The sequence below is a fragment of the Glycine max genome, chromosome 5 (assembly GCF_000004515.6).
Source record: "Glycine max cultivar Williams 82 chromosome 5, Glycine_max_v4.0, whole genome shotgun sequence".
Lineage (NCBI taxonomy): Eukaryota > Viridiplantae > Streptophyta > Magnoliopsida > Fabales > Fabaceae > Glycine > Glycine max.
This window is the reverse complement of record NC_038241.2, coordinates 1,562,571-1,689,994: the sequence shown is the minus strand read 5'-3', so window position 1 is coordinate 1,689,994 and position 127,424 is coordinate 1,562,571. Positions and strand designations below refer to the sequence as shown.

Here is a 127,424-nt window from a genome sequence, read left to right as displayed (position 1 = left end):
AAGAGTGGAGATTGAGTTTCCAAAGTTGGAGGAAATTGGAGAGAGAAGCAACGAGAAAAAATATTTTATTTGCACAAACATTTTACATCGCTTATTAAATAACCAACATAGAATCTTTAAAAATTACAACTATTTTTTTACATCGACCATTAATGAACCAATGCACAACAGACGTCATAAAAAGCCTTTTTACCCCTTATGCCTAAGTATTCTAGTCTATTTTCACCTTATATAATTTTATTTTTCAAACTTATATGAAGAACGTACAAACTCACCGTACACCCCCCAAAATGATACAAAGTCACTTACTTACCTTATTTGTCCATATAATTTTTATCTAAGAGATTTAGGCATAATAAGAATTAAATTCATCAAGACGCTTTGATTAAAGATATATACTCTTGGTAGAGCTTTGTTATGAATATAATAAGCATCCCAAGTAGTTGAGTCGTTAGATGAACATGCATAAATGTTTCACAGGACAATTCTATCAAGTAGCTAGTGACCATGTTGGGGACACTGTCTAGGTAGCCTACAAATTAAAACCCAACGAGTAGAAGAAATGACAAGGTCCATTGCAAAAAGACGAAGAAGTTGATAAATGGAGCCTAAATTTGGCGCCAAACACGATACTTTTTACTGACATGTGGAACATTATCATATATCAATATGCCCAAGTTTCTACGTGGTCTAATATCTAACAATACTATGGTGGGGGGCTTCGTGAGGGGGGAACCTACTGCACCAACTCTGGAATTAATCGATGTTGATGATGACGAGAGCATGAAAGCTCTGTCATACACAAAATTCATGGCCATCCCAGTCTCATGTCTTTTTGCGTAGAAAGTTGTTCTAAACCCTTCCACTCATGTATGTGGTCCCAAAATTTTCTTTTGTAGGTTTTGATGCATACATACAACTGTCATTTTATTTTCTTCCTTTGTATTCCCAAGTCAATTACTGGTCTCCCAACACTTCTGTTCAATGCTTAGTGTTTTCAAGGTATTATTTACTTGTTCCTATTGCAAGTTAAATTGGTCAAAGATCCACCAACCAGATTAACCCAATAATTTTATTAACAGAGTTAATAAATTGTTACTTTTGTAAATTAAAAATTGCATATACTCTATTTCAAGGATATGATATTCATTCCACTTCTACATTGAGTAACCAAAATGAAGTTTAACAATTAACAATGCAAAAGTAAGTTTGTCTGCCAAAATTAAATCGTTAAATTTTATTTCCGATTCTTCAAGTGAGTTATAGGTTTTCCCCCTCTTTTGGTTTTATATAAGTATTTGACTTTTAAATAAAAATGTCTAATAACTCTGATTGAATAAGAAACGGTGAGTTATAATAAATTTTTCTATACCTCTCTTTGGTTCTTAATAATAAAAAGAAATACTTGAGTGACTTTAAAATGTGGATTTCATCCACAAAATCCACTACCTCCAGTTCTTAATCCTCCATAAAGTTATAGCATCATTATTTGACCGAGTGTTAGAAAAGAAAGCAGAGCAACCCACCACAAATAAGGAGGGATCTTCCTTTCCTCGCCTCCAACTCCAACCTACCCCCTTTTGAAGACTTTCAAATAAGTTTAAAACCCTGATTACATGCTTGTTATTTTTTTTTTATTAAGGAAAGATAATAGGATAAAAATTGTCAAGTAAACTGCTGGTTCATGCGTTCACCCACTTTTCATTTTATTATTTGATTTTTTTTTATTTAATTTACCTCCCCTTTATCAACAACTCTCATATATATTTTGAAGCACTCACACAGAGAACTATATACTATGCAATCAACTTTAATAATTAAGTTCTACTGATTTTAAAAACTGATTTATAATATTGCATCTCAAAAAATAAGAAAAAAGTATATTTTCAACGAGTAAAAAATGTAGGCATTTTTCAACAGTTTGCATGAGACCTGAATTAGGCATTATTCAACTGATTCAAAATTATATAAGACATGGGTAATACAATAAAAATTTAATTATTCATTTGGTCTTTATTATTTATTATTGTACATATTTTACTTTTAGTCTTTGTACATATTATTTTTAATCCTTTTTAAGTTAAAAAGGATAAAAAATAATATGTATAAAGACTAAAAGAAATTAAGATAGTATAAATAAAAATTAAAATGGATAATTTTTAAGTATAGGAACTAATAATTAAAATTTGTATAATTCATAATTATAGAAATTAAATAAATAATTAAATCTATACTAAACACATTAAATTTCAAGGGGGTTTGATCAGTAGATTTGGAACTCTTGCTTCCCTACAGGTTACAACCAAAGTCTTTCTCCGCAGCCTCCCTCAGGGAATTCATTAGAACTTCAAAACAATAAATTTAATTTGGCTGTAACCTCCCCACTAGTTTCAAATAAATTGCAATTAATTAATTAGTAACCCAACTCTGACATGAAAAGGAAACCCATACCTTTTACAAAGCAAAGAAATTGAATATTTGTCAATAGAACCACAATTTTTTTAACAAGAGACTTTTTATTTGATATCCAACTAATTATTTTCTGATGAACTTATTTTAGAATAAAGTGATATTTTTAATTGCGACTTCATGTTAACTCAGATATCAAACTTTGGACCTTAATTAAAAAATCTAATGAATCACAAATTTTAGAACTTAAAGGAAGGGGGGGTAGTTGTTCGGCCCAAGCACCTGCACCCACATAAATACGGCAAGGTTTTAATTAATGTTGAGCCCATCGGTTTGGTGGACCGGTTGGAACATTATTACAAAGTTCAAAATTTAGAAGTTGAACTTGTGCCATGTGTTGTAGACGTCAATAGTCATCGACCCCTCCAAAAACTTTGGGCATATTATTTATTGAACTTGAAAAAATATGGTTGTTGCAAGGAGAAATACTCTGTTGTAAGACATATTTGTCCTTGGACCCTTCACTGTGATGTCAGTGGTCCTATACCTTAAACACTGATGAATTCGTGTATGGTTCAAATCTGTCTTACAGGGTACAACCACAGGTGTTGTGTAAAAGATCAATTCAATTGTGTCATGCTAGAGAATTTTGCAATATAAAAAATGCTTTAGAGTTTTGCCGGCAAAGTATATGAATTGGCGTTGAGGCCAAGCAGAATTTATCACGGCAGAGGATTATATACCTCTCCAACGAAGATAACCTAAGTACCTAACTTCAATTATATTATCATATGCTAAATCATGTAATGAAAGTACCTGCAGTAGTTACTAGATTTGACATCCTATAGTATCCACTAAAAAGATGAGGCAATTGAGTTGAGGCACTGCAATTCATCTAAGTATGAAATTAGTGTTTAAAATTATAGTCACCAATTATTTTAATTATTAAAATTAAAAAAAAGTTCATGTCTTAAAATTATAGTCACCAACCCCTGGTTTGTTCATGGATTAGGCCAAACTCAGTCTAATCGGACCCATAAACACCTCTTAGTTACAACTAAAATTAAGACAGGAATCGATCATCATTAAATTAAGACTGAAATTCAATGAAACTAAATAAAAGGAAAATTAAAGCCTTTAAAACTAACAAATTAACAACTAACATTGATTGATAAAAAAAAAAATCTAAAAAAGATTTGATTTGTATAAGATTTGATAACAATGTTTCCAAAATTGATTGTTTGTAAATAATAGTTAATGAACGTGTAAATTAGTTTTATATTACCATATAATAAGAGATTTTTATTTGATTGATAATAAGAGATTTTTATATTATCGTATAATAAGAGATTTTTATTTTTTAAATATTTTTCTTCCTTTTTCATCTTTTTATTTGTATAATAAGAGATTTTTGTTGGTGCTTAAGGTTGTTTAAAACTAATAAATTAACAACTAACATTGATTGATATAAAAAAAAATCTAAAAAGGATTTGATTTGTATAAGATTTGATAACAATGTTTCCAAAATTGATTGTTTGTAAATAATATTTAATGAACGTGTAAATTAGTTTTACATTATCATTCAATCACAAATTATTATTAATATGATCTTTAAAATGATTATTATAAAAATCAATAAATTTATCATATATGATAAATTATGATTGAATATATGTGCAAAATTATTTTACACTTGCATAACTTATTCTCTCTTTCAAATAAATTTGGTTTCAATTAAAATTATTTTTATGTGAAATGGTTTGTTTTTAAATATTATTACTCTAAAAGTATATTAGTAGTAAAATTTAAGCTAAATTATAATTTTAGTCTTCCTTTAATTTTAATTTCATGATTTTGGTTTTCTTGTTTCTAAATTGAGACATTTAGTCTCCTTGTTTCATGAGGCTTGACATAACACTTATGTGACAAGGAATTAAATAAAGTGAAAAATAATTTTTTTTGTAGGAGTTGAACTCATGACATTTATTCAAAGATAAGGTAATAAATCATAAAGACATTCGCTTTATTTTGTTAATTTTATAAACACTAATTTATGTATATCATTTGTCAAGAGTTATTATTTTTTTTCGAATTATAAAAACTTATAAATTAAAAAATATCTAACACATAAATCTTTTTAATTATATTTTAAATCATTTTATATATTTTTATTTTTAAATAATTTACATATTTTTATTTATTTTACTAATTTATAATTAAATTTAATAAATTAATATATAAATTATTTTGTAAATTAATTTTAATATACAAATTATTTTTACTCTAATTACATAAATCAATATAATTACATCAATTAATATGTAATTATAAAAATTACTTATTTTTTTTAATATGTCAATTATTTTTATTCTAGTTATATAAATTAACAAAATTTTAGTGTTTAATTTTTTAGGAAACTTACATGTTAATGATTTAATTTAATTTGTAAAAATTATGTAAATTTGTTTTTATATATAATTAATAAAAAAAATATTTAATTTATAAAAAGTAATAGATTCTTAATTTTTATATTATTTAAATATTATTTTAGATTTACGTAATGTTTTTAATCAAATAAAATAATTGTCCTAAATAATATATTATTTTATGTGATTTTTTAAAAATTAAATTAAAATAAGAGCAAATTTTTATGTATAATAATTTTGTAATTTATATTAAAATAAAATTTTATAATAAAAATAAATACATGTGAAATTAAATATGTTATTTCAATTTATAAATTTTTATAATTAAAAAATTAATAACCTGAGACTAATTTACATGTAAAATAGTGTTTATAAAGTTATCTAAATAAAATAATTGCTTTAGTGATTTATTATTATTTTTCTTTAAATAAAAGATAATGAGTTCAACTTTACTAATTTTTTTTCCCACTTTATTTAACCCTTTGTCACTTAAGTGTCATGTCAACAGCCTACATAACATCACCTGAGCACCAATATGACATATCAAACTAACATTTGACATTAAATGATCAAGTGACCAAAATTACTTATTCTAAAAAATAGAAGAATTAAATGTCTTAGATTTAGAAATAAAGAGACTAAAATTACATATTTAAAATTATAGAGGAACAAAATTACAAATTTAATATAAAAAAATTATCAAATGCGAAAATTATCTAGAATTATTTCCATTTAAAATCAATTTTAGTCATTTCAATATCATACTAAAGTCAAGTTAGTGTAATTTTAGATAATTCAATATTCAACCAAGCTTGTATTTTTAAAAAAAAAAACACTCAACCAAGCTATAAATTGTGTCCATAATTTTTACAAGACTAAACTTTAAGTAAACTAGAGGCCCAACTCAACAAGCAAAAAATAAAGATTATTGACGAAACTTGGCCTAACAAAGGGCAATGTCTTAGACAACATTGCCTAGATCTTCCTCAGGAGATCATAACTCATATAATCTGTATCTTCTTCCAATAGGAGTTGGCCTGAGATAGAGAGCTCTTTGTAAGGCCTAGCAATTGCGGTTGCAGACTGTTTTTGACAACTATGGTTGATAATCTTTTTTAATCTTTTGAAGTAGCCGGTGTTTGTGAAGATCTATATATAGTTGCAGTTAATAGTATTGCAGGAAAAGCAGAACTTAACATATGATTTCTTGGATGCATTTGTTCAGAGAATCTTGTTGATCAAGGAAACTCAAGTTCATCTCAATGGTACTACCACCACTTCATATTTAATGTGTAAACTAGAGAGTATATTCTGTAGAAGAATGAAAAAGAAAATAAAGCATTCACAGTTGTATCAGCAAGCACCAAGCCAAAATCACGAGTTTGCTTTGAATCAACATCTTAATTAGTGGAGTTACATCATACATGCATCAAAGCCTACATAGATGACTACAAAGCCAAGCCATATGGCCAACGACAGTGTCCTTACATTAGGGGAAATGAAGATAGCCTTGAAGAAATATGATCCCCATATATCTATATCAAAGCAGTGTAATTTTACAAGAGCACATTGCAAAATCTGACTAGAGTACACTCGAAATAAATTGGATTGTAACTTGGCCTTTATATTTAAAGACTCTAGTGGCTAGATTCATCTCTCAAGTTCCACCAGCTATGTAATTTCAAGAATAGAATGTATAAAACACATTCTCCAGAGGACATTCCACAGCAAAGTAAAATTTCATGCATGCACATAAAAAAATCCAAGCAGAAATAGGTTTTCAATTAAACCGGACATGCATACCAATAGGTGCAACATTTCATTTTCATTCAAAATAAGTCAAACACAATATTTAATTTCACAAGTCAGCACTCAACATATTAGATAAGAGGAATCATTGTCTACTATCGATAGTATATATCCATTAATATAAGGTTGTTCCAGTTTTGTTAGGAATATTGAGTTCAAATTTTAGATATATGATTAAGTTAATACTTACATGAATGAAAAATTGTTATTCATAATAATTTTATTTGATTTAAATATGATTGTTTTAAATACATGCGATTAAAAAAAGAAATCACTTGATGTTTGAGAAAGAACAGGACGTATTGTTGAGGGTTTCCTTGCATACCACAACAGTCACAACCACTTAGACACTCCGCCGCCTAATTATTTTTGTTAGGTCTAGTTGGAATAACTCCACCTATCCAACACCAGTAACTAGCTTTAGGCAATGGTCTTGTGCCCAAACAATATGGATATACGTACAATCAAGTGCGCAATAACAATGATGTGATTGTGCCTGAAGATTACATCACAAGGACTTTCAAATATTTCCTTCCCAATTCCTACAATGCGTACTCAACTCACCAATACTAATGAGACACTTCAATAGTATATTATTCCATCATCTACATCTGACATTCATCTCATAGTCACATGCATTTTATCAATTTAGAAAATACAAGCATCACGCATTTCTTTTTCTTTTTGAGAATAATACTTCATATCCAAGCAAACATGTGATCTTTGGATTGGTTAAAATTGCATCATACCAATATTTAAGAATCCCAGTCAATCATTCATAATTAAGCATATTTATGTTCTTACTACATATTAAACTCCAGTTTCTTATGCTGGAATTATATCAAATTAAAGTTCACCATCCTAATACCATAGTACGGCAAAAATTCATATAATTCCTACTGAAAACACACCCATCAGCACACAAAATAAGAGTATGTTAGGAGGTCATTTAATTTCGTGAGTCAGCACGAAATCTATAATTTCTGCTGAAACACTATTTTTAGAAGCTTGAATGATCTATTTAACTAACAGATTTTTAGCTCTTTAATCTTGCACATAATGAGGCACTAAGTAAACAGACATCCTCCTTAAAAATTGCCAACATTACAAATATTAAACTAAAAGAAAACCTAAAATTAACTAAAAATATACACTTATGAAATTGATAATCTCATAATTGAATGTAAGCGAAGTTAAAGTTCTTGGCTATGTTTGGTAAAAAGTGATATAAACTATTAAAAAAATTTATTTATCAAATATTATTATTTCTTTTTTATCAGCAATGAAGCATTATTAATAAATCAAACAAATTTTTCAATTAATAAAAAAAATCAGAATAGTTGAAAATGCTTGCAAAACATACTCTTAGTCAATATAATTAAAGAGTTGGGTGTTTTGTGAATCTAATTTTTCATTCTTTCTTTTCACTTAATTCTCTTTCAACCATCCGCCTTTAATTGTTTGCATAATGCACAGTAAAAGATGAAATTGACTTCTCTACTGTCATTTTCTCAACTGTCACTGTGCTTGTGTTAATATTTAATTTTGTGATTCAATTTTAAAATTGTGTGATTTTCAAAGGACAGCAAACGGACAGCTGAAAAAGGGACAGCAGAAAAATCAGATCCGTGAAAGATTTAGTAAATATCATTAATTAATCTCTTGATACTTAAAAAACATTTCTTTATTACTCTTTTTACTAGACTAGATACCCTTACTCTTAAGTACATTTTAATTACATGAGACAAATTATCCTTCCTTTCTTTGTTTTTAATCCAGACAACCTTATAACTACACATCTTTCCCTTCCTAAATACCAAAAGATGAAGCTGAAAAGAAAGCCTAAACAGTAGAGGAACTGTGGACTAATGTCGTAATCGCAGTAGCGGTAATTAATGGTGTATATTGAACTTGGTAGAGACACATGAAATACAACACACTTGAAATAAAGGTGGTTTAATGTACAATTGCGATGTCATGTGATGGTGACGTTACGATAGTGTGGGTCTTCCACAACAGTTTCCATCACAGCCTAAAAGGGAATGAATTATTCAAGAAAGTTAGGATTGTAAATTTGAATATACTAGCTAGACCAAGGATACATGCCATGTAAATGCTCATAGTTTTATTGCTCTCTTTCAAATGAAAATGCGGTTAAGTTATCTTTGTTGACCTCGTTAGCATGAGTGTTGCGTACATACTTAAAACACGTCTCTTTAACACTTTGAGCTTCCATGCATGGAATTGCCGAACCGGTACGAAAGTTGTTGTTGTGAATGCGATTTCTTTTATATTGTCAAAATCGTGTGTTATATTTCTTGTCTGTCGAATATCCGATCCATCTTATGCGTCCACATCGAAATGATAATATAGCCACTGTGTGACTATGTGGCCAAGCCCACCACAAACTAGATATCATCTTCACACCTCAAATTTGCTGGCCAATTAAATATTACAACCACGGTGCCTTTTAACTTTTAAGATGGAGAAGTTGTTAATTAGACCATGAACTATTCTACGTTTGTGAGAGCTTATGAAAATAATTTATGATATGTAAGTTGTTAAAGTTTATACAAAAACAACTTATAGTTGATACAAAAACAATACACACACATGTACAGATACAAAGTTAGAACTAAAAGCGTTTTATTTGAAAAATTATGATTATGATCCATTTTCAAAAACGCACTAACTTTATCAGTAATTAAACTTATTTCAAAATACTACATCAAACTATATAAGTGCTTACATGATAAGGATTGAATAAGACCTTAATTTAAGCAGATCACGGTTAAATTGTTAATCCAAACCCAGTCCCATGATGTAATCCAAGGGTGATTTTACCAGTTACGTACAGCAAGTGTTAGGCAGATTTTTTTAAAATTTGTAGTTGTTTGATGGTGAAACCATTAGGAAGCACGAACTAGGTTGAAGAAGATTTTCGGAGATGATGGAGTTGAGAGCTTTATGACGAAGAGCACAACGAAGGGAAAACACCAATATGCTCAAGCCAATATATGTAAGAAGTGAGTGGAAAATGAATGATAGATATATGCCTAGTACATATATAGTGAAATTTAGACGAGAAAAACTGTTAGTTAATTAGGATACACAAGATTGTTAATGGTTAATTAATATTTTTATTTCACAATAAAGACTAAAAATGATAACGAGAATTTTTTTTAGGAATGTTGACTTATCAAAAGTTAAATTAAATACTAAAAATAGAAATTCAAAAAAATTTATAGACCAAAAAAATAATAATCCTGAATATAAATTATAAGTGATGTTTATTTTATTTTAATTATATATTTTAATGTATTTCAATTCGAGCATATGTTGTTCAACAAAAATGGTAATAATAGCAATTAAAATAATTACATAAAAAATATTTAAAAATTAAAAAAAAGTCAGACACTAACTATATTCAACCTTTTTTTTAATAAAGAATAAGATCCTCGATGTGATAGTGTGTGAAACATTCAACCATATTAAAATTATAACAATATTATATTGTGCATGTAACATGTTTTTTAGATAGGTCTCTTCATCTCTCATTAATAACATTGGGTATCTAAATGGTGGGTGGAATTAATTTTCATATATAATTGTCAGCATGGATACGATTTCCAAATGTCCCCTAGCCACAGTTCAACTAACTTATTCTGTTGTTGTTCATTGAATTGCAGAGGCCATCCTAATTAGGACTTCCTCGTCGATCTGCTTTATTAACATCCTAATTACAATCAGATGTACCATCTCATTCCTCGGCATGAAATAAAAGCAAAGGATGAACATAAATTACAATAGAATGAATTTCTATTGAAGCAAGGAACTAATCTTCCCTTACAATGCTTTGCTTAATTAATACAATTGCTGATTTCATTAGGAACATGTTGCACTCACACTCTATGTAATCTACTGAGTTTGCCAATACTGGGAGATGTAATTCTAATTCAGGTGCACGTAAGATCTCTTCAAATACACAAAATGAAGCGAGACAAACACTGATAGATAAAGTCAGGTCTCTTCAAATACACATTATCAGTAGATCTTGATGCCTGCAACACCAAAAGTCCAAAAGTGTTTAGATCAGCTACCCAGACCTTATGTTTCTGAAAATTGAAGTGAGATAAATTAATCAGAGTAACCTCCCTGTACGTTTCTTTCACAGGGAGCCAGGCAAAGCAGGACATCATCATGGAGACATGGACTCTAAGTCCTTAGTTTTAATTAAAAGTCGTATTTAAATCAAAATTGCAACAATGAAATATTGTTGGAGTAACAAAGTGTGACTGTGTAAGCAAAGAAGTTATACATGGGATAGAAATAACAAAGTTAAGCGGCATATAAACATAAGAAATCCAGTTCTTAATGTTTAAAAATTATGTTAGATGTGATTTCAAATTCACTTTTGTGCTTTATGACCTGTTAATTGAGATTTCTTGAAATTCTCAACTATTAGACAAAGTTATCTCAATTGTGGCAAATTCAATATATTTAGTTCCTTAAATAATTAGAATAAGAGTTTAAGTTGCGTGAGTTTGCCCAAATAATTGAAATTTTTTGTAAAAAAATTCTGCATTTCCAGGCTAGTTGAGTAACCTCTTTTCTACGAATAAAAAATCATTTATCCGTACTAGTATTTTGGAGGATGAATTCCCCTTCAAAGTATCTGAAAAAAAGTTTCATTTGTCGAGTGTTATCAAACATGTCCGAAAAAAGTCAAAAACTAATGGAGATGGTGATCCTAGTCCCTAGCATATATATGTAATTCAAATAAGGAAAAATCAGTTAGAGAAATAAATCAGAGAATAGTGAGAATTAAAATTACCGTAAAGTAACGAAAATAACAAAGGAATGTATTTAAGACCACCAAAAGAAAGAAAGCAAAAGGAAAACACTATTCTGGTGAATACAATGTTTCCTGGTTTGTATTACATGTAGAATCAATGTTAGATTATTGCATTGGTGCATTAAAATTCAAAGACTTTAGACAAAGGGTCTCTTAATGTGAAGAAAAGGAAAGGAAAACAAGATTGCTTAAACAAGAGAAAATGCGCTCTTGGTTGAATAACATGTCTGACTAGCCAAATAAATATACCATTACTCATTTACTTGTGCTTCTTGTCCTATCCCATCTACCATGTTCTTAACCGTTGTTTCTCCTTTTAAAACAAATGACAAAAATATAGGACCTAAATAGCACTTTTAATTAGGAAAATAGGTTGCATGTGTTGGTTATTATAAGTTACCGAATATTACAGATTTAAATAGTTCAGAAGAGGCATAGTATATATGGTGTACGAATACAAGGTGGCTAGACATTTTTGTACTAGTCATGTATACAAAAATAAATGTATATGAATGTCATAAAATTCACTTTACATATCTAAAAGAAAATGGGTTTACTTTGATCCGGTTTCAAAGGCAAACGATATTAACTATTTTTCTTCATGTGCCAAGCGAAGAATTTTCAGATGAATTGCTTGGGCATAAATATTAAAATAGTACACGTCCTACTTGCAAAAACCTATTTGCCTTGGCAACTGGATGATAATTATCAGCTAGAATTGAGTGCACGTGGACGTGGTGGTGTTAATTATAACTAGTGCCCCAAGTATAAAATTATTGAATGGTGAGAACGATTCATATGAAGCTCTTCCTAAACCCATATAGACACATTGAATTAAGTGGGACATTTAATACAGCTAGCATTTTGTATGTTCAAGATGATCATGAAATTGGAACTTGGAAGAGCTTCACATGGCTGACCCAGATGGCGATAATGACAGTAAGTGTAGCCGTATATATCTCTGTCGTCAGTACGACTGATGAAACTGATAAAAAAGCAGTAGCATTATTTTTGTTCTTATTTGAGAGAGAGAGAGAGACGGTGTTATTAGCTGTGGGGGGACCCCAGTTCTGAAGGTTGTAGGTGAAAGGTCTATTCCTCCAAATAGGGACATCCATTTGGGGGTACTTTTTATACGCATACTCAGACTGAGACTGAAGATCATTGTTTCAAGTTATATGAAATTAAGGATGGAGATGGAGCATTTAGATTTTAGACTCTAGCGCTGAAATATAAAATTTCTCAGTTCGAAGCATTGGATTAGTTCAAATAGTAAAGTCTTAATTAATCATGATCAACACTCCTCTCTAGTACAGGATCCATAAAATGCATCTATACATAATTTTAACAATGTTATAACAAGACAACATTATTTCTACAAATATAACTAATGTCATCATTAAGTAAACATTCTTTACCCATTGTCTTAAAGTAGTTTTTTTTATTTAGTCCTTAAGTCAAAATAAATAAGATCTTTATTAAGTTTTACAACTTAATATCCTAATATAAGACCAATATGTTTCCTATAACTGATTACTTTGTAAGACTAATAACCTAGTCCCAGTATTCTACCATCGATGTCCCTTAAGATTGATACCTCTTACGATTGATAACCCCCTAAGACTAATATAAAAGGACAAATTTCTCATTCAAAAGGGGTTATCATTTTTAAGGTACATCAATCTTAAAAAATATCAGTCTTAACAATTGTTTTACAAATTTTTCAACACGGAGAACTATTTTGTAATTTTAAGAACTTCTCTAGACACTATACTTAACCACCAGTATGCCGTATTTACTTCTTATAACCAATATTTTTGCTGATTAATAGGTGGATCATATATAATGGTGGTTTAGTTAGAAGAAATCATTTAAATAAATGTCGCTTAAAAGTTTTTTTTTATTATGATATCTGTACGAAATTGTCTCCATAAAGAGTAATGACTAAATTCCTTAATACCAGATTGACTTTAAATCACTCTTACAGTATCAAAATCAATAGTCAAAATCGATCTTTCTTTAAAATTAATTAAGTATGTATATACAATTTTTAATTGCAATTCTCTTATTAGTAAATGAATATACCTGTTATAATTTGTATTTAATAATTAAATTTATCGAGATATAAAATAAATTCCCTTCATTTTTTTGTTCAGAATAAATTTCCTTCATTTGCATAGTTTGGTTTGCCGGTTTCATATATTTCTTCTTTTTTTCTCCCGTGTTTATATGTTGATAGCCCACCAAGGCTAGAAATAGTCTGGTTGAAATTCTTGCTCTTCACTTGTCTATTACACATTTACACACACGCAAGGCACAACTGCTATACGTGAACATGAAAAATGTCAAAGTTAGTGTAACGTGAATCTTGCTTTGCAATCATGTGGATCAGATTTGTAATACACGTGACGTGAGCTGCTTTGCTCCCCAGACTGCAAATTTTTTCTACACCCACACGTATGACCTAAGATGCTACTAGCATGTTATATGAGAATAAGAATAATTAATCTCAATTATTATATTAAATAAAAAGTTAATTATAAAATATTTTAAATTTAAATTAAAAATTTATTTAATTATAAAATCTTAATAAGATTTATTAAAAAAAAGTTAAATATTTTAAGGATTTAATTTATGTTAAGATCATTATCATAACTCTTACGATGATGTGATGGTGACACCAACAACACTAATTATGTTAGTAACAACGACAATGATCATGATGATAATTACAATATTAGTGATAGTGATGACCGACAACAATCTTGTAGGTGATAGTGATGGTTGATGATCATGGAGGTGATTATGGTAATGTTTATGGTAGTTGTGACAAAAATGATCATGACAATGATGATAATCATAATAATAATAGGTTTGAAATATTTTAAAATATTATAAATTAATATTTAAAATATATAATTTTGTGTTCGTTAAATCTTATAAAAATATTTATGATTAAATGAAGTTTTAATTTAAATTTAAAATACTTTAATTTTAATCTTTCATTTTAATTTAACTGTTAAAGTTAATCATCCTCATATATATACATATATATATATATATATATATATATATATATATATATATATATATATACACACATACTGGGATACAAGGGAAATTATGGATTATTTTGTTTGATAGGTTTAGAAGGTTTTCATGAGGGACGGTTGGGTGAGAGGATATCCTATCCATGACATATGTATATTTTGTGACTGTGTAAGGATGGGTGCCCCTGATATTCGTATCCTCTCTCTCTTAATGAAATTTTAAATTGTTAATAAAAAAGGTTAAATTACATGTATTTTATGTTATAATTTTTCTTAAGTTTGATCTGTTTTAAAAGTTTCAATTTAATTTTTTATATTTATAAAGTGAGTCAAAATGATTATCTTAAAATAATGATTATTTTTTATTTTGAAATATGATTTTAAATCTTTTTTAATTAATTTGAGATATGAAAATTATTTCATTAGATTCGCCTACAGAAAAACTATAAAAATCAAATGATATTTGAATAAAAAAGACAATAAACATAATGAAAATTGAATCCAAGAACAACTGAAAAATTAAAAAATTTAGTATCAATTTTTTTCCAATTATTCATGAAATTCATTTTCTATCATATTTGATCCCTTTTTTTTATTAGTACATTAGTTTAATTTCATCATTTTCAGGTAAGAGAATCTAATTGAGTAATTTTTACGTCTCAAATTAGTAAAAAAAAAAGTTTAAAAAGCCAAACATGTAATTTAGTGTTAAAAAAACATTTCTCAACTAATTAAACTATACTCTTTAATACACCCACAAGTCACAAGCCCTTTTGCACTGACTAAACACAAAAAACCTTGACTTGAATTAGTTATCATCAGCTCTATATTCATTGCAATATAATTTCTTAACGGAAGCTTTATAAATTCAGTCTTTCATCTTTCCGCCACTGATGCTTAAAAAAATCCCCTCGACATTCTACAAAAATATTTTTAAAAAGGCTCCATGCCAAACGTTCTCCAACTCTATTTGTATTTTTTTAAATAATGTTAAAAACATTAATTTTTAAATAAATAATTTGAAATGATTGTTTAATAGTTATTATGAAAATTTTATTTTTATTTTTTATAAAATAAAATTAGTCCTAATTAATTAGGCGTGACTATGTAACCATGGTTTGGAACATGACTCAAAGAAATGGGAAAGGGAGAAAATTTATTATAATATCAATCACTGATTTTTTAATCAATAATTATAAGTGCACTTTATACTTTAAAGTACATTTCTCTCATTTTAAAAGAGTCAAATCTAAATGAAGTTATATATTATTATTTTAAAAAAACAATCATTTTTACCCACTTTTCTTAAAATAATAATTATTAATTATGTACTTAGTAATCTTTTTTTTTTCCATACAGCCTAGCTAATGATCGAATATAAAAGATTGGTTTCCTCTTGTAAGAAAAAGAAAGCATATTTTTGACATCGCAAAAAGCTAAATCGAGGAGAAGAAAATTGATGGACTAAAAAAGAAAAAGAAAAAAACGCATTTGGAGGTTGTGAAAGGTAAATAATGAATGGAGTTGGATATTTGATGATGAGAAGAGAAGTGTTTCCTCGGAGTAGAATACAATGTTGAATGTTCTGTTTCTTAAAAAAGTTGTGTGAGTGTGTGTGAAGCAGTGAAACGACGAGGAATCTATCACTAACCTTCGGTTTATAATCTGCCTTGTTATTGACACGTGTCCGGTAGCGCTGTACTTGTGTCTTGTCGACACAACCGTTAATAACGTACGGCACTGTTTTCTCTGTAACACTGTAAGTTATTGGAGCCTGCCCACTCAAAAGTAGACACGTCGCATCCACTGTAACTTTTTATATGCCATCCGTTCGATTGGACCCATCCTTCTGTTCTGTTTCATTGCGAGAACCAGTGCTCTCATTACATTTCTTTTATACATATTTTAAGGCTTAAATTAAATATAAATTTTGTTTTTCTAATTTCATCTCTTTTTATTTTTAATTTTTATAAAAAATTATTAGTCTAAGTTGTATTAAATTTAATTTTTTTAAGCAAAAATTCAGATTCAAGTTAATACAGTTAGTAGCGTAGTCATCGCTGAATCTAATGGGTGGCCCAAAATTTAAATTCATGTTTTTTAAGATAAACATTTAAATTCATCTAATAAATGCATACATATATAATTTTATACGAAATACTATTATTAGTTATATATTATAAAACATTAATTACAATAAAAATATATCTTTTAGGTATCATAAAAAATTGTTTATAATTAAATTTACACTAAAATTTTCAAATCAAGTTCATAATAGGATGTTTATAATAAGTTTTCTTTGTTGACGAAAGTTAATAAATAAATTTGAATTTTCAAATCAATAAAACTAAATTAGTATAAATAAAAGAATTAATTATATTTTTAGTCTCTAATTTTTTTAAAATTTTATTTTTAGTTTATGAACTAAAAATTGATGAATATTAGTTTTTGATATTTTTATCAGTTAACATTTTTTGTCCTTCTTCACTAATTGTTACCATTAGGTGATGATGTAAGTGAGTGAGAGCGTAATGTATTAATATTTTCTGGCTGTTTGAACAGCCACAAAATGACTCACGAGGGATCTGACAATAATATTAATAGAATGAACCAAAAGATAACTTTTGTTTGAGAAAACACCATGAACTAAGTTTACAAATGCAACAATTTCTAAAACAAGTTTTCAACAACCAATTCAGAAACATACAACCTCAATATCTAAATTCTATAAAGAAACAAAAATATCAAGTGCGGGCTGAAAACATTAACAGCGCCGGCGGAGTCTTCTTCCTCCACGACGTTGACGATCTCTCCGCCCTCCCCGTCGCCGCGTTTCAATTACCTACCACGCACTATCCTGTTTTGAGTTTCAACAAAATAGAAACAATTTCATTACAAAAATAAATGATAAAAAAACCCCAACATCGATCACAACACAAATACAAATCCAATCCAACTAATTAAGACTCACTTTTTCAGATTCAAACATAGAGGGGAAGATTCGTAGGATTCGCAAGCGTTGGAAATCGAGATTGCTTTCGGATGTGGAAGCAAAATTATATTGTACAAAAAAATTTAAGAATAAAAAACATCATTAATCCTAAATGAAACACTAATAAAATTATTTTATTTCTTATAAAAAATTAAAGTTATTTGATTGCAAATGAAACTATTTTTAACCTTTAAAATAACAATAACAAATTATAAAAGAAAATATTACTAAAATAATTATACTTAAAAAATTTGTCTTAAAAGTTAAAAGAATGTAATTATCTTTACTTTAAGTTCTGCAAAGGAAAAATAAAATATTCATTTAAATAAGAAAAGGTGTCATTATGTTAAAAACTGTTATTTACAAAATCAAATCTTATTAAATAAAAATAATTATTTTAATATTAAAAATATAATCTATAAAACAAAAAAAAAATTGCAAAAAGTTAGGGGACCAAGTCCCTCCCAAATACCAACATTCATCGGTCTCTCGTTTGAGTCTTATTAAGGAAAAAAAAAATATGATCATGTTTCCTTTTACTAAAATTGGTTGTGCTTTTCAAAGGGAAGGTTTGAATTTTAATCAAGTACAAGGTCAAATTCTATTAATGGATCCTTTTTCCCCTGTAATTACAAGAAGAAAAGCAACATGCATGAAATTGGTCATGGATCCACCCGCATATGTGCATCTTTTCCCAAGGTGATAAGAAAGGATAAAAAAGAATAGATCTTTCATCTTTGTGCTCCTTATGGTGTTCTTAGACATGCCAAAGAAATTTTCTTTAAGCTGCCTGGCTGCTCTCAGTGAAAGGAAGCATTCTCAATCTGTTTTGTTAGTAAATCAAGTTATTGATGACAATTCAATTGTTAATCAAGATCATCATGTTATGACTTCCTAGCAATATCAACAACCGACGTCCAACATCCACACTCAAATGGCTAGAATTTATACAACACCTAATAATAAAGAAAAGGGACTTTGATATTTTACATCTCATTTCTTCACAATTCTATCGACACACCTCATTTGTATGTTTTTAAAAAGGGAAAGAAAAAATTTCTTCCCTTTTTTTTTACAGAGAAAATTTTCTTTCCTCTGTCCACTAATAACCATCAAAGAATGGAGTGTAAAGAAATTAGATGTCAAATAATTATTTTTGAATAATATGTTAGGTCATTTGGTCTAACTGAGTGACATCACAATTTCTTTCCTCTTGCAATTAGTTGATCGATTTGTAATAAAAAATAATATGAAACTATCACTCTCAGTGCAAAAGTTACAGTGTGTTAAGGAATTGAATTTTATAGAGGTTTAAGAAGGAAGCGAGTTACCTATATGTATATACTAGGAAAAATGAGGCACTTTCGTGCCTCACTGTTTTTTCATATTTTTTAAAAATAAAAACACAATAAAGATGAGGATGATTGAAGAATATTATAAAGTGGTAAAGCAGTTGAAGAACGAACGAGAATGGAACGGTTTAAGTATGTTGAGCATGTTTTGAGAGTGGTAGTATTATTTTATTTTTTTTCTAATGAATTGATAGTAATAGAAAAAACAGTTAAGGATAAATTAAGAATAGGAAATACATGAAATGGAAAAATGGTCTTTATCAATAGTCATAGATTAATGCTAAAGCAAATAGATATGTAGAATTATTTTGAATTTAATTTTCTCACATGATATTTATCTATTTCTTTTTTTAATCTTATCCTTTTTAATTATTATTATTATTATTATCATCATTATTATTATATTCATAATTTCTTTTTCTTTCCATCTCTTTTTCACTTCACTGGTATGCACCTCTAGTTTCCTCAAATTACTATTACTGGGTAAAATTTGTTTTTAATATCTCTGTAATTAACTTTGATCAATTTAATTCTTGAATTTTTAAAAAATAATAATTTTTGTCCCTTCTCATAGACTGTTTTTAGCATGAAGAGAAATGAAAATCACTATTCTAGTAAAATTTAGAGATCAAATTGATTAAAGTTAAAATTTGAGTATTAAAATCAAGTTTCACGGAAAGTATAAAGAATAAAAAATATATTTATCCATTATTATTCATTCAAATTTTAATTTATTTAATATTTGTTTTATTTAAAAATAGTTTACGCACATGAATTTACTAGCCAAAAGTAACAAAAAAAACATTAATAAATTAAACCTACTAAACTAGTCTATATGAAATTTATTGCTTTAACAATTCATTTATTTAGTATAGGGGTTCGAGTCATGTGTGCAAAAAAAAAAAAAAGTTGAGAGATGAGACTCCTTTAAAAGTAGTCAGTAGATTTTAAATGAAATTTGTTTAAACAAAAACAATAATAATAATAATAATAATAATAATAATAATAATAATAATAATAATAATAATAATAATAATAATAATAATAATAATAATAATAATAACTGGTTACAAAATTGATTTTAAATGAAATTTGTTTTAAACAAGTTATTTTAGTTGAAATTAAATTTAAAGTAAAATAATTTATATTTGAAAATGTTTGTTCTAAAAGTAAGTTTGTAGTAAAGGAAAAATGATTTTCACTTTCAACACAAAAATTACATTTTTTTCACTTCTATTAGCAAGTTTGTAATAAAAGTAAGACATTCTCGCTCATGATATAAAAGTTACCTTTTGTTTAGTTCTATTTAAATTAATTTTTGGTTAAAATTGAATTTGAAGTAAAATGATTTAGGTTTGAATGTTTTATTCTAAAAGTAAATTAGTATTATAAATTCAATATAAAATTTTATATCTATTACAAAAATTAGTTTCAACTCCAAAAAATAAATCTTTGACATGTAATCAATACCACAATATATGACCAAACAAACGTACATCGATAATCACATCAAATGATATTTCAATAAGATTTTGATTAATCAACATAAATCTAATACATACCCTTACACTTGCTTTTAGGAGCAAAAGCTAATTTAGTTTGAGACAACCAAACATGAAACAACATTTTTTGTTGTTGTTGATAAAATGTACATACGTTTGATAGCCTCCATACTTGAGTTTGACTGCCTTCAATGCCTATCCAAATATAGGCTTAATGCAATTATGCAACAAATAAGCTCAATTAAGCCTCCATACTCTAAACTTCTTTATGTCCTGCACCTAAGAAGTAAGAATATAATGCTCCTTTTTTCACCCTTGAAATAAAATAGAAAAATTAAGAAAGCAAACAAGCAAGCTAGAAATTTAATGTTCCTTTTGCTAATAAAAAAAGAATGATTTTCTTAACCTGACACATGTATCGCATGTGTGCCAAATATTAAAGCTGGTTGGTGATGATAATGGACATAACCGAGCTAGTAACACTAAATATTTCCTATTCAAGCGTAACCAAAGTCCAATGAAATTGTAAATAAGTCATGCAGTTAGCGAATAAATTTTCGGGTGTGACCAATGTGATGCATCATACTGTGGAATTGTGGTAAGTTAATGACCTAGAATTTTTTTTTGGGCAACCTAGGGACCCTATATAGTTTGTAGCCTAACAATGGACAAACAAGGATTAAGTTCAACTTTTTGGGGTACTAAGATAAGGTACAAACGAGATATATGAGAAACTATGTCAAATTAGTATGCAAGCACAAAAAGTTTTCCATTTTATTGTTTAGCTGATTAAACATATTATAGTGGCTATACGGCAGAGAGATGAAAACCAAACATCATAAGGCAACCTTTTTCAGGTTTCTTCTTTTATTTCCTCTCTTGCACTATTGTTTTATCCCTTTTGGTACCCTAAGCAAAGAGACCATTTAAGAAAGCACTCCCATCTCTTAACCAATACTGGAAAGGGAGTTTCCAGAGAGAGAGAGAGTGTGTGTGTGATTTTTTAAGAGAGGTAGAGAGAGAAACAAAAAAGATGGGAAGGGGGAGAGTTGAACTGAAGAGGATAGAGAACAAAATTAACAGGCAAGTCACATTTGCTAAGAGAAGAAATGGGTTGCTCAAGAAGGCTTATGAGCTCTCAGTACTCTGTGATGCTGAGGTTGCCCTCATCATCTTCTCCAACCGTGGCAAGCTTTATGAGTTCAGCAGCACCTCAAGGTATTCATACATAGATATATAAACTCTATTTAATTTGCTTATGTGTGTGCCATGTTTTTTTAAATGAGTGCATAAGTGCAAACATGTTGGCAATGACTTCTCTTTTGTGTTCAAATGTTTTTGTTAATTAATTTGGAGCATTTTTTGTGCAAGATCTGTGCTACTTCTTCTTCAAAATTTAAAGGTCTTTTTTGCCTTCCAAAATTTTCCATCTATTTATTTTTTCTTTTTCCTGACTTGTGGGAAGTGTAAAGCTCCGATCTTTCCTCTCTGCTTGCTTTTCACAATTTTATATACAACAAACGAAGTTGTTTTATTGAGTTCCAATACTTCAAGTGAAGATCTGAAGCTCTATCTTTTAACCCCTCTAAGGAAAGTCAAAGTGGGAAAATTTTCGTTTGTCTTTTTTAGATGTTGTTTAGAAAAAAGCTTTGCTGCTTCTATTTCAGCTGGGACATACATACCCTCCTGGACTAGGGCAAGATCATTTCTGTAATAGAAGAGTGTAAAAATCACTAATCTTTCGTTTTAAGAAAATTGTATGAACTTGGCTCCATAAACGACATCTTAACTTTTTTTGCCAAAGTTTGTTAACTTTATTTAACTTGGGTCAGTTCTGATCATGAAGATAAAAAAACTATATGAACTGGCCTAATAATAACCATTTGATTTGATTATTTTTTTTTAATTTCTGATTAGAGATAAAGCATTAACCGTCCAGACCAGGATTTACTGTAGTGATTTGGTGTCAGAGATGGGATGTTTTGATACGAAAACATGTTTTACTTTGCATTACAATTTAAGGATTGCTCAGACCCAGAGAGGGAGAGAGACAGTGTCCTTTAGCTTCTAAGGCTGTAAATCAACGTCTATCCTCAAAACCGTTGTGGAATAGCTGGTTTGATCTACAAGACTAAAGACAAAAACACTGTTCTCACTATTTGCAGGAACAATCAAACAATATGGTTCAAATGAAATTAAATATAGTGGTTAATGACTTAACATGGTTGCCTTTGAAAAAAATGACTTAACATGGTTCAAATGAAATAATAGGATATTTTAATTGGAGCAATTTTATTTTCATGACATTATGATTGGAGCAAATAACAACTAATCAAACCAAAACTCCTACATTTAATTTGAACTATCTTGATCTCTTTGACTTATCCATTAATCTATACATTTTCTTCCTTCCACTTTCTCTTTTCTTCAATGAATGAGCTTGTAAATCAAACTTTCTTCTTGTTTTTTTAAATAGAAATCTCTCCTATATATACAATGGAAAGATTTTGGTACCCATGTTGTAGTAAGTTTTGCTTGATTGTTAGAAAGCTCTATCTTAGGCTTTCACGACTTAATTTGGTGATATATATGGATGAAGTTGTCGGTGTACTGTTCCATCTAGATGCGTCATTGTTTTCAACTTTTCTTAATGTCTTCAACAATTCAATGGATAATGGTTATTGTAATTTTTGTATGACCATTGGGTCATTGTGTGGCCTCTTAAAAAATGTGTAATTAATTAACTGTTCAGCCGTAGATACGGAGATTTGTCAATGCATAAATTAAAGTTGTATTTATGGTTTACTTTCTTGACATATTGAATATATGTTCTTGTTCATATATTATATGTCCAGTTAAAGTATTTTTTCTTTAATTTAAATCTACTAGGTAGTAAAAGGTTTTGCTTTTTTTTTTAATATCTTTCAAGAAAGAATTTTGAACTTGAAGTCATTAAATTTTGTTTTGGTAAATTTAATTTTTCATTGTTGATAATTTTTATATTATAATCAAATAATCTCAATAAAAGAACATACTTATAATATTAAGTGTTTGAAATATTAAACTTATTCAATTTAATTAATAGCATGGGATTGGGTGAAAGTACTTTTTTTACCCTAATTAACAATAGATAAATCAAAACTCATTTTATAATATACCTTCATGCTGAATAATTTGGATTTTAGCATTTATAGGCTTTTTAGCACATGACCAGCAGGAGATGCTAAAGGTAGAAAAGAAAAATGAAAAAGACTGAAGCAGTATATAATGTAATAAGTTTATTATATGACCCATAATCTCTCTATTTAACTAAACGTACGCATACAACTCAAGCAACCTTTGGATAAATATATATATAAAAAAATGTTTTCTGGTATTGTTGTCGTATAGGATTTTTCTTAATTTTAACGATGATAATGACAAGTCGTCTGGAAGACAACCTATCATTTTAGCCGACATTTTTTTTATTAAATCAAGAAAAGATGCAAAGTATAATGAAGTATAGGCAGTTTTGTTAATTAAAGCATATCAGTAAGTTTTATTGAGATCTAGCATTGCAAGAATTGGAAGTGAATCAGTAGTGGTGTTTTAGCTGCTTAAAGGGACATCATACTTTTCCTTTCAAATAATGACTCTCCCAGATAAATTTGATTAAAGGGAATATTAAAGTTTAAACCGTAGGATCGATATTCTAATAATAATGCAGGTGGCTACAGTCACAGCCTTTTGTTTACTTGCTCTGTGTATATATTTGTGCCAATTGACTTATAGGCAATGTCATATATCATAATTGTTGTGATTCGTGTTGCTTACTTTTGATCAACTCACGCGAGTTTACATTTTCTGAAAACTTGAAAGAAAAGAGAAAGAAAAATCATTATGATTCTATTATTAGAGAAGACCCTTTGGAATAGCTAATCCCTAGTAAAGCTAGACATTAGCAGGTCACAAGGTTACAAATTCTTTATGTGTGTGTGTAGTGTATCTGGTTTTTTTTTTTTTTTTTTTGTATCTTATGAGGGTCAATAGATCATAATCAAATAATTTGTTCAAATATGTATTAAAACTTTTGTAGGAATTTATAGATGGTTTGCAGTTATGGTTCCACTTCCATAGTTATTGAGTTGCTACCAATTAACAATGTTGCAGAACATGCGTAGACATACACACACATGCCTTAATTTTTCTTTGTTTAGGGTTTAGGGTGTACACTGTACAGTATTTTCTCACTCCAAATATGCAGTTTTTAAACTTAATTATCTTGCAATTTTTCGTTCAAAAAATTATCAAAATTTCTCATTTACAAAGGAATGATCCCATATGCTGATTGAGTTGTTTCTTGATGACACAGTATGATGAAAACACTGGAGAAGTACCAGAAGTACAGCTACAGTGCACTGGAGACCACCCGACCAATTAACGACACTCAGGTAATTAAGTCTTATAATTAATAATTTTCTTATACAAAGGTTTCATAGACTTTATGAACTCTAGTCGTATATGAAATAGCTAATAACAAATATGCCACTACTTACAGAACTATCAGGAGTATTTGAGATTAAAAGCAAGGGTAGAAGTTTTGCAACGTTCTCAAAGGTAATTAACTTACCTGTTATGTGTTCAGACATAAAGTTGATATTCTATATATTCTGTCTTTATACTATATTGAATATTAAGTTTCAAGAATCTTTTGTGTCATTGATTCTAAATAATATGCAGGAACCTACTCGGGGAAGATCTTGCCCAAATGAATACAAATGAGCTAGAGCAGCTTGAGAATCAACTGGAGGCAGCACTGAGGAATATTAGGTCAACAAAGGTAACACTGGACAGCTTCAATTTCAATAATCAGTATTCTATTTTAGTTTGCACTTCTCAAATATCAGTTTTAGTGCAAAAGAAAAGGAGGTTTGGGGATATTTATTTCTAAAGTATATTACACCTGTTAAATTTCTTGATTAGCTAGCTCGGATTAGTGTTCTTTCTCTTTACAAATGCTTTCACATCTCTTTTAATTTCTTAGATAGATTTTAACATATATTTACAATTTTTTTCAGACTCAATTCATGCTTGACCAGCTTTCTGATCTTCACCACCGGGTAGGTGCATGTTTTTTCTTCCTTAGAACATTCTGATACCATCCTATTCTTTGGTGTAACCTTGGTTTTTACAAATTCAATGCAGGAAACATTGCTTATTGAAACTAATAACGTGTTAAGGAGTAAGGTAACAATTATTTCCAATTCAAATGCAAATTTCTATTTAAAGTTTTGATTAGATTATTAGTTGTACTAATGCATCTGTATAGATGATTTAACCAAACTCCATTTATTTGCTGAAGCATTCTAGATATTGGCTAGTTGCTAGCTAGCCTTGCAAGGATACGAAGAAATGAGCCTTTTTTTTTTTAAATCAATATTACCTATTTTGGAGGGTTCAAGATGATATTAGTTTCATTAATTTCAGGTTTTTATTTTCTTATGACCTTTTTCCCCTAGTAATTGGACCATAGTTACCATGATAATAATGACGAATGAGGATGATATTTAGTAGAAGGAATTACACCCTTATAATGTGTTGAATCATGATTTCAATTGTAATCATGAGGAACCTTCATATTTTATATTTAGTGTTTATTGCCTCAATCAAGTTAATTGTTTCTCATAGAAGATATGTGTAGAAAATAAAAATATAAAAAATATCTGTGATATTTACTGATTTACAACTTAGTTTTAGCTTGTTTTTTTTATCTCTATAAAAATCAAAGATATATATTTAAAAATTTATAATAATTGATTGAACTAAACTTCTTTTCCTTAGAATATAATCTCTGATAAAAGTAATATAATCTCTGTTGAAACAGTTGGAAGAAACTGATCACTCACAAGTTCAAGTAAGTCTAGCTTTGGAAGCTGGAGGGCCTAGCATCCAATACACCAACTTTCCACCTCAATCAGAGGGGTTCTTCGAGCCAGTGGGAGTGAACCCCACCTTGCAAATTGGGTAAAGTCATTCCACAAAAATTAATTCCCTAAATAATTTTGTGCGTAAAATTATCAAGTTCTTTTACTTTAATTTGCTTCATTCCCTTTTTCCCCCTTTTGTGGTACTCTATCTACAAAGTGCGTGTTTTATTGATTACAGGTACAACCAGACTGGTCCTGATGATACAAACGTAGGAGCTTCATCCTTAAGTATGCATGGATTCGCCTCTGGGTGGATGCTTTGATGATATTGAATTTACATATGTTCCATAAAGAACAGAAAAGAAAACTAGTCATGGATGTGTTGAACACTTCCATAATATATATGTTTTCGTTTCCTTTTGTTGTGCATCATTTATCAATGTTTGAATAAATAAAAATTGCGAGTAGTATTATCATAAAAATTTATGAACCTAAAACGTTGTATATTTGTATTGAAGTTAAAACTTTAAGCCATCCAATGAGTCACTGAACTTGGTTTACAGAATGTTGTGTTTGAGCATGATTGTAAAAGTGTAGTTGATGGCCTTTTGCAAATTTTACTGCTTTTTTTTTCTGATTTTTATGTTATTCTATCAAAATGTAGAGTTGCTTCCTCTTTCCTTTTTGAAACTCTATGGTGAGTTCTATTAGGAGTCAAACAAATTGTGTCACTCACAGTTAACAATCATGTTTTTTTAGCATATTTATGATTGTGTTCACTTTTTTATTCTGAATGAAATGATATAAATATTTTTTTATCTCAAATAGATTTAAAACTTTAAGCTTTTATGCATGAGATGAGTATCCATTATCCTTTGATATAATTAGGTTTGAATCTATGATTTTCCTTTAATTTTTCACGTTCTTTTTCTTAATTCTTTATCTATATCTTTTAATATCTCTAAAATATCTTATATCTCATTTTTGCTTGATTTAATTACAATGATAAGCTCGTTATAAATAGTTTTAACAATAATAATAATAGGGAATAAGTTAAGAAAGTATAAATAAAATATAATTTATCCTAGCATCTATTTGTTTTTTTGACTTTTTTTATTTCAAATGCATAGCCAACCTGAGACAAATAAAGCATTGACTTTATATATATATATATATATATATCGGCTCAACCCTAAAACAAACAAATTTATTTTTCTCTTCTTGTAAAGAGAGATACAATTATATAGGGAATTAACGATTTTTCCTTTTTTGCTAATAGGGGATTTACCCTTCTCGATCGTGAAAATGTATGAAAGCTGGCTATCTGCCATCTATGCAAAAATTTAGGCCTTACTAGGAATCTTTACAAAGATGGATAATATCCCAATAAATTGTGGACAGTAGCGATATTCCCCATCTTCTTAGTTGGGCTGAAATCTGCCCAATGGACCCCGCCCCCTTTTACTTTGATTTTGGCAAATGTTATTCTTACCTCCCCTTTTTAATTATACACCTCTGTTTTTTAATTTTTTCCTCAATTATCCTTGTCTTTGTTTCTCTTTTATAATTCTCTTTATTTTTTTTTGTTCAGGAAAAAAAATCTCCCCTCTCTTTTTTGGAGACATGTACTCTTGTGTTGCGATCTAGTCCTCTTCTTCTAATTGATTGCCCATTTTTGCTAGTTGGTAATACAACACGATTAGGTATCGATTCACGACGTTAAAGTTGGAGAGGTGGTTGACGTGAATAATCAAAACTTGCAATTGTGTGTATTAGATAGTGACAATTGAAGGAGGCGTCATAGAGGATCACTTGGGTGTAGTTGGTGGTGGAGGGGACGACACCGTCGTTGAGGCTTGAGGACTTTCACCACCTAAAATACTTGTCGTAGCTCTTGGAGGACTTATGCTTTCAACCTCCCCAAATAAAACCTTTTCAAGGCTTTTCATGATCATATTAACAACCAATAACCTTAGCGCAGAAAAATCACAACCATCAAAGCAACTAATCAAAGTCTTCTAGAGAGTAACCATTTAGATTTCGTTATGTAGTTGTTGGTTTCAGTTCATTACTTTTATAGGGCAACCCGGTTGATTCTTGATGTTTTTTTTTTTTCATTTCGTTGTAAAACAGTCCATCTAGAAGCAATATAACAAAGAAGTAAAAAAGTATAATTTTCTTTAATATCAAAATCTCAATGATTAAATTGGTGATTTACTATTTAAAAAACTAATTTATAAACATGTTTAAAACATAAACAATGTGATAAAAATGTACAAATTAATACATTTGATATAAGTTAAATTTCATGTACTGTACCACAAATTAAAAATTGTAGATTATATGATTTTTAAAATAATTATTTAAAGATCAATAGATGTGATTGAGAATTAATCTTGTAAAGAAAAGAAGGGTAGAGGGGGTGAGTGGGGGAAGAAAAGGAGGCAAGAACGGAGGGGTGAGTGGGGAAAGAAGAGAGGGGTAGCAGAAGGGGTAGGGGAGGAGGGAGAGTGGGGAGGGTGGGTGAGGAAGGAAAGAGAGAAAAAAAGAAAAAAAAGGAAGAAGAGAAACTGAGCGGGCATAGGAGGTGGGTGGGGAATGGAAGTGAGAGAAAAAGAAAGAAGAGAAATCAAACAAATAGATTTTTGTCCCTTTTTATTATGACTGTTACTTAAGCTTGTTCAATTTTTTCCAAACATTATTGTAGCTTGACAACTTTTTTTGTGTGACCGTTACTGTAGTTGTCAATTTTTTTAACTTACTATAGCTTGTTCTTGTTATATTATGTCTATAAACTAGTCATTATAGGATTTTTTTTTACACAGTTCTCACATTTTCATTCTTATTCCCATTGTCATTCTCAGATTCTCTGATTTTAATTTTAAATCTTTTATTTATTCCTTGTCATATAAATCCAAATCAATTTAATTGACAAGCTTATATGAATTTGTTACAAAATTACCAACAATCTCCTTCTAACAAGAATTTGCAACATCCTCTTCCATTGTTTGCCTACATGCCACTACCACCTTTATTAATGAGCAAAAATTCTCATAATTCTCCTCATTTCATTTTGAACTTGGCACTACCACAACCACCACCAGTAATTTATAAGCAATCCCTTTCTACCAAAAATTTCCAAAGTTCTCACACCTTTCCTTCTATGCCACAAAATACCCTCAACATGTTCCGTAAGCCTCCCAATAATTGTAGTCGTATACAAACTCCTTCAACAGAGCAAGTTGATACACACTTTTCACAATTTTTTACTCAAATTGAGTTAGAAAATATTACACTAGAGGAAGGAGGAGGAAGTTCTACAAGGAAGAAAAAGGGCACACATATTTTTTTTTTAATTGAAAAAGATAAACTTCTCATTAGTTCATGGCTTAATGCCTCACTTGATTCAATCGTCTGTGATGGTAAAAAATTAGAGGCTTTTTGGAAAAGAATCATAGAAAATTACAACACACATTGTGGATATCTAAGTGAAAGATCAATCAATCAACTAAAATCCTATGGCCAAAAATTCATTATGTCGTTCAATGGTTGTTACAAGCAAGTTGTTGCTTCGAAGAAAAGCGGTTACATAGAGAACGATGTGATGGTTAATGCATATGTTATTTGGAAGGGCGAAGGAAAAAAAGGATTTCACATTGGAGCATGCATAGCGACTATTAAAAGATCAACATAGATGGTTAGAACAATACAAAAAAGTTCCTTCGAAAAGAACAAAGATGAATAAAAATTGGAATTACTCATCGTCATCTAACCTTGAGACATCAATTGAAGTTTCCAAAAATGACACTCCTACACCACTAGCTCGCCCAATAGGACAAAAGGCGATCAAATGAAGATCAAAGGGAAAGGAGCATTTTCTTCTACACCGATTGTGGACTTGTCTGGCATTGAAAAATAAATGAAGGAAAGAAATATTGTCCAAAAACAAATAGCAGAGACAATGGAGTCTGATAACATCGTGAAGACATACGATATTCTTATGAAGGACACATCTAACATGACTGAAGATCAATGCAAGAAACACAAAATCACTTGTAAATATATTTTAAAGAAGTTTAGTAGTTAATGTTTATGTCTTAAGTTATCGTTAATTAGTTGTATATTCAAGTTTGTTTTTAATTAGTTTTTTTATTAGTTTAGTAGTTTGTTTTTTATATGTTAAGTTAATGATTATGGTGTAACACATTTTCAATTAGATGAATGATGAGTTTGTCTTTTAATTACGTAAGTTATTTGTTAATGCGTAACCTTTAAGTTGTCATAAAAACTAGTCATTGTAAAAATTAGCCGTTTAGCGGTTAAAAAAGTAGTCATTATAAAAAATAGTCGTTAAAAATTGAAGGGGCGGAGAGGGTGGGTGAGGAACGAAAGAGAAAAAAAAGAAAGGAAGAAGAGAAGGGGCAAAGGGGGTGGGTGGGGAAGGAAAGAGAGAAAACAAGAAAAATGAAAGAAAGAAAAAAGGAAGAAGAAAAACAAAAGGGGCAGAAGAGGTGCGTGGGGAAGGAAAGAGAGAAAAAAAAAAGAAAGAAGAGAAATTGAATAAATAGATTTTTGCCCCTTTTTTTTATGACTGTTACTTAATCTTGCTTAACATTTTTTTTGAACGTTGCTATAGCTAGTCAATTTTTTCCAAACATTATTGTAGCTTGACAACCTTTTTTATGACCGTTATGTCAAATTTTTTTAACATGATTGTACCTTGTTCATGTTAACTTTTTTTATATAAAAAATTACAATAAATTTTTGTAAAAATTGGATCCTATAAACTGGCTGCTACAGGATTTTTTTTTTGGCACAAGATTTTCACATTCTCACTCTTATTCCCATTGTCATTCTCAGATTCTCCAATTTCAATTTTAAATCTTGTTTTATTTGTTCCTTGTCATATGGATCTAAATCAATGTAATTGACAAACTTATATGAATTTGTTGCAAAATTAACAATAACCTCCTTCTAACGAGAAACCGCAACATCCTCCGTCTAGCAGAGGCAATGGAATCCGATAACATCGTGAAGATGTATGATATTCTTATGAATGACACATCTAACATGACTGAAGATCAATGCAAAAAACATGAAATCACTTATAAATATATTTTAAAAAAGTTTAGAAGTTAATGTTTATGTCTTAAGTTATCGTTAATTAATTGTATGTTCAAGTTTGTTTTTAATTAGTTTTTTTATTAGTTTAGTAGTTTGTTTTTTTTTATGTATTTAGTTATCATTGATTATGTTGTAACACATTTTTAATCAAATGAATGATGAAGTTTGTTTTTAATTACATAAGTTATTTGTTAACGAGTAACTTTCAAGTCAGTCATAAGAACTACCTGTTAAAAAATAGTCATTATAAAAATTAGCCATTGTAAAAACTAGTCATTGTTGACGATGTTATTTAATAGTTTAGTTTCCTTTTATCCATGCACACACCTTCTTCTTCAAAATTCTTTTATCTTTTTTCTACCCTTACTCAGTCATGAGATGACTCAAAACTTTGACTTCGATAGAACTTGGCAACAAATTGTTGATGAAGCACTTGAAGACAACACTAACGAAGAAATCATAAAAGCAGGACATGATTGTTGAAGATGAATGAGATAACATTGATGTTGATTATGATCATATTGATGAAGAGATTTCAAACATTGACATATCTCCTAGTACTCATCGTGACTTTGCTACAAACAAGATGTTGTATGTATACAAGAGGAATTCATCAACAACTTCAAACAGACTTAGTGAAGTATATTTGGAAACGTTTCGATCAGAATAATGACGAAATTTAATTTTTGTTATTCAATGTTGATGCTTGTATTTTTTTTTTTATCAATTTTATGTATTGTCGTAAGTTTAAATTATATTGATAAATAAATATTTTGATTATTAATAAATTTTATGTTTTCGTTATATTTTTTTTGAAATTATAAAATATATAATTAATTATTTTCAATTATTTTAAAATAAATTATAAATAAATATTAGAATATGGATCCCTTTAATTTAAATAAATAATTTAAAATCTCAAAATAAAATCTATTGAAATAAAAAATATAAAAAAATCTTAAAAATAATATAATATTATGAAATCCTAAAAAAATATAATTAAGATCTCAAACTCAAATATTCTTACATATGTCCTAAGAATCTGAGTGGGCGAGCGCCTAGAAGAAACGGTGGGGACCAGTCTAAGTCTACTATGACAGAATAGTGTCTCTGCCCAATCATAACTAGACAACGTATTTGACAAAACCACGCAGGTTTTTCAAAACCACGTTTTAGATCCGATCAGCGGTTTCTCTATCCGAACATTTATTTATTTGTACAGTAAGTATAAGTAGTAAATATTCTAAATACTGACCAATGATATTTTCCTTAAAAAAAAAACCAGTTGTGGTATGTAATACATGCTAAAAAAAGCCTTGACTTCATAGTCCTTACCCTAATATTCCTCTTTCCTCTTCTTCTTCTTCTTTCTTTCTTCCGCCACTGCCGCAGAGCGTAGAAGGAAATCAAACAGCAGAGAGAGGGTAAAGCATACGTGGGTTAAATCCATGCGCATGAGTCGGAAGAATTTGTGTTAGCGGTGAGGAGATATATTGAGAATTAATATTTGATAGTGTATATATGGGGAGGGGAAGAGTGGAGTTGAAGAGGATCGAGAACAAGATCAATAGGCAAGTGACGTTCTCAAAGAGAAGGTCTGGTTTGCTGAAGAAAGCGCGCGAGATCTCTGTGCTGTGCGATGCTGATGTGGCTCTCATCGTCTTCTCCACCAAAGGCAAGCTTTTGGACTACTCCAACCAACCTTGGTACGTCCCTCCCCTAACTAATTCCCTCTCTTCTCTTCTTAATTTGCACTCAATCACTCATATATATGCATGTGCTGTCATTCCTTGTTTGTCAATGCTCTAATATTTGCTCTAGTTCATCACTTGTTTCATGTAATCTACACTACTCACTTTCTCATTAGGATTTCACCTTCTACTCTTCATATATCTCGTATAGTTTTATTCCTTGTCTTATTCTTCTAATTAAAGATTGTCAGCGTGCAGGAGCACATATGGGTTTATATTTCTTGTTTAGTTAGTTATACTTGATTTTTTGAAACGGAACCTTTACATGCCCATCAAGTGTGTACGAGTGAGGAAGTGTGTATTTGTAGGTATAAATTATTAGGTAATTTTGGGCAAAACTTATGTGCAATATCATAGACACAGTTGTTGTTATTCTCTAATTAGAATCAAGGTATTATTTCGGTAATATCTCGATAATACATCTAGACATTTAATAGATTTTTTTTTATCAGTGATAGAATTCTTTATTACTATACAAATTACCAAGATGAAAATTTTCAAATCTAATTAAAGAACAGTATCAACAACTCAACAGCACTTATAGTATTGCGTCTATATTTTGTTCCTAGTAATACTTAATTACATATGATATGGAGATTAGTTTTTCTTATAACAGGTTCAACCTCATTTACCAGAGGAAAAAAAAACTTAATTATAACAGCCTCAGATCAACTAATAATAAAAAGTAATATGAATACTAATATTAAATACTGTAGTTTTTTCCAAGACTTAAAACAAGGACTTAAAAGCCTTAAATATTTCAGCCGGCCCTGCCTAATCATTTCTCCTTTGGGACTGTTAATTTGAGTATATATGGTGTTGGTAAAGTCACTCAACTTGTTATTAAAAGAATCGGGCCCCAATAATTGAACCCTAACCAGTTAGTTAAAAAAAATCTGATATGGTGTAACTTGTTTAAAAAACTTAAGGACAAGTAATAATGCAATATAACTTTGTTATCTAACTTAGAGAAGTCGAATATTCTCCCTCGGGACCATATAGTAGTATTTTTTTTTATTATAATATTATTAGTATAAAATATTCATTAATTTTAATGATAATTAATTTTTATTAAAAAATTTAATTGATCACCTTTTATAAAAAGAAAACTTCTCAATTATTTTTTACTTCATCAACAAAACTCAAATTCAAAATTTTAAAATTCAACTATCATAGTCATAGTTTTAAATCTCAGAACATATAGTACGTAGTACCACTAACTTAGTGGTTGATAGCGTAGTAATTAATTTACATTTACCTGATTTGGTATTTTGAATGGAGGGGGAGGCATCTTCATCTGACATACCTAGGCACACCGTCTCTGAGTAAAGAGACTAATCACTGAAAACTGAAACGTGCCGTATTGCATTCAACATAGAAAAGTATGTAACAATACAAAACGCTGGTGTTAGTGCTACCAATCAAATTAGTACTCGAAAATTAATATCACGGTCAAGGATACTCAAAGAAGTTTGGATATAAGGGATGAAAAAGAGAGAAACCACAAAGACTATAATAGAATGCATGAAAAACATATTTTTCATTCATAGTCAAATAATTACATAGGAGAGAATATATATATATATATATTCTCTGTGCCTATAATTAAGGATAAGATTAAAAGGGAAATGACAGTAAATATGAAAACAAATACAATTGATAAAAAAAGCAAAACAGAAAATCAAAATATGTTCACAATGAGACAAAACAACAACTAGTCAATAGTCAACAGAGCATCTTAGGAGAGCTCAATTGTACCACTTGGTGGATGTGCGAATTTCTGATTTTGCTAATAGATACATTATACATTGTGCCAGGGAATGCAAGGATTCACTTCCTCCTATTTATTCCTTATTCCTTGCGATAATCTTATAACAATTTTTTGACCGGAAGGGGAAGAAATCACCAGTTCCTTTCTCTGTTTTCTCAATTAAGAGAAATTTTCTTTAAAAAACTTCTCCTTTTTACGTAGTTGCTTTAAACTTAACTTTACCTTTTACATTCCAAGTTACTTATATGTATATTGCTATTATTTTTTATGGGAGAAAAAGATAAATACTTATTCATCATTAGATTTTATTATAAATGTTTAAGATATTAAAACACACGTCATATGAATTTTTTAAACTCATGTAATTTTTTTTAAGTGCTTACATGGCTTTACAAGTTATAGAGATTTGCTTACTTATGCTCGTTTTTTAAGAAAGATTAAATTAGCAAGATGCACTTTGAATATATTTTAAGAAAATTTTTATTTATAGTTTGCTGATTCACTCATTTTACAAAATAAGTTGTGTAAGTTAACAAGTTTCATGAGTATTTATTAACATACATTCACTTATTTTTTTCAGAAAAATAAATCAATAAATGATATATTTTAAAAAATTTATAATTATAATTTATCAGCTTACCGTCTAAAAAAACAAGTAGGGCGTAAGACTGTAAGTTCAACGAATCTCACACACACATATATGCCGAGCAATTTGTGGGCTCGTGGCTCCTTAATGAGTAGAGAACTATAAAGCTGAGAACAGATAGACGAAGGAAGCACAAGGTGCATGCATGAACAAATTATCATTAAATTACACCATTCTATTCTATGCAATCTGATTAAAATTGTTGTTAACAAAAATATCTAATGTAAAATGTTAGAGTTTCTAGTATTAAAACTACCTCATTATAATTTAATCTATTCCAACATTTATTTTTATATTAATTCTTATAATCTTTCAACAAATTTATAATGGAAATAATTTTGTTGACAATTTTTCACCAAACCGTAAAAATTGGGACAGCTGTTATAATTCGTTTTTTTATCATACCTCTAGGCTCCAGGTTGGATATGGGTAAATATTGAAACAAAATATAGTAAAAAAAAATAGCGCGAGTCAATGCTATACAATACGTGATGCTTAAGCTATGTTGAAAAAAAAAAAAAGCTAAAAAATTAGCTCAATGTTGAAAAATTAATTGGTAGTTAAAAGTTGAAAAATTAATTTTTTAAATTATAAGTGTGTGATAAAATTAACTATTGAAGTAACTGAAAAGTGTAAAATGATTTAAAAATAATAAAATCATAATTTATTAAAAAAATAATAAGGAAATTGAATTAATGAATTGAGGATAAAAATAAAAAAAAAATATAAAAAGCTAGAAACCGAAAGCTAACGTTTTAAAATATTTTCTTTGTTTCATAACAATGTTAGAAATTATTAAAAAAAGACTTTTTACCGAATAAGCAAACAAGTTTTTCAACTAATAAAAAAAGTTAAAAATTAACAGAAATATCTTACCAAATAGTCATAATAGATACTCTCTCCGTCTTATCATAATCATCATGTAAGAAGAAAATTTTATATCAAAATAATTATTATTCTAGGTTTTCAATGTAACGTTGATTATATTTTTTTCACTTATATCTCTTATAATATCATGTATATGAACAACAAAAATTAAACATGAATTATGATAAGGTTAATTTTATAATATTATTATTCTATTTCATTTATTTATTGTAGGTTTGACAATTATAATGGGATGGAAGAGTAAGAAAAGCAAATCACTTAAAAGTCATTTTTATTTTGGTTCAATTTCAATTAACTTTGTTAAGATAGTTTAATTCAATTGATTAAATAAGATGTGTAAATTATTATAAACTCTATTATCCAGTTTTTCATTCATGTGATTTTCAAAAATATTTTAGTGCACAAAAATATATATAATTTTTTTAATGTGCTTTCAAATGATTTTGAGTAAAATCTTTTCTCTTTTAATTCAGGACACTCATTAGCATAACTCTAAATAATTTCCTTCCCATATATAAAACCTTTGCTCACTGCTAATTTAATTTCCCGAGTCAACAGTACGGAAAGAATTCTTGAACGGTATGAGAGGTATTCGTATGCGGAGAGGCAACTTGTTGGAGATGATCAACCACCAAATGTAAGCCTTCAATTTCTTCTGGATGAACTTTAAACCTTTTCTTTTTATGCTTTATTGATGTAAATTGGCCCTTTACTTTCTCTAAACCCTCCCAGTGGAGGGTGATTTGATCATTTGTCCCTACTTAATTAGTTTAACATATTTTACTAGCTAAACCAACTTATATACATTCACTTTTGAGTTATTTATTTTATGCCAAAATTCTTAATTTGGTTCTTCAAAGTTACAGGTGTCATTATATTGGTTTTCTAAAATAAATCCTCACAAATTAATCCCTTGAGTTAAGTCATCACTTCCTAAAGATTTTATCACCAAATTAAAGATGTGATATGTCCCCAAAATAATCTCTAGAATATTCTTTACATTATAGCTGAATTAGTCTTGGATAAAAGTGAAGACGATGGCAGTTTAGATTTTTGGTTAACTAATTTAGTAGCAAATTTCCAATTCATCAACTTCAAATCCTCTTTTCTACAAAGTTTCCTTGACATGGTATAATTTCGAGTGACATTTCCTTGACAAGACATACATCCATGCACAATTGCACGTTTTCCAAACATGTCCGTCCCAAGGACAAATAAAGTCGCTAAAATAATTTGTTACTTGCCCATTAGCTTTATTTTTCTAGTCTATGGATAATTAAGGAATGTTATTGTTATTTTCATATCTTTTAATGTTTAAGATTATTATACAGATTAAAAAATGAAATTAATAAATTGTTATATTTAAGTTAAAATATTCTTATTTAATATCTTGATCTTTAATAACATCATTATTAATTACTAATGAATATTAAATAAGAGTATATTTGAGAAAAAAATATTAAATAAACTTTGAAAGTTTAAAACATTAAAAAGATACGGAAAAGAGACAGGACTTGCTACTGTTACAGTAGATTAGACGCGTTAGAATACTGATTTAATTATCTGCATGCACTGTTAGGAAAACTGGGTTATAGAACATGAAAAGCTCAAGGCTAGGGTGGAGGTACTACAGAGAAATCAAAGGTATTAATATATTATGGGCTAGAGCTACTTGTGTTTGTTGTGTAATAAAATATGCAATGACAGGTTTACTGCTTTGTTTCAGGAATTTTATGGGAGAAGATCTGGACAGCTTAAATCTTAGAGGACTTCAGAGTTTGGAGCAACAACTTGATTCCGCTCTCAAACACATTAGATCACGAAAGGTAAAACTACATGTGCAACCAAGAGTGTTTTGGTGATGTCATTAAACAAATATGACATTATAAGTTTGGTTTAATTACCTTTTTATCCTTAAGTTGCAATAATTTTCTTTTTTATTTCTATAGTTTAAAATATCTTATTTTCTTTCTTATAGTAGTAATTTTTTATTTTTTTATTAGTTCTTATCTTCTAAAGTTGACTAACGTCGGTTGAAATGAACTTAGATTAAGGTTTTTGTTGTCAATTGTTGAATAACGTGAATGTGATATTTCTTATTTAATCCATGTTTACCTCAAACGGTATTAGGCAACTTTAGACGATGAGTACGGAAAGATAAAAAAAAATTGCAAATATAACAACAAAAATGAAATGTTATAAACTATATATAAGAATTAAATGGGAAGGTTACTGCAACTCTAGGTGTTACATAGGTTATTAAACCTGCAAGTTTTAACTTGTACATTTCAATAATAGAGGTGTAGAATATATCCAAATTATAAATAAGGGCAACAAAATCCTAAATTACAGCAAGATATCCTCTTAATAGTCTGTGAATCTCTCCTGATACGACTTGACCATGATTTCTTAAATGTGTACAGAATTTTTAAATACTGCATGCATGAATATGGCTTGATCAATGATTTTTCTAAATACTTGCAAATATACATGACCATATGAGATTCTCTTATAAGTTAGTGTATGAAGATTTTAAATGCCTAACTTACTCAATTGATGATTAATTGTTATTTGACGAGCTTTGGTTAAGGAAATATAGAGTTTTTTTCAATAAACTCTCAAAAGCATTTTTAACCCTGTATCCAAAGTCTTTCATAGGAACTTTTATCTATATGTATAATGGATGGGTGCCATTTATCAAGTATCTTGCAATAAGGATAGATTCATCCCAATATTGAATTAGTACGTAGCTTAGCTTGAAAATGAAAAGTTTAAGCAACATTAAAAAAAAAACAATGATACACAAACATTTATTTATTTTAATTGAACACCCAATCAACACTTTTAATTTATTTTTATTTTTTTCTTTCTATCACATCATAAATTCTATAATATCTATATTTTTTTTCTATTTTTCTTTCTCTCTAGGTGTATTATAATATATTGAGTATCTACAAAAATTATTCGAAAAAAAAAATTATGTTTTCTTTTGAACAATTATTCTGTTGCAGGGTGTGAATCATGAAGGTTTGATGAAACATTCTATTTTAACAAAATAGGTCTTAAAGACCTTGAATTTAGTAACATTGTCACTTCTCTCAATTTTAACTTTTCTATTTACTCAACATAACAAAAAAATTCGTGAGTCTTCTTAACTTGACTCTTTACTGCGATTGAATATAATCATATGATGAGAAAATCTCCCACAATGGTCAAGTGGGGAACACCCCAAGAGTGAACACGAAAAGGACCCTACTCATCATAATGCATTAAATTAAAAGGCTTATTGGCTTTGTTCTTATTACGAATAAATGCATCTCTTGTTTGGTTAGCTCTTTAGCACATATCACAAATTCGCTTATATGTCTTCCCTCACCAACATAAGCGCTAGGAAGTAATTAAACGAAGTATTTGATCTAAAGGATGTCCTATACATGCCATTGCCGCATGGTAAAGGAATCAACTCCACTTGTTTTACATGCATATATGCACAATGGTCACTGCGTGAGAATGATAGACCTCATTTTTTTACTCACCCACGTCAATCACTCCTCGAATTATGGTCCTATTTCCCTCATAATTTGTACAAAAGGTGATTTCCCAATGTGAGTCATGTATCAATTGGGAGACAAAAATAAGATACAAGTTTAAATAGGAACATGTATAACATGTTTAAGAATTAAGACCATGCCTTCCCCAAAAGTTATTGTTCCATTAATTCTTATTTGCAACTGCATTTCTTCCCTTAGATAGCCTAATAGGACAAGACAAGATATTTTAACTATTTACTTGTAAAAAGTTCTTGTAGCTATTACACAACTTAAGAAAGGACCCACACTTATCTGTGACTCCCTTTGTATCGTGTGTGCTTGCTGGATTTGTACAGCATTCACAGTGTAATGAAATTTCTCTTTCTCCCATTTTAGTGCTAATTCTTGTGTGGTGCTGCATGTATAGTCAAAGGTGTCTCCACTTCCCTTCTTACCATTCATTATATGATAACGCGATGATCAAGTTGTCGTGTTGGTTTGATACCAAAACAAGCATAGTTGTAATATTTTTTCAGTATCTTTTAACTGTGTCACCTCATTTTATGGGATAAGGTTTTGTTGTTTGTTTATTTTCTTCGTACCTTTCAATAATAATGGTTTAAAATAGATACAAACCGTAATTAATGATAACAAACTCTTAAAATTACTAGGAATCTCCTAATTGTTTGTGCCTAAAATCTCCTCATATGACTTGATTGTTATTTCCTAAATATCTACAAGTATATAATTACATGAAATTCACCTAATATAATTTGAAATGAATTGAATGTCATTGTAATTCTGGGTGTTAACGTGCAGAACCAAGCCATGAATGAATCTATTTCTGAGCTTCAGAAAAAGGTGAGTCTTTCTTGCCCTTGCATAAATGATAGTGAACAATGTTTCTTTTTCTCCTTCCCTTAAAAGAAGGGTGAACGATTGGCTTGAAACTAGTACACACATGTTCCAACCAAAAAAGGTATGAATTAATTCTCTACATTTTCAAGGAGTTTCTTGAGAATGTACTATTTTCTAAATTTCTGAGAATGAACACTGGCTAATCATTGTTTTTGTGAGAATTGTAAATTGCTGAATATCAATTGATACATATCTTTCTAACATTAATTTTCAGTAACAATATGCACACATTGTTTTCATTGACCAAAAGTTTTGGATCAGCTGCCTTCGGTATAAATGATGATTTAGTATTTCATCATGCAGGATAGGACACTCCGTGAACACAACAACTTGCTCTCCAAGAAGGTAATGACCATTTTGTTTTATAACAACTCATTCAGTTTGTGCAATTTGGATTTCAAAAATCTTACCGTACACAACAACATGGTTTGAGTGAAAAACAGATAAAGGAAAAAGAGAAGGAGCTGACCCCACAAGAGCAAGAAGGACTGCAAAATAACATGGATGTGAGCTCTGTCCTTGTAACTCAACCACTGGAGTCCCTGACTATTGGGTTAGTATCTTTTTGTGATGTATAACTGAAATGCTCCAAACTCTATTCTTAAGAGTGTGTGTGAGTATATTCATGAATTGTTACCGTGTATGTGCATATGCATGATTTCATTTTAACCTTCCATCTTGTGCTACTTTGTGTATATACCACCTCAAGTTGGATGCATGAAACCAATGAATAGGATGAATGCTGAATTTTTTACTCTTCTTTTTTAGAGTCTTCAATTTATATTGGTATTTCTTTCTTTCTTTCTTTCTTTTTTCCCTCATCATATATCATTATGACTTTATAGTTTTAACCCATTTATGAGGATATAAATAAATGAAATGTAAAAACCCAAATGAGTGTGCCTGGCTGGTTATCTCGTTATCTTTAATTTATTTATTCTGTTTTGTAATACACCACCTCTATACACTTATTAAGAAACATTATTTCCTTTTAATAATTGCTATGGAAAATGATAAATTTCCACCCCATAAAGTACATACATGAAAAGAAAAAAGAGATAGAGAAAAAGAAAAAGAAGAGTGATGAGAAATAGAGATGAAAATAAGATAAAAGAGTGGGTGTATCATAATAGTAATAAATAATAAACTCATTTCTATTCTAAAGTGTCAAGTGATATTTAATACTTACAAGGGGGTAATGAAACGTAGAGGAAAAGTCAAGTCAACCAAATAAATGGTATTAGTTAATTAATCTCAATTTGAAGTAGATATAAGATGAAATGGATAGTTAAAAGAGAGAGAAAAAAAAAGGAAAAAAGGTTACAAGTTGAATTCATTTTGCTAACAAAACTAGTATTTTAACAAATTAATAGTTGTTAACATCCACCTGATTAGTTGATCTCTGGTTTTTGAATTTGCAACTAATAATACTAATTAAGTGATCACCTAAATGACTTGATGCAGAGGCTCCCCAGAAGTCAAATCTAATGAAGAAACTCCAACCTCATGTCGACCTAAAACCATTCTTCCCCCTTTGATGCCTCTTCCTACAAATGAATAGAAGCCTATTCTTGTTAAATACGAATACCACTTGTACAAAGGCTAGCTATATACATCATCAGAGGCATTTGACGGTGACTATACCACCTGGATTGTATTTAATGCTGCTAGGTATATTAAATGATCTACATATAAAATGATACTGATATAAAATTGAGTTTGAATAAAGGTTGAAGTTTTGACTTATATCCAAATGTCTAATTCATGACGTGTTTTTCTTTCACTTCTGCATAAATTCTTCAAAACACTTTATTATTTAGTAGGTTTAAATATGTTAGTGATTTTTAATATATACTTAAATTTTAATTTTATTTAGATATTTTTTTTTATTTCCTAATATTTGAAATTTTTTTGTTTATGTTTCTATCGTTAGTAGGATTTGTTAACTGTTAACGTATTCGTTAATTTGATACGTCAATTGTGTTATGTCATGTAATGAAATATGTATAATTTTTTAGTTATTTAATAAAGCTCATTTTCTGATGATAAAAAACCATAAAAAATACTTAAAAAATTTGTTTGAAATATATTAAATTATTTGTGGCAGCTTGTAACCCCTAAAAATTGATTTTCTCTATCATGGTAAACACACAAAATTCAGGCCCAGATCGAGCTCAACAACACCGAATCAAGTTTAATATATTCAATTTTTTATATTTTTTATCAGCACATGTTAATTTTTAGTATTGTTAATATTTTTTGTTAGCGGAAAATTTGAACTGACAGCATCTCCATGTTTTTTTACATTCTGATCCAATCACAAAGGAATTGTTATATTTTGTGTGTTTGGGTGTGTTTTGCAAAATTTATTGTAGGTAATCACACTATCACTTTTATAATTCATTTTATTAAAATCTAATGGTGGTAATAAATTACTAATCTTATTCATTAGATTCTAAGAATTTTTTTATCAACAAATATTAATTATTAATTTGTTAGCTTCCATCCATATATATATATATTTCCTTAAATCATTGTCTATTGCTAAGAAAGCATTACAAAAATGTAAAGAAAGCTAACAAAATTTAGGATGTATTGGAGATGTAGAAAAAAAAAAAAAGTAAAATATTGATTTTAAAATCCTCCATTACAACTGTAACCTCTTGTCTTCATTGGGTTGATCCCAATGTGTCGACCAGGTCTAGCCCAACAGACCATGGACCGATCATTACCGATAGATCGCGCTTAGTATTATCTTATCATGTATTAAATATATTTTAACAACATGTCTTGTCCCAATTATATATTAAAGATATAATCATATATTTACTTGATTATATCTTATTTTTATGATTTATGGAGATAAATTATAATTAATTAGAGAATTTTATATAAATCACGTCTTATCGAAAATAACAATAAGAACATAATACACTTTTATAGTTTAGTGTAAGAGATCTTTAACCTTAGGAGAAATCCTGTCTCGAAACAAACAACCATTAAAAAAAGAAAACCAAAATTGTAGCAATTAGAAACCTAATAAAAATAGGAAATTATGACAAAAGAATAAGATTAGAACAGAAGAAAGAAAATAAGAAAACAGCAAAAAGAAAGTGCTGGATATACTTAAGATTTTTATATTTGCACATCAAAATTCTGACATTTTAATAAATAAAAAAAAGACCTGTACTCTTTAAATAATATGAAAGAGATGAATAATTATTTTAATATAATATATTATTATGACTGGGGCCCTACCATTAAGGTGATTGTGGTTCAGCTTCGTGAGCAAACTTGAAAGTTGAAAAGGCTTGTAACGGTTACGCGCCTTTTCGGACCGAACGCACCGTTTTATTGGTTTATGTTCTTCAACGGGAGAAAGTTGTGTCCATTGTTTCCTTCCTCCTATATAAGGTTGACCACTTCAATTTCAAGATCTTTCAAACGCAACACACAGTGAAACGCGCCCTTTCCATTCTACAGGTTAGTTTCTCTCCCTCTCTCTCTGAGAATAACAGCATATATAGTATTTTTATCTTTTATTAATTTTTTGGTGCTTGCAATTTATAACACATAGTTTTGTGAAATGCATTTTTCACTTTGACACTTTGTGATTGATACGTGCATTCGCACAGAAGAAGTGAAAATTAGTCTTTGGGTTTTTTTTTTTTTTTCATTTGTGTTTCATTCACTCATTCAATATCTATCTTAAAATTTCAATTTGAGTCTAACTTAATCTTATAAAATTAACTTATAAAATAAAATTTATTTCTTTATATATTATTTCAACTCTATCAATGTGGGATCTCGAACAATTTTTTGCTGCTTGACTTGAAATTTCGTACATTCGTGTTTCGTCTCAAACTTTAAGGGCCCTTTTCATCTTTTTGGTTTTCATTCGGGCAGTTTCTACTTGTCGTTTTTTGATATTGCCGCGGCAAAACGGTGCCACAGTTGAGCGATATTAATTTACTAGTTATTTAGCCATCAAATTCAAAATCCAGATTCTAAATTCACGTTTATGCATGATAGCATAAAAAGATACGAAATATTTCTTCTTAACAATTTCTTTTTTTATTTATTTGGTTTTGTTTGGAAATCCTTTTGATACCATTTTATGTAATTCAATAGTTGTCGCTGTATAGCAGTCACTTTATTTTAATTGAAAAGAATTATGTAACGGGTGTTTGAGGTTGGATGCTTTCACAGTTTTGTTTTTTTATCTTCCTTTCTATTTTTTATTATTATTATTTAGAAATACTAAATTCGGTCCTATATTTACGTAAAGAATGATAATTGATTGATACGATCCCTTTCATGTGAAGTTGTAAAATATTTTAATGGATTATTTGAAATCCAAAATTGTGATTTACGATAGTGACTTGTTCAGGAAAATAAGGAAAGTTTTCTCATAACCACTTTTTTTTGTCTAATTTGGTAAAATTAGCTGAAAATTAGTGGGTATAAAATTTTAGTAAAAAAAAAAAAGATGAAATATGTTGTTAACTAGCTTTTATATTTCTTGGTTCCCAAGTTTCTCTTTCCTTATATATCCCTTTCAAGCATTAACCCAAATCTTAAATTATTGACACACACTATTAAAAATCGAGGATCTGCCGAGGTAGACTTTCCTTACAAGTTTTTATTCTGTCTCTCTCTGAATTTAATTGTGATTTGTGAAGTGCATATACTGCATACTACCCGGCATGGAGATTTGTGTTTTTGTTTTCCGCGTTAAAAAAGAAGGAAAGAGAATAAGTGGGTATCAATAATGTTTATAGTTTTGCTTCTGCTACAATTAGAAAACCACGATAAGATTTAATTAGCCATCTTCACTCTCTTCCCCGAAGTTAACGTTTTCAAAACTCAAAAGGGCACGATGGAACATGGGTTGATTGGTTTACTTGCCCCAGTTGATTACTTTAGGTTCGAGACATCCAACCAATGGGTCTAAGGTCTAAGGGGTTTTGGCATAGAAAACCAAACCAGTAATCCCTTTGTCTTCAAAGAATCAAAAGACTGGGTGTTGTCCAGAAAAAAAGAACAAATAATTATTTGCAATTAAATCAAAACTGAATGTAAATATTTAGGAGTGTGAATTATATTGAAAACCAATCGTCATAATTCCCAGTGTACCGTTACACCCTTTATAATATAAGCAGCCAACCAGAAATTATTCATATTCATTCTTGTCCCAAACAAACATTTTGATTTTGTAGTCCTCTACTGAAAAACAACCTTTTGCTTTGTTGGTCAAATTTATATCTTAATTTCCACATGCGAAGCATATATGGCATGCTTCAGCTTCTCAATTTATTTCTTATTCTGGGTTTCGTCCTTTATTTTTTCAGTGATTGTGTGGAACATGATCTCCATAAGTTATGAAACATATAGTTTATGGTAGCAAAAGTTGATTAATTTTATGGTGTGTTTGATAATGCAGGCTTGGTCATTGCAGAACTTGGACATAAAATTCTGATAAATTTCTCAAATGGATCACAGGAGTCGACTTCTTGTTTTAATTTTATTCTCATTCTTATTAAGAGGTGAGTCATGGGGTTGGTTTTCATCATCTAAGGAGACTCCCTCTGGTGACAAGACTCAAGCAGGCAATTTTAAAGGTTCTAGTGCTGAGTTCTCTGTTGATTCCTTCAACGACCATAAGGGAGTGAAGTTAATACAAAATGCTAAGAAGAAAATGATTAGCTCAAACTCGTGTTGGCAAAATGCTTACCAACATCTTTTTGCTGGATGTTCTGAAATCTTGGCTATTGATGAGAAGAGGTCTAGATTGGCTTGGCACCTAAGTGATTGCTTTCAGAGGGATTCTGGCAGGTCTCCTTTTCCCCATTGTGAACCCAAATCTTCCATTGCTGTTTGCTCAAGATCCTTAGATGACCTTGCCCATAAGGTTTACCTTGAATTCTACCTCGAAACCAACACCATTTGTTATCAGTTGCAGTTAAGTGCAATTTCTTTTCCCAATTCATATTTCTTTTCTTATTTGTGTTCTTTTCTTTTTATTTTGATTTGTTTGTCTCAACATGACTAATGTTTTATATACTTTTTTAGGGCACACGCATTCAAATATGAAACTGAGAGACTTGTGACTGAATTAAAAACTTCAGCCCAGTATGTCGAGGACAAGCTAGATAGCATTGAAGAGAAATCAGAACATCTATTACAAGGCTCAAGACAGATTCATGATTCTCTTAATTCACTTGATAGCCACACAAAACAAGTAGCTCAAACTGCTAAAAATCTGGAAGGTCACATTGATTCTGTATTAACACATTCGAGGAGTGTTTACGAGCAAACTACAAAAATTGCACTATCACAGATACAATTAAAAGAAGGGCAAGAGAATATGAAGAGAAGCTTGGAGGATGGGGTAGCAATGCTCAAAGACTCTTACAATTATTTGGGCAAAGAAATTGAAAAATTAAGAAATGAAGCCATTGAGATTGAGAATGAGGTAATTAAAGTTGGAGATGCTATGTCATCAAGGATGGACAACCTGCAAAGCAAAGCTGAAGATATTGGGAATATGGCTGGGATTTCCTTAGATAAGCAGCAACAACTCTTAGACGGACAATCCACAGCGCTTGAGGGCCTAAACTCATTGACTGAGTTTCAATCCAAAGCACTAGAAGAGAGCAGGTAGATAAGTTAACTCTCAAAATATTTGAATTCAGAAATTATATTTGAATAAAATGTTGAGCTCGTTGATGTATTGCAGGAAAACCCTACAATATTTTGCTGAATATGGGCATAGACAACATGAAGAGCTTATTCAGCGTCAACAACAAATTCAAGGATTTCATGATCGTTTAATGGAAAACTCAAGGGAAATATTGTCTTCTCAGGTTTAGAATTTCTTGTAGACTATTGGTTTTATATAAATGAATTCTTAATGAATTTTTAACAAGGAATTTCTATTTCTACTTTACAGGAATCTTTTGAATCAAAGCAGGCTTCCATGTTTGTTGTTTTAGACAGGATTTTTGCTTTGCAAAATACCTTGTTACTTGAATCAAGAATGATCAAAGCTTTCTTCGTTTATTCCATTTTAATCTTTGTCATCTTCATGTTGACAAGTACGAAGCAAACATACAATATCAGGCCATTCCTATATATTGGTATGTATACCAATTAGTGCTTTCAGTTTATAAACCTCTAATTAATTGTTTGACTAAATATCATTGGCTTTTTACAGAGCTCTGTGCTACTCTCTTTGCGGAAGTACTCATTATCCGTTTAACAAGTGATAACATTGAGCACCAAACCTCGATAATAAACATTGCCCGATTATTTTTCATGGTAACAGCTTTAGTTCAACTTCTACATGCCATTTTCACATACAAGTAAGTGTACAAATATTAGAAGTTGGCTATTCAAATGTAAATTTTATATCTTAAAGAATTTCTTGTTAATCATGCAGGAATTATGAGACCTTGAACCATCAAATGCTGTTAACTCTGATAAACAAGGTTAACAGCATGCAAAAAGAAAAGGAGTTGTCATGGGACTTGGATACTACTGATTATGAGGATTGGTCTGAATGGATAGATGCCGATTTACCCGATGATGTGAATTACCTTGATGATCCTGACTATATGCTTCCACAAGTAGTTGCAGAGAATTCAATCACAGTTACAAAAAATTATAATCTACGTAATCACAATCTTTTTCATTGATTGTTACCACCCCAATACTAATTTAGTAATTAGAATTTTGATGTCATCAGTGCATGTCACTTTATTCTGTTAACTAGTTTCATGATTTTGGATTATGTACGTACTATTGTATGTGTAACTTGTTATTTCACTACATATGAAGTTTGGTATATATAGTGGGGAGATACTAATATACGTAAATATAAATATAGTTGGCAACTTATGATGACTTAAATCTATGTACCAGAATTAGTTGTGGTTAAGGGCAGTTGACTTCTCAGAATTTTTGCTAAAATTATGCACCTTCAGTCTGATGGTAGATTTTGCAAGTTTTATCTAAGTTCTTTATCAGATACACTCGTCAAATTTGTGGAACTTAAGTTCAAAACCTACACCAACATCAAATTTGTAAATTTCTATTTTTTTGCAACCTGCTGCTGCATCCAGAAATTATACAATGATTTCTCCTCTAAAGTTTCCTCCTCATCTCTCTACCTCAGCATCCCCTAATCAGTTACAGTTTTCATTGAACCAAAGTTCATTTCTTATAATTAATCAGTTACAGTTAAATTCTATTTTTCGTAAGTTTACTAGCGACTAAATTGATAAAAACTATAATTAATGGAAATTGACTTATAAATTATCATACATAATACTTACAGTAACATACGTGAAACTGATATGTATCTCTTTTTACAATCACTCTGCTCTTCTCGAAACTGATTGGGAATAGCAGTTCCAAAAGATGGCTTATCTTGTTACAATTCATGACTTATCTATTCCAATTTTCAAACACTCGGTTGGCTTAAGGGTGTTTCTGATGGCGGCATTAATTAAGGGTGTTTGATGAAGGATCTTTTGAATTAATAACAACATGCTTTGCAACCATCTATCTACAAGTTGAGTCTTTCTACTGATTTGGTAGAGGGTTTAGATCCACAATCTCTAATACCTGCAACAAGCCTAGAAAACTCTTGCACCATTAGAGCCTCTTGTAGGAGCTTATTGGCCTCATGAACTTCCTCCGGTCTCACATTCCACCCGATGTAAAGATCAACAAACTTAGCACCGTATGGGACTATGAAGTCCCTGAGATGCAGAGAGCCATTGGAACCACACATGGCCAGGTCCATGGAAGTGTGGGAAAGAAAGGAGCAGTTAATGGTTGCAAGTGTTTTTGGTTTGGTTGATCCCACAGCAAAGAGGCTGTGATGGACATGTTGACTCCGGCGTCGTTTCTCGTGGAATCAGGAAGAGCAGTGACAGAGATTGCTAGTTTGTATCCCTTTGCCCACAAGGAAGCACCAATGCAGTACCATGCCAAGTCACCAAGTGCACCAAGACCATCCAACTCTGGCTTTGCTCTCTAGGAATTCAGGTGTTGCTGGCATTGTTAATGTGCTGTGGATCTTCAAAACATTGCAAATTATAAATGTGTGTGAGACTTAAATATATTTTTCATATCCGTAATATATTCATTTTTCAATTTGTTATATGATATTTTTAATTTTTTATTTTTAATATTTGTACTAGTTTAAATCTATTAAGTGATAAGGTGATATTTTATTAGCTTGTGATGTCATAAGTCATAAGAAGTATTGTTTTGTCAACTTTATGTATAGTTGCACAACTGAGTCATGAAGTGGCTCACAAGTAGTCCTTTTAATCTTCCTTTTTGCTTCTTGTATGCAGGATACATTTATGGATCTCAAAACGATATGATACATTTGAAAACTTAGTGTTTGTTTTACTTGGTAGGTACTGTGCAATTTACCTTCTCATCTTACTGGAAGCATGCAAGGACTATAATTATTATAGCAGAGAGGTTTCCAGCTTCGTGCTATCTAGGTTTCATTCTTAATGCAGTTGTTCTATGTATCCAATTATTTATTTTTCCCCCTTTTTCAGGAGGCAGCAGGGGGAATTCGAATTTGTGCAGAGCTTGGAACACATCAGTTGAAGCCTTTTGTCAATAGTATCTCGTTTGTTCCATAATTTGCAATATTATTAATAATTTCACAATTAAGATATTTTTTGTCCTTTTTAGGAATATTGTCAGAACTCGGTATTTTGATAAAAATCCAAGTCCACTTAATGAAAAAGCGCATGATATTGCAATTTCTGCTCTAGGAAGTATTTGTGAATTCCATCGTGAAAGCATTGATGGCTCTAGGGTAATATTTTTCTTCTGTCTATTGTCATCTTTAGAGGTTACGCTATTTCTTAGCCTTTTGTTCAATTTTTTTTGTCAGAAAATAATTCAGTATAATCTCTAATAAAACTAAACTTAGCAATTTTATTCACTAATTGTTTATACAATCCAAACTTAATTAAGATTTTATGATCCCAACTAATCCCATTTTTTATATGTTAGAGTTGACATTACAAATCTAGAATTAAAATTTCCATTCTAAGTTTTTTTTTTTTTTTCTACTTAGTAGACTGCATTCACCTGTTATGTATAAATACTCTCCCTGCAGAACATACAAAGTTCTTTTCAAGTTCTGACTACGACGTGAGTCAGCAATTCCACTTGTTAGCTGGGAGGGCCTAGATTGCTTACGTGATGTCTGTATTCTGAAATTTGATTTCAGTTGTATCGTACTCAAATTATGTATAATAAATATTACTTATCGCTTGTACCTTTTAACATAATTTATGAATTTCTTACGTGGTTAATACTCTAGGCATTACGAAATAAAGAAGGGTGAGTGAGAAATGAATAAGCTTAGCACACAGATTTCACTACTGGTCTGCGACCATTTTTATGTTTAGCCAGAACTAAGCTTACTGATTTCAAGATGATGATGTATCTGAATCTGATCAAGTTATGTTTGTTCAATTGGTGACCGCTGACCATATACAAAATAAGGAAAAGAAAGTACTATTTTTTTTAACCTTTTATACTTGCATATGGTTCCTGCCTGGTTAAGTTTTTTGCCACTTAGAAATGATTTGATTGAAGCCAAACTTATGCATGACAGCTTTCTTTAGTGGTTGCAAGGTGAGGAAGTATAAAAGGTTTATTTTTGGTTAAATTAATTTTTTTTCTCTAATTTATTTATTACGTAAGTTTGATGTAGTTTTCTAAGTTTTTAAATTGATTCAAATTTAATTCTTTTGTTTAAATTAAATTAATCATGTTAGAGAATCTGTATTTTCTAACAGTTTAAAATCATTTGATGATAATTTTAAATCAATATAATTTCTTAATACCATTGATTTAATTTAGATGCTAGGACCAAATTGAACACCCACAAAAATTAAAAGATCAAATTAAATTTAAAATATAAATTAGAGGTTAAAAAATTAATTTAACTTTTTTTTTTGAAATATTAGCTTTCAATACAAGCAGGTTTGATTAACGAAATGCTTTAATTTTCAGATTTGATAAGGACCTTTTAGGAGCTGATAGTCAAAACTTTATCAACATTATTTTGGTGCTTCTTGAGGTGAGTTATCCACGTTTATATACCTATTTGTCCGATTTCATTATTTCTTTATTGTCTGCCAATTTTGAGATGTTTACACGCTTGAAAGGTATCGATTTTACTTTGCATTCTTGTTTAAAGAATATCTAGGACATTGAAAATCAATTAGATTACCATGACTCATTTACGCCACAGAAAGTCCATCATTTTTGGGTTTCATTTTGATGTCCTTTTCATAGTCTCCACATCAAGCAGAGATGAATTGATTTTTATGCTGCTTGAATCAAGGAAGTTTACAAAGATTGCAGTTACATTCTCGTGTAGACAAATGTTGTAAGTTCATAATTTCATGCATTGCCCTATGGAATAACATTTGGCATCCATAAACAAGCATGGATATAGTAAGGTTGCTGCTTGTGACAAATTCTAATAGATGAAAACCGCCTCTCCAGTCAAGGGCAGTAAGGCTGAGAACATTCTGGTGCAAAAAACACTTTTTTTTTTTTTATGTAATTGTTATAAAATGGAAAGCATAATTTGGTTGATAATGAATTATGAAATTTGAGTTTATAATGTTAGTTTTATATCATAGAACAATTTGTTAACTTTGTACACATTATAAACATGATTTTTAAAATTTATTGAATATTGATCACTTTATATGTTCATCCATATCAGGTGGAATATATTTTCATTACAGATTATTGATAAGGGTCACAAATTAGCTACAGCAGGTGGATAATTTGCTGAGGCAGCTTGGGTGGGGCATTCCACGTAGTGCGTTTGATACAATTTTTTCATGGCCACGCCTCGTGTTCAAGCCTGTTGTGCATCTTCCTCCTCTGCTTCTACCACGAAGTTGGCAGAGACAACGGGAAATAAGATAATGGTGGTTGTGGATTCTAGCTTTGAAGCTAAAGGGGCTCTTGAATGGGGGGCACTCTCTCTCACACTTTTCAGAGCCAGGACAATGTTGTTCTTGTTCATGTGGCCAGACCCACCCGGGAAGGTCAGAAGTAATACTATTGTTTTCTGTTTGCACCTTATTCTAAACTATGATGCACATGGACAGAATTTAATCAAGGATAAAATATAATCTTTTTGGTTTCAGTTTATCTTCTGAGATCAAATTAGTTCTTTTATCAATTTATCAATCTAATTTGATTAATTTAGTAACGTGTAACTAACTATTAAAGATGCCACATCAATAATTCTTTGTTATCTCAGTTAAAATTAAGATGATAAGCAAAAAATTTCACAAGAGTACTAATTTAGTCTAACAAAAACATAAAAAATCAAAATAGAATTTTTTAAACTTAGTAAGCAAATTAATACCTAAAATAAAAGTGTATCCATTTTTTTTTAATTATAAGATTTTTTTTAATAAATTTATGTTTCTTAAGAAAAATAATTAATTTAGTTAATCATATTAAATATTTTAATTATATGGAGTATTATTTCAAAATTATATTTTTTTATTTCTCTATCCATCTAATTATTTTTCATTAATATTTTGAGAGAATAATTAAGTAAAGATAAGTAGAAAAAATAATTAATACATTTAAAAATTAGAAAATAATATTATAAAAAATGTCTTATAATTAAGAATGGAGAGAGTATTTTAGTCTTGAATTAAATACTTATAAGATTTTATGACATGAGAGTTTATTTTGGATGCTTGATTATTGTAAACTAAAAAGAGAGTGTACAAGATAATTTTGTACAAGTTTTTACAAATGCCGCAAGAGAAAAAAAGTAAAATTGTGTTTAAAAATGATGTTCCAATTTCCAAGGAACTGAATCTGGTTCGAAGTTTAATGTGAAAAGCATGTGCGAGATGAAGAGAGCCGGGGTAAGTTAAGTTTGGAGGAGTGTTATTGTTTTTCTTCTGGTGAATTGGACATGCATATATGTAGGACAAAAGGTAATTAACACGTTGTGAGTTGATGGGTTTTAAGGTGCTAGTGAATGTGGTGATGCTTGAAGGTGCTATAGTGCAAGAGGCAAAGAACAAATTCAATTTTTATGATTGAAAGGAAGTTAAAAACAGGAAATGGTGCGTTATTGGAAACTAGAGAATAGAAAGCTAAAAACTCAGAAGCATTGTTTGGTTGTTGATGTTGAGCAATGACAATGAACATAGTGCCGAATCAAATGAAATTAATAAAATGGACACAAATTCATTTGTTATGCCAACAAAATTCGACCAACATACGGACAAGGATGGATTCTGGATTTTTGACATTTTCTTTTTTCCACTTTAACATATTTTCCTGTTTTCCCAAATTTTTTTAATCCATTGTTAAGATTAAAAAATGAAGAAGAAGAAGAAGAACAAGTGCTAATATGCCATGCCATCTCAAAAGACAGCACATGCGATCACGTGATGTGAGGGCATGCCTGGTGGCTCATAAAGGTTCATCAACTAACATGACTCGTTCAATAAAAAGATTCAATTGTGTCGTATCCTCTTAAAATACACTAAATATGTATATTGTTAAATGTACTCATGTTAAAAAATAAATGTGTATACATCAGTAAATTAAGGGTATTTTTTGTTATTGACAATTATTTCTTAATATTAAATATATTTATTAAAATATACCTATGTATTAAATGTAAAAAAATATTTTTATATTTAATATTTATAATAAATAAATATTTAATATTTATATAATATAAATATTTATTATTAAATATTTAAAATATACCTACATACTTTTGACGTAAGGAAAAAGTATTTATTTATTTTTACTAGAATATTTAAGTATTTATTGAAATATAAGAAAAATGAAATATTACTACATTATTAAGATTAAGACGTTAGTACTGATTAAATAAATACTCATTTAATATTTATATTATATATAAGTATTTATTATAAATAAATAAATTTTAGTAATAAATATTTATTTTGTGTAATAATGAATGTGTAAAAGAGTTTTGATTTATTTTATTATAAGAAATAAGAGTGTGGAGCGATGTTAATAATGTCTGGTTGTGTATGTAGGTTTTTCACTTGATCTCTCAAATGAATCCACATTTGTGTCCTTCCCAATTATTTAATTTTCCGAGTGAGTTGGAATCGGAGTGGATGTGGATTGGGTGGTGAACCGGTGAAAGATGCGACGACGGGCTGCCGAGTATCGGCGCCCGGCACGACGGAGGTTTTCATATTGGATCTGGCTTCTCCTTGCTTTCTCCTCCATCCTCGCTTTGCTCCTTTTCCTTCTCCAACACAATCACCACCACCAAGATCCGCTTCATCATCCTTTGTCAGTGAGTCAAAAACTTTTCTCTTTAATTTATTTAATGAATCCCACTAGATCCTAATTTTAATCATCATTCACTACCTTAGCTTCACGCCCTTAAGTAAGTCATCAAGAGTTTTAGTAGGATAAGTTTCACAATGCCATCTATGCCTTGGCTGGATGGGTTTTTGAACCTCTAGGACTCTATTTTGGATTTGGGTACACTGGAATTTGTGTTGAATCCTATTGGAAATTGGAAATGGGAGGTCAAGAAAAATGGTTGTGGTTAAATCAGCCAAGATACTGATTTTCAAGGGACAAGTGTAAAAAGAGCGTTTTTTTAATTTTGAAAGGGAAGAGACTGAAGAACTGATTACTGTAGGTACAAATTGTTTAGTTATTTACTACTAAAATGAGAAACTGGCACTAATTACTAGGTTTGTAAACTGTTCAGTATTTACTTGCACATCATTCCCCTTGCAACTGTTCACTCGCATGCATGACCCAATCTTCAGAAATTGCTATATGTCAATTTCACATGCAGCCATAGTTTCTCATTTCACCAAAACCAGTGACTTGTTTCTATAGTCATTCTACTTTGCAACATCAACCTATTACCATTTGTCTGCCTTGTGTATCACGCTTATTGTGTATCTCCTGTTCAATTGACCTGTTTCCAGATATCTAGTTATACCATCTGATCATCTTTTCACCACTCTAGCAATTTTAGAGTTATTTATTATGTTTGGTATTATATCATCTTCCATTATTATGCTAGTTATCTCAAGCTCTTTCAAGTCATCCATCAATCAGGAAAATATCTGAAACCATGACATGCTATTCAGGGAATTTCTTCATCAATATTTGTTCAGTCTGGATAAACTTATCAATAATCACTTATAGGAGAAGGAAACACAAAGGTAAAATAAATCAAACTTCTCTCATAAGTAATAAATTGAAATCAACTTATGCTCCTCACTGTTTTCATTTAACTTCTCCAATACTTGAGGTGAATAACTTGATTTTAACTTATTAGAGATGTTTGATTTATTTTACCTTCATATTTTTTCTATAATTCTTCACACTACTATGTCAGTTACGTCTTAAGGCCCATATATCTCAGTTACTGTTGCTACTCTTCAGTTATTATCACTTTCTGTTGTTACAAGTATTCCCTTATCTCCCCTTTTTGGATACTGATGGAGCATGTGACTTCCATTGCAGGAGAGAAATGCAAGAGTTGAACATTTTGCTAAGGAGGGTTTCAATTTTACTGAAGAGATTTTAAGTGTAACATCATTTTCGCGACAGTTAGCAGAACAAATGATTCTGGCCAAGGTTTATGTGGTTATTGCCAAAGAACACAACAATCTTCACCTTGCCTGGCAGCTTAGCTCAAAGATCAGAAGTTGTCAGCTTTTGCTTTCAAAAGCTGCCATGACTGGTGAGCCTGTCACATTGGAGGAAGCAGAGCCAATTATTAAAAGCCTTTCTTTTCTAATGTTTAAGGCACAAGATATCCATTATGACATTGCAACCACAATAGTGACTATGAAATCGCACATTCAAGCTCTTGAAGAGCGTGCCAATGCAGCAATAGTTCAAAGCACTGTGTTTGGTCAAATAGCAGCGGAAGCAGTACCTAAGAGTCTTCATTGTCTAAATGTGAAACTCATGTCTGATTGGCTAAAGATGCCATCCCTGCAAGAATTCTCAGATGAGAGGAAAAACTCCCCACGGCTTGTGGACAACAATCTATATCATTTCTGCATATTTTCAGATAATGTTCTGGCAACATCTGTAGTTGTAAACTCAACTGTCTCCAATGCGGATCATCCTAAGCAATTAGTCTTTCACATTGTCACTAATGGAATCAATTATGGAGCAATGCAAGCATGGTTCCTAAATAATGACTTTAAAGGAGCCACCATAGAGGTACAAAACATTGAGGAGTTTCATTGGTTGAACGCATCTTATTCTCCTCTTTACAAGCAGCTCCTCAATCCTGATTCACAAACCTTCTACTTTGGAGCATATCAAGATTTAAATGATGAACCCAAAATGCGGAATCCCAAGTATTTGTCTTTACTGAATCATCTCCGGTTTTACATCCCTGAGATTTATCCGCAACTTGAGAAGGTTGTCTTCCTGGATGATGACCTTGTTGTCCAGAAGGATCTGACCCCTCTTTTCTCTCTGGATTTGCATGGGAATGTGAATGGTGCAGTTGAAACTTGTCTGGAAGCATTTCATCGTTACTACAAGTATCTCAACTTCTCAAACTCAATTATTAGCTCGAGGTTTGATCCGCAGGCATGTGCTTGGGCATTTGGTATGAACATTTTTGACTTGGTTGCATGGCGGAAGGCAAACGTGACCACAAGATATCACTATTGGCAAGAGCAGAATGCTGATGGGACTCTCTGGAAGCTGGGGACACTTCCTCCTGCTCTTCTTTGTTTTTATGGTTTGACAGAGCCACTTGACAGAAGATGGCATGTTTTAGGATTGGGTTATGACCTAAATATTGACAACCGCCTCATTGAAAGTGCAGCAGTTATTCACTTCAATGGGAACATGAAGCCATGGTTGAAGTTAGCTATAGGAAGGTATAAGCCACTATGGGACAAGTACGTAAATCAAAGTCACCCTCATCTTCAAGGTTGTGTCACAAGTTGAAATGCACTACTTCTCGATATCTGATGGATTATGCAATCTCAGATTATTTTATATTCTTGATCTGTGGTTGCCTTAATGTAGAGTCAGAAGTAGAAAATTTTGACTTTGCTAGGAATATTTTTTCACCCCTTCTCTTTCCTTTTCCCCAATTTTTCTTTTGAATTAGTCTTGAAAGAGAACAGAATGATTTCTTATACACTACAAAGTTGATATGCGTTAGGTGAAGAGATGTGGGAGAATCCATTTTTGGCCGGTGGGGCTATCTTTTCCCCTTCTGCAAGTGGTAGAATGATTGTTCTTTAGTAATTCTTGTAATAATTTATCAGCTCTTTCAAATAGCAATGTAATCGAATGAAAAACATTTTTTCACCTTCTCTCTCATGTTATTCGTTATAGAAATCATACAGTAACTCCCTGTTGCCAGGAGGTGACCGGATCTTTATTTGCTAAACCAACTATAATTTGTTGGTTGGGTGTTGTAGTCCTTTAAGAAATAAGTATCATTGTCAAGGAAAAGACAAACCAATTCAAAACTGAATCTAATATCACTGTTGATTTTAGGCAACTGTTGGAACAAGAGAAGGATTGAGGAACAAACCTGGAAGAAAATTTTAGTAGGACAATGACAACAACGGTTACCATTTCAATTCCTCGGTTTTAATTCACATAATAATAACAGAACTGGGTAACATAGCATGTTTGGAACAACGTCGTGGATCATATACGACACTCAATAACGTGTCAAATCACTCAAATGATGATGCAGAACTTATAATAGAATGATGTCAAAACTGTGTTAACTACTTTGTGTTTTGTTGTCAGCTTAATATTTGGTTAAATTGTACCTTTGTTTCCTCTCAATGTGTTATATATAATCTTTGTTTAAATTGTATTTTTAAACTGTGATTCACCGATTAACATTATAATTATTACTAAAAACCATTATAATTGTTGAAAATAAATTTTTAAATATAACATACTTTCAAATGGATTAGTTAGATTTCCATCCTTAAAAATATTTAATGGATGAACGGGATGGTTTTCATTAAATAGGTGATAGTCTCATAAATTTTTGAGGATGTTGGAATGGGCCAACACAACTCAACCCAACAAAAACACTTCACCCTAGGATTTCATCCTTTAACCTAACTCTAAATGTCACTCTAGTGGCAATTTTTGTTCTTAGTACTTACTGTGGTACATAATCAAATAGATAAAATGAGAGTTCCTTCGGTTTAAGGTAGCGAATTATATATTGGTCCTTTTCTCAAATAGGGAAATCTCTTCCATTGAAGGCACTAGTTCTATCACACATTATTAGAAGTTTGCGTGGCAAGGCATTTTAGACAAAGGTGGTTTTTCACAACTTTCCCTGTCAATAATTAATAGATTCAAATTAATCTGATTCGATCTCATCATTCCTAAATTAACCAGTGGTTGGAGAAATAAACCATGGCAGATAAGTTTTTTTCCCTTTATCTTACCACGCCAAAGCTAACATTTTATCACATTAGCAAAACTTTTCAGCAACTTCTATTTTTGAACTGAACTTATCATTCACTGCTAAACTTCAAATGTAGATTAATTTCATCACAGAATGGACAATATAATAGTGACACTTGACACGCAATGAATTCTGTAGTTATAAAGAATGAATGCTGTCATCCCCCTTCTCCCAACACACAAATAATAAAAATAAAATAAAGGAAAACAAAAGGAAGCACATATCACTGATAGATACTACAGAGGACTAAAAAAATGTAAAGGAAGATGATGGTTATAAACACCTTGGTAATGATAGAAGGTTATCATATTCACAATGTAGCACAAACTATATAAAAAGCAGAGTGTAACGGATAAAGAGGCGCTTGGGAAGACTATGATCAGGAACCAAACGACTATTTATACCTTGAAAAGCAGATAGATTTCCCTGTGATATAAGCATGCGTGAAGCATCATCAAATGTCAGAATACATTAAGCTTGGAAATCAGTAAAGCCTAAAGACTACTCTATTTTGGCAGCAGGCCAAATTGCAATCTCAGAATATCCATCTTCAGTAGCACACGCTCTGAACATGCCTGTTGTATTAAAAGGCATTGCAACTTCTCCTTTGGCAGACACAGCAACCAAACCAACAGTGCCTTTTGGTGTGCGCTCATGTACAACACAATTAGCAGCTTCCACGAGAGAAAGACCCTTAAACTCCATCAGAGCAGCCACATCTCTTGCCACTGTCCCACGTATTATTGCTTCACCTTTGCCTGTCGCTGAAACCGCACAACGTGCATCCGCATAGGTACCAGCACCAATGACTGGTGTGTCACCAATTCGACCCACCATTTTGTTCACTAATCCACCAGTAGATGTTGCAGAAGCCAAATTCCCAAGACTATCTACAGCCACACACCCAACAGTTCCAATTTGGCTATCACCATTAGCCAATGCGGTCTCTTTCTTAGTATCATTTTGGATAGGTTGCGTATAATCAATCTACATATTTGTGAAGAACAAACGCTACAAACATTATAAGAGGAATGAAAAAAAGGAAATTCAGGCAATTAATGCAAGGATAAAACTTATGCATTTTCTTAGGTGTTTTTGGTACCGTTTTCAATTAAAATTAAGGTTTTACTTTTATTATCTGTATTAATCTTTAATACAAACTTTTTAACCTTTTATTGCACAAATTATCAAAGTGAAACCTTAATTCTGATTAAAAAACAATACTAAATATTGCATATAAGCTTTGTCCTTAAAGTAACACTAAACAAGTTTAGATGTAGTCACTTAAGTAATTATGGTTTTGTTTTTGACATCAATAGTTTGCGAAGAAGTCTGCATTAGAAGCTAACATAATCTGCATAATAAAAGTTTACATCAAATGTTTTAAAAGAATGGTATTTGACCATGATTGGGTTTTGGGGTCTCTGACAAAAGAAAAGTGTGACTGCAATTTAAAGCCTTGATCTATGTTAAAGGCCAACAAAGTTTATTGAGATAAAAGTCTAATTCTGACGAAGAACAAATTCCAAAAGTACTAAAGTAAGTGCATCTCTGTCATACGCTTAAGCCTAAACAAGATGCAGGAGAATTTATTAAATAGTGGGGGATGACCATGAGTCTATATGGTCCTAGTCAACATCTAGACACATTCTTTATTTTCAATTTACGAGAAAAGAAAATTAATAATACTTAGTTATATGTTATGTAGATGACATTGTGATCGATTCTCACAAATAAAACCATGATGGTTATTCCCAAATCACGTAATAATTTCTCCATAAACACAGAAGTAGGCAAATTGAAGTACCTGAACCCTGTTAGCTTCTTTTGCCTGCTTTAGCCTTTCAATATTTTCTTTTGTAATAAAATGGCTTGAATCCACAGTCTCAACGCCCTGAGAAGGAATCATGAATAAAGACGAGTGTTGATACGATAAGAAAGTTGAAAAGAAAGGGATAAAGAAGTAAGTGGTACTACTTGTTGTCTTGCAAATTCCTCTGCTCCATCGAAAGCGAGATAGATGTGAGGCGTGTTTTCCATGACCAATCGAGCAAGAGAGATGGCGTTGACGACGGTAGTGAGGCCGGAAACAGCTCCGCAATTCATAGTGGTGCCGTCCATTATGGAAGCTTCCATTTCCACGGTGCCTCTGCAAGTCAGCACAGATCCCCTTCCCGCGTTAAACTGCGGAATGTTCTCCAACTCCCGAACCTGCACATCATCCACATCAATCAATCACCATACATACATACATACATAATACGGAGTAGTAGTGATTGATATGAATATGATACGTACGACAAGTTCAACCACGTCGAGAGGAGGCAGTTTGGCCTTGAGAGCTTCCACGCCGATTTGGAGGCAGTGGCGGAGGGCCTCCTCGCGAGGCTGGCGGCGCTCCGGTGGAAGGGAAAGCGGGATGTCGCCGGCGCCGCCGTGTAGTGCTATGGCCCAACCCATCTGTTTGTTCGTTAACTGCCTCTGTCAGGTTCCCCTAGAACGTATATGAAATAAGAATTTAGAATATTATAAATAATCGACTCCTTAAATAAATAAATAAATAACTTTATTATTAAATATCAATATTTATAAAGTTTAACTAATGATGAACTAAGTTTTTAACTTTTCTCCACCTCAACTGATAAGGTAATCAGAAAATTTTAATTATGATATTTTTAAAATTAAATTAAAAATAATATATACATACTTATAAACAATCATAAGTATTCACACAATGAAATAATACTCCAAAGATAAACATCAATATATCTCTCCATCCACTTTTTTGAACAAATAAATAAATATCACAACACAAATCAATGACTTTTAGAATTGTTAGATTCAATTTTTTGATTCAGAGATTTATGTGGATTTGGAATTCTTGAATGGATCCATAAACTCGTATTTATGCAACGACATCTCAATACTTTTTCCTATCATATATGCTAGAGTTATCCAAAATCTTTTTCTTAACTTAGATGAAGGTATCTCATGTCTATTCAATTCTCAATAACATATATATGTCACCACTCTCCAGATCGTGACTACTAATTCACACATAATTATAAAACAATATTCTAGATAACTACCAAATAAATATTCTAATTACATATACACTAATAACTCATAAAGTCATACCCCAAATTATAGTATCATATAAGTCAATTAATAGCTATGAAATGAAATACACGCGTACCAAAATATATTTTAGTTGATATATATGATAGCTAAACACAAAAATCAAGCAAGTTGATTCATGAATTTTCAAATAAATTCCAAGATTCAATATGTCGTATTTGTACATTACAAGATTTCTTTTTGTAAAATTAAATTAAATCCCATGCATAGGAAAAGTTACATGTTTATATGATTGTAGTACACGCTTCAATAATTTCATACAAGAATACCACGAAACCTAACTTTTACTATCATCATAAGGATTAATTTTCGCAATGATCAATATATTAATTTAATGATTTATGATTGGTGAACTCAAGAATATGCATTTCCAAAAAAATCTATACCATAGAAATTTAGAAAAATAATGTTGTTTAATTTGCCTCTTAAAACACATAGTATTTCACACACTATTTGCTTGTGATTTATCTTCTCCATTTAGTGGGTCAACAATATTTTTTTTTTCTTTTTTTTCTTCTTCTAATTTTTTGAGTAAGATCATCCATAAAATTATAGGAGAAAATAATCCTCTATAATTATATAAGTACAAAAGTATATGATTTAAGATTAAGTCACATGAGATATATTCTCAAAAGATTTGACTAATCAAATTTTTTTTTTAATTTTTTTAATCTATTATCTAGATTTATCTAATTATTAATATTATATCAACCACCTAATTTTTTATCGATAAAATAATTATTAACTTAATGAATTTTAAACAAAACATTTAAAATAATTATATATTTTTTAATTCAAATATTTAAATAAAATTTAATATATCATCATACAATCATTCCAAATAAAATTTAATATATCATCATACAATCATTTCAAATAAATTTTTATGTTAATAATTTTTAAACTAAAATTAATAATAATTATTATATTTTTAGAATGTTAGAGCTATATCCCAACAATGAATTATTATTATTATTATTATTGCACCTACAATCCTTTAGTTATTTTTCTGTAACAATCCATAATTTATTTCAGAAAAATGAAACATTTGATCAGGAATTTAAGGCTCAAATTATGGGACGCCTACTCGTAATTTATGTTAATTTATTGTAGCAATTAAAATAATGGTATGTAATGACGTTTTTCTAGCATTGTTTTCTTTTTAATATCTGGCCAATTGAAAATGAGATGAGTATGACAGCCCGGTTTTTGTGAAAAAATTGTCACCCTTTCCAAGTATACAAACATAACTGAGCCATTATTCATTGTGGATTGAAAATTGTAACTCCCTTGGCCTTAAATGAGTCTTTCAAAATTCAGATGCTAAAACCTAAATTCCCTTCTTTTAATCTTGTGTCCGTGAGCCATTTTGCCATTCTATAACGGTATTCTGACAGAAAAAAAGAGCTAAGCAAAGCCCACAAAGATGAGTACAATGACATGGCTAGCCAGATCATTTTTCTCGGTTTGCTGGTTGCCCTTGGGTAAAGTGTGAAGTTTAATATATTTTCAATTTTTTTTTAGATTCTAGATTAATATTTGGTAGCTTTTACAATTTTTTAACTTTTATTATGCCATATTTTCACATAATTTCCTTAACTCTTGGCAGATGATCATAAACTGACTTCATCCCCTCACGGGACAATGAAAAACATGGCATTTGATAGGAAAAACGAAAAAAGCTTTGATAGTATCAGTAACAACAATTTGTCACGGCCAAGCAAAAAATTCCACAGCAAGAAGAGACATTCAAACAATCCAATAATAAAGGATAAAGATGGTGGTGGGGTTCCCATTGGAAACAAGTTTGATTATTCAAGTTGGTCACTCTCCGCGGATGAAGATTACATAGTGTTTTGCTTTGGAAAGGATGTGGCAAAAGGTGACAAAGGTGTCAATGAAGTGCATAAAAATTCAAGGCCGGTGAATTGCAAGGTATGCCATTTCATCATGAAAATTGGTCACCCAATCGGGCTTTGTTTGATAAATTGAATTATATTTCCTGTTACTCCGGTTGACTTAAGCAGCTGAAATATGGTGAGAATGAAGAACAAGTTAGTGACCTGAACATTCATGAGAAAATATCAAATGCTAATCAGCACCATGATGATGACATAAGAAGAGCAGAATCAAGTAACTCTGACCAATCTGAAGGCAGTAGAAGTTCTTTTGCGTTCCCCGTGTAAGTTAATCATGTATAGTGTTTTGTTTTTGTTAAAAAAATTCAATTAACAACTGTAATTCCTCGGTTTGGTCTTTAGTTACCCTTAAAACTCTTCATCATTTTCCAAGAGTATATTTTACAGGAATTCAACTTATGTTATTTTTCACAAATTTAATGTGTGTTATCAATTGAGTTACATCTATTAGATTTTTTTGTTGGAATTTTAATTCAAGTGTGTATGTATAATGGTGGAAACATTGTACTTGTCTAATGTTGTCAAGGACTTGATTGTTTTCTTTTGAAAAAAAACACAGGTTAGGTTGGGAATGGATTGGAAGCCCTGTACAAATGCCCAAGTCAGAAGGTTTGCACTTAAGGAAGAACAAGGCTCGAGCTATGCGATTTCAGTGTTGTAGATTCTGATGTGATGGCTGCACATTCTTTTATTTCTGTTTTTTTTAACTCCCCAAGATTGAATTCTTTTGTCCAGATAGTAGTCAGTTAGCAAATGTCACTCTTGAGTGCATAGTAAATCAATAATACTGATCAATATTATTCAGAATTTCTTCCCATTTCAATAATTTCATCTTTAGTTTGCTCGAAAATTCACTAGTTACATTCCATCACTTCTATTTGGGAAATATTTTCCATTATTTATTGGCTTTCAAACAAACCAAAAATGTTTCTAGAATTCTAATCTTTTGAAAATGAAAACAATTTTTAATCAATGAAAACAGAAAATAAAAATATAAACCAAACACACCCTTATCTTTTTCTTTGTACGAAAATTTCTTTTCAAGTTCATGATAGTATACCAAAAGGTTCAGACATTTAATCCTGGATTCCTGTAGTTATAACTCTAATTAACGTGTGCTTTGTATTTTAAAAAAAGTTTGATTCCAATTACATTTTGTAATTTCTCCAAATTTACAATATAATGATATACACAAAAACACTGCAGAGTTTGTGATACGAACACAACTACACCAACAAAGGATGAAAAAGACACAGGTGAAGAGGCCCACTTACCTTCACGATTTCGTCTGGATTTCGTCTGAGGAAACTGTCAAAACAGAAGCTTCTGCCAAATCTTCTCCAAATCGCCTTGCTTGAAATTGTTGGTCCTGCGGAGCAACTTTTTATCAGAATTGGTTATTGTAATATTCCTAGAATCATTCTGTACTAGGAATTCTATAAGAACCTTGTAATAACAAGCAAAAGGCAATAAGAATTTTACAAAGCTTCCCTCACTCTGTCGTGTTCTGCTCCTTCCTTTTTCTCTGGAGGTGCTAAACCTCAAAATCTAGTTCCTAATATTCTGTTGCTAACAGTTTGTCTACTGCTACAAGAAAAATTAAGTACCCCTCACCCCCCATAATAGAGTAATAATTTTCTCTCAAAACTTGACCAAGTCAAAGATTTTATTAAAAAGAACTAAAAATAAACACTAAAGTTAGAAAGGAGGACTTATTAAACATGAACTGAATAGGGTAAGTAGAATTTCATTTTGAGTGAATTTAAAATTTTCTTTTGTTTCTGCTTGTCCACTTTTTAAAGTGCAGGACTGAAGTTCAACCACCACCATACCGACAAAAGGATTTTGGAAGACAAGTTAAACGGTAAAGGTTGCCTGATTAATACTCATTTCCGGAATTAAATAGTTTATCATGATTTAAAAAAACGTTATCTTTCGAGTGGAGAACTTTTGAATTTGCTAGTACAAAATAAAGAATCAATTAAATGGTGATCAAAGCAAACAAATGACAGTTAAAGAAAATTATTTTGATGTCACCCCAAACGATTAAGTGGAAGCTGACACAATACCATGTTAACTTTAGCAAAGACTTAGTTGAGTCTATAACCTACGCTTGGGCTAAAGTATCACTAAAGGACATGAACATTGGCTTTACAAGAACTAGGAATGATAAGAATAGTAATTAGTTCGATTTCCATCTCATTTTTTTTTATCTCTCTCCTTTCTCATTATATTACTTGTTACATCTATCATTTTCCTTTCATTCAATCCATTTTAAAATGGGATTCATATTTAAGTTTGAGTTTAATGATTGTGTATTTACAACATAAATACATAATTTATTTTCTCTTATAATTTTTCTTGTACTCCGCGTAAGTATAGTTCAAATTAGTTATAAAATTATAAGAACTTTACGGATAGTGCATGAAAAACAAACTTATAAAATAAACTTTTAATTCTACATTAATTTGAGATAAAATTGTTCATTGAAAAATTATTGATATAAAATTATAGAACTTATCATTGTAAACTAATATCTGTATGTGTATACACACCTAATTATTCTACACACACCCAATTTAAAGACGGTTAGACCAGGCTTAAATTATTAAACCGCGAGTAAATACCTCTATCTGTCACCCAGTTTTAAAAACATTAACTAAAAGAGCCAATAGATAAACGTCAAATAAGTCTACAAAAAAAAAAAGTGCACGCCCTCACTTTAGAGGAGCCAAATCCAAAAATAAATAAAAATGTTTAAAAGCTACTTATCATTTATCACCCTAGATTATAATTAAGGTTGCATTTAATTTCTTTCATTCAGGAAAAAATAATATTATCAAATAAAGAATAGGTTTTCATATTTCAAGTTTTAAGTAGAATTTATACAAGAAGCACAAATATACCTTGTCCACATGAGACAACATAGTTTATAAATGGAACAAGATCCCCACCTTGTGGATATAATGCATGCATGGACCATATACGAAAGTAGGGAACCAAAAACTAGCTTGGGTACAAGAAGTGGAATATATACATACATACACAAATACTTTGGAACAGTTAGCAGGAGTGAAAAATAAGCAGTCCACAAATCAATAATACCAAGTATATAACCTCTGCCAATCAGAATCAGCTGCTAGAAGGAAACTTGCTGAATGCCACTTCAAAGAGAAACTAATGATTAACTCTTCTGCTTTTGAAAAACCCGATGCCACAGGTCTGGTATAATTCTGAATGCAGGTAGACCCGCGAGAGAACACATTTTCACTTCATTGAATATGCTCGTTTAGTACCTCATCACATTAAATGGCATAACTTTATATATTTGTTCATAACAGGCTTGTACAAATAAATCTCACACACAAGATAAGTGCCTCACCATTTTGACTAAAGGGACCTAACATGTAGCACATTAAATAAAACTAGCAATGATATTACAGGTTAAAATTTTTGGATTTGAAAACAAGTGACTGAAGATGTAACCTAGCATTGGCAGCAGCAGCAATAGATTCCTCATCTCGTTTTTCCTTGGAAATCGAAACAGCAGCCATATAGGCTTTTCTTGCTTCATCCATTTTCTGCAATTCCACCTCGTCCAAATCATCCTGTTCAACCAGATGTTTACTTGAAAAGATCAACATCCAAGGATAAGATATCTCTACAAATATACTAACACAACTCTGTTCTTGAAACAAAGATATACATTAAATCTGATAAGTATAGTCTCATACCATTCAATGATGCAGTTCTTTACCAAATACCCTCTACTAAGAAAAAAAAGTCAAAACCTCACAGGAAGTAGCAACGGTTTGCGTAGCCATCAATACTATTTTTTATTCATTGAGATATGTTGACTTTGTATATGATTCTGCTGTAAATATAAGGATCTTATCCTACAGATCTATTGTGGGATAGAATCTACAAATGCTAAATCACTGATATACAAGTGGAAGGCATGCACATTGATAAACAAGATATCCATGTGTCTTGAACTAGGAAGGCAATCCAAATCATAGTGCTGTGTTGAAATTGTCACCATACATACATATCAACATGTGGAAAAATATGCTGTGTATTTGAAAAATATTCATAAACTCACAATACTAGGCAGGTGACTGAAATCATAAGGTTTGACATCATAATCATTGGTATACTTAGCAGTGTCAGTTTTTGACAATCCTTCCAGTAATAACGTGAATGATGTAATATCTGCCTGCATGGAACCTAGCTCATCTAGAAGTTTATCAACTTTCTTGTTGGATGTCATTGCTTCCCATTGTATTTTTTCAAGAGCAGCTTGCTTGTCTGCAAGCTTAATCTGTGGAAAAGGAGACCTGTTAATGCATATGAGAAGAAATATTTTAAAACTCCCCACCCTCCCCCAATGAAATGAGCATTTCCTCCCCCCCTGTAATATCTATCAGAACCTAAGATTGAAGAAAGCAGTATAAGATCTTAACACAACATTATAATTTCAAGGCAATCAGATTAAGGTTTCATAAAGTCCAAACTTCTAAGAATAACACTAATGTTAAATAGAATCAAGAAACAAAAACTGCCGAAAGTTAAACTCATTGCAATTGTGAACCCTTCCAACATTCTCTAAGCATACGCCTACTAAAATACACTAGAATACAATCCAACTTCCCACAACCGTCAAAACTCAAAAAGCCAGGCCTATCATGTTCAAGAGATATATGAAGTGCATGTATTAAGTGAATAGGTAACATTAATTCTAAGAGATGAACTCTGCCCAAATTGTAAATGCTTAAGAAAGTCCTTGGGCCAAATTATTAATTAATTAAAAAAAAGGAAGCTGATCAGTACCTTAGCATCAGAGAGCTGCTGTTGAGTATACTTCAGTAAAGATTCCTTTTCTGAAGCCTGGTGTTTAAGTTCATCAAGTTTTGCATTAAAAGCATTCATCTGGTCTCTTGAGTTTTCCGCTGACTTTAAAAGTTCATCTTTCTCCAACAATTTCCTCTGAAGTTCCTCTACCTGCTCCTTCAACATACCTAACTCTTCTATGTCCTTTTCTGAAGCCAAAGTTCTTGTAGAAAACATGGAATAGTTATCAGCATCATTGCTGCCATTTTTTCCTTGTTCTTTTTCTCCATGGTCCCTTTTCTTTTTGGCAAGAATAGATTGGGCAACATTCCTACTTTTTGAATCTGTTGTCTACCAGAGGATGTAAATGATTCAGTACAATGATCAAAGAAAAGAAATGTCAGTCATAATGCATTGAGCACAGCAAATTTAACAGTTATATGAGACATTATTCTTTTGAAAGAATAGTTTCAGACTTCCATATGAACGGAACAATAACAATAAGCAAGTTCAATCTAGAGTAAGAAAGTGATACAGATATTATAAAATTGAACTTGAACATTTGGAAGTAGAACTGAAGCATGTAGTACTTGAACTACATGATACACACAATATATGGACAGTCAGATAAACCTCCATGTTAGAGTAACAAAATCCTACACCCCCCAGTGTCATACAAATTGGCCTAGGCGTCCTTCACTTGTATTATCTAACATCACTAAATCACACTATAAACAAAAAGAACTTTCTGCAAACCATCTTACTGAAGGTTATCCAGTCTAAAGTAATGGAAATTTAATGGTTCAATCCACAATGAGTGAATCAAGGTGGTAGCAGTTTCAACCCCCTGGGATGAGAACATGAGGTTTGAATCTCAACTTCTTAAGGAAGCAGCTGCTGTAGAGAGGCAGTATAACCATTGTGCTCCCACGATCAAACAGGGATTAGTCCCCCGGGCAATTCAAAGGGGCCAAACCAATAGAGATACCTCGTGTGTTCACCAAAAGGGACCAAAAAAACAGAAACTTTACTATTCAAACAGCGTGTTTTAATTAAGTGATGAAGTATGTAAAAGGTCATAATACACATGAACATATTCTAGAGATTATGATGTGAAAAAAAGGATTGTTAGCAATGCAGTGATATTTTTCACAATACACAAATCATAAAAAGAATATTATATTTCATATTCAATGTCCAAATATCTAACATTATTATTTCAAAGCAGGTGTTGAAGAGACAAAATAAAGCACATAAAAGTTATGTCACTAACAAAATATGTCATTTACATGAATAACTATCATATACCATTACCAAGTACCAACCCATCCACAAATAGTTACCAAGAAGTAAATGTGGCTAGGTATTAATTTATGATTATGGACACATGTGCAACATGCATTTAAGGAGCAATAGAAAGTATTCAATGTGGTATGATAGAAATATGCAGGACTTTTATGGTATCTGTGCTTGAGAAGGAAATAGCTTAGTTCCACAATTTTTCATATTTAACCTGCGTTATACCTCCCACTCATAAACACAATCAGAGTAGGCAAACAAAAGCATGCTACACAAGGACACTTACAATAATATCAGAGACTCAAAATTAGTTACATCTTCAAGCCTACACTGATAACTGAAACTGAAGTCTGACCTTTTCAAGTGGGAGTTTAAACAGAAAGATATAAACAACACAAAATGAGTCTGCATCATTGCAAGTATCACCGTATAAAATGTCAAATATTGCACATTATATCAAATGGAAGGAAACCCCTAATTGCTTCCACAATTCAACACATCAAGCAAGATTTATGAACATTACAACAAACCCAATAGGAATGCAAAGTTAGAACAAAAAATTGAGAAAATTCAAACACCAAATTGGGAAAAAGTGACCCAGTCTTACTCTTTTGGACAATGATTCTCTTGTGGGTGTCTTGGTGTAGATCATGGAACCACGCCGCGTGAATGAACGGCTTGCTTTACGATCCTGATCATAATTAAACAACACAAAACTTATAATTAAATTGAAATTCAAGAGCATCACTTGTCACAAGATCAGCATAAAAAAAAAGGGAAAAAAATCACAAGTCACTAGCTTTCCTTTCAGTATGTTTGTCAACACACAAAGCCAATACAGTAGAGTCCAAATTACATTGTACCCAAGTTGCTGTTTTGTTTCCTTTTCCTCTTGCACATAAATAAAATAAATCTCCTTTTTTTTGCGTTGCAATGAAAATGGAAGAAAGAAGAGTGAAAAGGGTTAGAGGGATTACGATGAGTGACTGAACGAGAGGGACAATCTCGACGAGGTCGTTGAAGAGGACGCGATCCAAATTGGTGTTGGGTGCCGCACCGGACTGCTCTTTCGCTGAAAGCCATGAATTCGACTCACCCAACTCCGAATTCTCTTGCAAATCCACGAAATGCTGCATTTTTCTTACTCGCCGGAGCGGAGAGGAGAGAGAAAGTTAGAGAGAGAAATGATGTCTCTGAGGTGACTGCACTTTGAAAATGCCTCACTCTACTTTCCAGACAAAACAACGGATATTAAATTTGAAACGACGGATTTACCCCTCCACCACACTTTCATAAAGTGCGAGATATAGTAATTTTTGCTAAAATGGCAATTTCTGATTAATTGGCCTTTCATAATGTAAGAACTTAAGAAAGTGACGTTGTGGTGTGGCCGGCTAAAATTTCTTGTCACTTCAACTAGGCTTATGAGCATCTCCAATAGGAACTATTTGGTGAGTTTTTAAGAGAAGAAATTATTTTTTCAAAGAATCCTATTAGAAAGAGTTTGTGTGATATTGTGGATTTTTTAGAATAAAAATCATTTCTTAACACTTAAAATTTATTTTTCTCCATCAATCAATATGTGTATGAGTATTTTATCATTTAAACAAAATTATGCATGAATATTTTAAGAATAACATGACATTTTTGGGACAAAAACACAATTTTACATGTACTAAAAAATTCTCCTACTTAAAAAACTTGCATTGGAGATACCTTGCATCTTAGTTTATTTCCATGGAGATTCTAGGGTCAGCTCTTCTCGTTAAAGTAGGATTTTAATCTTCCAACAAAATACCCTTGACTAAAAACCATTGCAAGTAATTTGACAGTATTTTTTGAATTTATAAAATTTTATAGGGATTAGAATTAGATGAAGAGGGAATTACTACTGGTCTTCTTTCCTAATTAATATTGATGACAAAAGAGAAGAAAAATATTAATTGAAAGACTATTTCGTATTAATATAGTATTAATATAATGTTTAGTAAAATAAAAGAACATTAATTAAAAGAGAGAGAAGAGAGAGGAAGGATTCTTCTTATGGACTTAATAAAACGTATTCAGAAATTCTTAAAAAAAAATATATACATTGGTAAAAAAATATATACGCTTCCTTTAATTTTGGTGAATAAAATAAAATAAAATTTACCTGGACTTTGGATTAGATTTATTAGGAGAAATAATTGATTATTTTTTATGAGAAAGGCAAAGTAACAAATAGTTGTTTTTATTTCTTTTATAGTACTATTATGATTATTCGTGCGCACAAAGAGTGAAGCAATTTTGTTACGCATTTTGCTCTTGCTTAGCGTTGCACATGCTGCCATATACTCGGTGTAGAGTGAGACCATTATGGTAATTGAAAATCCTTATGGATAGGTATATTTTAGATTTAAATTATGTAAGAATTGTTAAATTTTTTTTTCTTATTTTTTCTTTTTTTTTTGCAAATAATTAGAATTTTTACATTATTTAAGTTAAAAGTTATGAATTTATCGTGCTTAATGAATAATTAGCGCAGAAAAAAAAAATAAAGTCTAAAGAAAAAAAGTTAAAGATATGTTTGTTCAGCGTGTCTCAAGCGCCCAGTGCGATGCAGTTGTTTAACACTAGGAAGTATGGAGAAGTTTGGATCGTGAAGGGACGCTTAGCGCGAGTCATGCACTGAACGTGAAATTACTGTCATACTCGTTAAGGGCGGCAATCGCACTTAGCGGGAAGATTGCGTGAAAATCAGGTTGAACTATACCTATAAAAGAATAAGAGAGAAGAAGAAGGAGAAAGGACACATAAAATTTAAGAGAATATAATTTCTTATAGAAGATAAATGTAAGAAGTAAGAGAAATAATCATTAGAAGTCATTTTTTTCCTGCATTCTCTTTCTCAATACCCATTTTCTAAATATTATCTTATTGCAATTGTAAAGTCTCTCATGACAATAGGATACTAAAACCCCTTTTTGTGTTTGTTATTGATGTAATTTTTCTTTCTATCTATCTATGAATATTACTTTTTTATTATCTTTTTGTGCTTAATTTTATTGTTTGCGGCTTGATCACCCATTTTTAAGGTAAGTTTTAGGGGTAACATTAAAAAATGTTATTTTCTAATAGAACTGAAAAAAAGTATCTAAATAATTCATCAATAGGGATAGGTTGATTTTGTTTAGCATGTTGTACATTTTTATTCTTAATGCAATTTAACTGTTTTACCTCTTAAAGGGATTTGGGAGAAAAAAATAAATAAATTAAGCTCTTTCACTTGAAAGATCATGGTTAGAGTATACGAGTAGATGCAAGTGAAAATTAGAATAAACATAAATAGAGAAAAATCATTAACATTACATCAAAAATAGGTTAAGCTTCCAACATTCTCATCTTCTAAATTAACTTGTACAATAATATGGACTTCTCTCATCTTTTCTATTTTAATTAACTAATTTACTTTTATATTTGATTCCTCTCTTGTTTAATTTAAATTAATTTCATTCCAATTTATTTTATTTTTTTCACACCCTTTTAAACTAATTTATTTATTGTTTGAAAATTATATATTCAGTCATGTAGATACAAACAAAATTCATGTGAATACTCGAACTTCTTTCTCTTTACTACTTTAGATAATTTGATGTGCTTGTGAATCATTCAACGGTAATATGGTTCCTCGTTATGCTTGTCACATTGAAAGCTGTTCTGTTCTTGCCGTGGAACTATGGGCAATTCTGACTCGGATTCAGTTAGCTTGGGAAAGAGGTTTTAAATCCCTCCTTAAAGAATCTGATCCAAAAATTACCATTTCTCTTCTCAGTGCTGGTTGTGTTGCGAGGCAAATAAGTAGCGGATACATTGTCTAAGTTTGGTCTTGATATACAAGCTGTATAGTTTTTTCTTGGGGCCTCTTGCCCTTTTGCACACTCAAAAAAAAAAAGTTAGTAAAGGCAACTGTCTCTTAGAAGACTAAGTTGTAGGATTTGTTAGAATGATCTAATTCTTGTTGATCACGATCAATTATTGTTGGGGTTGTTATATTCACTTCCTTTCTTTGTTTATCCACTCTCCTTTCTAATTTGTTTTTCAAAAGATGCACTCTCTTAGAGGTGTTTGGTTTGGTTGTTTTCTGTTTTCATTTTCACTGAAAACAGAAAACAGTGATGAAAATGTGTTTGGTTGGATTTCTGAAAACATTTTCAGTGAAAATGAAAACAGGAAACAACCAGAAAATGAAAACAATAAATTTTTGTTTTCAGTTGAGAACAGAAACCTCATTTCGAGTAAAATGAAATTGTGATGACAATGAATGTAATTTTAAGCAAATCTAAAAATACAAAAAGACAAGAAGTCAATATATCATAAATTTTCAGTATTTTTATTTCATGAAAACAGAAAATAAGAAGTCAAACCAACATATTGTCAGAATTCTAATTTTTTGAAAATAAAAATAGTTTTCAGAAAATGAAAACAGGAAATAAAAACAAATGAAAACCAAACACACCTTTTATATACTTAGAGGGAATGAATAAGCAACTGACTAATTCATACATGAAGGTGCAACAAGGCAAGCAAGCCCTCTTATTAACTTGAGTGGTCCAATTCTATTTGGGCTTGGATAAAATTCATAGGCCATGACGCCACAGCAATGGGATTAAAATGCTTGGGTTAGGTTCCTTCCGCGTTCACATTAGTTGCATATTATTTGCTCCCTAGCTTTGTGAATTACAGAGAATTAAGCACTAATTAATCTCGGAACAGTTTAAGTATTTTGAAGGAGAAGTAGCTTGATTTAAGAAAGAAGAAATAACCACCCCACGAAAACATGTTGATCTCATGCTTCTACATTTGATCTCGTTAGACCAAGAGATTAATTATTTTTGCAACGACTATAATTTTTTTACACTAAACTCAATTTATTCACTAGAATTCTTGTGCAATAGATCTTCTTGAATCTCGGTGGTCATTTACACCAGAAGTAATATGTATTATTCTTCTAACACAGAGGGGGGAGTTATTTCACATCCTTTTGCCGTGGACATCTATCTTTTGTGTATTGTGCGACATGCAGAAAATCTTGCGGTTCCATGTTTCACTTTCATGGTGTCAGGGTGCTAGTGGTCATGTAATTTCTTTTGGCGTTACCATATTTATGACTCTTGATATGGCGTTTTATGCAGGAGGTTGGAGCTCGTCATGCAACTATGGTGCTAGTCACAATAGTGGGTATCTATTTTTTTTTTATTAGTAGAAATTGAAAACATATATTAAAGAGATTACAATAACTCATGTTACCTTGATTAGTGGGTAATCTAATTAATCCACCAAATAGAAATTTAAAGATCAAGGTGAAAAAAATATATTTAACTGTTAAGAGGATAAAGTGTTCTTACAATCGTCCATTAGAAGATTAACGGTTAAAATTTAAGGTGAAATCAAACATATATTTAACAAAATCTAAAATTAATCATAATCTCAAATGTTGATTCTTTAATTAATGGTTATTATTATATTTTATCCTCTAAAATGAATCTCCTTCTCTTAAGAAGAGTTAAATCCATTTTTACCCTTTAGGAAGAGTTAAATCCATTTTTTATGTGCTTGTTAAAGATTTGCACATCTTTCCATCCAATTGAATGTGTTTGAACTCTGAAGCAAAAGGTTGGATTGGCGTTGAACCACCCTTTGAACTTTGAAGGAAAAAAACACCCAAAGCTATTTGAAAGTGGCCCGCCAGAAGTAAAACATGCTTACAAATTCTCCGAACCCACCTGTCAATTTGGGGTGTTTGGGGGTGGCGGTGGGTCATTTGTAATCTGTAATCCATTAATTTTTTTCCACGGTGCCTATCAAACAGCACTTGCATGGCATCCAATTTTCCACATAAAACAAGCAATTTTATAGCATGGTTGAAAATCTGGTGAAAACTACAATAATTTCAACCACAAACCAAATATGCACTTAAACTCCCACCACTAAACCAAACCCGTGCAATGTTTTCATAGCTCAATTGATAGCCGGTACATAAAAACTCCGGTTCCTTATTTCCTTCAAATTCAATGCCACATATTGTAAGAGCTAAAGGTATTACAATTTATGAAGAGTGGAGAGTCTATGCAGTATGCATATGCATGCTCAACAGGGTGAAGCATAGAATTAATAATATTGGATTTTGATGCCATTTCTGCCAAATATGGATTTGTCGTTGAGCCACAGAACCTCGTCCAAATGAGCCCACACCAGTTGAGTAAAGTCACTCTCAATGGATTGTTACAGAGAGCACACAAGTACGTGTAAATAAGATAAGTAGCCGCACTTGTACGCAACGTAATTAATTATAAAGGGCAAAGATCGTAGCAAATCTGTTGGCAGAATATGAAGGAAAGGAATACATTCCTAACATTAAAATCATTCATCCCCAGACATATATGGTCTATACTCTGACTCAGTTCCACAGTCCAATATAATATTGGTTGAAGTTTGATGTAAGAGGGTGTAAGGAAAGCAATAATGGTGCAATGCACAAGTTCAGAGTTGAGACGTAAAGGTTTGAATAGGGGGGCAGCAGATATGACAACACAACACAATGGCGAGGAGAGGAAAGAAGGACCACGAAAACCATGTGCCTAGTTCTGAGGCCCTAACATGGGTGCAGTATCATTCCACGCTGCTCTGTCACATTAAAAGGCCACGCCATGGACCAGTCCATTCTTCCATTACCTATTTTGGCAAACAATATGGGCTAACTCTGCAAAACAAACCCGTAACAATAGCATTGCTTGCCCATCACTTTGATTTGAACCATTCGGCTTGCGTTGCGTAAGTACGTGTTGGTTAGTTTCTTACCCTCCTCATTTAACTAACATCGACGTTGAATGGTATGTATATAGATACAGCGAAATTGGTCGGTGGTTTGGCTATTAATTGTATTGCATCATTCACGGTGACTTTCGGGTTCAAACTGTTAATGTTTGAGAGTCAGATTGCAACTTGCAATACTGTGAATGCAAACAAACAATATTATACTACTATACTATCAAGTATATGAAGCCACACCTAGCTGACAATGACTCCCGCTAGCCCTACCTAGATCAATTTGAATATACATTTTACTAGTTTGGCTTTGTGAGTGTATTGGGAAAGTGCAAGGAAATACCACATGTGACAAATCCGGTAAGCCTTGTAGAGGGGAAAAACAACAGTAATTTTTTTACAAGTTAGAAGCATAGGGGGAATGGTGGTGGAGTGGTTGTTCATCACGCTGCCACTTGCTTGCAGCATGGCCCCACCAGCGTCACCTTCAAGTGATGAAGAGCGTCTCCATGCATATCCCCACAACACAACTGTGGTTGAGTCGATACTCCACTATGAATGTACTAGCTTAGCTACATCTTCCATCTCCACCACTCCATCTATATTTCTTGTTCTTATGATCCATCACATTCTTGTCTTGCCACCCAAACCCACCTGTCCCCACATTTTTGCATTCCTCTCCCACTACCCCTCTCCCTCCCAATCCCAAATTTTCTTACTACTTTCATTTTCTGCATCTTATCTTAATCTCATTAATAAAATCCCCACATACCAGACTCGCATCAACAGAAAGCCAATAAATAATGGACATAGATTAGAAATTTACTAACATACAACCAATACAATGTCTTCTTCCTACCTCATCCTCTCATTTCTTAATTCATTATTAACATGTTATCATATAATAATATTGAAGAGCTAGTGTTGCTATAATCTTGCTGTTGAGTAATGGTACGGAGTGATTAGCGCCACAAAACAAACCAAAAAATGCGATTACAAATCTAAACAACCAACTAAATAAACAAGTACGGGTGGATAATAATAAAATTAAAACACCCTGCTATAATTTCTCTGTTAATCAATCAAATTCCACATACATATGTGTGTGTATATATATATATTAAAACGCCGAACTCCCAGAAAACAAAAGGAGAGAAACTAACATGGAAGTTAGTTGTGCATGCACATCACTAATTAAAATCAAACTCAATCACCCCCCAAATTTATAAATTAAAAAAAAATATACACCTCGTTATTAATTATACCAAGTCCTTCCACCTTCTCTTTCTTTTCTAACGTTGGTTTTGATTTCCAATTTCCTTTACTCTTCTTTAAAGTTAAATTATATAAATAAAAAAGGTGAGATGAGATATGTGAAGGCATTTTCAGGGAAGATGAAAGAGAGTAGAATTGTCGTGGTCAGACCAGTGAGTGTGACTCCAGTAAGCGTGATCAACGGTGTTAGGAAGATCAAACAAACCTTGATCTGCACCGCCCTGCCAATCCAACGATCCGAATCCTCCCCCGTGGCTGATTTTACTATGAAAATCAACGGTGTGATCGAGCAAGGAACTCTCGGGTAACTTCAACTCTTCGTTGCTGCTGCTGCTAACTTTCTGGTGGAGCCACTGAAACGACGACGCATCGGGGAGAGTGGAGTTACCGAACCCGAACGCCAATGGCTCGTTAGTGGAAGTAGTAGTAGTGATCAAACTGGTGAAAGGACCGATTTCAGAGAAGATACCACCGCAGTCCCCTGTTCCGTGCTCCAGAGGATTTGTTTCCAAAGCAGGGATCAACAACTTTGACTCTTGCATGTTGTTGTTGTTGTTGTTGGAATCCAAGTTTAGAGTCTCCGGCGCCGACACGGCCTCGGTGGTGGTGGTGGTGGTGGCGGTGGCGGCCGCGGCGGTGAGGCTGGAGCTCCCGCTGCTGGAGTGAGAGTTGGTGTTGTTGTTGTGGTGGTCGGGGTCCGGTGACGCGGTTTGGGAGGATGTTTTGGTGGGTTTGGAGGAGCGTTTGGATTTGCGGCAACCGCCGCCGACGGGGACGTTGCGGAGGACGCCGCCTTTGGTCCAGTAGCGGCGGCAGTTTTTGCAGAAGTGACGGGGCTGTGAGAGGTTGTAGTTGTTGTAGTAGCAGAACTTGGTGTTGAGGGAGTCGCAGCGAGGGCACTTCAGGGCCTGCTGGCTCTGATGGTGGGGTCGGAGCCTCCGGTCGCCGGAGAAAAACCTCCCTCCGCCCATGGTGTGTATTTCCTGCATTTGGTGGATGAGAATGACGAGATAGCACCTGAAACTAGTGTTTATGTCAGTGAGTGTGTTGTTGGAGTGAACATGAGAGCGTACGGAGAGAGAGAGAGGTGAGAATTGCGATGCGAAATGCGAATGGGGTTTGAGGGAGAGAGTGAGAAACAAATATCCTTGCGCTGCAACTGCAACTGCAACTGCAACAACAACAACAACGTACTTCTCTCTATTGTCTAATGTTAATGTTATGTTTTGGGGTTGGGTCGGGGAGGGAAGTGAATTGACCCAACGAACCCTTTAACATAGCCGTAACTACTTTCGCAGCCGAACCCAGGGACTTATTTAAATATCACCTAAATATCCTTTACTTACTCTACTCAAGGTTATTTGGGAGACTTCCACATATTTACTCGTACAAAAATCTACTTTATATAAAAATAATAATAAAATATATATAAATAATATATTAATTAAATATTTTAATAATATAATAAAGTAAAACAGTAAAATATTTAAATAATCAAATATAATAATAATATATTATTATTAGATAATAATTTGTAGAAGTTATAATAATGATATATCATTTTGATTGATAGTCTAATGTTATTATAGAACAAAAATTTCATATTAGTAAAGTTAAGAATTTTATATTTGAGAATAACACGCTAAATGAATATATGTTGAATATTAAATAGATAAAAAATAATAAAAAAATTAACTTATATTTTGATCTAATTTTTTTGACTTGCTAACTTATTGACTCAGTAATAAATTTGAAAGTCTACTGAATTTATTTAGAGCTTATAAAATTTACCCATAACCTATTAAAAAAAAGTTTACGCAAGAGTTAACGAGTAGAAAATAAGGGACTCTAAACTCATTTAATATCCCAATTAAATACTTATTTTACCTGGTTGATACACATAAGATTCATTTATATTTTTTAAGAAACATTATTAATATAATTAATAAAATTAAATTTATTAACAATGTATATTATTTTATCAAAATTATCTTTAAATTTATTGGAATTTATAATCTCTCTTCCATTTAATTGTTTTTACATTTAATTAATTAATGTATGCTATTTTTTTTATCCATTCCTTATTAGAAAGATAATGTATTTATCTTTTAAATATATAACATTTATTGTAAAATAACAAAAAATATTTGTGTCAAAAAATAATTAATGCAAAAAGATAACTTAAAAAAGTATCATAAAAAAAGAACAAATAAAACTATAAAAAGAGTCCTATATTTTAAAACGAAGGAATTACTACTATTTGAGTAATTTAATTAAACACTCGTTGCAATAAATATTTGATGTATAATGAGTACTCCTTTCCTTCCGTTCTGTTTTCAAAGTAAAAAAAATCAAATTTTTTTCTTAAATATAAACAAAATTTGATTTTTTTTATTTAATGAGATTATATTCAATATACTTTTTGATTTAATATGTGGTTTGTGTTTAATATCTAATTCCAATGAAGAGTAATTTAAAAGAAAAAAGTTTGTTTTTTTTATTAAAATTGACACAATTTAATAAAATAAACTAACTTTCTTATTAAGTGTGAAATTAATTTTTTTTCTTAAAAAAACGATGAAATATTTATGTACAAATTAGGCTTAAATAATACTATGTGTTTCTATCTTTTAAGTATGGTAATTGTACCATTTTGTTTTGTCAAGTTTCAATCTAACAATTTATATTAACATGACACTGATAGAAGTATTAACATAGAGACATGCTGTGAGGATATAACATCTTAAAATAGAAGAATAAATTGTCAAACTATTAAAATGATATTAGAACCCCAACCTTAAACTCTAACTGATACAAATATTTACTACTGCTAAATAATATATGGATATTGCTTACAAAATAAGTGTTATTAGGACACTTGTTAATTGAGAGACTATAAAGATGAAGTATTTATTTTAAAAATCATATGAGAATGAAAAATAATCATGAATAGTTTAAATTTGTATATCTTAATAAGATTGTTTTTACTTTAAATTTCTTAATGGGTGTACTAAGGCCAACTCAACCAGGAGTTGTTCTTGAATTAACACTTTGAGAGCAACTCAAAGAGCCACATAACACCGTTAGAGAGAAGAACACTTTCCACGAAAGAGGAATTGTTGATGGTACAAAATCTACATATATTTATATTTTTTGAGTTCCACAAAATTTTTAACCAAGTAAAATAAGTATGGAGCCCACGTAAGAATTAATATTACATTAAAAAATAAAAATAATAATTATTTTAAGATAATTTTTTATAGGATAATTATTAATGTTAAAGGACAAAAACAGTATTTGATAACTTGTTAGTAGATGATTATATAAAATTGTTTCAGTTATTAGTGTATACCTTATTTTATTTTTTTTCTATATTCAAGACTGGAATATATATATATATTGTTATTGTTATCGTAGAAATCAAAGAAAAAAGAGTGAAAATATATATTTAAGTAGAGTACTAAGTTAGAAAGAAGAAGAATAAGAATGAAAAGGAAGAGAGTTGAATTTGAGGGGCGAAAGGGAGGGGTGGTTGGAAGGTGTAATCCACAAAACCAGTTGTCCCATTGCGTTGTGTTGTCGGCCACCCTGGGTCGCAGTGAGAGTGAGTGAGTCGTATATTTGATATTGTGAAATGTGTGCATTATGCATTATGCATATCTATCTATCCATAATAACATAACTGACTGTGTCTCTGTGTAACAAATGGTGCAGCCTCTCCCACGTTGCCTCTTTCTATTGCTCACATGTCCTTCTTTCGTAAAATGTACCTTTCTCGTTCGCTTCTCCTCCTATGTTTACAAAATTATTGAAGCCTCCTCATATATTACATTTCATTAACGTTCTTCTTAGAGCATGCATGCATACGACGGAGTTTTGTTTTTTTCTTCATAAAAAATCTTTTTAAGAAGTTAATAAATAATTTTTTTAAAAAACATTTTTTTTAACAGACAATCATCCCTTGTTTTGTTACGATGAAAAAGAGAACAAAGGAAGAGAATTGTGTAAGTGTTTTGTTGGGAAGAATTGTGTGAAATTTTTTGGATTTCAACGTGGATTTCACACTTTTTATTTTTTACCTATGAAATAATTTCAATTCAAATATTTTTCTTCTATTTTACTTTGTTTCATTCTATTTTCTTTTCTCATAATCAAACTTATCCTCAATTTATGATAAAATTATTCACTTTTACAAGTATTTAATTTAAATGTCATATTTAAGATTATATCCTGTTGGTCTCAGGCATCGTATGAGTACAATAACTAATTAATTGAGTCCAACCCATGTATGAGCATTGCTTGGCCATGATTTTGAAGCAGAGATAACAGCTACTTAGAGTCTATGGATATCTATAAAATATATCCTCAACTAGTTGGTCAATACTTGCTTGAGGGAATTGGTCCAAGAGAAGGAATTTATCCACAAAATTCAATGGAGATAAGTGTGACTACATATATTTCCTGTTAATTCATATATAAAAAAAAAATAATCTTTTACGATTAAATTTAAATATAAATAAATTTATTTTATTTTATTTAATGTTATTATTTCTAAAATATTCTTCATTTAATTTTAATTTTGTTTTTAATGAGTCCCTTTTATTTATGATAACAAATTCCAATGAAAAATATTTTAAAAATGACCTTATTTTTTACTTGAAATTAAGAAAATTAAATGATATCAACTAACTTTATTAATTAATGTAAAATTAATTATTTTTACTTATATATAAATTCAGAGGAAGTACTATATAGAAAAATGTTAAATTCTAATCAATGATAGAATATGTTTAAGGAAAAATATGTTAGAGAGTGTATTGGTTGCACTTTTGGTACCTGAACCTATATATAATTAAAAATAATGTGCATCTTCTTAAATATATATTATTCTTACATTTTAAAATAAAATAGAAAATTTACAACTATTACTAATATCAATAGAAGTGAATGTAATTACCCTCTAGATTTTACATCAAAAACATTTTTGTAAGTTAGAAAATCTATGAAGTGATAAGGGTGAAGAAATGAAGATAGTGAAAGGTGTGGTGAGGAACTATTTTATTGCGAGGAAAAAAAAAAAACATGCAGAGGCATGTTGGCGTGCAATATGAGAAGTTCAAAGTTCACACCCACAAGTATAGTAATAGATTATATTTTGGTTCTAACTTGAATTTTTGTGAAGAATAAAAAAAAGACATGCAAAAGATATTAAAGCATTTGAGATTAAAGAGTTGTGTATCCCATGGATCATCCATAGATAAATTCTTCATCCATCTCGAATTTGTTTTTAGTGGACCGATTCTCTTATTATGTAATTTTTTCATGTTTTTACGCACTTAAGACTACTGAATTGTATATTCTTATCGATTCATAATCAATTGATTCATTAGTCAATCGATCTGTTAGTATTCATGTTGTTTTGCATTAGGTCAGAGAATAACTTCTATACGACTATCAAGGACAATATTATTTTTAAAAAATTAATAGTTAAGTTGAAATCAAGGTTAAGTAGAAGGAAAAATAAGAATATGTTTGGAACATTTTTTTAAGATATGCATATGGATTATTATTTAAAACTTGGAATCGTTTTGCAAATTGAAACTATGGCCGTTCTTCCTTCCGCCTGTTATTTCAAGGAGCAGGCAAGAAGGACCACCACATCCAAGCATAAGTGGTTACATCAAAGTGAAATTACCCTAACGAAAACTGATTGGACAAATCAGTTTGACATCAAAGACAAGCACCATCGAGTACACATGCATACCCTCGAGTTGATGAATAGATTCAAAAATGCTAGTTCGTGTTATTATTATGATTATGTGATTGGCAATTTGGCATAGTAGTAGGGGCAGGCACAGTTCAACCGTTTAATTAAACACATAGGACACCCCCTTAATTAGTCTATTCCAACTAATTTGGTTGGACAAAAATTTATTCATGGACCCCTGTACCTTGCTAATTAAACCCCATTAATTTTTTTTTCCGCTAAGCCAAAACTATAATCGCACTTCACTGCACATATTATAAATCCCTATCATCCTGGTCAGCAACATATGCCTGCTATTTATTCAAAAGTTAATTTGCTCTTCTTCATCACAGCATCATCCCGTAACACTGCAGGCCCTACTACAACTGCGAGATTAGCTATGACTAGTTGTGAGGAGATATAAGATGAATTGGATGTTTGATAATCTCTATTAGCAAAACTAACACTTGTCAATAAAAAAAAAAACTATGACTAGCTGTGTGTTAAGTGTTGTGATTAATTATTAGTATCTACACAGCCGTCCATTGACTACTGCAAACTCTATTTGGGTGCAAATGCGACCACATGGAAACAAAGTTATTTGACAAAGTGCGTGAGAGACACACACGAATATCAAACAATTAAGCACCTCTAATTATGGCTTAGATTGAATTAGGCAGCAATGGAGGCAAGGGAAATTAACTAGATTGAAAATGGTAATGCACATTAGGTGACTGGTCAAATGAAATAATTGGCGAATAGGAGGAAGTGAGAGTGTGAGACATGCAGTGGAGTGAGTGATGGGAACATGTTCACATGCACATGGGACGGTGGGGGGGCTCCAATTTAGGTCTACCGGTACTTGTCCACATCTCTCTCACTATGAAACATTGAAGGCTAGGTTGTGTTGCTTACATGTATCTATAATGTTCCCAAGTGGAAGTGAATTAGGTTGTATTTCAAAATTGTGGAGCTTTCACAATCCTTGAGATCGAGAAAGATACGCTGTTCGATGGTTCTCCTTGGTTTAATGGGTGTCACTATCACGACCCACCAACTATGGGCTTGACCCCTACGGCTGAGGCCCAGTCGGTTGGAGTGAAGGCACCTCTTCCCATTTGGGCCCCACGCTAGCCCTATCGTGTTCTCCTTGGACCCTACCCACCCATCCCAAATTCTCTCTTCGTACTCTTCCCTATTGCGTGTCCTGTCCCAGAATAAATTTAATTTTCTTCATTCAATTTCAATATATGTATCACGTTACGTAATTTACATAAACCCTGTTGGTATACTCGAGATTTTAAATTCTACCAATCAAGTTTAGTTTAGTACAACTACCGGAAGGGACTAGTTTCTCGTAAAATAGTAAAGCAAAATACAAATTTTCATTCAAAGAGCTACACATATTTAGTGTTAATGTAAGATTTGAAATAGTGTCAGAGGAGCGGTAGTTTAAAGTTTTCTACATATATAAAGGGATGTTAATGTAATTTTTTAAATTTAAAGAAAAATTAGTATAGGAAAATAAAAAGAATGGAATTACTTGTAATTTGTTAAAAGTTCAAGGAATATTATCTTAATTTGCTCAGTTCAAATTTGTCAATATTTTGGTAGACTCAAACTTTTCCTGTATGTTATCAAACTTAAGTTGGGTGAAGTTCAAATTGGAACAAAAATCTAATTGAATTTCTAGATCAAATAAGAATCATGTTAAACTTATCCTTTGTGTGTTAGATATATTTTCTAAATAAATTGTCCTTACCCATCTTGACTCTTGGGTCCTTGATCCATCATTAACAACGGGTATAATTTAGTTGATAATATAGTTTATGGGAAATATGGATTGACTAGTCCCAAGCCCTAGTTTAGTGGATACCTCAGAATCTCTCCCAAATAAGTAGCTTCCCATTAATCTGCTGTATTAATTGCATATTTTAGTATTAAAAAACAAAACATATTATCCTTTATTGGACAATACTTAAATTACATCCTGCTTGTCCCTCGATCTATGTAACTGATGGACGTCAAACTGCCTAGCCCATTGCAAAAGCATGCAATTCATAGTATCTCATATTTACAGTGAGGACAATTATTTTGCAGATAAGTTAGTTACTTACAACATAATTTCTCAAGAATTCACATGGTGGGATTTACACCCAAGTTTCATTAGGGAGGTTTTTTTTTTTTTTTTTTTCCATAGCAAGGCGAGCATTCCTAATTTTAGTTTGAGAATTTCTTTTTTGTACTATTGGTATTAGGTATTGGCTTTAGTCTTCTCATGTTAGAATGTAATTCATTATTTTTCATTTTCTTTTGGTGTGCCATAGGTGATTAATAGGGTCAGCTACGATGCCAACTGAGTTGAGGTCTCTTGTCTTTTTTTTTGTACAAAAAAATTAGTAATAGAAAATGGTGTCTCCGTCACCTTATAGTGATGTTATTACATGTAAGCTTCTACCTTGAAAAAATTAGTATGTTGTCAAATCAATTATATTTTTAAAAAAATCTCTAAACATATACCGCTTTATTCCTAAATCAATTATAAAACAGGAAAAATAATAATGGCCACCCAACTCCAAAGCCCCAAGGAAAGGATATATATAATTCCTGCTACGAAGAACGTCAAAAGAAGATGAATCTATAGGACGAGTTCGAATCCAGACATCAATATGTGCACATCCAGCAGGTGATGATACTGACTCTTCAGTCACTGATTTCAAGTTCATAATTAATTACTTGGCTTCTGATAATGTAAAATTGATGACATGGCAATAAAAGTGAAGTTAAATTCATAGGTCTACCACATGTCCTATGCTTTGGTTATAAGCCTAGATAAACCAAACAAAGAATTCGTTTAGTACAATATGGTTACAGAGAATATGAACCTCCCCCCCTGTGTGAGAATTAATCCAATTGAGTACGAAACCAACCACACTATGATACAACCTGTATTATAATATAATTTGTTTATCATCCAAAATTACTAGCAAAAGTGTGCATAGTTAAACCTTTAAAATGTAAATGAAGGTAATATATCTTAGAATCTTCATTTGGGAACGTAGAAATGAAAATCATTTTCAGTGGAAATGTCAATTCAGTTTAATTTAGGAAGAGAGATAACCTCTTTTGCGTGAACCTGGAGTAATGGAGTATCACTATCCGAGATTGAGAGACTAATAAATAATAATAATAACAATATGTAAGATATATATTATCTAAGTACTTGTATGTCTTGGAAAATGGTTACGTCAAGTTTGTTATGGAACTTGTTAAAATACGAGACACGTCAGCTTTATATCAAGCTCCAATAATGCATGTTCCCCTTGTCTTGAACAAACATGACGGATGGTTCACCCAGAAATCAACTAATTACATAATGATGGTGCAATAGCTTTTCTGAAGTTACACGCTAGGAGCATTACTCACGGACACAATATCCATTTCAAAATTTGATTCATTTCATTGCCCTGTTTTTCTCCCTTGGGTCACCATCCATAGAGTACACACAAATAGATGCACATACCTTTTTATTTGGAGCAATGGAAAAGAAAAATCCTGAAGAAACACAAGTTACATATGCTGTTTTTGTTTGTTTGTTGGAAAAGTTATAAACAAGAATCAAGAGCCATTCCTTTTGGGGTATCTTATCAGCATGTCCAAAACATTTGCCTGAAGCTATGAAACTATGTTGGAGATATTATATATGCATGTTGTTGTCAAGTGCAATTTTTAAGTGTCTGTAAGCACAAGTTCGTGTGCAGAGGAGCAGCACGGGAGCAATTCAAAGTTACTCTTATTTTTATTTTGATAATTTTTAAAATTTATAATTTTATTGTAAAATTTAAATTATTTTATACTTTATTGATATATATAAAAATTAATACAATACATATTTTAAAATATATATATATAAATAAGAACTATTGAATTATCTTTTGTTGTTGGTTAACTTTTACAATAGTTACGCAAATAATGAAGGTATATTGATAATTTAAAATTGAATTGGTAAAAAAAAATCAGGCACGCATAAAAATAAGAACCACTTGATTATTTTCTTGTCATTGATTAATTTTTACAACACAGTACAGACATACAGAAATACAAAGCACTTGATTATTTTGTTGTTGTTTATAATTTTTACAATACTCACACGCATTAGTGCATACATACGCGCACACACAAGGGTGAACTGAGGATGCAGATGCACTACTTGAGGGATAAGTCTAATTAAATTAACTTTACATAATATAACTTTTTATGGACATTCAATTTTATCAATCTATCCATTGGAATTGGATTGACATTTTTATTGAGTATATAAAATTTACAGAAATACGTAATTGGTTTACAACAACAAAAGTTGTCCTTCACACAAATATTTTTTTTGGTAAAGTGTTTTTTATTTGGTAGGTAAATACTTCACAAACTAAGAGAAAACTGAAGATTTTTATTAAAAAATATAAAAAATACTAATAAACCAACCCATGAAACTTGCATCTTTATCGTTTTTATTTTATTTTTGGTTTTTTGAAATTTGCAAACTTTTTTTTAATATTTTTGTCATATGTTATAAAGAAAAAAAAAATATTTTACAAGTTAAATAGGAAAAGCTTAAATAAATTGCAAACCATAAAGCTCAACCCACTAAAAACAATGACAACTTCTAAGTTCTAACGGCTTATAAACGCACCAAAGCCGAAAAAAAGAAGCATCAGACTAACTATTGTAATAAACTAAAAAACATACCACACTTCTTGAACCAAAAATTTCAAGCTCACTGAACTAAGAACAGAGCAATAAAAGAAAGAGAAATAACACATGACATCACACGTGTAAGTATCATTTGACAACACTATAGAAAGTAGGTCTCTTTAAACACAACCACCCACTAAACTAATTTGAATCCTGCAACTTCCAAAAATGTTTTAAAAAATTAAAATACCTCAATACCTCTCTTTAGACTAATCGCAGACCTAACATCCGTGACTACACCTCCCTCACAGAAATACTTGTGTTGCGATCTTTTACCCTCCTGCAACGACTATGATCTCATCCTTCACCGTGTCAACCCCTACACCTTTCTCACAATTGTGCACCACCACTTCTCCTTCCTTCCTTTTTCTGGTGTTGGGAGGGATATTTGTTATGGAACAACAATTCAAGAATGACCATTCCATACCAACCATTCAGAAAGTGAATTATTTCGGAATGTTCACAACACACATAAAATGGAAGGTGTAAGATATGCAGGATTCAAATGCCTAAACTAATTTACCATCCCTGGGTCCATTGGGCTTGACCTACCCAGCAAAAGAAGAAGAAAGCTATACCACCTATTTTCATATTGGGCTGTGTGTTCTTTTTATCCTCTAAGTTTATCTGCAATGCAATGGGTCTTGGGTCGAGGAGGTCGTGGATCAACAGCAAACATACCCAATGCTTGTTCATTAGCAATGTCATGTAGAGAGTAAGATTATCATTGAATTAAAGTTTGGAGAGTATTTTTGTAAGTTTTAATATACAATAATGAATTCTAATACATCAGATAAAGTAGGAAAAAATGTTGCTTTCAAAGTAGAAGTATTTTTTTGGATTCTCCAAACATGCGCTAATTTTTTTATTTCTAGCCTCACGTTTGTCAAATGGTAACTCGTTTTTATTAACTTTAACAAAAATAAGCTAAATACTTATGTGACACAGATATGAGATGTTAGTGTAGTCTACTTTGCACGTATCATTATGTAAGTTCTATTAAAAGGACACCAATAAAGTAATAATGTCAATTCACGTTCCTAAAAAAAATTAGGTCAAAATAACAAATAAGTGAAACAACATTGAAAATTTGAAATTATTCTCATTAACTTCACTCTAACCCATGACATCTACACTCTAGCGTGAGAACAAACAGGTGGTAGGTAAGTTGCGACTCAAATCCTTCCATAAAAAAAATTATGGTCAAATCTAAAAGAAGACTTAATATGTGTTTGGATTTTAGTCAAGATTTACACATAGATTTATGTCATAAATAACAAATTCACACACTTACATACCTACACAAATGTATGATCGCACTTTATGTCAATTGTGTTCCACAAAATATAAAGAAATTAAATTTAGGATTAGTAAGAAAGAAAAATGTAAAAGAAATTAATATTAAAACTATAATTATATATTAAAATATTAGACCTCTTGTTACGAAAAGAGAATTAAACTATACTAATTCTTTTATGTCTTTCTGTATTAATTCTATCTATAGATATTTACAAATGATAATAATTATCCATTAAGGATAAGTTAGTACTAAAAATAAAAATTAACAAATTCTGATATTATCTTTTGGTGGTTATAGCACTCCCTATTACTATCAGCTTTGGTCACGTTTGCATGTCTTGATCCCAAAATTTATCACTTTGACGAGAAACCCGTTGGCAAAAACAGTGAGAAATTTTCTTCTTCTTATTTTTTAATAATAAAATAATATGAAAAATGAGAGACATTGTTGTTGTATCCAAATCCAAAAAAACCTTTTTCTGAATCAGTCGTGAACCAAAAGAGGAAGATGGAGCTGTGGAACAGAGCCCGAAGCTTTGCGGAAGAAGCAGCGAAACGATCCCAGGAACTGTCGTTGGGAGCTAGAGCTACCCAATTCACCAACATCATAGCAGAAACCACCAAAGAAATCGCAGCGCAAGCTTCCAAGCACTTGCCCCGACCTTATGCCATAAACGACGTCGATCTCCACCGTTTTGGCATCACCGAAGAGTTGAGGGACTTTGTCAAAGGAATCACCATCACTACCTTTGAGGATTTTCCCCTTCAAGGTTTCTTTCGTTTTATTTTATTTTGTGTGTGGATTAGGGTTAAGTGCAATTATATGTGTCCACTGTCCATGAACAATAATTAAATAAAGTTAAGATTTACTTTGTTAGGTGAGAAATCGAAATTAGACTATTGAATGAATATAATTTGCAACCGAAGTTGTGTCATATTCTAAAGTGAAAACGGGAAGCATTCTATTTCTAGTTTTTCATTCTATTATTTAAAGCATGTTTTAAATTTATTTTTATTTATTTATAGCAAACATTTTCAGTTCATTACGAATGCTACCCACCAAGTTTGAGGAGGTTATGAAAGTTTTGGTTCCCATCCATTTGCAGATGATACGGAATTGTCTGATGTTCCTGCAGTTTCAAATGTTAGGCAGGACCTAACCGAGTGGCAGGAAAAACATGCCAGTCTTGTTCTTTCTACAGTCAAGGTAGCACCTTTTTTTAATGTGTTTTTGTGAATCAGAAAGAATGTTATCAAAGCTATGCAGGGCATGGGTACTTTTATCGGTGTTAATTAATGCACCGCATGGTTTCTCAGTGCTTTCATTAAATTTAAGAGAGGCACCTGCTATTCATTGTTTTACTAACATGTAAATAGTGATGCCTAAGAAGTACAATTTTATTTTCATTCAAGAATTTAGTCTTAGACTCTTAAACATGCTTTTTCTTTTCTTTTCTTTTTTACTTTTCAGTATTCATATTAACTTGAAAACGTTGCATGTCTTGGATATGATTGCATCTGGTTTTATCTAGGTATTCTTGTCGCAGTGATTTATTTTCTCCAGAGAAATTAGAAAGTTTGAGTATGATTAAGTTTCAGGCAGTGTTCGATGCTGATCTGAGGATTAGGATTGGGCTGGGAAAAGGATTTATGCCTTTGGTTGTTTGTTATTGAGGGCCAAGTCCTAGACATTGATTAGTGGTAAAGGTCCAGATAGATATTGGACAAGTAATGTTTTGCATCTAAATCATTCCGATTAATTGTGAAAAATGTTCTCTTTGTTTGCTTACCTACAAGTAGTCATAGACGACAGATGAAGAATTTATGTATCCTTAACCATTGGAATGGGAAGTGTCTAATATTTGTCAACTTGTCCAGAAAATTACTCAACCAGGATACTTCGTAAATTGAACTGATGTTTGGGGTAAAATAGTATCATGGAGTAATGGCTGAGTCTGAAACATATGAATACAATAAGTTGTAGAGGGAGTATGAGATTAAGATACTGTGAATAGTTTGTGTCTTGATTAGTGTTGACCTTTGTGTTCTGGGAGGTTTTGTCTGTGTATGCGAGAAAGAAAGAAAGAAAGAGGGAGGGGGGGATAGAAGTTAGAAGAATGGTGTAAGAGTTAACAACTCTGAATTGCAGCAAGGTGAGTTATGTCTGTCTCTTTTCATGCTCCTGTAATTGTCACCTTGTCAGATCCACCCGTGAAGATTGGTGACATGCTTCCATGGTAGAATTGATGCTTGGTGTTCTGATATCCAAGTTTGTTGGAGCAAATAATTGGGTCAAAGACATTGCATTTTTTTGTGTTAATCTAGCATGAATAAAGTAAAATATGTTGCCTATTTATATGTGTTGGTTTGAGTATACATGTGATATTGTATTCTATGTCAATTACGATTGCATTTTTTCTTGTAATTACATATTACATATTTGAAACATAATGTACTTCCACTCACTATTCAATTTTTTTTTGTTACAGGAGATTTCAGGATTGAGGTATGAACTGTGTCCACGAGTCATGAAAGAGAGGAAGTTTTGGAGAATATATTTTATACTTGTGAATAATCACACTGCACCGTATGTACTTTGCCTTGTTGCTTGAGAATTTTGGTATTCACATTAAATATTATTTTTTCAAAAATATGATTTAGTTTTTTAAATCAGAGCTCATACAGGCAGGTGAACGTTGGTTGAGTTTTTGAAAATTTAGTTGGATGTGCATAAATTATTAATAACAATAATTCTAGCTGATGATCGCTACACTCTTAAAATCCTATACTTGTGGATAAATATCAAGCTAGTTGTACTTGTACGTGTTATAAGAAATGCGTCTATAAGTTAACATATGCTCTTTAACGTAGGTTATACTGTTATAGTTACACGCTTTTGTGACATTTGGCAAACTTTTGTCATATGATTTCTGACAGCTATGAGAATAAGTACATGGAAGACAATAAACTAAAATCATGTGAACAAGTAAAAGATCACAAAGTGATGATGGAATCCTTAAACACTGAATTGATCTCCAATCAAGAGGTGCAAGAAGTGAAAAAGGAGGCCAAACCTTCGAATTCATCAACAGAGCAAGACTTGGATGTATTTCTTCTGGGAGAAGGAAACAGTGATGATGAGCCTGGTACGCTTTATTAATTTAATCTATTAAAATTTGTTATCTATTTCTGAAAGATATACTGGTATATTGTGTATGAGTTTGGTACATCTCCATTTATAATTGATGTGAAAGAAATTTTCTGTCCCAGACCCAGAGTAATTTAAAGGAGATAAACCATATAAGTAAAATGGATATAGTTATGTTGATTTCCAAACAATTTATCTTTTGCATATTTTGGATTATACTTGTTTTCTTATTTAAGCTGCATAACTTGGAAGTATTAGAATGATGAGATGGAATGGAAGGGAAGGGAAGGGGGAATGGAGAAAATCATATAGTTTTGCATTCCCCATGTTTGGATGATTAATGAGAGGAAAAAGGTCAAGGCAGAATTGTTATGAATTTTAAGTGTAATTGTTTTTTAATATAACCAATTTTTCTCTAAGTAACTAAATTTGTAAGATAAATAGTCATCATAAGTTTTTAAAATAAAACAAAGTTCTCTACCCTCATTATGCCCTAGTTTGGAGGGGAACAATAGTGAGAGCTTGAGGGAATTATTCCCTTTCCATCTTTTCTCCTTCCACCCCTTATCCAAACAAATAATCTAGTTTAAACTGTTAACTTTCTCAATCAATGCAGACATAACTAAAGCTTAGCCAACTAGATGGATTACCATTTTCTTCATATTTTCCTTTTTGTTAGTCTATGCCACTATGTTCTCTAGAGTTGGAGAATTATATCCAATGATAGTGTGTTCCTTTGGGTATATTAGTTCAAGTATAGAAAAATATGTGCTCTGGGTGGTTCATTTATTCATGTATGAAATTAAATTTGAAGAGTTTATATTTGCCAACAATCTCTTTGGTCTTTCAGATGATGGCGATGGGGGATATGATGATGATTTGGAAAAACTGATGGATAATTCGGTAAGCATGAAATAATCTGTACTAGCTATGGTGTGTGTATACATATTTGAGGAGGGATCAAGTTATTCCAAGAGTAACTTTAAGGGGGGCACTTGATAGATGGGAAATTTTTACTATCCCAGAAATCTTAAAGTGGAAAACTATGATTCTCATGTTTGGTATGCAATTAATAAAAAAGACTGTCAAGAAACTATGATTTCCGGGAATCAATTTTAACTCACTTTCCTGCAAAAACATTCCCAAGAAGGGGGACTGGAATCCAACTTTTCCCAGTGAAGGAAAAGTTTTAGTTACATATTTTACATGAATCTTTAATTCACAGGAAACATATTAAGACTAACCAAATGTATTTTACACATTCCCAGGAATCATGTTTCCCGGTACGAAAAAACTTCTTCCCTACTTAAAGACTTATTTCTCATCCTCATCTTTCATTTTTTCAAGATCTAATAGTAAGATCAGTTACTCTTTGAGTAACTTGATCCTCTCTCTCTCTAATATATATATATATATATACACACACACACTATTTAGGATTATGTGGCAAACATAACTTTAGATTTGTTAATATGTTTCCGAAACTGTAGCTTATTAATTTATTCCTTTTACAAAACACATAAGAGTATATTAGCAAACCCCTGCGTGGGTATGCATTTTTTATTTCTTTTAGTAAATGTTATCTTAAAATAAAATTAAATAAACTTTTTCTTCATTATCCTTGAAAATGCTTGTCTAGGCTTGACCAAAAAATTACAATTTGAAATACTTTTGTGGGTTAAATTATTGTTTGTTTCATAGAAAGTTATTAAAAATTTGATCCCTACACTTGATGCTACTTTCATTTTTGTTCCTGTATAAAAAAATTCTTATTTCTACATGGAAAGTCGATTACAAATTGGTCCGTCATTTGCAGATGTTATAACTCTGTTAGATTTAGTCCTTATAGCGAATAATTTTTTATTTTGTAATATACACTTTGTTTTGATCCTTGCAAGAGAGAAAGAGAATTCTACATTTTGATCCATGCACTTGTTGCTGTTAATCTAAATATTTGCTAAACTTGTGAGAGTTCTTGTTTTTGTAATTCTACTAATATACTCAATCAAGCCCTTTTTTTTTGGATGACAAAGTAGAAGAAGTATTTAGCCTTTCCATTTGAAACAAGCAATAGTCTGCTTTTGTATAGCCATAATCCTAGCTTTTGCTGTTAGTACTAAGGACATTAGTCCAGCCATAACCATTCAGATACTCTTTTTCCTATAATAGAAGACTTATTCGACCCAATTGCAAAACTTCATTTTGTTAACATTCTAATAAAAACTAACTGATGAAAAAAAAATGGAACTTCATTTCGGTCTGAAATTTTATTAAATGGCGGCATTTGTAGTACTAATTTATTTTATAACTTGTTTGAATGTACAGGATGATGAGAAAGGGAAATCATAGATGGTGCTTGAAATTATTGGCTGACATTAAATAAGGGGTTGCAACATGCCTGAGAATATACATGATGAAATGAGGCTTAATTTATTGATGCGACACATACGGTGGCTGATCTGTTCCGTGATGCCTACATTTATTCTTTCAACCCTTTCCTGCCCCTTTATTTATGTAGTTGCTTCCCCATGTTGAGGGATGAAATTCCTGCCCCTTTATTTATGTAGTTGCTTCCCCATGTTGAGGGATGAAAAAGTTGGGTTTGTGATTATAAAAAAGTTAATTATTTGGTGTCTAGTTTTGTTAGTTTTTTATGTAAAAAATACACATTAAATGTACTGAAAGGAAAAGGAAAAATCATTCAGATATTGCTTGCCCCCCGATGTGTATACTTAGATCCTATTGTATTGCATTGAGAAGCAGAGGGAAATGTGTGGATTTGATAACGTTTAGGGAAAGGGAATGCTTGAAAAATCTTATCCGAGCTAATGTAAATAATTTATGATTTTTTTTTCTAAATGACATTATTGAAATTTTTATTTTTAATTGTGTTGAATGATGTTGTGGAATTCAGATAGTTGCCTTTATTTAGTGAAATTAAGGCTTTGCTATTATTTAAATTTAGTTTATTTCAATAAACTTTTGAAGAATCTTATTTAGATGAGTTTTTTTTAACTGGCAACGAAGGTAGCTAGCCATTAAGGATTTGAAATGTATCAATCTTCATTCTCACACGATGCGAGTGTCCCGTGAGCGTCTTTGGGAGACATGATTTTTCTTTTCAATTCAGTTCTTTAGTTACATCAAAGCTTTATCCCACAAGGTCAGTTTTTTAGTTAGCATTTTAAATTAATCTTACACACTACTACATAATATAGTAGTATATTTTAATGTAAACTTTTTTAATAAGATTAATTTAAAAATATTTTAATCACATTTAATAATTTAAAATTAATTTTACTAAAATATTTTTTTATTAAAAAACTACAGGAAATTAGTCCACAGCCACAAGTTGTGTGTTTCTTTTTCAAGAACCAGACTGGGATACGTTTGATAATCGAACCTGATCTTAACTCTTCAGTGTCGTTTTTCCTGGAAAATGCCATTTTAATTTTTAGTGGGCTCTAACTTTGTTATGAGTCTGCTAAGTGCTGACAAATAAAAAGCCTTAGTGTGATCCAACTTTGAAAATATTGTTTTTTTAACCCACAATACGATACTATAAACATATTAAAATAGCAATGTCTTCGTTCAATTCCCAATCATTTGTTTTGAGATTATTAGTTTTTGCTCCATTGTGCAGTCTTGTTTGCTTGTCTATTTGGCGTGTTTATCGTAAAGTTAGAAAAAAATTGCTTCTTTTTGTTTGAATTGATTATCTATAGCAATGGCTATGCCCCATTTACTTGGCCTTGAGTTTCTTTCTCATAAATATATATATGACATGATTAATTGATATTTTTGTAAATATTACCTTCAATATTTTTTTAAAAAAATATTTTATCAATGATTAAGTGAAAGTTCATACAATTTAAAATTAATTAATATTCCATCACATTTTAATTTTAACAAGTAATATGTTACTTAAAAAATATATATTTTTTAATATCAAATTCAATGTCAACTGATCCTCTTCATATACAGCCACTGCCTTCTTCCTCCCTTCCCGGGTCCCAGTTCAATCATTAGTAAAGTTTCTTATTTGATGAATGATAAGCCGCGTGAGAGTTTTATTATTTTGGAGTAGTTTTGTTATTTTGTGTATTGGTTTTGTTTATTTGGAGGCTTTGCAATAATACCATGTCTTATTATTTTTCTTCTTTCTTTCATTTATTTTGCTAATAAATGTCACAAACCAACTAAAATTGGCATTGATTCAATGGCTGCATATGGGATACAAGAATTTGGAAGATTCTGCTGGTGTTTTCACTTTATATCTATTTTCAAATACTATTTAGTTATAGGTTATAGCTGTATAATAATTCTCCAGCTGGATTACGTATAACTTTGAATCATGTGAGCACCTACTTCAGCCAAATAACTTATGCTTCTACTCTTTTTTTTTTTGGTAACTTTATCTCACATCTGTTTTTTTCCCTCAAATGAGAAACGGGAAGCACGTTTGATTGTCTGAGGATAAGATGAAATTGTTTATGTTAATAGACTAATAGTCATTTTCCATTAACTCAAACATATGCTGTTTTTTTTATCATTCCCCAAATCCCATGCCCCTTCCTTTTTCAGTTTACTTTTTTATAATCAGTCATGTGTTTATCCCATAATTCAGACATTCATGGGCTTCTCGTTGTGTTAACGACTTTCTTTTTTCTTATTTAATTATGTTCCATTTAAATGTGAAACCATAAGATGACACCAGAAACAAACAGAAGTAAACTTGAAGTAACGATAATCAAAAGAAAGTCAAAAATATTGGCGAATTTTTCCTGATTAATATTGCCGTTCGATGTCTTCAATTTGTATATAATCATAACTTATTAAGGACTATGTACTTTTTTGTTCCCAAGACAAACATGAGAGGAACTTTCAAATATTTTAATGAACTTTTACTAGTTAAATAAAGCTGGCTTGCTTAAATAGTCCACTCCGTTTTTTTATTTTAACTTTTAATGAGTAAGGTGTCCATTAAATTAACTAATAAAATTAAATTACTTATAATGTGCAAAAGTTAATAACTGAACCGCCCTTTACTTAAAGAAAAAAAAAAAGGATTTATGTATGATATCCATATGTCCTTTAAAGATCGTTTTTCAGAGAGATATATAATATTAATTGATACATAAGTAATCCAAAAATATTTATTGTATTAAATAAATAAATAAGAAAGGATTACCATTGATTCTAACTCAATGACATCTCAAATCGAAATCCATATATTTTCGTACTTCATATAGGTGGTCATTTTGCTGATGGAAAGACAAAGTTGGTTTTAAAAAATGCCTGCCCAAAGAGTATGGTCAACTGATATTGTTTATTTGTTGGGTAATACTAATACTAATATTATTTTTCTTCGCATCTCTAGACCATAATTAGGAAGAGGACTTTGAATTAGTCTTTTTCGTAAGGCTTAATTGAAATGTACAATCACAAATACCCAATTCAATTTGCGCATATTATATATGATTCCAAAGGCAATATTCTTGGGAGCAGCCAGTATAAGTATGGTGGAAGATATCATTTGTATTCAATAACAAGTTATTGGTTTTGTGAGTATGCATTACTCTATCGCATCGAAGTTGAAAAAATAATTAGTATGGAAATGATAAAGTCAAGTCAGCTCCCGAGTTGGATAACTACAATTAATTAGCATAAATTATAATCATTACGTCACTAAACTTTCCAATAGCATGAAATAAAGAAAATTGTAATTTAGCGTTGAACATAGTGTTTAATGGCTTTCAAAAGGCACACTAAGACATTATTGGAAATACTTGAAACAAGTTATAGTTTCACTTGTTTGTGTTAAAACATAAATGAAGCTACACAGTTTGGTCATTTTCATGCAGTCAATTCTAATAAAAATGTAAAAGCTTCTAGATCAGAACGGCTTCACGTTTGCTATGGTACGACCGGCAGCGAGGAGTTAATTCAAAATTTTGATTTTGTGGGATAATTATATAGCTATCTTGCTTTCAAAATGGTAGACAAATTAGGGTTGAAAAATTAAAATAAACATAAGAAAGAAAAGTATAATTTTATTAATAATTTCAAATAAATCAGAACTTTCAAAATGATTATTATTGTAATGAAGGTTTTTTCTTCTTCTGCTGAGCAAATCCAATTAACTGCTGATTACGATCGATACATTGAACTTTCCAGTTTTTTTTTTTTTTTGGATAACTTGATAATAAGTTCACATTCATACATATGTGATTCCTCACCTACTGCTTAAGTGCTCACTCCGTTGACAATCAACAGTTAATTTGACATTTTATACTTGTGAAAACATGTAAAGTTTTGGATCAGAGTTTTAATATGACAATAATAATGTCATGTTATAAAAGAGAAAAACATAAAATAATCATATTAAAGTTTAGAGTAATTATTTTGATTAGAAAAATTATGAATTTTATATTTATGTCTTTCTAGATCAATTACCGCAATTCCTCACAATTTTATGTTTGCAAAAAGAGATCCCTTTTTACGTTATTTAATGCATGAATTCCGAGTGGTGTGGTTAGTTTAATATTATTAACAAATGGTCAAACTGTATTATGTCAATATTAAAGGGTAATTAACGATTCAAATGGAATTAAAAAGAGAGCGTAAAAATTAAACATGATGCGACCATGTCACGCGAATGACATGCGAGAACGGCATGGCGGCAAGGTTATAACAAGACTGAGTGCAATTGCATGTCTCGTAAAAATAATCAAGATAATGATAATGAAAATTGAAAACAAAGTTCGTCTTGTTAAATGAAGTAAAATATTTTATTGTTATATTAAAATATAATTATTCAAATTTTAAATAGCATGTCTCTTTGGAAAACATAAGAATGATTAGGTGGTTAAGAAATAAATGAGAAAAAGACTATGAATTCATTCCTACCATTAACAAAACTAACAAGAAACCTAACGGAATAGCTATATGTAATTTTTTTATTATAAAGTGTGTTTTTAATCTTTTACCAACTAATCTAACCTCATCAAAAAAATTGAATACACAAGGGATTAAAAACACATTTTACAAAAATAAAGATATAAGTGATTGTCCCATTAGTTTCTTTAATGATGCGCTAAATAATTTAGTTATTAATATTTTTGTTATGTTATTTGTTAATGCTATTATTTGAGTGTAAGACTAAAAATATTAATGAAAAAATATTTCAAATGATTAAAATTTAAAATTTTCAGTCTTAATCCTTCGTTTTATTGAGAAAAAAAATCTTGATTAATTCAAAATTTGATCAAAAGGTACTTAAAATTTGATCAATAATTATTTTTACAGGTAATCAAACTTAAATATTATTCAAATAATTAACCTTAACTTTAACATAATAATTATTTGTATTCAATTACTTTCTTATTATAATTTAAATTATGAGTTCATGTAGAGATTCAGAAAAGTTTTGAAAAATAATAAACCCATTAAAATTTATATCGTCGCTTATTACTTCCTTTTATAAATTGTAGAAGATCTCAATTGTAAAAAGCAATTTACTAGTCACAAAATTGAATTTAAAACATAATATAATAGTTGAATGATAACTCCACGTTTCTATAGTTAGTTTTCAACCTAGAAAATAAATGGTCCGTTGTTACTCATGTATATCGATCCCAATAATTACTCTCGATTCGGGAAATTCCTTTTGCCTCTGGCATGCCTACCCCAAAATTTCATTTAAACGTATAGATTTTTTATAAAAACAATAGGAGAAAATAAAAGGGGAGTTAAAAATATTAAAGACGCGGCAGTAAAATCTTTAGAAAAGAAAGCCATAAAGAAATAACAGAATCATATAGTCAGAATAGCTAATTTTAGATGGAGCAATACTATTATTAGTTGTGTAATATTTTTTTATTTTTATACAATACATTGTGTACAAAAGAGAGATTTACTAAAATATTTTTAGACATTTGCCCCTTTTCATTTCATGCTTTTAGTTTGCTTCCACAAAATAGGGAAAAATTATTTTAGCGAGAACTTGGCTTTACATGTTCCTCGCCGTTACTCTGTCGGTTCCGCCGGTACCACGTAACCCATTTCTCTTTCAGAAGGGGCCAGGTGTCAGCATCCTAACTCATCCTTTGAGGACCATGTATGCCATCAACGGTGACTGATCCTTGACCACGATAGATAAGATACGCTGCTTCCTCTCATTCTCACGCTTTTTCTTTCACTATTTGCTTTCCACTCAAATTTTGTTTTCATTTAACTAATAATTGTGAAAAAATATATTTCAAGGAGGCGTTTGATTTTGAGTGTTTTTATTTTTATATTTTGAAAATAATTTTTATTTTTTAAAAATTTATAAAGCATATATATAGAGTAGAAAACATTATGAAGTATTGTTGTATTTTCACTTTTTACTAAAAACGTTAATTTGCTATTTTTAATTTTGGGTCTGTTTTTAAAAATATTTTTAGACAAAATATTTTTTTTATTTTATGCAAATGTATTGTCATTCTTATTTTTTTGTTTTTTAAAAATGAAAACAAAAAACACTCCAATCAAGCCTCACTTCAATTATTTATAAATTTGATTTAAAAGCTGGCAATAATTAAAACAAATGAAAACAAATATTATGTATAAATACATATTTAGTAAAAAAGAAATATAAATATAAGAAACGTAGATATAAGTCTTTGGAAAAAGAAATTACATGCTATTTTTTAATTAGTTTAACCATTAGTTTTGTTAGTTTTTTTAATGGTAGGAATGAATTCATAGTCTTTTTCTCATTTATTACTAATCAACAATTAATGTTATTATTCAAATTCATAGACTAAAAATGGTGACAGAGAAAAAAATCAACAACTTTGACCGATTAAAATTTACATTAATGACTAAAAATAGAATATCAAAAAAGTTTAGGAACAAAAAGATAAAGGTCTTTATGTAATATAACATGTTTCTTATTGTTTTTGGATTTGTATGAGTCTCAACAAAAGTCTACAATTTAAGCTCAAATTTTAGAAGCTGGTCAAAGTTAGAATCCCCAACTCATTACCTAAGAAACTAAGGCTCAGTTTGGTTTAGACAACATAAATAATTTCTTGCAGACCAAAATGAGCTCTCATTGTTTGTTATATGTGAGTGGCAATAAAAACTAACTTTATATTAAGTGTTCCCCGTTTTATGTGATTGAATGCACAATAAATAAAAAGCCACTATTGCCCCTGTATTTATCTCTCATTCACGTCATTTGGATATAAACACTAAGGGTATAATGACACTTTTATAACTTTACAATACTATTTGTTTATTTCTCACATATTTCTCATAAATTAAATAACAAACCATATCATTTTATTTCTCTATTTTTAAATTATCTCTCTTCTATTTTTATCTATTTTATTTCTCTCTTTTAAACCAAACACAACTTAAGCTATCCTTTTATTGTCAAATTAGATGTCACTTAAGTAGATGTCAAAAGTTGAAACCCTCGTTATAGTCTAAGTTGGATGTCAAAGGTTGAAACTTTCAATTTTTTTCAAAAGAAGATTTTACCCTATGAGTCACATGATTTCTCCTTGTTAGATACAATGAGAATCCTTTACACAAAGAAGATAGTGTGCAAGCAACAAGGAGATTCGACAAGATAACATAATCATCCATTCCCATCACCTTGATTTTGCTATAAATATCTCTTTGTAAACACTTCGACCAAATACATTCTCCCTCTATAGTACGAATTGTCCTATCCTTTAGATTCATTTTATAATAATTTGGATTTTATATTATCTTTGGCGTTAGAGTATTTGCACGTGACCATCATTATAGACAATTTTTAATTCATCACAAACAATGTTATTCAACATCACGTTTACATTATTAGTGTGTCTGAATACCTATGTGCTTACTTCTCTACAAATATTTATTCACATGATGATGAAGATAGAAAGCATATATGATTACATAATATTTTATTACATTTTCTTAAATATATATCGACTTCTTAAGTTTATTATTTTAATTATGAGTTTCTTCATGTTGTTTATGATCAAAGAATGAAAGAAAGGTTCATTTTTATTTATTTAATTCTCTTTTAAATTCTCGTATCTCAGTTAAAGTGGACTTAAATATATTGTAAATATCATTTTTCATACTCAATATAGTCTTTCTTTGGGACAAGTATATTGCAATGATGGCCAAACTCACAACTTCTATAAAGTTTATAAACTACCTTGATTAAGTTACAAGTTTGATTAAAAAAGTTGGTATACAAGCTTATTTTAATAACTTTTAACTTATTTTTACAAGTTACTTCAGGTAGTTTGTGAAAAAAAAATTAACTTATAAGTTACTATCATCTAACTTTTAAATTAATTTCATTAGATACTTTTAATTTAATCAATTAAATAATAAGTTTTTAGTTTTTTTTAACTCTCATATCATAACTTACAAGCTTTACTAACTTACGAGTTCTTAACTATTTTATCAGTTAATTTTATAAAACACAACATTTATAGGATGAGAATCTCTTTTGAGTGCATGCTATAGTCTAAGCCCAAGCATTTATTAGACAAGGGAAGGCGATCCAAGGTTTTCATCCCTGCGATAGGTTTAATCCTATCGTGGGAGAGCCAATTAAGTGACATACGATGGAAAATAGATTGTAGTCGTGGAAAACTAGTGTTTCTTGGGATAAGTGATGCAACGACCGGAGCAAGGTTGTTGATGGAAAACTTTGTTGTCGGTGTTATAAAAGTCGTTATTAATGTAGAGTTTGAAGCCAAAAGATAAGGTGCATGCAAATTAGGAATTAGATTTTGATTACTAAGGTTTAGGTGACTTAAATGCAAAGTGAAAGATTACATTTTATTATATGAACCTTAGTTGAATGAATACATTATAAGTTGTTTTTATTTCAACTTCTAAAAGAACTTATTTATTATAGTTTGTGACAATGGTGAAGAAATACAACACATGAAGAGAAATTCTGAAATAAAATCACTTCGTTGAGAGAAAAATGTCTTTATGTGAGAGTGCTATCATTTATTGTAACCATTGGGTGTGATATTCGGGTTTGTAAAATGATATACTATTTGGGGTGAGTTACAATTTTGTAATCATTTTTGTAATAATAAAATACTTTTTGAGTCAGTTTCACAGACATAAGTAAGAGGTGTCGAATCACGTTAAATTTTTGTGTTTGTTATTATTTTTGCTACGTTGTAGTCTTTGTTGTGTTTTCACGATTTTTTGTGGGTGTGAGTAATTTTATTTGTGAGAACATTGATTATCCAACAGTGATATTAAAGCGTTGATTTCCAACAATTAGTGGTGATTGGGTGAGTCATTGGGAACAGGCAATGATTGTTCGATCTCGAGGCCTTGTCGTTGTTGTTGTCGGTAGCGGCGACAGAGGGAGAGGAATGAGTGCAACAATGACGATAGAGGATGAAAGCAGCAACGATAAAGAGAAGAAACAGAGACGACAATAGAGAGACAGAAAGAAGGGATGTTTTTTTTTTTAAAAAAAAAATTAGTATAGGAAAAAATTCCTATGGACCACCTTTGTTTCCCAGCATGGGAGACTTAGAAAGGTCCTTCACGTTAGTCTTCTATTCTTATTAGACAAGGGAAGATGATCCAAGGTTTCCATCCCTGATATAACTGATTTGGAGTTTCTATTATTAGTGTAGGCTAATGCCTTGGTTTGCTTTTGGCGAGCTTATTGAGAACCTAGATGATAGGTAAAGTCTCAAAAGTTATAAGTATAAGATGCAAAGTGTCTTGGATGAGATTGAGCTAATTAAAACTTTGTTTATAATAAAATTTAAAGCTAATTATAATTATTAATTTTCTTATCGATAATCATAAATATACTTTATTTTCTAAAATACGTTTATTTCATTCATATATATATATTTATATTTAGACAAAACTTTATTTTCATTTCCTTACTTATATAAACTCATTTAAATCATTAATTTGTTAGACGTGCCCTGTAGATGGGCAGAAAAACCCGCGATATAACGTCGGCGTGGTGGACACGATTAGCCGTATAGCTCAAACGGCGGATACAAATCACCCACCGCTTCCTCTTAAAGCCCACAATCACACAAACCGCCACGACTGCATTCAACAACACGTGTGAAATATTATTCTCAGTTTGTCACGGACCCATAGAATAATCAAAAGATGCATTTCTCCACTTACTACTATTTCCAAAAAAAAAAAAACACTAACAAAATAAATCAAAGCTCTTATATAAGCATTTTCATCACTTGGCAGTTGGCAAAAGCAACAAACATTTTTATTGTGCACAATAACCATAGGTAAGAAAAAAATTGTTAAATATATGTTGTCGAAATGTGTGTAAAACACATATCATATCACAATTCATCAATAACTGTTGTAAAAAAAATATTCTATTTAGTCTCATACTTCTTTTTGCATAATTTTACTCTCAATTATTATAATATTCATTTTAACTTCCAATAACAATTACATTTTTAAAATAAATTACCTAATTATATAATCTATAACTATTAATAATAAAAACTATTCCATTTGATGTATATATTTCATTGGATAATTTTATCCTTAAATTATTTTTTAAATTTTCCATTACTTTTATATTAATAATTGTTCTTATTCTATCCTTTTTTTAATTAACTGTATTAAATTTTTATTTTTTTATTACTTAAAAAATTTAGAAATTTTTTTAGTATATACAAAAGTAATTTTCAAGTCCAACACGAAGTCTATAGCACTAAGACACAGCTAAGTAAATGAAGCGAACCAAAGGTGAGATGAGCTTAACCATGGTTAGTTGGGTTGGGTTGGGTTGGGTTAGAACGGGTGGCGCACGCCTTTGCTTGCTTTCTTGTGTGCGCCAACACCGAATGTCTTTCTGTTTGCGTTTTATTCTCTTCTCTCTCTACTCTCTCACTTCCTAAAACATTTTTTTTTCTACTCGCCGCCGATCAGCCACGTCACTCTCCGGCGACACCCTTCTCTTTTTCGATTTGTTCCTTCCTCCAAATTGCAAGATATTTTCTTTGTTTTATTGTAAAAAGAATTGTGTGGTGGTTATCGCGCGGTTTCGATTTGGATAATAAGCGTCGTCTGCGCTTCTCTGCCGGAAGAAGCGGGTGGATGTGCCTTTCTGTTAATGCGGCCAAGAACTGAGCTTCGTTGACGCTTCTAGAACTCGAAAATAGAAATCTGTCAGTGTCGGCATTGGCGAGTTGTGGTTTCGTGAGTCCGTGTTTAGGTTCGATCCGGTGCCGTTTCGGGGAAGCACGGATCTCGTCGGAGAGAAGAAGGGGGGAGGATCGAAACGACGGCGTTTAGGGTTTTGACGGTTATGAAGAGAGAAGAATAAAATAAATGTGCAGGGCGGAGTGGGAAGGTTTTATGGGTCTGAAGAAGTGGGAAAGTAAGGTTCCGAAGGTGGGAATGGGAATGGGTGTGTTAGGTTCGGGTTCGGGTTCGGGTTCGTCGCGGTCGAGAATGAAGATGTGGATGATACGGGCGACCACATCGGTGTTACTGTGGACCTGCATCGTTCAGTTAACGGCGTTGGGTGACATGTGGGGGCCGAGAGTTTTGAAAGGTTGGCCTTCTTGTTTCACTCACGAGTCTGCCGTTAGAGCAATGGATGTCGAGCTACCGTCACCGCGTCCTCCTCTTCTCCCTCCAAAGAGTCAGTGTTTCTGTTTCGGTTCTCTCTTGTTTCTATCTGTTACTTAACTACTTCTTTGCTCTAATTTTGCTTTTGAAACAGTTTATTGGTTACCTTATGGATAAGACCGTTTTTTTTCTTCTTGTCACCAGGAGTTTATAAAAACAATGGTTATCTTATGGTCTCGTGCAATGGAGGACTCAACCAGATGAGAGCTGCGGTGAGTGAGTGGTTTTGTTTTTTTCAATCATAATTCATAACCTATCTTGCATTGGGTCTCTCTTTTTTTTTCCTGATTATTTGATTTTATGTAACTTGACAGATATGTGACATGGTGGCTATTGCTCGATATTTAAATGTCACGCTTATAGTTCCTGAACTGGATAAAACATCCTTTTGGGCTGATCCCAGGTGACCCTCTTATTTCACTGTTCATGGTGTTAATTTGTTGTAAAATTGAGCATTATTTTTTAGTGATAATTTCCTATCAATGAGTGTTTTTTGTTGTGTATCTTAGTGACTTCCAAGACATATTTGATGTGGATCATTTTATCACTTCCTTGAGAGATGAAGTGCGGATACTGAAAGAGTTGCCTCCCAGACTCAAGCTGAAAGTGGAGCGCGGGTTTCTTTACACCATGCCGCCTATTAGTTGGTCTGATATATCTTACTATAAGGATCAGGTGTGTTTTATTGTAGTTATGTAGTATCCTTGTGCCAATTGGTTTTGGAGTTTTAAAAACTGTCAGCTGAGCTTGTGATTGTTGTTTTTATCTTGTGTAGCTGAATTATGTTGTATTTGTTCTTGCAGATTCTACCCTTGATACAAAAGTACAAAGTTGTTCATTTAAATAGAACTGATGCTCGGTTGGCCAATAATGGTCAACCGCTGGAGATTCAGAAGCTGCGTTGCCGAGTTAATTTTAGTGGTCTGAGATTTACTTCTCAGATAGAGGAGTTGGGCAGAAAGGTGATCAGGCTTCTTAGGCAAAAGGGGCCATTTCTGGTGCTCCATTTGAGGTATGAGATGGACATGTTGGCATTTTCTGGCTGTACTCAAGGTTGTAACAGTGATGAGGTGGACGAATTGACAAGAATGAGGTGATTACTTAGATGTGAAGTCATGCTATTCCATGATTTCATTGTTTTTCTTTAATTCCAATCAACTTGGACATTGAAAAGATATTTCATATGAATCTCTCTCAAATTTCTATATTCCGTGCATTGGCAGATATGCTTATCCTTGGTGGAAGGAAAAAATAATTAATTCTGATTTGAAAAGAAAAGATGGTTTATGCCCTCTAACACCTGAGGAGACTGCCCTTACGCTTAAGGCTCTTGACATTGATCAGAACATTCAAATCTACATTGCAGCTGGGGAAATATATGGAGGGGAAAGGAGAATGGCAAGTCTAGCGAAGGAGTACCCAAAATTGGTAAACATCAATACTCAAGGCATATGGTAATTGTAATGTTTGTTATTGTTTAATGTCTTTCTTAGCATTTGACTTTGTACTTTGTCAAAACAGGTCAGGAAGGAAACGCTGTTGGAGCCATCCGACCTTCAGTTCTTCCAAAATCATTCATCCCAGATGGCAGCATTGGATTATCTTGTCTCATTAGAGAGTGATATTTTTGTTCCCACATATGATGGAAATATGGCCAAAGTGGTTGAGGGCCACCGCAGGTATAGTTCTGCACGTAATTACATTAATTTGTAAACTTTTAACTACTTTTGCTCCTCCTTCTTGGATAATCAGATATAATTTTGTTTCTATCAGTAACCACTAAAACTGGTTTTTTATATTTCTTTGGGAGTGTTGGCATGTGTGTTCTGTTAAAATACTAAAAACACTTCATGTTGAAACAATTTTTGTATTTGCATCTTCCGAGAGATCAGCTTGCTGTTATTGTTGATTAGAGATGGTATTCAAGCTTAGTTTAATGGTTTGGGTCTTTTCAGTAGTACTTCTGTGTCAGGTGAGTTGACTTTATACCCTCTTCTATGCATGTACAGATATCTTGGGTTCAAGAAAACGATTTTGTTGAACAGAAAACTCCTAGTCGAATTGATAGATCAATACAATAATGGAGTGCTGAACTGGGATGAATTCTCTTCAGCAGTGAAGGAAGCCCATGCCAATCGCATGGGTAGCCAAACCAAGAGGTTTGTAATCCCTGACAAGCCAAAAGAAGAGGATTATTTCTATGCCAACCCACAGGAGTGTTTGGAACCATCAGCATATGAACTGTTGGCGTTGAGTAGAACGTGATTAATGTCTTGGGAAATAGTGGAATTTACTTGTGCCATCATCATCTCCTGGTGGCACTTGGTTTTTCTACCACAGATAAGCAGTTTTTTCCAGGCAGTTTCAGCGAATCAACAACGAGGTCGTCAAAAGGTGACCCATAAAGAAAAGTGAAGTGGGTAAAGCAAAAACAGCCAGGGGATACTTTAAATTTTTATATTTGCAAAATAATCAATCCATCACATTCATGTATAGAAAGCTACCCTGCCATTACAGGGTGAGAGCAGTTCAAACAACATTGTAGACGGAGGAATTCTTATACAAATTTGGATTACTGGAAACTGCCCTTCTTGGAAAGCTTAATTCATTGGTATTTGCCTCACTTTTTTTTTTCTTCTTGGATATAAATATATAATTTTTTCCCTCCTTTTTTCTTAAATTCGTCTCCATCATTGTGATTTTCTGGATTATTATACACTAAAGGTTTTGTTTGTTGGTGTATTAATTAATGCTCCTAATTTCATTTTCCACATTGGTACGTTCCGGGAATGGTATGCTAGGTTGGATGAAGCTTTTGTATCATCATCTCATTTATATTTGACAGTGAGTGCCATTTCTAATTAATTCATGAAAACTTATCCATTAACCATAAAGTAGTAGTTGAAGACCAAATAATAAAAAATGGGATGGGAACTTTATGGCTGTATCATGTAGTGTCATGTTTATAGATAAGCTGGAGTTAGAGTAGGCTCTTACTCTTTGGAGTCTATGTTCCAGAGGGAGACATATTAACAAATTAGTACATTCAATAAAAATCAGTGGTCAATTGTGCCAAACAAAGAAAGCCACTAGACAAGAAAAGTGGAACACTGTGATTTTTTGGTTTATTCCAGCATACCCGTCATTGAAGATAAATTATTTGAGTCATGTGATCGTTGGAGGAATATGCTTTGTTACCGTTACTTTTGACGTCTTTTGCTAAGATGACGCTCGTGTGTATTGAATCGAAAACGTATTAGATTCTGGTGTTTCGACTTTGTTTAATTATTATCCCGGGAGAAGGTAAATTAGTCTTTCCTAGGACACCGGTTAAATAAATAAAAGTAAAAAATTATGAAAATATTTAATATATTAAAAACTTAATACCACATATTCATTATTTTAAGAAATTGAAAGATTTAACAGAATCTAATATGAAAGATTGAGAAAAAAAACAAATAAATATTATTTATTGTATTTTAATAAGCATAGTTATGAGATTAATCTTTTGGACCATAGGTGACGATTAAATTATTTTCTTCCCAGAGTGTAGTGATTTTCAAAATTAATTTCCTAACGTTATAGGTTAAGTATGTTTTGGAGTTAAAATTTTATTTCTATGGAAAAAATCAATCACTATTTCTGACCCAAAATTATCATTATTGGATGTTTACCATTTTTGTCTAATGAAAAAGATTTACATCAAATTACTTTGTCAGTAATAAAAGAGTAATATTAATATCGCCCTAAATAATTCACATTATTTTAACCATTCAATCATAAAAAATGACATGCCAACGAAGGCTAGGCGCAATAATAAAGAGCTGTCATTCTAGGATGATGAGTAAATTTCAAATATGAGAGAATACAAGGATTGAGAGGACCTCTTAATTAGTAATCAACAGCACCGACTTTGCATATAAATTATGTTTTTAATGCCACTTTTCATTTTAATAACAAGTGTTTCTTTTCATAATTGAAGTGCCACTAATTTGATATTTTGTTAACCTTTTTTTTCTATGATCAAGAAGTTGTCTTGGCCAACGAACCTAGAAAAATCCTACAATCTAAGAACCCAAGGTGTTTCTAAGAATGCCAGCAAATCCACTTCAGTTAGAGGCAACTACCATCTACGTTAAGTTTTATAGTATAAGAGGTAGAGGACTCCACTTAACAGGATTACATGCAGGAGTAGAGTGAAGAATTGTGAACGATTTATAATCAGGAAAACATTCCTATAGCCATGTGAACAAACCCAAGAACATCCTCACGCCACTTCCAGATCCACCAGCCAGAAGAGATAAAAGAGTTCTCTAGCAATTGAGGGCATCCAATGGGTTTGGTTTAAAAGAGGGAAGGAGAGGAAAGAGATTTTTAACAAAGGAAAGATGTTTTCATGGGAAGAAAAATATCTTGGTATGTAAAGAAAGGGGGAGAAAAAATGGGGATATTATAATGTTATACCTATTTAAATAGTAATGGTATGAGTAGTAAAACCTTTATATATAAAAAAAAGAGATGAGCAGTAAAACAAAGTTTCAAAGTTTCAAAGTTTCAAATAAGGAAAAAAATATTAACCTTTTCATCAATGTTTTAAACTAAATGAAATAGAATTGAAAAATTTTCTTTCTCTCCTCCCCCTTCAATAGGTTCAAAATTTAAGTTAAATTATTAATAACTTAACTAACTTTTTTCTGTAAATAAAATTTGTACTAATTTATTTTTTCTTTTATCTTTCATAATTTTTACATTTATTTTTATGAAAAAAAATTAATTACTTACAATATTAAGTAAAAAAATCTACACGTAAATCCACATGTAACTATGCATATGAATAGTCAAATTTCTAAAAGACTCTTCGTATAAGGCAAAGTTAGACTTTCATATCGTTTAAGTCATTAATGTATTTCACTTATTATTTTAAAAGATGATTCATAATTAAGAATTTTTGTGAAAAAATAATTTATACAAAATACATTATAGATTGGTTCTAATAAAAACTATCAAACCTAACTCCTAATTTTATCCTTATAGAAGGGACCGAAAAGAGTTTTACATATAGAATACTTAACAAAGTATGTAGGACCCAATCCCATGAAAAAGAATTTGGAAAATTTAAGCATATTATTTTGGATTCAATCTCAAAATCAACTAGTAAAAAAAAACATATTCCGCACTAACATTTTATTTGATTTGATGATAATTGTTCTGGCCATTGATATTAAGTGCATCTTAGTTGTGACAAATTATTTCCACAAAATAAAAATATTACTTATCTTATAATTATTTCAAGTTATTAAATGATAAGTTAAATAAATAAATATATCTTATTGATATGACTAATATTAATTAATTTTTTTAGATCATCCTAAATTATACAATCTCATATTTATATAATTTTTAATTCCTCTCATTAAAACATGATTCATCTAGAATATTACATCAGTCTCATTGAATCAACTTAAATTCAACAAACACACACGTTGGCTCAAACATAAACAACCTAAATACACAACCTTAGCGTAAACAACCCCAATAAACAACTTCATTCAAGAATGATCTCAGCGTTGAAAGAGAAATAATACATATGCGAAACACCAAATTATAATAAAAAAAACAATTACCAATGAGCACTTAAAAGTAGCGAGTCCCAATGAGGGCATTCCTCATGCATTCACGCTAAGGATGATATAAGGCAAGCACAAAAGACACCACTACACATTCACTCTAACTCGCAGTCTCACTCTTGTCATTTCCTGGTATCACTATTTTGAATATCGAAATCTTTACAAGTGACCACACTAATGCTTGAATCATGGGATTTTATTGGATATTTTATTGCCCCAAGAATATTCTACTCCCTTGATGGTGAACACTTGTATTTACAAAATGTTGATTGTTTGATATAAAAAAAGTTGTTTCAATCCTTTTTTCTCCTATCTTTAACAATGTTCCATAAAAAAAATGCAAGGAGTTGAATACTTGTTCATGCTAAAAGTCATATATGTAAAAAAAAAAGACTTATATTACATTTAATTTTTTTTATTTGATCACATATTTTAAAATATTTATTAATAGTATTTATACTCTTTAATAGCTTTTTTTCCCAGTCACATGAAACTTTCAGATGACTGTCTAGAGATGACTTTTAACTAGGGTATTCAAAAGTGAGTTTCATATGTTGTTTAGATCCGAGGGAGATTTTAAACTCGAGCTAATTGGCAGTTAGTCGAATTATAAGGATCTCTTGTATTGTGGTGTTATTTTACTTAGGGGCAAGTGTACTCGCACATAAATTTATATCTCAATAGCGTTAGAAAATGGACCAAATATCTAGTGATAAATCGGTTTAGAACCATGGATCTAAGACATATGCAGCTCAACTTAAAATCAAAAGAGTAATTTTTTTAAAAAATAATTTAAATCATGCAGATCAATTTCTTTTAACACAATCAAATTAACAATTGAAAGCCACCAATTCAAGTAATTTTCGTTGTGTAAGGTGTCGGCAATATGCGAATAGCACAAAATTAGTGCGTTGTTTTCTACTGATAAATACTTCATCCATTTCATCATATTCAATTCCTACTTTGTGAACAGCATAAAAGTGGCAGACACCCAATTTCAAACCAGCATTTTCTGAAACCGTGAATCCAATTCGTCACGGCCAAATTAGGATTTATATTCAATTAAATAAAACTTGAAGACAAGAGATGATGGAGTATCTTCTTTGAGTGCTTTGAAGGATTGTTTTGGTCAAATCAAACACAGTTTGAACAGAGAGCAACTAAAGCTAAATTCTTGTAGTGTTGGAAAAAAAAACAAGAAGATCATTGGGAAATTGAATATAAGTAGATCCCAAGAAAATACTCACGAACTTTTCTCGTTATTCTATTTTAATATACATTGAATGATCCAAGAAACCCCAACTGGGACTAAAGGGTCCAATTGTATAAATTATTATCTAACCAATGAGTAATGTCACCTTAGTCACTGGTCAGTGATCACTAATGCTAGTAGCAGTACGTAGGGATTTCATAATTAAGTAGCAAATATTAATAGGCTTGATAACACACATGGTTATATTAACTTAATGGATGTTGCTTTGGTACCAATATATTGATGGTGATGGTTGGTGCTGTGTACTACTTCAACCCTTTCGTAAATTTCACACTATTAATTAGAAGAAAACATATGAATTTCCTTTGATTTTAGTGATGATTAAGTGGCATTCCCTTTGTTTGGGCACATTATTATTAATATTATTATTGTTATTTGAAAGTTGATTGATTATATATCATGAGACCCTTTACCTTTTTTTTATTTAGTAAAAATGTGACAAGAACAAACTAATTCCGATGAAAGATGTAATTTGGCTCAGTTTGTAAAAGGTCAAATATTGGCTTAACCATTCTCCTTAAGACCTTTAATTGAATACTGAATACGATCTATTCTATAAGTCTGTACCATAGTGTAATTCAGTTTACCCCTTCCCCACTTCAAGTGTAATGCGTGTTCTGGTGATCGACTATCAAAAGAGGAGGAAGAAAAAAAATAACGAAAAAGCCTCTAATAACAATAGTTGCAGTCTTCCACTTGATTGGTTGTTTTTTTTTTTTTTTTAAGTTTTGTATCTAATCCTTCTCAAATTGAGGCAAACATTTAGACTTTTTCTTTATAAAATTGAATTTTTGGATTATTGTCGAATTAATGTGACTGAATATTGTCCTCTTGATATGTCAAAAAGAATCAACTCAAATAATATGTTAGCTCACCAAAGATTGCTCAAAAAGTGAATTAATCCAACCTGGTTGGCTTTTTTTGAGCAAAAAAATAATAATACACAATCCAACTCAACTAACTGTGTGAGTTAGTGGATTATATGGGTTGACTCAGTTCACTTGCCTTAAAGAAATTTAAAATATAAGAAAAAAACAAAAATACAAAAGGTAAAAGTAAAAAAATTACTTGTAATCATACATATAGTACATAAAATTCAATAATTTAATTATACTAATTTATTATATAATATATTTGTTAATCTTAACCAGAATATTCCTACAGGTAAATAACATCGATCCTTCGAACACTAGTGCACTATTGGGATTCAAATCATTTAAATAGTGCGTTCTTTTAGTGTTTTAAACTCTGGTCCTTTTAAGAATGAGTTTCGTCTATCATTCCACTCATTCACTCAACTCCTGTTGGCTATTATCCAAATATTCTAAAAAAAATACATACAATAGGTATCATTATAGTTTATGCTAGTATTTCATAACGATTGACTAAACCACCAAAACCAAATGAAAAACAATATGCAGCAAATAACGGAGCGAGAGTTTACAATCTTTACATGAATAGAAGCCTTGGTTAAAAAATAGCTTCTCGATTAGTATGGAAGCCTTTATACTTATATGATTTAGAAACTAAAATAATTCATTTTATTTTGTTGGGGTGAGCCTAATGATCCCAACAAACTAAGAAGACACTGAATGTACAGTCGATCTCCCCCACGCTGGATAATAAAGCCAGCAGAAGACATAAAATACCCCTTCCAAAAATTAATTTTAAAAAGTTACCCCAAATAATTAGTAAGAATTGTAATAAAGAAAGAATGAATATAACGGTCGAATTAACTTCTGCAAGTCTTTAGCTTCTTAACTGCTTGGTCAGACTTCCCAGAGCTAGCAACTCTAGAGCGCATCATCTTTTGATTGTTAGAAGGAACTGCACCATCCTAGGGGAACATGATTAACAAATTAGATAATGAAAATAAGCTAGATTCTAGCATTAAATTACAAATCGAGTGTCAATATACCTTAGCACCACACACTGACACTGGTACATTTGATCTGATGTTTGCTTGTTTACCAAGTTCAATTTGCACTGAGATGCTAGCCTGTGACAAGTCCACCCCTGAACTCTGCAATGCGTGTGTAAGCGTATGTAACAACCTGTCCAAGTATAATACATTTATCTTAATATAGTGTTACCAAAATGCTTCTAGAAATCTATGTTGCTATTCTAATTAAACCATTTATCACTTGCAAGCATTCAAAGAGAAGACTGTTAGCTAGTTCTCTACTATCACAAAAAGGTACTAAATATAGTAAGTGCAAAGTTTTACATACTTAATTCAAATGCAATGCAAAGATTGACCTGGTTCATATAAATGTTGTGCAAATATTTGGGCTAATTTCTAATATTGTATAATTAATTGTTTGAATGGAATAGAGCAGCACTAAAAGGCATCTTAACATAAGACAATTGATCTAATATAAAGAAATAATAGTTAAGGTGCGAACTGAAATTATGGACTTGTTCCCCTATTATACAGCATCATGAATTGCAAATCCTAATAAGAGAAAGAAAGTTAAATACGTTCAAATATAGGTTGCATAACATAAATCCAAAGACTCTGCGGCATCAGGCCAGGGTCAAGATAAGTATGACGCGACATAAGTAGGTTATTATTAAAGAGCATGTCCCCATAATCACATGCCACATCTACATTCTCTTCCTATTAATGCTTACTAGGGAATGAATCCATATTTTTTATGTCCAACAGACCAACACGATTTCGAAATGGTCTAAAGGAGCAAGCTGTTTTCTTATTATACAGAAAAGAAATAAATATAATATAAATCCTCACCCTTTTGAGTACACGCTTGATATGCTAATGGCACCACCTTCAATAGTGAGCTCTTTCTCTTTCAGCTTTTCATTGGTAGCAGTCATAGTCTGACATTCCACTGAAGGTTGATATTTGGTGTTCTCAGCATCAGATGCCGATCTATGTGTGAGCTGAGACACTACTCCACCTGGACCACCGATTTGGGTTGGAGTGAAGAAATTTAGCTGTGAAGGAATAGGAATTGGAAAAGCCTTGTTCATTTTTCCAGCCTGATGATCCATTGTCTTGGAGGTAGTTGCTGTGCTCAAGCCAGATTCTACATTCTGGGTACTCCCAGGAATTGTTGGTGATGGACTTGACCCATTATCGGTGCCACGAGGTTGAAAACTTTCTGCTGGCTTGTCATTATTTCTCTAATATAAATATTAAAAAAAATGCAAAATAAGTTTTTGGATAGTTCGCAATCATTAATTATTTATGAATATTTCTAAATTCAAATCTGCAGGCTATATGATACTAATGAATGAATCCAACAAAGAAGTGAGATTTACCCATGGCATCAATCTTTCTGGCTCGTTACTCCACCCTTGAAATGAACCTTCATACTTGTGCACCTTCTCTTGCAAAAAATGAATATATTCAATGACCTACAAATAGTTCAGATTGAGCATTAATGAGCAATACGACAAACTTATAAGATAATAACTATGTCATCTCATATGAATGTACCTCCAATAAAAAAGATGCTTTGTCCCTCTTTTGGTCACTGTGTGGAATAAGCTCTCTTAGCATTTGGAATCTGTATGATTAATTCAAAAATGTTCAGTCAGAAGACTCTAAAATAAACACTATATTAACCCTGATTCATGATCTTTGAATTTGGTCCACCCAAACAAAAATGAGGCAGCAATGGAAGCATAAAAAGCCCTGTAAGGCTGTGTAACTTGATAATATTATGTATCCAAATATGAAAATACTTGGTGTCTTTACAAGTTAACCATTAGGACCCGTCAGTCACTCCTAATTATTGTAAGGAATTTTTCTTTTAATTTATCTTAGTTTATATTCAGTTCATAAATAAAAAAGTAAAAAGGAAACTTCCTTATACTCTGCATTTCAAGTTTACACTTTGCAACTAGTGAGTGCCTGCTGTAGCATCCAGAAAAACTTTTATCAGTTTGGCAGGCGATATATACTTGCCTGTCATTAATTTTGCTCCTTCTCCGCTGTTCTGTTGCAGAGTGTTTTGATCTTGGTGTGTTTGGCTTTTGATCAGTACTCTTCCCATCCACTTTCACAAGCAGTTCTGCTGTAAATAATCACATAAATTAACCTCGTCAGAAAATTTCAAACAGATTAGAATTAAAAAGTGATTATCGCACTGAAAATTTTCTCCTTACTCCCTCTTTACATTAATATAAAAACACAAGAATAATGGCAACAAACAGGAAGAATAGTAGTTAAAGGAACAAAAAGTATTCTGATATGAGAAAAATATAGTTGATACAAAGTATCACCGGAATACCACAAAATTCGACTTTGTTTTGGTTTGAGACTCCTGTTTAAACTTTCTCAAATTAGTCCCATACGTGTTCTTGCGAAAATTTAGCCAAACGGTATTTTGTAGTCCAAAGATAATGAAAAAACACGTTTTGTTGACTTTGTAAACCAAATTTACCGGAGTAACATAGAAAGTCAAAAACTTGAAGGAGAAGTGTACTTGAACAATACTTTCTACAAGTCTTAACAACAAATTCTGTACCACACTCTCTCTAACATTGTTTTTGTTTAGTTACTATAGTTTATTGCAAATTATAAAATTATAAGTAAAATTCATTAAATAAAGACCGAGATACACATAAATTAGTATTTTTAATAAATTTCAATTAATAATAAAGATGTATTAAACAGTATTTTAGAGTTTCTTGTATTTTTATACAGCATAGAGATAAGTAAAGAAAACAAAAAAACAAACGAGATAAAATAATAAATAATGGAAAATACTAATAGTATTTTTTAATACACTATTATTAATTTATTCTTAAAATTTTGTTCTAGCTACTAGTTGTCTTTAAATAGATCAGGTTTTAAAAACAAATAATTGCTGTTTAAAATTAAAGAATTATTAAAAATTGTTTGACAAAGTATATTAAAAAGGTGTATCTAGTTAACATCTCTATGATGATACTGGTCAAAAGGAGTTATTTAACATGAACATTAATTGAGCCAGCTAAAAATATTCTAAAACTTCCATAAAAGAGACATGGGCATGCTGCAGCCTTTCTCAAGAAGGGAATATTAAAACTTACCTCTTTGGGTGTTCGAGGAGGGTTCTTTCTTGAGAAAAAATGTTTCCTCGCTTTCTAGCACTTCATTCTGTGCACTATCCCTTGCAGACTTCATCATTTCAATAAAACTCTGGTTTTTCAGCCCAGTTGTCCTGTTAAATCAATTCCATAAATCCATCATAAACATATAAATAACCCCACTTTAAAAGACACCTCTTTCAGATTAATAAGATTAAGCGGGGGGAAGGCAAATAAACATCGAAGTAGAGGCAGAGAGACTAACTGAGACGAAGAGCGAGAGCTGAAGCTGCCGTGACGATTGTTGGAAAACGACTGTGACGTCCGCTCCGTTGTTGTCCACTGCCCTAGCTTTGCTGCAGACTCTGTCACAGTATCAAGCGCGGCCAAACGCTGTTACCGTTAGACACATTATGCAGTTGATATTTGACAACATTAATATTGTAATTACTATTATTATTACTTCTACTGTTTTTTATTGCTGAATACTGGCAATTGACAAACAATGAATAGAATTTGGCTAACTAGTCCAGCACACTGCCACGCTAAATCTATTACATGTGTAAATCTGAAAGGAATCAACACATATATTGTGGCAAGACATATATATTTATTTATAGATGTAATACAAGATTTTCTATTTTTACTTTTTATTTTTTATCACATTAATAATTTTATATAAACAAATGTTTGTACAAATATATTTGTAGGTATCATCTTTTTTCTTTTCTTCTTATTAAATATATTTTTTAAAATTATACAGATATAATTTCCTATTGTAAATAGATGACTTTCTCCATCTACTTGTTTTTAGGAAGAGATCAAATTTCTATGCAACAATTGAGATGATTTGCATATATAAATTGCCAATAGACTTCAATATTGAGAAATAAGGAAGGAAAAGTGGTTGTTTGATCCTTGTTTTGATTTAAGTTTAGATTCATGCACGTATAAACAAAAGTTACAGAAAACTCCATGACAATGTAGGAAATTGGTGGAACAAAGTGGCGATACATTGGTATAAAATATTATTGTTTAATCACAAATTATTATTTGTATAATTTTTAAGATTATTTTTTTATAAAAATTAATAAATTTATCATAAATAATAATTTGTAATTAAATAAAAATATAAAATAATTTTATAGCATAACCTCTTTTCTCTAATATTTAAGGCATATTTAGTTAAGTATTTATTCAATAAATTATTATCATACAAAAATTTGTTATAAATTCATCTATGAAATTCATTGAATTAAGATGAAAAGTGTTTGTTTGAATAAATCAAAATTTTATATGAATATATATAAATAAAATTATAAATTTCATTTATTATTTTTATAAATTGAAAAATATTTCGGCGAATTTTTACAAAATACTACTGATGCAATGTACACAATAAAGAGAAAATTTATGGTTTACCTCCTAGAGAGGGTTTCTCGCCCGCATTATTCTCCTTTCCTGTCTTTCCCCTCTTCCCCGACGACTCTTCCCACAAAGTGAAACCACTTGAAGTATATGAACTGCAGTTAGAGTTTTCTTCATTCCTATCCGTACTAGTTGCTTGACGCCCGTAAAGGGATGATGTCTCTGGTTTTGGAACCCTTTGATTATTATTATTATTATTATTAACATATGAAATGTGGCTAATACTATAAGTCCCAATTCCTCCAGGTAAGAGGTGCTCAACTGAAGGTGAACGTGGCTTTTGAACCACCGATGATATTTCATCTGTGGCTTCTTCCTTCGCACTGGCTTTCGTTTCTACCCGTTCTAGTGGCTGCAAGAAATCATGGGTCTTGAGGTAACTTCCTGATGTTCACACGTGAAAATGGCAACAAGATGTTAAGGGAAGAGAAAGATAACTCATTCATTCATCCCAAATAAATACTATTAAAACAAATAATACATGAAACAAAGACGGATTGTGACAAAAGCTGATACATCGTTTTCATTTCCAGCAAACTATAATGCATGAAAAAAAGACGCGCATGTGCACAATAAGTGAGCACAGTAAGACATTAACTAAGGTTAAGATATCAGCGTTCAATTAATCAGAAATATCACTTTTTATTTTGCTACTTTTAGTTCCCATGCAAAACAATATATTGATATATACATTTTTAAATATGCTAATAATTTCAATTATATAGGAATAGAAACTTCTTATCAACACAAAATAATAAATTTCTATGAAAATAAAGCTTAAGTGAATTCTATTAGAAAAAATAAACAACTGATGTAATAAAGTATGAAAATACCCTCAAATTAAAGTTTTGCCTAAAAACATTAAAACCTTCACCGTTTGTGCTTGGAGTTAAGAGAGGAAAGAAGGTAAAAGGAATAAGAGAGGGGGAAAGTTAAATAGATGAAGGAGATCAAAGAATAAGTTATTATCTTTGTTTAGATGTCATGAATTTAAAAGAAAATAAATTTTTAGTTAAATTAAAATAATTAATAATAATATGAATTTGTGATTTTTAAAAAAGATGAATTAATTAACTTAATAAAAAAAAGTTCAATTCTCAATTGGAAGAATTCAAGGTACTATAACTGAAGGTCAGAACTTAGAAGTGATGAATAGAGAGAATCTAAAAGAAAAACCATCCTTTTCCTTTTCTTTAGAAAACAAAAGGGTAAAATTGTAAAATTGATCCTTCACTTTATCTTCAATTACGGATTTGGTTCCCATCTAATTTAATTTACAAATTTGGTCCTCCAATTTTATAAATCCCTATAAAATTGGTCCTGAAAGTTCGATTTAGACGTTGACCGTTAACCTCAGACATTGACTGCCACATGTCAACGTCTGACTGATTCCTTGTAAAGACTTCATTTTTTTAAGGTAAAATTATAGTTATAGTGCTTCAGTTCTACTCCAATTTTGATTTTGGTCCCCCTATAGTTTAATTCACACATTTAGTCTTTCAAATTTATAAATCCCTTTATAAATTGTTCCTGTAAAATTGGTCTTTTGAATGGTTTAATCACTAGTGCTAGAGACATGTAAATCTCGTACTTCTTTTCCATCGCAAGTTTTTCACTCACTTGAAACCCAGAGAAAAATCACTCTTTGTCTCTCTCCCACTTTCGGGGTTGTTCAATTTGGAAAAGTAACACATGAATCCTAACATCTAAGATTAACGGTTAACGTTCAAATCGAGCTTTCTGGATCAATTTTGAAGGAATATATAAAACCGAGGACCAAATTTATAAATTAAATTATAGGAGGACCAAATTTAAAATTGAAAATAAACTGAAAAACTAAAAATATAATTTTACCAAAACATAAGTCACAAACAAAAGGTTACCCTTAAACTTTTCCATCGCTCGTGTTTTCCCCCACCTAAATCTCTCACTCGTACCGTTACACCGAACAGGACGCATGGTATGTATTGTTTTAACGTTTTGAAATCCAGACATAAAATTAGGTACATGGTACGTACGTAACTGCGTGTGTCGTAACGAAGATTTCACCTGTTGTGAAATAAAAGTAACGTATTTTTAATCTATTAATAAATAGTTCATATCATCATCATGTGCCTAATTTTTTGAGAGAGGGAGAGAGAAAAGCTCAAGGAGACAGGAATGAGAGAAAGCAGAGCCTGAAGTCCCATAAGACGTTGCAAGCCAACCAGGCCAGGAAGAGAGATATTCCAAAACCAAAACTTGAGCCAAAGAGACAAACAAACCTTTCGCTTTGGGAAAAAAGGGAGCGAAATAAATATATAGCGCCCAAAGAAAGAACATAGATGCATCCAAGTCTTTCGTTTTCGTTTTCATTTCCTCATTGAGGAAAAATAAAAAATTGTTTGTGAGCTGGGAGAGTAATTTCTTTCACAAATGAAGAGAAAAGGAAAACTACATACACCTACACGAGGACGCCATTCCCTCCACAACAAAGACCAGATGCGAAACGTCAAATCACCTGCAACTCCAATTCCAAATTGGGGCCCCCAACCATCCCCATGCCCCACCCAACCTTTTATCAAACGGTTTAAATACGTTCTGATTGACACTTCTCCGTTCGATGGGAAAGCCATCAAACGACAGATATCAATAAAAACACCACACAATGATAAATACGCAAACCATGAGATTCATGGCTCAGATCCTTTGATTAAATAGCGGTCACGTGCACCAGCAACCATGATGTACATAACTAATTGAATTATTTAAAGAAATTGACCGTGATGTGGAATTTATAAGATATTTACACCACGATCCCACGTCAGAGAAAAAACGGCAAAAAACAGAGAAAAGAAGAAGAAGAAAAAACTCTCACAGTGAATCGCTTTGCATAATAATCAAAAATTAAAAAGCGGAATACCTTGAGAAGGTGGCCTTGGATCTTGTTGGGCAGTTGAATTACTGTAGAGTGACAGAAAGTCATGGGTCGGTTTCCTCCCTGCTCGTGTTCCCGGAAAAAATCAGAAAATCTCATACCAACAAATTCAAATAAACTAATTAATTATTTCATTTTTATTTATTTTCTGGGAAAAATAGGACCAACTACTATCAGGAACTACCTTCGGTTCCAAGGGGGCGTGCTTGAGGAAGCTCCATCAAAACCTGAATATGATGCTTTTCCGTTTTTCTGTTTTCCTTTTCCTTCCCGGTAATTCAACGGAATTTTGAATTTCGCTCCTTCCGGAGATGAAATCTCATAGAATTCGATCCCGTTTGAATTCGGAAACGAACACGGGATTCGAGAACTTGCAGCTTCGGTTAGTATTAAAAATTCTCAGATCTTCTCAGATTACGTCCCCGGCCGGCTGAAGATCGGAGACGCATTCACTCAATTTCGCCAACGAATAACTGTTTTAACTGGATCAAATTTTACCAGTAAATTCTCCACGACTTATCAACGGAAACTTTCGCGATTGATTTTCATTGGACGAAACAGTTCGGCTCCAAAATCACCAATTACAGAGCGTTCGTTCAGAGATTTCACAGAATCTGAAATCAAATCAAACAAAACACACAATCACAATTCAACTTTGAAAAATTAACGCGCTTTCTGTTCTAAACTAGTACTTACCAAACAAATCAAAACTCAGCACACCCGTAATTCAGAAACTTGAACAAATAAAAAGTAAAGATCCGAAAGATGACAAGATAAAAGTGCGAGTGAAATTCCATGAAGAAAGACATAATTACCGTAGTGTGGAGAGGTGGAACAGTAGAGAAGTGGAGTCCACAGCAGAAGAATCAGGGAGCGTTTGACACCAAAGATATCTTCTCCCTTTTTTAATCACTTTCTGTGTCGATTCCTTTGCAGCTCTGAAAACGAGCACTAGGGCGAAAGATGAGGTATCGGGTCGGACCCTGCGCTTTCTCTTTCTATGCTATGTTGTGTCTTGAGTTCAGAATTCATAATTGAGATGAGAGATGTTTTTATATAGCTCTTCTCTCCATCCATTTCATCTCCTTTCTCCGTCAACTCATGCACTCCGTTTACAAACGTCGTTGCGGCGGGTAACGACGTTAAGTTACTAACAAACGCTTTATTCTGTGCGACACGGCGCCGTTTGCTTCAATACAAGATTATATGGACCGGGAGACGTCACGTATTACTGAAAAAAAATAACTCTTTTATTTATTTATTTAGACCTATATTTTCTGTTTAATGTTTATGCAACCCGTAATACCCTCCTAGGCTCGTTCTAATTAATTTTGTCCTGTGAGTAAAAACTAAACAATTTCTTATGCCCACAGGCCACAACTTCATACAGTACAGTAAGTTGGAGAGGAATTTGACTGTACAAAAGTATAATTATATTTATTAATTAAATCCTTAATAAACTACATGTATATAGTATTTTAGGACAAATTAAAATAATATATATATATATATATAAACAAAAAATTAATAAAATATTATTGTTATCTATCGGTCTTTCTTTACCATTCTGTCATTCAACCATAATGAAAGTAGGCCTTGAAAGATAGATCACATTATTTTATGTATCACGACCTCTTGTACCGAAAATCAATCTGATCTTTGATTTAGGTTAACTCTTGTAATCAACGTGCATCAATACCAACTTTATTTGCACTGACCTCTAAAGATTGATGGACTAATTTTGACATTATCACACATCTTTAGTGACTATAACCATTTGCCACATGTCTCCCATGCTTTCTAATGACCTCGTGACTTTTCCCGCCAAATCGTTCAATTTCTATATATGGGATTTCACCAATCAGGTATGGATTAATTCTTCAGAGTTCTTACATGTAGCCACCAGTAAAGCTCTCTCAGTTTCGTGTTGCAACTGCGTTCCATAACATTCATCTAGATCCACCAATGCATATATCTTGTTAGAATTTTCCTATAAAATTTTGTGGACTACAATCAAGTGTCATGTTTTGTTTTGCTAAAAAATAATTTAATATTATAATTCATTTAATGATATTTTAGTTCAGTAATAATATAATCAATTGCTAATAAGTTTCGAACATATCTAATATTGATGTGTGAGAGATAATTTAGGTCTAACCACTAGACTTATAATAGGAAATACATAGTTTAATAAATATTGTGACTAGATTTCATTCATTGTGACATCATTCAATTATTCCTTAGGTTGCTGCATTGAAAACCTAAAATTTAGAGTATATGATTTGATAAAGAATGACTTTAATTCTCAATTCCAACTTCCAAGGATTCACACAATATATAAACAATTCTTGATCGATTTGATCATGTATTCCACAAGAAAGTTTTTAAATTAGTATTTTAAATTCATATAATATATTTATCTTAATTTCTTGGTGTGTTATCCACCTTGACTTAAGGAATTGAACAATTATTAAATTTTCATAATAATTATAATTTCATGCTATATTATTTAAAGTTCCTCAATTACTTTTGAAAAAGATAAAATCTTTTGAAAGAACATCCATTCTGTGATGATAAATGTTTAAAATAATTTTCTTACATGCATAATTTAGAAAAAAAATGTAAAATTGGGAGAAAGAAACGACCATTTAATAGGGGGAAAGGTCATATGGTAATATTTATCATAGTTTATAATTTCATCAAAAAAATTAAGATTTAAAATTTCTTAAATTAAAAAAGATATGTTTGAAATATTACCAGTTTAAACTCTCAAGGAAATATATAGATTTTCTTCCTCTTATGTCTACACTAAAATGCATTTTTTTAATCTATATAAATCCAAAACCAGTAGCAGAAAATTTAGAGTAACAATTCGCATTCCTTGTTTAATCATCAAAGCTAAATTTCTTGATGTTAAAATGCTTTTTTTTTATTTATCAATAAACGAGATTTTCTCACATATTTTGTTTTGCTTAAAAAATGTATTTTGCAATTCATATCTTTTATTTAGGGACAACACATTCAACTGTAATACAGACAGACTTTGAATATAGCTTGAGGTTCATTACCCAGTCAACCAGCAAATTGTATATATGTAGGTGAACTCAATTCTTGGGATCTGTTTTATCCTTTTGAGAATGCAGTGCGAAATGAACTTGACAACAATTGTTCGAACTTAACCGGGGAAAACCTAACTTTTGAAGGACACGTCACTTGTTCTCTTCAATAGCTGGCTAGATAATTCTATGGGCGAAAGCAAAGCAGTATCGGAGGGAAAAGAAAAAAAAAACAAAACAGGAATGGAACTAGCAGAATTTTTTACCATATTTGTAAAATAATAAATTATAAATAAAAAAAGTATTAATTTATAAAATAATATTAAATAGTACAATTTTTTTGTAAACGATATATAAAAATATTATATTTGATCAATTATATATATTACTATTTTATTATTTTTTCTGCTTACATATAAACAAGTCACTGGTGAAAAAAATGAGACGATTTGGTTAAAAAGAAAAAAAGAAGAAGAAGAAGTGACGTGAGACTGAGAGGAGGGTAACCCGAGCTAGCGTTGACATGGGAACAGAACAGTTGACGTCCCTAAATGAAATTAAGAAAATGATAAATAGAGTCCTGATGATTAGTGCACAGATCCCTAGCGATATTATCTGCATAAGTTACTACTTAAACTCTAGTACAATTTTATAAATTAATTCGAAATGCATTTACATTTCTCCTGTGAAGTGTCACGTGCTGCACCACCTCCACTCTCCATATATCCTTATGTATCA

General features: G+C 31.2%; 11 protein-coding genes and 2 pseudogenes across 19 annotated transcripts; 8 read left to right on the top strand and 5 right to left on the bottom strand.

Annotated features, from left to right (window-relative positions):
• The first annotated feature begins 21,351 nt into the window (after window positions 1–21,351).
• Window positions 21,352–26,861, top strand: LOC100797819 (MADS-box protein CMB1-like). Its single transcript, NM_001255436.2, is given in 8 exon segments — window positions 21,352–21,613; window positions 24,747–24,825; window positions 24,933–24,991; window positions 25,115–25,214; window positions 25,453–25,494; window positions 25,580–25,621; window positions 26,259–26,398; window positions 26,540–26,861. Coding segments are annotated over 8 exon segments (732 nt in total). The 5' UTR covers window positions 21,352–21,428; the 3' UTR covers window positions 26,625–26,861.
• Window positions 26,862–32,670: 5,809 nt separating this feature from the next.
• Window positions 32,671–42,675, top strand: FULC (MADS-box protein FULc). 2 transcript variants are annotated; one of them, XM_006579637.4, is made up of 8 exons: window positions 32,671–33,131; window positions 37,040–37,118; window positions 38,061–38,125; window positions 38,208–38,307; window positions 40,831–40,872; window positions 41,218–41,274; window positions 41,373–41,482; window positions 42,394–42,675. In XM_006579637.4, exons 1-8 carry the CDS (start codon window positions 32,947–32,949, stop codon window positions 42,488–42,490), a joined length of 735 nt encoding a protein of 244 aa, XP_006579700.1. In that variant the 5' UTR covers window positions 32,671–32,946; the 3' UTR covers window positions 42,491–42,675. The 2 variants fall into 2 exon arrangements, with proteins under 2 accessions (XP_006579700.1, NP_001304506.1); NM_001317577.2 differs by having other exon boundaries at window positions 32,729–33,131; window positions 41,233–41,274.
• A 629-nt stretch (window positions 42,676–43,304) lies between these two features.
• LOC100792191 (protein GAMETE EXPRESSED 1) lies at window positions 43,305–48,891 on the top strand. 3 transcript variants are annotated; one of them, XM_003525579.5, is made up of 7 exons: window positions 43,305–44,412; window positions 46,373–46,890; window positions 47,002–47,589; window positions 47,669–47,795; window positions 47,882–48,068; window positions 48,146–48,293; window positions 48,371–48,891. In XM_003525579.5, the coding sequence occupies exons 2-7, from the start codon at window positions 46,421–46,423 to the stop codon at window positions 48,624–48,626; spliced, it is 1,776 nt and encodes a 591-aa protein (XP_003525627.1). In that variant the 5' UTR covers window positions 43,305–44,412; window positions 46,373–46,420; the 3' UTR covers window positions 48,627–48,891. The 3 variants fall into 3 exon arrangements, with proteins under 3 accessions (XP_003525627.1, XP_014630895.1, XP_040871796.1); XM_014775409.2 differs by lacking the exon at window positions 43,305–44,412 and adding an exon at window positions 45,514–45,550; XM_041015862.1 differs by lacking the exon at window positions 43,305–44,412 and having other exon boundaries at window positions 45,644–46,890.
• A 519-nt stretch (window positions 48,892–49,410) lies between these two features.
• Window positions 49,411–52,220, bottom strand: LOC100792721 (uncharacterized oxidoreductase At4g09670-like; annotated as a pseudogene).
• A 615-nt stretch (window positions 52,221–52,835) lies between these two features.
• LOC113001696 (uncharacterized) lies at window positions 52,836–54,069 on the top strand (annotated as a pseudogene).
• Window positions 54,070–55,012: 943 nt separating this feature from the next.
• LOC100798878 (hexosyltransferase GAUT11) lies at window positions 55,013–58,335 on the top strand. 2 transcript variants are annotated; one of them, XM_003524444.5, is made up of 2 exons: window positions 55,013–55,315; window positions 56,512–58,335. In XM_003524444.5, exons 1-2 carry the CDS (start codon window positions 55,160–55,162, stop codon window positions 57,964–57,966), a joined length of 1,611 nt encoding a protein of 536 aa, XP_003524492.1. In that variant the 5' UTR covers window positions 55,013–55,159; the 3' UTR covers window positions 57,967–58,335. The 2 variants fall into 2 exon arrangements, with proteins under 2 accessions (XP_003524492.1, XP_040871795.1); XM_041015861.1 differs by lacking the exon at window positions 55,013–55,315 and adding an exon at window positions 56,071–56,207.
• A 1,195-nt stretch (window positions 58,336–59,530) lies between these two features.
• On the bottom strand, window positions 59,531–66,671 carry LOC100799400 (isoaspartyl peptidase/L-asparaginase-like). 3 transcript variants are annotated; one of them, NM_001254228.3, is made up of 6 exons: window positions 66,010–66,671; window positions 65,802–65,896; window positions 61,769–61,964; window positions 61,448–61,681; window positions 61,278–61,364; window positions 59,531–60,457 (listed from the first exon to the last, which is right to left on the bottom strand). In NM_001254228.3, the coding sequence occupies exons 3-6, from the start codon at window positions 61,928–61,930 to the stop codon at window positions 59,972–59,974; spliced, it is 969 nt and encodes a 322-aa protein (NP_001241157.1). In that variant the 5' UTR covers window positions 61,931–61,964; window positions 65,802–65,896; window positions 66,010–66,671; the 3' UTR covers window positions 59,531–59,971. The 3 variants fall into 3 exon arrangements, with proteins under 3 accessions (NP_001241157.1, XP_006579427.1, XP_040871150.1); XM_006579364.4 differs by having other exon boundaries at window positions 59,741–60,457; window positions 65,974–66,369; XM_041015216.1 differs by having other exon boundaries at window positions 59,741–60,457; window positions 66,024–66,320.
• Window positions 63,854–66,016, top strand: LOC102665122 (protein BREAKING OF ASYMMETRY IN THE STOMATAL LINEAGE). Its single transcript, XM_041015860.1, has 5 exons — window positions 63,854–64,092; window positions 64,218–64,543; window positions 64,636–64,790; window positions 65,087–65,136; window positions 65,734–66,016. The coding sequence occupies exons 1-5, from the start codon at window positions 64,035–64,037 to the stop codon at window positions 65,883–65,885; spliced, it is 741 nt and encodes a 246-aa protein (XP_040871794.1). The 5' UTR covers window positions 63,854–64,034; the 3' UTR covers window positions 65,886–66,016.
• Window positions 66,672–67,559: 888 nt separating the features above from the next.
• Window positions 67,560–71,928, bottom strand: LOC100799930 (protein MICROTUBULE BINDING PROTEIN 2C). The gene is made up of 5 exons (XM_003524446.5): window positions 71,634–71,928; window positions 71,264–71,347; window positions 69,358–69,708; window positions 68,630–68,848; window positions 67,560–68,135 (listed from the first exon to the last, which is right to left on the bottom strand). Exons 1-5 carry the CDS (start codon window positions 71,790–71,792, stop codon window positions 67,965–67,967), a joined length of 984 nt encoding a protein of 327 aa, XP_003524494.1. The 5' UTR covers window positions 71,793–71,928; the 3' UTR covers window positions 67,560–67,964.
• Window positions 71,929–78,499: 6,571 nt separating this feature from the next.
• Window positions 78,500–80,082, bottom strand: LOC100800458 (dof zinc finger protein DOF5.4). Its single transcript, XM_014775407.2, has one exon. It carries the CDS (start codon window positions 79,722–79,724, stop codon window positions 78,846–78,848), a length of 879 nt encoding a protein of 292 aa, XP_014630893.1. The 5' UTR covers window positions 79,725–80,082; the 3' UTR covers window positions 78,500–78,845.
• Window positions 80,083–90,862: 10,780 nt separating this feature from the next.
• On the top strand, window positions 90,863–96,388 carry LOC100527562 (BSD domain-containing protein). 2 transcript variants are annotated; one of them, XM_006579322.4, is made up of 6 exons: window positions 90,863–91,302; window positions 91,639–91,739; window positions 93,022–93,038; window positions 93,470–93,678; window positions 94,531–94,583; window positions 96,006–96,388. In XM_006579322.4, the coding sequence occupies exons 1-6, from the start codon at window positions 91,041–91,043 to the stop codon at window positions 96,027–96,029; spliced, it is 666 nt and encodes a 221-aa protein (XP_006579385.1). In that variant the 5' UTR covers window positions 90,863–91,040; the 3' UTR covers window positions 96,030–96,388. The 2 variants fall into 2 exon arrangements, with proteins under 2 accessions (XP_006579385.1, NP_001237898.2); NM_001250969.2 differs by having other exon boundaries at window positions 90,873–91,302; window positions 93,022–93,119.
• A 9,974-nt stretch (window positions 96,389–106,362) lies between these two features.
• LOC100793244 (rhamnogalacturonan I rhamnosyltransferase 1) lies at window positions 106,363–109,927 on the top strand. Its single transcript, XM_003525581.4, has 8 exons — window positions 106,363–107,358; window positions 107,490–107,557; window positions 107,660–107,748; window positions 107,855–108,020; window positions 108,149–108,438; window positions 108,569–108,773; window positions 108,867–109,024; window positions 109,355–109,927. Exons 1-8 carry the CDS (start codon window positions 107,043–107,045, stop codon window positions 109,608–109,610), a joined length of 1,548 nt encoding a protein of 515 aa, XP_003525629.1. The 5' UTR covers window positions 106,363–107,042; the 3' UTR covers window positions 109,611–109,927.
• A 5,788-nt stretch (window positions 109,928–115,715) lies between these two features.
• On the bottom strand, window positions 115,716–124,663 carry LOC100800999 (transcription factor BIM1). 2 transcript variants are annotated; one of them, XM_003524448.5, is made up of 12 exons: window positions 124,446–124,663; window positions 123,815–124,244; window positions 123,616–123,693; window positions 120,708–121,097; window positions 119,551–119,650; window positions 119,289–119,419; window positions 118,180–118,288; window positions 117,709–117,778; window positions 117,531–117,626; window positions 116,998–117,392; window positions 116,164–116,299; window positions 115,716–116,082 (listed from the first exon to the last, which is right to left on the bottom strand). In XM_003524448.5, exons 2-12 carry the CDS (start codon window positions 123,849–123,851, stop codon window positions 115,978–115,980), a joined length of 1,647 nt encoding a protein of 548 aa, XP_003524496.1. In that variant the 5' UTR covers window positions 123,852–124,244; window positions 124,446–124,663; the 3' UTR covers window positions 115,716–115,977. The 2 variants fall into 2 exon arrangements, with proteins under 2 accessions (XP_003524496.1, XP_006579702.1); XM_006579639.4 differs by having other exon boundaries at window positions 118,180–118,285.
• Between the last annotated feature and the right edge of the window lie 2,761 nt (window positions 124,664–127,424).

Bases quoted from the DNA above. Each gene is read 5' to 3' on its own strand.
- LOC100799400 (NM_001254228.3), bottom strand. From the start codon at position 61,930: ATGGGTTGGGCCATAGCACTACACGGCGGCGCCGGCGACATCCCGCTT. The intron at 61,682-61,768 runs GTACGTATCATA...GATGATGTGCAG, and splicing joins TCGACGTGGTTGAACTTGTC to GTTCGGGAGTTGGAGAACAT. The intron at 60,458-61,277 runs GTACTTCAATTT...ACAAATATGTAG, and splicing joins AAGAAGCTAACAGGGTTCAG to ATTGATTATACGCAACCTAT.
- LOC100793244 (XM_003525581.4), top strand. From the start codon at position 107,043: ATGTGCAGGGCGGAGTGGGAAGGTTTTATGGGTCTGAAGAAGTGGGAA. The intron at 108,774-108,866 runs GTAAACATCAAT...TTGTCAAAACAG, and splicing joins CGAAGGAGTACCCAAAATTG to GTCAGGAAGGAAACGCTGTT. The intron at 109,025-109,354 runs GTATAGTTCTGC...ATGCATGTACAG, and splicing joins GTGGTTGAGGGCCACCGCAG to ATATCTTGGGTTCAAGAAAA.
- LOC100798878 (XM_003524444.5), top strand. From the start codon at position 55,160: ATGCGACGACGGGCTGCCGAGTATCGGCGCCCGGCACGACGGAGGTTT. The intron at 55,316-56,511 runs GTGAGTCAAAAA...CTTCCATTGCAG, and splicing joins CGCTTCATCATCCTTTGTCA to GAGAGAAATGCAAGAGTTGA.
- LOC100800458 (XM_014775407.2), bottom strand. From the start codon at position 79,724: ATGCAGGAAATACACACCATGGGCGGAGGGAGGTTTTTCTCCGGCGAC.
- LOC100799930 (XM_003524446.5), bottom strand. From the start codon at position 71,792: ATGCAGCATTTCGTGGATTTGCAAGAGAATTCGGAGTTGGGTGAGTCG. The intron at 71,348-71,633 runs GTAATCCCTCTA...AATTATGATCAG, and splicing joins CTCTCGTTCAGTCACTCATC to GATCGTAAAGCAAGCCGTTC. The intron at 69,709-71,263 runs GTAAGACTGGGT...ATCCTCTGGTAG, and splicing joins GAGAATCATTGTCCAAAAGA to ACAACAGATTCAAAAAGTAG.
- LOC102665122 (XM_041015860.1), top strand. From the start codon at position 64,035: ATGAGTACAATGACATGGCTAGCCAGATCATTTTTCTCGGTTTGCTGG. The intron at 64,544-64,635 runs GTATGCCATTTC...TGACTTAAGCAG, and splicing joins CAAGGCCGGTGAATTGCAAG to CTGAAATATGGTGAGAATGA. The intron at 65,137-65,733 runs GTTTGCACTTAA...AAAACACTGCAG, and splicing joins ACAAATGCCCAAGTCAGAAG to AGTTTGTGATACGAACACAA.
- LOC100527562 (NM_001250969.2), top strand. From the start codon at position 91,041: ATGGAGCTGTGGAACAGAGCCCGAAGCTTTGCGGAAGAAGCAGCGAAA. The intron at 93,120-93,469 runs GTATGTACTTTG...GATTTCTGACAG, and splicing joins GTGAATAATCACACTGCACC to CTATGAGAATAAGTACATGG. The intron at 94,584-96,005 runs GTAAGCATGAAA...TTGAATGTACAG, and splicing joins AAAAACTGATGGATAATTCG to GATGATGAGAAAGGGAAATC.
- FULC (XM_006579637.4), top strand. From the start codon at position 32,947: ATGGGGAGGGGAAGAGTGGAGTTGAAGAGGATCGAGAACAAGATCAAT. The intron at 38,308-40,830 runs GTAAAACTACAT...GTTAACGTGCAG, and splicing joins AACACATTAGATCACGAAAG to AACCAAGCCATGAATGAATC. The intron at 41,275-41,372 runs GTAATGACCATT...AGTGAAAAACAG, and splicing joins ACAACTTGCTCTCCAAGAAG to ATAAAGGAAAAAGAGAAGGA.
- LOC100800999 (XM_003524448.5), bottom strand. From the start codon at position 123,851: ATGGAGCTTCCTCAAGCACGCCCCCTTGGAACCGAAG. The intron at 116,300-116,997 runs GTGAGGATTTAT...ATACTTGGACAG, and splicing joins TCAAGCGTGTACTCAAAAGG to GTTGTTACATACGCTTACAC. The intron at 116,083-116,163 runs GTATATTGACAC...ATGTTCCCCTAG, and splicing joins TGTCAGTGTGTGGTGCTAAG to GATGGTGCAGTTCCTTCTAA.
- LOC100792191 (XM_003525579.5), top strand. From the start codon at position 46,421: ATGGATCACAGGAGTCGACTTCTTGTTTTAATTTTATTCTCATTCTTA. The intron at 47,590-47,668 runs GTAGATAAGTTA...GATGTATTGCAG, and splicing joins AAAGCACTAGAAGAGAGCAG to GAAAACCCTACAATATTTTG. The intron at 48,069-48,145 runs GTATGTATACCA...GGCTTTTTACAG, and splicing joins CAGGCCATTCCTATATATTG to AGCTCTGTGCTACTCTCTTT.